The sequence below is a fragment of the Macrosteles quadrilineatus genome, unplaced genomic scaffold (genome assembly GCF_028750875.1).
Source record: "Macrosteles quadrilineatus isolate MER2022 unplaced genomic scaffold, UCM_ALF_1.0 Scaffold_8__2_contigs__length_117827958, whole genome shotgun sequence".
Lineage (NCBI taxonomy): Eukaryota > Metazoa > Arthropoda > Insecta > Hemiptera > Cicadellidae > Macrosteles > Macrosteles quadrilineatus.
This window is the reverse complement of record NW_026542601.1, coordinates 42,055,232-42,181,385: the sequence shown is the minus strand read 5'-3', so window position 1 is coordinate 42,181,385 and position 126,154 is coordinate 42,055,232. Positions and strand designations below refer to the sequence as shown.

General features: G+C 35.4%; 5 protein-coding genes across 5 annotated transcripts; all 5 read left to right on the top strand.

Annotated features, from left to right (window-relative positions):
• Positions 1 to 4,909: 4,909 nt before the first annotated feature.
• On the top strand, positions 4,910 to 42,632 carry LOC129000346 (transmembrane protein 214-A-like). Its single transcript, XM_054427309.1, has 18 exons — positions 4,910 to 5,354; positions 9,020 to 9,207; positions 18,373 to 18,557; positions 19,128 to 19,225; positions 20,427 to 20,615; positions 22,104 to 22,303; positions 23,347 to 23,448; positions 24,685 to 24,796; positions 25,306 to 25,421; positions 25,804 to 25,890; positions 26,116 to 26,202; positions 26,871 to 26,988; positions 27,500 to 27,642; positions 28,706 to 28,829; positions 30,803 to 30,899; positions 38,065 to 38,233; positions 41,095 to 41,246; positions 42,321 to 42,632. The coding sequence occupies exons 1-18, from the start codon at positions 5,231 to 5,233 to the stop codon at positions 42,448 to 42,450; spliced, it is 2,421 nt and encodes an 806-aa protein (XP_054283284.1). The 5' UTR covers positions 4,910 to 5,230; the 3' UTR covers positions 42,451 to 42,632.
• Positions 42,633 to 45,252: 2,620 nt separating this feature from the next.
• Positions 45,253 to 49,254, top strand: LOC129000345 (uncharacterized). Its single transcript, XM_054427307.1, has one exon. The coding sequence runs from the start codon at positions 45,253 to 45,255 to the stop codon at positions 49,252 to 49,254; it is 4,002 nt and encodes a 1,333-aa protein (XP_054283282.1).
• A 556-nt stretch (positions 49,255 to 49,810) lies between these two features.
• Positions 49,811 to 50,785, top strand: LOC129000344 (uncharacterized). The gene has a single exon (XM_054427306.1). The coding sequence runs from the start codon at positions 49,811 to 49,813 to the stop codon at positions 50,783 to 50,785; it is 975 nt and encodes a 324-aa protein (XP_054283281.1).
• Positions 50,786 to 69,715: 18,930 nt separating this feature from the next.
• On the top strand, positions 69,716 to 73,040 carry LOC129000343 (uncharacterized). Its single transcript, XM_054427305.1, has 2 exons — positions 69,716 to 72,682; positions 72,747 to 73,040. Exons 1-2 carry the CDS (start codon positions 69,716 to 69,718, stop codon positions 73,038 to 73,040), a joined length of 3,261 nt encoding a protein of 1,086 aa, XP_054283280.1.
• A 679-nt stretch (positions 73,041 to 73,719) lies between these two features.
• On the top strand, positions 73,720 to 91,953 carry LOC129001558 (BTB/POZ domain-containing protein 3-like). Its single transcript, XM_054428888.1, has 5 exons — positions 73,720 to 73,981; positions 76,883 to 77,022; positions 78,204 to 78,411; positions 88,794 to 88,944; positions 91,112 to 91,953. The coding sequence occupies exons 1-5, from the start codon at positions 73,838 to 73,840 to the stop codon at positions 91,759 to 91,761; spliced, it is 1,293 nt and encodes a 430-aa protein (XP_054284863.1). The 5' UTR covers positions 73,720 to 73,837; the 3' UTR covers positions 91,762 to 91,953.
• The last annotated feature ends 34,201 nt before the right edge of the window (positions 91,954 to 126,154 follow it).

Below are 126,154 nucleotides of genomic sequence, written 5' to 3'. Positions count from 1 at the left end.
CCCCGGTTATGATCTGATAACAGGTAAAGTGTTGAAAGAGCTGCCTAGAAAAGGAGTAGTATTCCTTACAGTACTTTTCAATGCAGTTTTACGCCTCGAATACTTCCTAATACAGTGAAAGGTTTCACAAATTGTTGTTATTCCGAAACCTGGTAAACCTTTAAATCAAGCATCCTCGTATCGGCCTACTGTATATCTCTTCTTCCCGTGGTTTCAAAAGTTTTTGAAAAACCTTTTTGAAAAGACTCCAAATTATAATTGATGAAAAAGAATTGTTGCCTTCCCATCAGTTTGGATTCCGCCGAAAGCATTCCACCATTGAGCAAGTGCATCGAATAGTGAATGTAATCAAGAAAGATCTTGAAAATAAACATTTTTGTTCATCTGCTTTTTTGGACGTAGCCCAGGCGTTTGATAAAGTCTGGCACACATGATTATTGTTCAAAATTAAAACTTTGCTGCCCCATACACACTATGGAGTGTTGAAATCAATGAAATCGTATTTGTCCAAACGCTTTTTTTTTCAAATTAAATATCAAGATGTAGTTACAGATGTGCATGAAATTGAATCAGGTGTACCACAAGGCAGTGTTCTTGGACCTATTTTGTACATTTTGTTCACTTATGACCTTCCAAGTACTCAGGGTATTACGGTTGCAACATTTGCAGACGACACTGCTTTTTTATCATCAAATCAGGATCCTATTCTGGCATCATCAAACCTTATTCAGGCTGCATTAGACGATTTGTCTCAGTGGCTACAGAATTGGAAAATTAAAGTAAATGAAACAAAATCCGTTCAAGTTACATTTACTATGTCTACAAGAACTTGCCCCCCATTAACATTGAATAATGTCATGCTTCCACAATCCAACGAAGTTAAGTACCTTGGTATGCATCTCGACAGATGGCTTACATGGCATTCACACATTTGGAACAAAACGACTTCATTTAAATTTAAAAACAAACAAACTAAATTGGCTTATTGGTCGAAATTCAAATTTATTTGTTGAAAATAAATTACTTTTATACAAAATGATATTGAAACATATTTGGTCCTAACTTACGGTATCCAACTCTGGGGAACCACTTCAAACTCGAACATAGAAATAGTTCAACGATTTCAACCCAAAACACTAAGGAAAATTTTACAAGCACCTTGGTTTGTCACAAATAAAGTTATCCATCAAGATACAAAATTACCCTATGCTAGAGAAGAAATAAAAAAACGAAGTGATAAATATCAAAGAAAATTAGAAATCCATCCAAATTTCCTGGCAGTTAACCTCCTCGATAATAGTGGAGCTACATAGGCTCAAAAGAGTTAATCCAATAGTTCTTCCAAATCGTTTTTAGTTAAACTTTTTATCGTGGTAACAGAACAACCCTTTTTCCATTCAAGGCTATGGTGTCTTATGTGGTACTTGGATTTAAGAACGGCCCTGCTGCTTCTTTTGCCTTTTCATTATTTGCTTTAATTAGTTCAATTGCTTTATTTTTCCGATCCCAAAAAAATGATGTTGTGTCACATCCAGACACAACAAGTGCAAAGTTGGTTAGGAAACAAGCTTACACCCACAATTGGGGTTGGATAAAAGAACAATTCCAAAAACTCTATCTAACAAATCAAAAATACCCCCGCCGCAGCAAACCTGCCGACTAAGCAAATTTCCATTTGTGTGAACTGATTTTCAATAAAATCTATTTAAATAACATTAGGTTTAACGAGTACCTAGGTTTGCTACTACAAGGAAACTAATAAAGCGTGTTTTTTTAGTAAAATATTAATAGCTTAGTATAAAATAATAAATTGGACAAATTTGATCCAAGATATCAATAAACAAGCAAACTATATTATTTTACAATATTCTCCATAAGAATAACATGGGAATTTTAAATTTTACAATTTTTGGAAGTTTCTCCGTTACCGATAACCGTACAAAAACAATTTGATAGCTTATTCCCTATGTGGGAAATTCGCTACAATGTAAATTATTTGTTTTTTAAGCCCTTTAAAAAGGTCTAAAGAAAAATTAAGAAATTTTGTATTTTGAGGGTCAAAAATGAGAAAACCCGTTTTTTACACCATAAAAGCTCCCGTAAAACCCTGTTCCCAATGTCCGATCGTGCTGGTTCGCGAACTCATTCAAGTTTATCCCGCCTTACACCTTCAAACCAAATTTCATCAAAATCGGAAAAAAATTACTCAAGTTGTTCACGGACGTATATATATACATATATAAAAATTTGAAAGAAAGGTGTTTTTGGCCTCTGGGGACATCAAAATGAAAAAGTAAATTAGTCCCGGGCCTAGGTCTTACCATGAGACCTACGGTAATAACTACTTCTCTATAGGGAAATTCACTAAAAGACCTAGGACCCGTCATAAGTAAGAAACCTATTAAGTAAGAAACCTGATAGCCTATTCAATGGTTTCATGTTCATGCAAGAAATTATGTAAAAATTATTGTGGCTGCAGATAATCTGATTCCACATTGTAATGAGCTATCATGTTCAAATCCATTGCAATATCATGTCGACTCTGATGATTAGCAGTAAAGATCTGTTATATGACAGGTAATAATTATGCTCAATACTCTGTCGATAAGATATTGTACTGTGATTAAAAACAACCTCGTTTGATTAAATGATTCATTATTAAATTCCGAATCACTTGGTTCAAGTCCTATGCATTTACGATTTTTTTTTCGATAAAGTTATAGGAATTTGAAATTTGGTTATGAAAAAGAGTAATTTTGAGAAAAAAACTATTTCAAAAATGTTAAATACGTATAAACAGGTGTTTTGTATTTAAGAAACGATTCTGGTATCAAAAGAGTGCTTATAATGTCCTCTTTGGAGGCAAAACTAATTTTAACTCAAGGTAGTTTTCATTAAAATAATTGTTTTATTGAAGCATGTCGTAAAAATAGCATTTCAGAAAAGAGACCTCTTGTCGGCCCTATATGTTTATTTCTCCATAAGGTAAGAAAAGGTACCTATTGTCGGGACAGCAAAATTTGTGAGATATTTTGTTCCTCGAAAACTGAACTTTGTTGTAGTTCTCTAAATCCTTTACAATGCAGGACAATTCATTTTTGGACTAAAGTTTGCTTATAAAGTGAATATTAGAAATGGGACCCTTGGGACCTCTTGTCGTTATGGCGAAATAAAATTGAGCAACAAGAGGTATCTTTTCTCAGACCGTGCAGAGGCTAACAAAACGATTTATTTCGACCTTCTACATCTTCAATTCGATATTTTAATCGATACTGTCCTGTTTTATGATAAATGTGGTATAACAATCGATAGAAACCTATAATTGCGATATTTTCGACCTTAATTAAATCATCCGTACTGAGCATTTTGCATTGCCGACAAGAGGTCCTTTTTCGCTTTCCACATCACATAATAAAATGAGTCCCACGCTCCACGCATACAACAAAATGCACAATATTTATTCATAAGTATTCACAACCTTATGTATATGTACTAAATGAACTACAGAACGTTAAATATGTTCTATATAAAGTGACAAATTTAAATACAAAACATGTAAATTGTTTTCATTGTTGTGGCGCATAAAAAAGCCAGAGTCCTGTGAAATCATAATTTACTGTACAATAAGCACTATACGCGAACAAACTGTTTTTAACTATAAAATAATTATAAAGCTTAATGTACAACAACTTTTACATGAAACATTTTGTTGTGCTACCTCATACAAAATCTACAAAAAAGATGCATACAAATAATCTGAAAAAAATAATTTTTTATATGTTTATTATATTTATATTTTTATATATTTAAATTTTATTGACAGTGTAAAATGTTCTTGTAAAAGATCTGATGCTGAGTACTTAAGTCCTCGAAAGGCGTAATTCATTTGGACTATACATAAGATCACTCTGGCAGTATTCAGCTAATTTTCTATACCTTTTAACAAAATATAAATTGTTTGTTCTGTGTTATCATAGACTAACCAACACAAGTAGACTTCTCATCCCATTGTAAATTTTGAAGCACGTTTTTCGTGTCTAGTTCATGTACGTGACACAAAGGCGCTAGTGTCGACGAAACTTTGTTTCTATTATTTTAGGGTTAATTTCTTGATTTGTGCTTTACTGTTTGGTTATATAACTAGGGGACAAGTTATTGTTTATGATTAGATCGTATTATTTGGTTAAACGAGGTTTTAAATGGCTGTAATAACGGGAAACAAATTGTAAACAAAACACGACCTCTACAGAAAACCGGACAGAACTAACAATAAAATTGGCTTCAGCTGTTCCATAAGGATGGGAAATCTACTAAGGGAGTATGTTTTATCTATGGTGTTATCTAGAGACAAAACATCTCAAAATATGAATTATTGTTTTTATGCTTATGTCATTTTTGTGACGAAACTATCAATACTGTATTTAGGCTAACATGGTTACACTTTTTGTAGAAAATCTTATCGCAAAAAGGGTTAATAAAAGTTTGCATTGTTATCCTTACCCGTTTTGATGTTATCACTAATTTTCTAAGAGACTGTGAATTTATTTAAAAAGTGGGGGAGAGAGGAAAGCAATGTGGGAAGGAGTGGGGACTTTTGGGAAAATACATGGTTTAGCAGCATAGAAAAATCCAGTTTTCCAAAAATTACTTCCGAAATTTACCTTATTTATATCTTTATTGACTGGGCTAATAGGGAAAATCGCTAACACAAAACATTTAGTTTTTGGTCGTTATATAGTACACATTCGTTTATTTTACCTTTAGAATTCGATGGTGTTGGCTAGCTTTATTGTCCTGTCAGACAAGGTGACGTAGATTTTGACACTTGTCCAGTGTTATTGTTGAAAAATCCGTTAGCTTTCCGTTATTACTTAAGTCCACGCCAGCTGATACTTCGTCGTGGCCTGGCTTGTGTAGCGTCGCTGTCGTTGTCGGCGTGATCGTGTTGCCTGTTGTCTTGTGTTGTTTATGACATACCTGTCAACGTTTCAGTGTCAAAAATATTAAAATTTGCTTGATTTACTTGTTCAATAATTTGTTATTTCCAAAATACTCAATAATAATTTTCATTTAAGCTTAGGTATATATATTTTTACCAACACGTATAGGTTTTGCACCGTCCCTAGGCCAATTTATCTCGATTAGGTCTAGTAAGTGTAACTTGTCCCTTCTGTTCAGTGAACTTTTCTATCAGTTTTTAAATATCACCAGATAAATCTAATCCCTCATAATGTCTGGCCAGTGGGAAGTTGTGGGAAAGAACAAAAAAGACAAGCAGTCGGGAAAGAGTAAAAAGCTGTCCAAAGATGAAAAGAAAAAGTTTGTTGACAATGCACCGAAAGTGGAAGACCTTAGTAAGTAACCACAAGTAACTTAACGTACACCTAAATTACTAGGCTATCTCCTTAAGGCTTTAGTCTCAAGTTTACCTGAACTAACATGTGCATTCTTTGCATCGTTTTGTGTAATCTGTATGGGCTTAGGCTACTCTCATAGTTAAAAGAGCCATTAAGGTAACTTGCTTACAGAGACCATTATAAGTTCGCAGAGGATGCGTCCGGTAACAGGACGTGGATTAGGCGTCCGGCAGTTACTGTCATAACCTAACCAACCAAACTTGCTGATACCGGTAATGAAAAAAATCAAATGAAGGTTCAATTCTCTTCATAACATAAAATTATAGGCCCTAACTGTCAAAAATTCTATCAAAAGATGTACAGTTAAGAAGAAATTACATTCAATCAAAATCTGTGAATCTGTTAAAGAAACCGATGGGTTTCGAACCAGGGACCTCTTGGATATCAGCTGAGCACTCTATCCACTACACCATGAACAATGCTGGCCGAACATCGTATTGTTGTGGTAATGGGGTTCCGGGACCCCACAACCCGGTGACGTCACTAGCGGTCGCCTAATCCACGTCTGGTTACCGGACGCGTATCCTCTGTGTTATAAGTTACCATGCAAGCAGTTACAATACAGCAATAAGTTTTAGGGTTAGGCTAAATAAACAGTTTTTGTAGATGCATGGCTTGATCATAGTTTCAAGTGGTGATAGCTGTAAACTTCCCTACAACATAATTGCCATCCTCTTGACCGTTGTCCATTTCTGGATAGGTCGCGTCAGTAATGATACAAATATCATAAAACTTAAAAATAAAAATTACTTAAACATATAATTATTAATTAGGCTACACAGAGGATACGTTAAAAAAGTTACGTTAAGGTAACCGGACGTGGATTAAGTTAGGTGTCCGGCAGTTACTGTCATAACCTAACCTAACCAACCAAACTTGCTGACAATAAAAAAAATCGAATGAAGGTTAAATTCTGTTCATAAAATAAAATTATAAATGCTAAAAATTCTAAGAAAAGATGTGCAGTTAAGAAGAAAAAAAATTCAAAGCAAAATCTTTGACAAAAAGTTAAGGTTACCGATAAGATTCGAATTAGGGACCTCCTGCGTATCAGCTGAGCTCTCAATCCACTACACCACAAACACTAATGGCTGAATCGTATTGTGGTAATGTCCTTCCGGGCCCCCACAACCCCGTGACGTCACTGCCGGATGCCTAATCCACATCTGGTTACTGGACACGTATCCTCTGTGAAAAAATGATTAAAAAATGAACTGTGCATCAAAATAATCGTCTAAGGAAAATTTAAAATCTCTGTTGGCAACACCACGACTTTAGCTTCTTTACAGATCGGCAGAGAACCTATGATCTATTAACTTAACTTATTGGATAACATTTTTATTTGCAATAAATATTTATACCGTACTGTAAAGTTAAGTTAGCCCATAATAGGCTAGGCCTTTTTTAGATACCGGTAGGCTTATGTTAAATGTTGATTTTTGGTTAACGTTGTAATGGCTTTAATTCAAGAAGATGACCGCACGCCACACTCACAGTGAACAGTAGCGTATAGGTTAGGTTAACTTAGTTGGATCAGTTTAGTTTGATAGACCTATCTTAATTAGGCCCTAGGCCTAATTACAAACCAAATATCATAGTTTACGGTAACTTAAGTAAAAAAATTGACATTTTGGTTTAATTATTTAATAGCCTATGTCTAAATACCCGATACTGTTTCTTGTAATTTTTTGATGTCCACTTACAGTTCTTTTGACGCTGAATCCAAAAATGCAATCAGTTTTTGTGACCGGAGGGTTCCTAAGTGACCGTAATTAAATAATGAATATAAAGATTCAGTTTTGTTGAGTTATTCAGATTATTTTATTCTAAGTCCAAGTTCTAGTGGCGACTAACACTGAAAGGGGAGGATGTTTTGTGGAGTGGAAACAGCTGTTAGTTGTTTACATTCGATACTAAACAGGAAAACCACACACGACGACATGAGAGCAAAATCAGAATTACAATATGCAATAATTAGATTTTTTAAATCAAATGGACTTTGGTGCCGTTTACAAAATACAATAAATCAAATATGATAGCCTACATAAACTATTAATCACATCGAAATTTAAATAAAAAATAAAAAAAAGAATTTATTCTTGTAAAATACCAGTAATAAAAGCTAGGCCATTGCCTACATGATCACCCTCAATCCAACCACAGAAAACGTACTACTATAACCCAGAATGCCAACAGCATGGTAAAAAGCATTAAGCGTTTTGAGAGAGCTTTGCCTGTCAATCCGTAGGCAGCGCCACCAGCGTTGCTATGCTATTGCATTAGTTTATTCTCCTTTAATTTTTAAAATATTTTTGCGGGGCACTGAGCCGCACGGGTGTACTAGTTAAATATAATTATTAGTTTAACGAGCACTTAGGTTTACTGTAACAGGGAGGGTAAAAAGTGCTTTTTTGTCTTATGTTAATAGTTTAGTAAAATATGAATGCATTTTCCAAATTTTATCAAAATATGTTCATAAACTAGCAAACTTATCAATGCCTTCATGATCAATTTTGGTCTTTTCCGTTCTGTCTATTTGATCATATATTACGTTGGCTGTAAAATTGGACTGGACGTTAATGAGGTTTTGCTTGTCGTATTTGTGGGCGCGATTTATTTCCACTTCCTCTAACCTGTTAGCCTACATGATTTGTTGCATGTGTGCAGAACTTCTTAACAGTCTTCAACTGGTTTATAATCATGCATGGAATCCCTAATGTGTGCTGCGAAGTTGGATCTTTGAAGGCTGGGCTTGGAACCAATTGCTTTAATGTGCTCTTTGTATCTTAACTTGAATTTATACCCTTATCTACGTATTTACTACTTATAGTATTTAAAGCAAATCCTGGTCAGCCAACCACAAAGTAGGCCTACACTTATATAATAATCTTTAAAAAAAAAAAAAATTCATACATGGACACCTTATTTTGTCCAAGCTATTAGAAAAATTGCAATAGGGTATGAAATAAAACACCTATGGTCTAATAAAAAATAACCTTAATCATTTGTTGGAAGTACTACCTACTCATTTTGTCAAAGCTCTTTTTCCAAGAACAAATGGGCCGGTAGATCTTTCCACTAAGTGTTGTTCACTGCTCTCCCTTTCAACTCTAGCCAACAATCACGCAATTCGTTCTTCCATTTTATAATATCGCAAAATAAGGTCAAACACAAGGGCGTACACAGATATTAGGCTCCGGGAAACCCGTTACATCACAGAGCGCTCACGGAAGCTACTTCCAGTAGTGACACAAACCACTTCCCAAGGTCAACTGACAACTGGGAAAGGGGTAAGAGTAGCCGAAACTAATTCCGCAAAAGAGGTGCGTGAGGTACGTCAGGCGACAGCCCTGCCGAATGCAAACTATGGTTTTAATAAAGGAAAAATATAGTGACCCGTAACTTCCTAGTGAGGTAACTTCCGTGATGCACCCGATGCCGTTAACGTTAGGTTAAGACCGTTCCCCTTGTAAAAAATGTGAAAATGCCATTAGTGTCAAATCACACATAATTGGTTCATAATAGGGAATGGAATCTCAAAGTAATTTGAGCTTGGTGGTGGTGTCTCTTTTGACTTACTTATAATGATTCCATGTTTTTAGTACCATTGGCACAAGTGAAGACATTGTATTCAGCTTTGGACACCAACAAGGAACTTCCAAAACCTGTTGAAAAGGCTGTAAAAACCAAAGAAAACGAAGCAAAAAAGGCTCAAAAGAAACCTAAGGAAAAGAAAGAGCCTGTGAAAGAAAGTAGGCCACCTAAAACTATAGATGCTGCAGTCGCATTGGTAAGTAGTCATTCAAAATAAAGAAATATTAGAAACGTAAAAAATAAGAAACAACTATCGGTACGGTTTCTTTAAAACCTAAAAGAATAGTACCCTTGGTAACCACCAAGGGGGATAAAAGTAGCCTAATAGCCTATCTATTGTAAATTTTTTTAAAGAATAAATCAATAATTTTAGGAATAAGGGAAAATGAAATTTTTATTAACACGTTAACTTAGCTTCAGTGTGAGCTCAGCCACACACGGGGAACATTGTTTCCGATTGCCGCTTATTGTGCCAGTGTTTTACTTCAATTGAGTATAATTTGTTTTCATATACAAAAGTGGAAGGGATTGTTCCAAATTTAGTGTAGTGTGGGGTTATGGCTTGGATATAGTGAAATGAAATAGAATATAATGATAACAATAACTACAGTGAAGCATTGTGGAAGGAACCTGACCTAAAAATTGTGCTTGACGCCTTTTTGATGTTTTTGTTGATGGTGTATCTAGATTTTTCGTAACCTACTTTTTCTAATACTAAGAGCCTGCTGTTTAATGCTGCTGTCTGTTGAGTTCTTGTAAAACTATGTCCACAACGACTGAAACACAGTATCACGTTATAATATGCCTCTCCTATTGGATGAAGCTAAATTTAAACATTTTGACACACTCATCTAAGAAGCGCTTTGGCTGCTCCCATCACCAGCGCCGCCAGGCATCGCACAACCGCAGCAAAAATGTTAAGACTTAAAATTAATTGTAATTTAGATGGTATAACAAAATCTTGTGATATGTCTTAAGTGTGTCCTGGTCAGCCAACCACAAAGTAGGCATACACTTATAATAATCTTATATATATAAAAAAAAACATTTTATATATCCATTTAATAATAATAATAATTATAAGGTTAAGAATAAGTCTAGCAATTGTTTTGCTAACTTATTAAGGAAAGACTATGACAAGCATATTAATTTGTTTTTGGGTCTTTGCATTCTACTTTTACGCATTGCTCAATTTGTATAAAATAAGGTGCCGGGTGATTTGTGCTATTAATTGTGATTTGTACCAATATTTTTATCTTTCCGAAAGAGGTATCAGAACTCCGTTTCTGCACTGCTTTTCGTATTTGCTTACTTAAACCACACTAATAATCGGGTCTTCAGGGTTCAACCACGTCACAAACTTAAACTTATAACATGAAGCTAACCGTTTTGGACTCGTTGCAGGAAGCCATCATTGGAGGAGGCTTCTGTAGATGAGACAATGAGGCTGAAATGTTATAAGTTTATGTTTGTGAAGCAGTTGAACCTTGAAGATAAAATTTGTAGTGTTTGTGTTAGTGACCCAGGCAATCTTAGCTCAAATATGCTATTTGCGTACCGGATACCTGTTCTTTGTGAATTTAATTATGACTTGTTTACCTCGGTATAGGTTAATACAAGAACAAGAAGTATTTTAATTTTGACCATGGCCACTGTATAAAGGTCCCATACAGTTTGACGTTGGAATTAAGAATCTAGGTTTTTGGTGAATTTCCCATATAGGAAACCAGCTATTACCGTAGGTCTTGTGGTAAGATCTGGTACCAGGACCGATTTACTTGTTTGTTTCATGAAGTTCCCATAAGGGTCATTCTCCACTAAACGCAAAAACTAAGTATCCCTGTGAAAAAAAAAAATTATATAGAAGACTTTGATTTTCATATTTACAAAATATCTTTAATTAAATTTGTTTTATAGCATACATATGCTATTTTTTCAATAATTTGAAAAATTATCATAGATTTCTTGTTCACAGACTATGACAAGTCATGTCCGTGGACTGTCACCTACCATGTTTCTAACAGTTAGCAAGTGAATAAAAAATAAAAAAAGATGTTTTTTTCTTATGGAAATAATTATATTGCAATAATTAACTGTTAGTAATCGTCTCACCCCCTTAAATTTATTTTTAATTAAATAATTTTTATCAAAATTTCTATAAAACTCTTGTCACTAAAATTGTCATCATGTCTGTGGACAATTGAATTTTAGTCTCTAAATGACTTTTCTAGTAGTGGAACTTGACTAATGCAGTACTTGTACAAGAAGAGGGATAGCCATCTTGGATATATTCAGTTCTTTGAGTTGTGCTGTGAAGAAATTTGTGTTGTTTTGCTTGTTGTTGTGAGAAAAGGAGGCAACGTTAAGATCATCTCATCAGATCTGTGGTCAGTATTACTGTAAACACAATTGTACTGTTATTGTGTTTTTATTTTTGTACTATCCTATTACAGGTGTTCAAACCAAAACAGTCATTTTATTAAGATAACCTAAAAGGTTTTGGGTGTAGACAATCATTCTCATGCTTGGCATCATTTCCGTGGACATCATGTCCGTGGACTACGATGTCCACGGACATGATGAAAATGTCCACGGACATTATTTTAAAAGGAAAGTCAATAAATAATAACATTTTAACTTTTTTTATGTAGGTTCCCTTAATTATTTATCACCCAAACATATATTAATGCCAGAAAGTTTAAATTACACATTTAATTTCTGTCACAATTTATAGAATAACTTAAAAGAAATTTTATTACAATTTTTACAAAGAAAATTTAACTAGGCCTACTTAAGCCAATTTGGTTGCCTTAACTTAGTCATTAATTACACTTAGTACACAATTTATATTTTATGTTTATTAATATTTTAAAATACAAAATTAACTGAATGTTCAAAACTTAAATTCAAAGTATAAGTTGGAGGAAAAGTGACATTGTAATAAACTGTTTCATGATTAAAACATGAAAGATTAAAAAATTTCAACATGAATATTAATTTGAAAGCAAAATTGTCTACAATTTTACCCTCTAGGTATTTTTTTTATTTTTTTTCAGGCTTTGACAGTCAAAATGCCAGGCAAAAAGAAAAAGAAAAATTCAGACGCATACTTATTAAAACGGAAAGAGCAAAAGAGGTTGAGCATGCAACGTGCAAGGGAAAAATTAAAAACTGATCCAGACAAATATGAAGAAGAGAAGAAGAAAGATAGGGATAGGAAAAAAAGGAGTAGAAAAAGTATTCATGAAATGACAGAAAGAGAACAGAGAAAAGTTAGAAAAGGCTGGAAGAAATGTTCCCAGACTTACCGGGAACGGTTGAAAAAAAATAAAGAAATAGAGGAAGAACTTTTGAATAACACGCCACCTAACAGCCCAATGCCTATTTTAAATGTTTCAAATGAAGTTGAGGTATCAACATCAAGGGTTGACAGTGGTAAAAAGAAGAGGAGAAAAAACAGAGAAAAAATGAAAAAAGAAATGAAATCTCTAACTGATGAAAATAAAAAGCTCTTAAGGAAATTGGCAAAATACAAACAGAGGCTAAATAGATTGAAAAAAGCCAAAGTATTGGACCTAACGCCCAGGAAGAAAATTGAAAAACTATTGAACGGACAAAAGTGTTCTAATGAAGTAAAAAAACAGCTTTTATTTTCTGAAGTCTTGCAAATGCAAGTTAAAAGTAATTTTGCCAAAGAAAGAAAACTCAGCCATTCCATAAAAGGCTAATGGTAAAATCTCCCAGTGGGAAAATTGTTAAAAAATACAAGCTGTCCCATAAAGTAGCATCCTTAACTTCCTGGAGGACTCAGATCAGTGGTCAAGAATGGACCGCTGGAGTTCATTTAGTAAGAAAAAGAGACTTATTAAAAAAAGTCAAACTACGCCAGGATGTATTGACATTCCTGGAAGATGATGAAAACAGCAGGCAATGCCCTGGAAAAAAGATACGATAACAAGGTCAAAAACTAAAAAGCAGAAAAGGGAGTTGAACGACTCACTAAAAAACTTGTATACAAAATTTATATCATGCTATGAGGAACATAACAAAATAAGCTATTCTCATTTCTGCCGATTAAGGCCGTTTTGGATTGTCATTCCTCACTGCAGGTCAAGGGAAACTTGTCTCTGCAAAATCCAGACTAACATGAGCCTTATTGTTTCAAAAATGAACACGCTAAAGATGATCAGAGAAAGAACGCCTGAAGATCTAATAAAGAACATTACTTGTGAAAATGAATATTTAAAGGAGAAATGTTTGGAGAAAAAATGCATGGAGTGTAAGGGAAACAAGGTAGCATTTTTAGATTACAATGAAGAGGACAGTGTCACTTTATATCAATGGGTTGACAAGAAAGTTGAAGTGCAGATGAAAGGCAGAAAAAAGATTTGCAAGAAAACAACAAAGGAAGAAATAACTTGTTCTAAGAAAAAACTGAAAATTTTGTTTCAAAGCATGTTTGATAAATTTGTTCAGCATGTTAATAACATAATTCATCAACACCATGCTGTCAGACAAATAAAGAAGACCTTAAAAGAAAATGAAGCTTTCTTGCATATGGATTTCTCAGAGAATTATAATTGCAAATTTGGCCAAGAGATCCAGTCATTTCACTTTGGAGGAAGCAGAGATCAAGTTTCAATGCACACCTCTGTACTGTATTACCATGGCATAAATGGAACTGTCAGCCAGACTCTGTGCACATTATCTGAAAACAGAAGACATGATTCTGTCGCCATTTGTGGCCACCTAGTACCTATTTTCACGGAGATAAAAAAGTATGTTCCGAATCTGGAAAAAGTTCATTTTTTGAGTGATGGCCCGACCAATCAGTACAGGAACAGGAAGATGTTTGCTAAAAAGCTGCTAAATTTATAGCGAGAGAACTAAATGTAGAGACATTGCATTGGCACTTCTCCGAGGCCAACCATGGGAAAGGTGCCCCAGATGGGGTTGGTGGGGTCCTTAAGCGAACTGCAGACTGTGTTGTAGCTCGGGGTAAAGACATTCCCAGTATTGATGCTTTGATACGAGTGCTAGAACAAAACTGTAAAGGAGTTCATCTCTTCAAAGTAGATACTGAAGATATCTTGAAATTAGATACAGAATTCCATGGTTTAGAACTACCAAAATTTAAGGGGATTTTGAAAGTCCACGAAATAGCCTGGAGTAGAAAAATGAAAGATGAAATCTCAGCTAGACGACTCTCTTGTCTTCTATGTGAAGCCAATCAAGAATGCGACCACTATGAGATTGGGAAGATAATGATTCAAACCCCCAAATGTATCCTTTGGAAATTAGTATACATATAGGATTTTTCAATTTACCTGTTAGGGGCCTAAATGTTTTACTGTCTACTTTTTCATATAAATTACTGTTCGATTAACTACCTTTACAACTGTTCCAATTTATTTGTTTTCTGTATTTTGTTTTGGTTTTTCCTACTATTGTTTAAGACACACTCAGTTTTTATCCAAGCATATTAAAGTAGCATGATTATTTGAATGTTTTCCTTAACCAGTTTTTCAGGTGATAAAAACCATGATGGAGAAGGAGGTGATGACAATGTCTCCTGCACTAATCTACCTGCTAAGTGTATCCTTTTTAATTTGTTTTGTTGGATTTCTATTTTGCTAATTTATTACTTTTCTCAAAGGAACAGATGAATAATTTTACAAGTTACAACAGTTTCATTGAGCTATTAGAAGGCTTGTACTTATAAATATATTTAAAGAAAGATCTTTGAAAAATGGTATCTGAATGAGGTTCTCTAGAATACATAATTCTGTGATTCTCATCCCCCTGTGATAACCTCAAAATTTACTGCTAAAGGTCTATCCCTCAGCTCCATGGACATCAGCTCCATGGACTCCATGGTCAATTTAATGACCACGGAGCTGAGTAAATGTCCACGGAGCTGAGGGTTTTAGCTTTTCATATATAAACTATGGGTTTTTTGGTGTAATTTACATTGATTTAAATAAGTTACCTACGAGACTTCAGTTATTATTTATAAAATTTTTAAATACAACAACTTATTTACTTTCCAAATACAAAAACGCATTGATTTTCCTTCACTGTTTTACAGCTAAGAAACAGAAGACATTCCGGAAGAAAAAGCCAATATACTCTGCCATATACAGTGATTCGGATTCTGATCCAGATAACCCTCCAGAGCTCAATGTGAAAACCAATGACTTTGTTGTCGTTAAAGTGTTCGGGAAAAAAACCTTGAACTTCTATGCAGGTTGTGTCACAAAATGTTTCAATAACGGGGGTTACCAGATAAGATTCATGCGAAGGTGCACTGACACTAAAAACAAATTCTTTTTTTCCAGTGAGCCTGAAGCATCAGTTACCAAAGATGAGGTTGTTGCTACTTTGGAGCAACCAGATTTAATAAATTCTAGAGGCCTGTACGTTTTCAAACAATTGCCTGAGAATTACAAGTTATTAGGTTAGCTTTCAAGTAGTAGGCCTATTTAGCTGAAGCTTCTTGAATTTTATATCCTGTTATAAAGACTTGTTACCTATGTATGTAGTTTCAGTAAACATTAAATGAGTTCTTAATTTATTGCTTAGTTTTGATTTAGCCTCCCAAATGATGAATGTTTTATAAATTACATAAACTTGAGTACGCCAATTTAAACAGATTTGTTGCGCTTCCCTGCTTTAATGATTTTAATGACGAAGCACCTAAAAAGAATTTAAAAACATTGTTTGTAAGCATTAGATAATAAACTTTTAACATTACATAAAAATACTAAGAATATCAACATTTTTACCCAATTGAAGAGCAAACGCATGTTTACGTCTCTACTCCGTGGACATGTCACAACTCCGTGGAAACAAAAAAAAAAAATATATTTTTTTCTTTTAAATAAGTAGAAAAGCTTGTGTTTCAAAATGCCTAGGCCAGGGTTACCTAGTGAGATTTATGAAAAGGTGTACTGACACCAAAAACAAATTCGTCTTTTCAACCGAGCCAGAGGCTTGTGTCAGTAATGATGAAGTATTATCTATTTTGAAAGAGCCTTCTTTGTTAAACTCCAGAGGGTTGTATGTATTTGAAAACCTACCCCAACAATATAAATTGTTGAACTAAATCATTAATAGTTTGTTGCTGTACTCATTAAGCTTACACTTGACGGAATAGTTTTATTTTCCTGATGCTGTGGTTGTCCCAGTAGAGTTCTTAAATATGTTCTTACTTATTCTTCAAATTTTATAAACATAAGAGCCTTTACTTTTACAAAGTATTTCTTTTACTTTCAATAAATGTGTAATTATTTTAATTGTGTGTATAGTTTTATTAATTTCCCTAAAACATCAGGTCCGTGGACATTGCGGTCATGTCCGTGGACACTTATAAATAAAAACATTAATTTAAGCAAAAAATGGACAAGTATCATCTGGGCGAGCTATATGGTCTAAATAATGAATATTAGTTGAACACAAACTGATTACTAAAAATTAAAAAATTAAAATTTTATAATTTTGTTTTTTGCCTTGTCGAATTCGACGTTTTGTGGAGAATGACCCATAAGCTAAAAACACCAACTATTTGAATTAATATAAAACCTAGTTCTAGTTATACAGTAGAACCTCTTTAATCCGAACTAATTGGGACCAGGGGTAGTTTGGACTATTGAATAGTTCGCATTACAGAACATATTGTTGTTTTTACATAACAATAGCTAAAACATGGCTAAAATTGATCAACAAAATTTTGGGGAAAGACAAACGCAGACAGTAAAGTAAAATACAGTGTTTATTTAATACAGTAGTAAACATGGTGAATAAACAGTACTGTAAATTAAATACAGTGTACAATAAAGAACTGCTGTACTGTGTATAGAGTACAGCAATCAAATCAAATCAAATCAAAATTTTCTTTATTCATTATGTACACATAGAGTACAGAATGGCGTCAACAAGTACTATTATAAACTAGCAAGTACAAGTATATATAATACAATAATAAATTAAAATTATAATCACTGTAAGAAATTAAATTTACTGTTACAGACGACATATGCTTAAAAAAATTCATTAAAACTGTACAAAGGTTTAACAATAATAAATGACTTCAATTTCTTTTTGAAGGACCCAAAATCAGTTATACATTTTATGTTGTCTGGTAATGAATTATAAAATTTGATGCCTGAATATGTTGGCTTCTTCTCATAAAATGTTAGCTTATGTCTATTAAAACCAAAATTATTCTTATTTCTAGTTTCATATCTGTGGTTAAAACCTAGCATACAATGACTATTTTGATTTTTTTAAATCCACAGAATCAGATCATAGATTAATTGGCTGTAAACTGTCATTATTCCTAAATTTGAAAAATGTTCTCTGGCTGACTCAAACCACTTAAGTTTCATTATTATTCTTATTGCTTTTTTTTTGCAATATAAGTATCATGTTTAAATTTTCATTAGAGGTGTTGCCATAAACCGACAAACCAAAAGAGACATGAGAGTGCACAAAAGCAAAATAAACTGCTTTAAGGGTTTTAATATCACAAAATGGTGATAATTTTCTAAGGATGAAAATACCTGTTGACATTTTTTTACAAACTTGAGATACATGAGTGTTCCAGCTAAGAAGTCTATCAACAGTTAAACCAAGGAATTTTGTTTCCTTAACTTCATCAATAAAGGAATCATTAAGACAAACATTCATTACCACAGACCCACTTTTCCTATTTGAAGCGGAAAAACTAATATATTTAGTTTTTGTTTATTTAATAAAAGGTTTAAATCAGCTAAATGTTGTTGGATTGCATTAAGTTTTATAAAAGAAGATATTTCTATATCATTTGCATGGTATCCGGATAGTTTTATATTTACATCATCTGCATATAAAGTGATTTTACTTTGATCACTGAAATTAGCTAAGCTATTGATGTAACATAAAAAGAATAAAGGTCCCAATATAGATCCTTGTGGTACACCATATTTCAACGGACTGTTACTGGAACGGCAAGATATAAGTTGATTATATTTGTTTACGTATTTCAGTTCAACAAAAGTAGTTCGATTACATAAATAAGATTTGATCCAATCATAAGCTCTATTTTTTATTCCAAAATTTGAAAGAATACTTAATAATTTGGTATGACAAACACTGACAAATGCCTTGCTGAGGTCGATGAAAATTCCTACGGTTTGCTCGCCTTTATCTCGCCTTTATCAAGGGGGGTTCGGGGCCCAATGAGGGGTTCGGATTAGTGGACGTTCGGATTACGGGGGTTCGGATTAAAGAGGTTCTACTGTATATATATACAGGGTGTGTCTTGTAAGTAGGTACAAATAATTTAAGAATAGGTTTATAGAGTCGTTGCACAAAATTGCAGATAACCGCAGTTGACGTGCAGAACGTGCTGGAGGTGGGGCAGGCTAGGTTTCCTGACGCACCTCTAGTGTGGCTCAAAGGGTTTGCTTCGTGGCTCAACACCAAACTGCCTGTTGATCACACGGATAATACGTTTACTGCCAAGAGTTGGGAATACCCTCTGTGTTTGCTACACAAAGATATCAGGTAGGGCAGGGTTCTTCCTACTATTAACTAAGGGTTTTGCTATAAAATCAAATGTATAGCTTCAGCTTGATACTTTCTGTAGCCGTTTAAATTTTTAAATCAACATCTGTGAAATCAGCAGACAGAGAAAAACTGCCTGTGTATCTTCTGCGTTGCTATAATTTGTTTAATTATGGTATAAATGAGCTTGCATTAATTGCAAAATTCTTTTGTTTCACACCTCTCTGTGGTATAGTGAGCTGATTTTAACTCTTTTGGTTTTTTCTTCCTATTACTAGCTGCATGGTAGCCAAAGTAATATCTTTTCACATCTTTTGTAAATTAGAAAAGTAAGGAAAATTAAATAAAGAACATTCTCAAAGTTTGTATTTTTATTATAAATAAATTCAAATTTATTGTATTCACTCTACCTTTTTTATCATTCAATATTTCTTTCACTTGAAATTAATTTTAAAATAATATTATTATTTAATGCTAGGTTTTAATCCTCCAACTTGAATATAATTGACCCATTACTTTATTTAACTAGGTACTTAGTAAAAAAAAAAATTAATCGATAACTGTTGTCAGGTCTGTTCTAAAGAAAGCTTTGAAAGAGGTGCCTGATGCTGCAGTCCAGATGTTCTTTGATTACTGCCTTACGTCAATGGCAAATGATATGACCAAAGGTAGGTTATGAATAATGAGAATTATTTCAGCTTTGAAATAACAGGTTCATTAAGGGGTTTAACCCTCTAGACCACCTAGCACTTAGGTGGAAAAGACCTACATTGTGTTTCGGTAATTACTGTATGGGAAAGCAGGCTGAGGTTCTCAGTCACATAAACTCAGGGAAGGGGTTGCATGAAATAGTAGTAGTGTCTAGTCAAACTTCTGGTTAGGATCATGTTATACCAGCACATTTGTCACGGGAAATAGGACGCTAAATTTCCAGGTTAAGTGGAGCTGCAAACGCAGCGGGAACCATGCATCGCAAGGGCATGCCCTTATACACAGACCATTGGTAAGACAACGCGGTCACGGGGTGATCGTCGGTATGACTCGCGGTCACGGCGTGATCGTTGGTAGTATTCCTGAAATTTCAGGACTTGCCCATCCCTACTTATTTCCACGATAGACACCATCCAGTTAGGTGGCTTTTTGTTATGATCTGAATGGATAAGAGTCCACTCCGACACAAGAACACTGAAACACTTTTTTCTTTGGAAGAGATGTCCCTTGGTTGAAAATGCTGTTGGTTGTGTATGATGAAAAATCTTTTGTGTTTATTGTTCTGAAGTACACTCTTTCACATTCAGGTACGCCTGCTGTTCTAACAAAAATCCTTAAATCTCCTTTTGATTTATGCTGCATCCATAAAAAAAAAACAGTAAAAAAGTTTTTACTGAAGTCTATATTTACAAAAATGTTTACACACACTAGTATCGCGGTCTTATCAATCGGACAACGAGATGACAAAAGTCCAAACAACCGTCGAACGGCCTAAATGCCAACAACCCCAGTCCATGAAATGAAACCGAGGAAGAAAGACCTCACGCCATAACTCCCTTGGTAGTCTGACATAGCATTGTGTGTGTAAATACTTTTTGTAAATATAGACTATAGTGTAATAAGAAGATGAATTAAGAAGACCTCTGAAGATGTCACATAAGGTGCAGAAATGCATAAGGTGACACAAACATCTTACACAAGAACTCAGGCAACAATGAATCTAAATCTAATATCATTCAACTGTTTCCTTTTTTATTAAAAATTGGGCCACAGGTCCACATAAACGAAGGCCTACTTCAGCGCCTAACAGTTAATACTTTCACATACTAACCAAGATGAGTGGATTTGCATTTTGATAAGTTTGTTGTTATTTTTCAGGCAGTCCAGTGACGGGATACAAGATGTTGCTACAGTTGGTAGCATCGCAGACTCCATCTGTCGCGGTGGCAGACCTGGCGAAGGCTGCGACGTTACGTCACTCATACCAGAACCGTCCCGCTATCGGATGCTCGGTGATGTGGGCGCTTGGACAGGGCGGATTCAAAGACATCCTTGCTGGACTTCAGGGTAAGACTTTCTGAGCTATTGTGTTTTCCAGAGTATCTAATTAGTTGAATATTCTAGACCAGTGTTTCCTAACATGTGGTAAGCGACCTTTGGGGCTGTAGGATGATCTTAATACAAGAATTATATTTCACATGTATGTCAGGATTGTTTGGTGTATATACAACTTGACATTAGAACAACCATAAGAGTTTTTGGTAAGTTTAATACAGTAAAACCCCGATTATCCGAATTAATTGGGACCGGGGTCAATCCCGATAAAAAAAAAATTAGGATAATCGGACACAGAATGGTAGCGAATGAACTTTATTGAGTATAACCAAGACAGAGCTGTTAAATTTAATTGAAGTACAGTAGAGGAACAAATACTGAGATAAATAAAAACAAAATTACAGTACAATATTAAGTTCTTTTCAAAAAGTTCTTCAACAACGCTTACTTATACATCTTGATCAGTGTAAGTTGCCATGACATTGTAGCTCATTTCCGCGCAGCTAAAACACGCAGGCGCCGGACGGCAAGAAGCTGTACACCGTCACACTCTGGTTGCCGCTCCATCCATTTAAGGGCGTTGTCAAAACAGAATTGTTCTTGAAATTGTGTATCCATCCCGTGCTTTTTTTAAAATCAGCTACACCCATTTTTTCACAGAACATTTGCGCCTTTTCACATAAAATAGGTCCTGAAATCGGTTGTCCATTAGATCGTTGGTACCAGGTAAAAACTGCATTCTCAAGCTGTTCATCTTTTGCCTTTTTCATTACTTTTCGCGACAAACATCCATCATCACTTTCCAATGTTGTCACAAAACTTAAAATCTTTTCACTGTTATTTTTAATGTCAGTAATCGTAGCTGCCCTGACACCAAAACTCTGCACAACTAATACCTTTCCCGCCACTCCGTTTTTTAACTGGTTGATTATTTCCACTTTGTCCTTTAGCGATAGGACTACATGTTTTCGTTTTGCACTCAATTTTCCTACTTATTTAAACACACATAACCATTAAATAATTCAAATCACAAGTTTGACAAACTCACAACTAAAATAAAATAAAATACGAACAAAAACAAAAAAAACTGCGATCTGCACAGTAGGAGAGGGAGGAGCTAACTAACCTAGCTCTGATAGTTCACATGTCATTGGGTAGGGGGAGTGGCTGCAGGTGGATGCACAATACACTCTGCGCATCAAAACACTGCCACGCTGTCAATTCACTACACCGCCGGGTGGGGTGGCATCGTCATTGTGTTAACACGACAGTCAGTCAAATTTTTGCACTTGGTTTTAATTTTTTATATTAAGCTTAGAGCCGATTTGGATAATTGGCGATGCGGTTAATCGGTACTCAGATAATAGGCGTTTTACTGTATAGTAAAAAAATAAGTGATTGGTTAGAAATTATTTATCTCAAGATGTATGAGTGAGAAAACAAAAACCTCTTGTGTCTGGTGATCGGATTAGATTATCTAACATATTAGTGACTTTGCAGTGTGGAAGCACGTGATGTTCCCAGTGTATCCGTTGAGGAATTACACACACTTTGTAACCGACTACCTCAAGCATCTCCTAGCCAGACATTTAGCCAGCAAAACGATTACAGCCAAACACTACTTGGACATTGTAGATGTGGTTATTTCCTCAACACAACCAGCGAACCACGAGCTGTGGAGTCACTTGAAGACCTTACAGGTACGTGTTGGTTTCTGTAGTGATGTACGATATTTACTAATAATTGTTACTATCGACTAATTGGTTGCAAGTTGGAATATTTAATTGACTTATTACTTATTAGTTTAGATAGGTTACCACGGTCACAGCAGATTGTCTTCGGGTGATGACCGTGTTGTAAAATGAGTAGGCTAAGACTAGACGCCGACGTTTTGGATGCGTAGTTCAATAGTAGTTTGCCCCAAAGATGGATAGCTACTATGCATCCGAAACTTCAGTCTCTATAGTCTTACTCGTTTAACGACGAGGTCATAAACCGAAGACCTAAATTTGACAGTTTGACTTAGTTGCCCATGACCAACTAAAACCATGGACTAGTTTGACTAATATATTTTAAAATGACTAATATATGTTGCTACTAGTCAACAATCCTCGAGATGAAATCATGTTTTAACAATCCTGTGAAGAAAATGTTGCATATATGTTAATGAAATACTAATTAGTTAGGATAGTTACGATTTATCTTTTAGTTCCACCATTGACTATTGGAATAGTCAAGGGTTCCACATGAAGTGACCTAAAACTATTTGACAAGTAGGATAGAATAGAGGCCATCTAGCTTCTCTGTGAAAGTCAGTGTCCAGGGGCTAGTAAATATAAAACAAAAGAAAACAAAAACATATAACTGATATTCCTAATGTACTTCTTCAAACAAATCTCTTCAACCTATCCTAAGAAGAAGTCCTACGGCAGGACAAAATATTTTTTCTATGTTTCATGTTCTTTTATTGTGTATTTATTAGCCCATGGACTCTAATTTTCTCACAATTAAAAACACTCGTAACTTGTTAAATGTCTTGAAATAATAATATGATTGGTTGATTTACGATTTAAAACAGTTTTACTGGTAAGAATTTGTAAACTTTTGACGTTTAACCAATTTCCTTGATGAAATTGACGAATTCAGACCTTAAGTTTTTTTCTCCCTTCAAAAAGGTGGCACCTTGCTCACTAATAGCACAAATAAAAATTTGTCATTGGGAGTTAATTTCTAAACGTTTCAGGAGATATTGTGTAACTCCCAGCCTAGCAACTCTCTACACAGTCTGGTGGAGCCGCTGTTGACAAGACTGAGTAGCAACAGCTCACCTCCTCTAAGGCAAGAGGCAAGTCAATGTAGTGATAAGATACCAGTTAAAAAAATAAGCCTTAATAAGATGAGATGATAAGACATTATAGGATAGATAACGTGATAAGGCGTTATAAGACAAGATATGTGATAAGATAAGAGTTTTCTCCAGTCTTCACATTAATATTTTACTTCCTTATAAATATGTTTTTGTTGTACTGAATCCAAAACGGCTAATTTCAATATGCTGCAATGGGCCTAGAAGTTCTTTTAGTCATTGGGGCAACAATGAATCTGCAGCTACCAAATTGTTGAGCGTTTCTTTTTGTATTGAAATTTACTATAGAAAATATGATAATAAATTTGATTGATTTGGATCAAGTGTGAACGTGTCATGGTGAATAGATAGATTAAAGAAAGTTGTAAAGAAATATTTATATAACATCTTCTACGAAGGGTAAAAAGTAGTAAAATGTTGTAAAACAGTGATCATTAGTAAAAATTATTATATATCAAAATTTGTCATAATTTTGTAAATTTTTATCTTTTTCCTACAATAATCCTCCTAAATGAGTCATTTTCAAAAACCTTAACTGCCCGTTGTCATAGACTACTTTGCAGAGATTTAACGACAGTGAAGTACTGATGCAGTACAAGTGAAATTAGTGATGACAACAGTGATGAGGTAGAGCAGGCGGTGTTGGTTTGTTGTAGGCAAACGTATAATCTCAAAAAAAGCCCAAAATGCCCAGTCATCCGCAGATTGCTATAAAATTCCCACAACCCCTCAATGAAGAAGTGTTACTTCAATATATTTATTACATGGTTATGGCTATGGTTTTTTACATGGTGTCTACTGGAAATCACGGATGTCACTGATTTTTCTGTAGGGTCACGGAAGTCACTGAAAAGGAAAGGCTTTTCATTTTAAGTCCCAGAAAAAAACGTGCCTAGCTAATATTTAGTTCCTCCAGACCTGTCCTTTGTTTTGCTGCAGGCAACGATTATATTCATAATGCAGAATCAGCGAGAATCTATTTTGGGAGCAGGCAACCAGCTTAAATCGTCAGGACACAAAAATACTGTATGGACGATTATCTCATATTCAAGTCACAGAAAATTGATGTCCTATATGTACCAAAGGTTGTGCATTTGTGTAATTCCCCCCCCCCCCTCTAAAGTCACTGAAATTAAATTTTATCTACTGTTAGATACCCTGTTATAATTTAGTGGTGTTTTGATCCAAGTTTAAAAGCTTTTTTTGTTGTTTCAGCTGGTCAGATATCTGTGCCACTGTCTGGCTACGGACACCCAGAGTTGGTCTGAGTGGAGGAGAGTCTACACTAAACTACAACCTCAGTCCGCTATTCTCCTTAGGCGTCTCAGTAAGTATGATGACTTGTAGTGTGTAAGATATAAGATAGTGTCAGCTGGTCAGATATCTGTGCCACTGTCTGACTACGGACACCCAGAGTTGGTCTGAGTGGAGGAGAGTCTACACTAAACTACAACCTCAGTCCGCTATTCTCCTTAGGCGTCTCAGTAAGTATGATGACTTGTAGTGTGTAAAGATATAAGATAGTGTCAGCTGGTCAGATATCTGTGCCACAGTCTGGCTACGGACACCAAGGGTGTCTGAGTGGAGGAGAGTCTACACTAAACTACAACCTCAGTCCGCTATTCTCCTTAGGCGTCTCAGTAAGTATGATGACTTGTAGTGTGTAAGATATAAGATAGTGTCAGCTGGTCAGATATCTGTGCCACTGTCTGGCTACGGACACCCAGAGTTGGTCTGAGTGGAGGAGAGTCTACACTAAACTACAACCTCAGTCCGCTATTCTCTTAGGCGTCTCAGTAAGTATGATGACTTGTAGTGTATAAAGATATAAGATAGTGTCAGCTGGTCAGATATCTGTGCCACAGTCTGGCTACGGACACCAAGGGTGTCTGAGTGGAGGAGAGTCTACACTAAACTACAACCTCAGTCCGCTATTCTCCTTAGGCGTCTCAGTAAGTATGATGACTTGTAGTGTGTAAAGATATAAGATAGTGTCAGCTGGTCAGATATCTGTGCCACAGTCTGGCTACGGACACCAAGGGTGTCTGAGTGGAGGAGAGTCTACACTAAAGTACAACCTCAGTCCGCTATTCTCCTTAGGCGTCTCAGTAAGTATGATGACTTGTAGTGTGTAAGATATAAGATAGTGTCAGCTGGTCAGATATCTGTGCCACTGTCTGGCTACGGACACCCAGAGTTGGTCTGAGTGGAGGAGAGTCTACACTAAACTACAACCTCAGTCCGCTATTCTCCTTAGGCGTCTCAGTAAGTATGATGACTTGTAGTGTGTAAAGATATAAGATAGTGTCAGCTGGTCAGATATCTGTGCCACAGTCTGGCTACGGACACCAAGGGTGTCTGAGTGGAGGAGAGTCTACACTAAACTACAACCTCAGTCTGCTATTCTCCTTAGGCGTCTCAGTAAGTATGATGACTTGTAGTGTGTAAAGATATAAGATAGTGTCAGCTGGTCAGATATCTGTGCCACAGTCTGGCTACGTACACCAAGGGTGTCTGAGTGGAGGAGAGTCTACACTAAACTACAACCTCAGTCCGCTATTCTCCTTACGCGTCTCAGTAAGTATGATGACTTGTAGTGTGTAAAGATATAAGATAGTGTCAGCTGGTCAGATATCTGTGCCACAGTCTGGCTACGGACACCAAGGGTGTCTGAGTGGAGGAGAGTCTACACTAAACTACAACCTCAGTCCGCTATTCTCCTTAGGCGTCTCAGTAAGTATGATGACTTGTACTGTGTAAAGATATAAGATAGTGTCAGCTGGTCAGATATCTGTGCCACTGTCTGGCTACGGACACCAAGGGTGTCTGAGTGGAGGAGAGTCTACACTAAACTACAACCTCAGTCCGCTATTCTCCTTAGGCGTCTCAGTAAGTATGATGACTTGTAGTGTGTAAAGATATAAGATAGTGTCAGCTGGTCAGATATCTGTGCCACTGTCTGGCTACGGACACCCAGAGTTGGTCTGAGTGGAGGAGAGTCTACACTAAACTACAACCTCAGTCCGCTATTCTCCTTAGGCGTCTCAGTAAGTATGATGACTTGTAGTGTGTAAAGATATAAGATAGTGTCAGCTGGTCAGATATCTGTGACACTGTCTGGCTACGGACACCCAGAGTTGGTCTGAGTGGAGGAGAGTCTACACTAAACTACAACCTCAGTCCGCTATTCTCCTTAGGCGTCTCAGTAAGTATGATGACTTGTAGTGTGTTAAGATATAAGATAGTGTCAGCTGGTCAGATATCTGTGCCACAGTCTGGCTACGGACACCAAGGGTGTCTGAGTGGAGGAGAGTCTACACTAAACTACAACCTCAGTCCGCTATTCTCCTTAGGCGTCTCAGTAAGTATGATGACTTGTAGTGTGTTAAGATATAAGATAGTGTCAGCTGGTCAGATATCTGTGCCACTGTCTGGCTACGGACACCCAGAGTTGGTCTGAGTGGAGGAGAGTCTACACTAAACTACAACCTCAGTCCGCTATTCTCCTTAGGCGTCTCAGTAAGTATGATGACTTGTAGTGTGTAAAGATATAAGATAGTGTCAGCTGGTCAGATATCTGTGCCACAGTCTGGCTACGGACACCAAGGGTGTCTGAGTGGAGGAGAGTCTACACTAAACTACAACCTCAGTCCGCTATTCTCCTTAGGCGTCTCAGTAAGTATGATGACTTGTAGTGTGTTAAGATATAAGATAGTGTCAGCTGGTCAGATATCTGTGCCACAGTCTGGCTACGGACACCAAGGGTGTCTGAGTGGAGGAGAATATACACTTAAGTACCCGATAACCATATAATAGGTAATAAATCTGAGTTCTTAAACTAAATATTTTTGTGAAAATCCATCCAGATGAATGGACATCGACATAGTCTACTGGTTTACCGCAACAAGTGTATATCAGAGCAAGTGTTAGTGGCCACAAACTAGATCAAAATACACTGGGGAATCCGCAAAACCAGTCAAACCCCTAACAGAAAGACTGACCCTACAAATTCTCATCTCAATGTTTACAGACGCAGACTGGGAATCCGTCAGTTCCCAGCTTCCGTTGAAGAATCTCAAGGAAACTTTGAGGACTTTTAAGGTCACTAACGACGACCTTCACAAGAGCAAGCAGAGAAATGAAGGCCTGCAGGAGTGCTCTAGGCTTTGTGTGGTGAGTGAAACAAAATGTTTGAACCGTCAGAAGTTATTTCAAAATTAAATTTAAATAGATAATTTTTAATACTTAGACAGTCAATAAAATATAAAAATCTCCTAGGAAGACTTAAAATTTCTTGTTATGAAATTTATATTTAATTTTAATAAAGAATACTTAAAAAAATATATAAACATAAACTCAGTGATGTCATCAAATTATGGGACATAGGTCACCCATAAGCACGGAGGAAGTTTTCACCATGAGGGACGCCGGTGCTCCATGAGCACTGGTGAAAGTGTTCACTTATTATTCACTTACTCATTACTAATTCAAATAAATCTAAAATGTACCGTCATAGACTAACCAATGGAAGTAGACTTCTCATCCCATTGTAAATTTTGAAGCTTTTTTTAGTATCTAGTTCATGTAGTCGACACTGATCGCTAGTGTCGTCACAGTAGTGTCAACAAAATTTTGTTTTTATTATTTTAGGGTTAATTTTATGATTTGTAATTTACTGTTTGATTTTAAAACTTGGGTACAAGTTATTGTTTATATAGTTTCATTTTGCTTAACGAGGTATTAAATTACTGAAATTACAAGAAACAAATTGTAAACAAAACACAACCTCTACAGTGCACCGGACATAACTAAAAATAAAATTGGGATCATCTGTTCCATAAGGATGAGAAATCTACTGTACAACGCAAACTGTAAAGAATATTTCTCCACGCGCATGAAATGTCGCTCTCCTCCGACCGAGCTAGGTGGGTTAGTTGGGAAATGCATGTGCAAGTGCTGCCGAACCGCAATAGGTTGCTGGCGACCCCTAGTGCAGACAAGTTGTTGAACGTCTCACATTTTTTAGAAATTAGTAAACTTAAACTACAATAATATGCAATAATTTGGGTGATTTCATTGTACAAAAATACTATAGAAAGCTATTTACACTAACTTTTCATCATTCAGGTCAATTTAGCTCCTGACTACATTGTTTTGATTGAAATATTCTGTTAGTTTTTCTGAAAATCAACAGAAAAATTATTTTCTCTATGATAATTTTCCTTTTAATTTTTAGGCTCTTCTTGAAAAAATCTCTGGATCCAAGAAATCATTCCCTTGGAAAACCATTGTTTTTGTGGTGTTTTTGGCCGTGGCTGGTGCAGTGGCTTTTGATTCCAAAGTTCACAACGGATTCAAAGGTAAGAACCGTATTTTCCTCCTTAGTTTATCCTTTTTGTCTGAAATGAATTGTAGAATAAAATCGCATAACATGTTTCTTACAGTATAAGAAATAACACAAACATTAAACTTCTAATCAAATTAAGTAACTCTCTTACTCAAGTGTGAAAAGAAAAGAAGTTGGCCTAGCGAAGCTAGCCGATGTTTACTGAGCCTAAACTTTTAAGAACGCATTTAATAATGTTTTTAACTCCTGTAACAAAATTAGAAAGACAAACCTTACCATAGTCGCTTATCTAAGAACTATACCTATGCCAAAGCCTATCGTTGAGTATTTTATGTTCCATTTAAGAGGATTTCAATTCAAGGTATTAAAAAATTCACTACCGAGCGTTACAATCATTGCCACAGACCATGGTACAGTAGACTCTTGATAATTCGAAATTGGTGGGCCAAGCATATAAATTTGAATTATCAAGAGTTTTGAATTATCAAGAGTTTGATTTATCGGGAGAAAAATAAACCATTCGAATTACAGAGAGTTCATTTGTTTAATACATACAAAGGTACAGCACTATACAATAAAACATCATACCGTATTTTAGTACACTTTTAAACAATCAACGGCTTATTTTTCAGTTACTGTAGTTGCAAAGAGATCTGTTATTTAGCGCTACTGTATATATTTCGCCAAAAGCTGAACTTTCAGCTGTCTGACAACTACGTTTGTGCTCAAGGAGATGTCACGCAATCTAGAGATCGGATTGCCAACTTAGAAAAACAAGTCAGCGAACTCAGACTACTGCTCTAATTAAACAAACATCAAAACGTCCATCAAATAGCCTACCATGGGAACAGGATGTACTGTACTGTATAGTTTCCTGTTATAACAGGAAGAGATCACTTCGAATTATAGAGTGTTTTGCCGACTAAACTTCGAATTACTGCGTGTTACAAATTGACCTGCCCTCTATTTGGACTTTGAAATACCGAGTGTATCAAAATGCATGGTAAAAATTTGAAATATTGAGAGATTCTCTAGGGACTGAGCCTTCATTTTGAATTATCGAAAGTTTTGAATTATCAAGTGTTTGAATTACCAAGAGTGGACTGTATACAATTTAATCTTACACATAGACCGGGTGTCACTTGGTTAACAGTACATGCAGACCACGGTCAAAAACCAACAACATAAATAGACAACGGTCTATAGAATCTATTGAAGACAATAGTGAAAATTATTATATTTTTCTTGAAATAACCCAAACGCCGCATATATGCGACACTTCATTTTTGTTTGTGTTTTGATGTGGAAGTAAGTAAAAAAAGAGATTATTACAGAAAAGTTTATAATTGAACAAATATAAAAGCTACATAAGATGATATTGCAACATACATAACTTACTGCATACATACATACAGTGATGCAGCAAAGTAAAGAACAGTTTTTCCAACTATCATATAATGTCACCAATCATCAAATCTAAAGACAAAGTGATGAATTGTGCGTCAGACATCCCTGTGGACCACTGCAGAGAATTCAGTGCCTTTAGATAGACCGTTACAAAGATAAGCCTTTTGATAACATTGGAACACTGATGCAAATATGCGTCGTCAGTCTATTTTAATGTAACTAGCCGCCGCATATATACGTCGGCAGTCTATGGGGAGAAACCGGCCATCGTATATGTACGTCGCTGGTCTAGATGAATGGAAAATTTTTTGTACTATTGCGGTAGCAAATGTGTTAAAGAAATATTTATCAACTCATTGTGTTCTTGTAGTCTTTTTGGTGTTTCAATAGGATGGAAGAAGGCTGCCTTAATACTTACAATGAGATAAGAATATACTGTCAATTATACAGTTCTAATTACCAAAATTTAGATAATGAACACGGTTAATCTACTTTAAAATAAGCATTCTTTTGTCTGTACTTAAATAATTTATAGGTAGTTTAAACAATTGAATTTCCTTTAATTATGTGTTATTTTAGCATCCAAAACTGGAGTCTTTCTGAAAGACATTGGAGCTTTGAAGTACGGTGAACAAGCCTTTGACAGAATAAAAGAAGTTTCCATTCAAGGCTACAGGTAAGAACTTAACTTTTTTGTTTAGACTAGCCTACAACATACACTGTCACATTTCGTTGACTGGAGTCATTAGTATGGCTGACTGTTAGTACTTATCAGCAGTCGCCGAGCCAGAAGGCAGGGAGTTTGTATACAAAGAGTTTAGAATCATGTAATGGTGTTTTATTTGTGAAGAGTTCACCTGCTTAATGTATATACCAGGTATGTGAGATCCTCTCAAAATAAACAGTTCACTTAGAAGTTGATGGGATGAGTGAATCGACCTATCAGGAAGTATACAATTTGGATGGGTATACAATGAAAGGACAAAGTTCCTTGGCATTCTGTTGGATAGAAAACTGTTGTTGAGTCATGTTCACATGATCTGTTCAAAAGTTAGTAAGAGATCGTTGTCTTTGTTAGGAGTCTGCAAGCAAATTTGTAGGTCAAGCCAACAGTTAGCTCGAGAGATTGGTAGCCAGATATAGTTTTTGTGTCAATCAGATGATATACAATTTTGTACATTTGTTGTCCTAACACCATTAAGGGTGCGCTCTACCTCAGCTCGGAAATCTCAGAACGATGTTCGAAGTGTCCACCAGACTGCGCCGTGTCGGTGCAACCCAGTTGGAGGGGAAGTGGTGGGAGGAGCTAGGAGGTTCGCGAGTTGACTGCTACACACGCGCGCAAGCGCAACCGGGTTCTTATTCGCGCGTCCGCTTATCTTTAGCTTTTGCTCAACCTCCATCATGCCCTGCCACCGACACTCACTGGCAGCAACGTGACGTTCGCTATCGCTCCCATAAGCTTATACAGTAAAAAGTAAAACATTCCTAAATATTGAGTCTTGTTTGTCATCTATAATATTAAAACAAAACAGTGTTTTTTTATTTCACGATTCTGAATCAACCACTCGACGGATTTTCATGATTTTTGTGTTGAAAGAAAGATAATTTTGAGAACTAGGGAATGTCTAAGCCATAATTTTAGTTCAGGGTCCCAGTTATTTAGAAATTAAGTTTTAATTTTTAAAAAGTCTAGCAGCCGAAGCTAAGATTCTAAACTAGCTTTTGGCATAAAATAATTTGCTTAACATAACAGCTGTAAACATTCAGCTTTTGTGTCACAAATTCAGCATTTGGATAAAAAATGTAAAGATATACTTAGGGTTGACTTATTTATACGATGTGTAATGCTAATCATTGATAGGTTCTGGGGCCCATTTCATAATAAAGTACAAACTAATATTATTAATTAATCAGCTGATAGCCCAATGCAAATCTAATGGAAATTACAAGTTACATGTTGTAACTTGTAACTTGTAGTTTATTATGAAATGGGCCCCTGTAAGAGGATGACAGATTATTGTCGGGACCACGTAAGTTTGCAGTTGGTGGCAGCCAATTACAAGACAAGGCTAGCGCGACGTTGCCACATCACCCATTGACAACACTAATTAAAATATAAAAGCAATATTTTCAAATCAGCTGGTATTATTAGATTTGGCAACACTGCACCGTTCTCATTGGTTCAATAAAAACCATATGGTAAATAGGCTCCTCCCTCAACTGCAAACTTATGTGGTCCCGACAATAATTAAATATACATAGTAAAATACTAGGATGTTCAAATTATATTTTAAAGCAATCTTTGTAATCTTCGATTTGTTTTAGAGCAATATAATTTGTTTTTACTAACAGCTGGTTAAATATAAACTATGGAACTATGAAATTATTTTATTTACTCATTTTGTCATTGATTATAGGAAATAAGTAAGATTAGTAGAGATAATTAGACCACAGTTTTAACCAAAATTAATCAAACTACAGTACAAATCTAGGCTCTGTACACGAGTCTTAATAAAAAAGGATAAATGCAAATTATTTTACTGCTACACTTTTCAAAGAAAGATTGACATAGATTGAACACAACGTCAACATTGACCTAGGATACTGCAATTAGACAAACCATCCTTTTATGAAATCGTGTTCAGTTGCGGTTACGTTTGGGGGCGCCTGTATCGGCGGCCACGTGAAAATATCACTTTTATTTCAACTATGAATATTGTAGTTTAAATTAACTAATATGGGAAATTACGATGTACATTTATTCAATGAGGGTGGGTAATTATCAAGGATAGAACTGATAACGGTATGGATAATAAACATTGACAATTACGTCATTAGCTTTACTAGTGTGTTTACTTTTTATATTCCTGCTATAAGTGACCAGTTCTTTTTTTCAAATGAATGTTATTTGAACCGAACAGCTGTTTCAAAACCAACTGTTATTGTTTTTACGTTTCTTTGTTTTCGCTTATTTATTTAGCAATTAATGCAGTGAAATTTATATAAAAGATAGGTGTGACGATTAGTTTTGATGTTAGGACACCAAAGTTAAATTATGTGTACTGTGAATTTTATTGGATATTATTGTTTTATTTTAGGTCTTTCTATTTAGACCTACTGGAAATTGTGTATAGTAGTTGTATTGTGGTGATAATAATTATGGAAGAGGCAGGTATGCTATGGAAGGTGGTATCGTTGACTAGGTCTATACACTTCTCAATTGACTATTACTCTCTCTACTGTAGGCAACTTATAATCAGTGTGCGTCTGTGCGAATCGGCTGCAAATCTCACTTCAACGCTTTTCATCGTAGCGTTCTTTTTGCATCGTAAAAATTGCAGAATTACTGTTTTTTTGTAACATTATTGGATTTAAAATACATTTCGTATAGGCCTATGATGAAATAAAAACATATTTGGTCACACAACATTTGATTACAAGATGATTTTTCACATTAACACTGCAAGAAACTTACAAGAAACTGTATTTATATGTGTAAACTAGCTGATCTGAATTGTACACGGTTTTATTAACTGACTACTGAATTCCCGTACGTAGGACGGGCCTAACACCTCGTTATTGAATAAAAAAAAAAATACTTTAGTTATACTTTGTAAAGTATCACTACATTAAATTTTAATCAACTGTTATATTTATTTATTTACTTTTGTTGATGTTTAAGATTTTCATTATTATTTAACTCTATTCCAACTGTAGCTACACCGTAATGGGCACAGAATCAGTCGGTATCTCACACATTCTTGGGGATTATAATTATGTAATTAATGTTTACAAGAAAGGCAATGGTGATATGAAAATTTCATTTTTAAAGTATCTTTTATCACATAAAGAAAGAATCCACTTTTTAGACGATTCGTTGACTAACATACGTGGCGAGTCTTGTTTACCTTTTTAATGTTATCTCGCAAATAACGTCATAGCAACCTATTACATACATACGCTACAACATACACTTGTAAATTTAGTTACCCATCCTTCATAATGTAATGACGTATTTAATGTGTATTATGATAATTAAATGCCAGAAACTGAGTATCTAAATCCCGTAGGCCTAAACTGATGCCTAAATATCGTACAAACACCAGACGGCCCGCTGCCAGTCGCGGGAGACATTTTTGTTTACAAATATAAATCCGTTTAAAAAACACCTTTGTTCGCGCTATAAATCTGTAATAGTGGTGTTATTTCTTGTGTCACGACAAACAAGATGGTATTTTGAATGGAATTTTTAGCGTCTTATTAACGATGTTAGCATACGTTTTAAAAATTAACAGCAGCATAAAAACTATTGCGAGTAAAAATTTTACAATGCATGGAAATGTAAACAACAAACCTACCAGTAAGCCATAACAATTTCAGAAAGATTGGCTCAGTGATTTGTTTACAATTAAATTTTAAACTTCAGTGTTAGTGCAGAGTTTCTTAAAAACCGGTACTTTTTAGGATCTTTCAACTATATACATTTTTCTGGTAAACGGATTTTTTTTGTTATTACCACGTAAAATTTATTTAAACCAGCTTATATTTTATTTTTTTTCAACAAACTCGGATAATTCATCTAAGAGATATTTAGGCTCAAATTCGAGTGCACATATTTATTTCCCCGACAGTAGCCGGCTGAGCTCCTAGCGCCAATGCCGCGCCAAGCGATTTTATGCCCATTTTTAATCGCTTAAAAATGATACAAGCAAACCCCGTATCAAAAAAAGCTTCATATAAAAAATAAAATTCATACTTTAATCTAAAACTATGACGCAGGAATTTTTTTCCTGACCAAAAAATAAAAAAGTTCCTCGCTTACTACATTTTTCATGTTTTTAGTTGTGTTAAAAAACGATCATCAGTTTTAATTTGCCCAAATAAATTATAAAAAATATGTTTAGGTTAAAACAAACTATACAGTAAGAAGCACTGTCTTTTCCAGAAAATAAAAATAGAAATTTGAAATTTTTATGTCGGCAAATAAGTGAAGCAGGGCAGGTTGAGTGAAAGTATGTTCGTGTAAAAGACAGAGGTTCATTCGGCCCGTCCGCCTCGGTATCCCACCAATTCGACTGGTGGGCACGGACCGTTTTTCCACCACACAGCGCGCTATCAAGTAGAGTATTATACCATGGTCTGACCTTGACTAATTGCGTACGTTGTGCACTAGTGTAGTTGACAACTAACAGTTCATACTCAATGTCAGTTGACAATCAATGTCAACTAAATAAATAAAAATACTTCATTCCACATTTAATTCCACTAACTTTACCTTCCCCGTAGCAGCAAACCTAAGCACTCGTTAAATCTAATGTTATTTAAATAGGAATAAGTTTGTCTTACTTATGGAAGTATTTTAGTAAAAAATACTGTAATCATACAAGTTGAAATTCGCTTAGTGAATAGTTTTGCTGCGACAGGGTATTTTATTTGTAGACCCGTGTTATGACTTGTAGTGAATTTGAACTTGAAGTTGAATGGCTGAGTGGTCAATAGTCTAGCTAGAACATTTGAGGTATCAGATCAGGGCCGATTTACCGAATAGGCACGGTAGGCACGTGCCTAGGGCGCGAGGCAATTGGCTTTTTTGGGGGCGCCAAAAATTTGGAAATAAAAAAAAAATTCTTGGTAGTATTTGCATGCTATTGCGGTAAACTTCTGATAACCCCTCGCGGCCATGTACGCATCGTATTCGTCCCGCGTTTGTGGCAAGATTCTTACTATTTTCTGCAGTCAGGTCGTTTGTACATAAAATTGTCTTCCATGATCGAGGCAATATATGAACATATCCCGCGGTCGTGAGGAGATTATCATCGTCTACCGAAAATGAGGCAAAATTCTGATATTTCTTCGCGGTTGTGAGGACATTGTCCTCGTCTTGCGCGATCGCGGTCAAATTCTGACCACCCCTCGCGGCCGTGGAGACATCTTATCGTCCTCCGCGGTCGTGTGGACATAGTAATCACCTCCCGCAATTGTGGCAAAATGGTAATCATCTCCCTCGATCTTGTGGAGATTATCATCCTCTTACGCAAATTAGGCAACATTTTGACCTTTTCCCGCGATCGTGTGGCCATTATCATCGTCTTGCGCGATTGCGATAAAACTCTGATCACCCCTCGCGGCCGTGAAGACATTATTATATCGTCCCCGTCGGTCGTTTGGACATAGTAATCGCCTCCCGCGATTGTGGCAAAATGGTAATCATCTCCTGCGGACATATGGAGATAATCGTCTTCGGCGAATGAGGCAAAATTCTTATCTTTTCCTGCGGTAATTTGGACATTATCATCGTCTTGAGCGATCGCGGCATTATTGTATTCCGCGTTTCTGTAGACATCGTAATCGTTTCACGCAGTTGTGAAGACATCGTTATCGTCTCCCGCGATTGCGGTAAAATGATAATAATGTCCTCCAGTTGTGTGGAGATCATCATCGTCTTCTACGATCGCGGCAAAATTCTTGCGGTTTCCCGCGGACGTGTGGACATTATCATCATCTTCCGTGATCGCGGCAATATTCTGATCATCCCTCGTGGCCGTGTAGAAATTTTATTGTATCACCCGCGGTCCTGTAGATATCGTACGTATCCCGCAGTCATGAATCCATAGTAATCGTCTCCCGCGATTGCGGCAAAATTTTAATCATGTCCTGCAGTTTTGTGGAGATCATCATCGTCTTCTGTGATCGCGGCAAAGTTCTTGCGGTTTCCCGCGGTTGTGTGGACATTATCATCATCTCCCGTGATTGTGGCAATATTCTGATCATCCGTTGCGGCTCTGTAGATACCATTATCGTCTTCTGCGATCGCGAAAAATTCTGATCATCCCTCGCGGCCGTGTGTAGACATATTATTGTCTCCCACGGTCACGGAAACGTCACTGTTGTCATGCGCGATCACGGAAAATTGAAAACTCCAGGTAGAAATACAAAATTCACGGTTCAAAAATCTCCCACATGATTCCCGGTCGGTGTACACCCTGTTATATATATAATATATTGCAAAGGGGCGCTACTATTAGACGTGCCTAGGGCGCTGACAGGGTCAAAAACGGGCCTGTATCAGATTCAAGTCCCCAACTTGGAGGGGTTAATTACAAAAATTTAAAAATGCTGTTTTAATACAGTAGGCCTACTATTGAGTACTGGTTTTCTTAAAACACTTTTATTATGGTTGTTATTACAACAATCTCATACCCGACGTTTATAAACAAACTTATATTTTGGTAAAGTTTTAAAGCTGTATCTGTGCAAGCAAGTTGCGTTGGCTGAGTATAACTGTTTACAAAGAGGACAGTATACTCATATGTGTAAAAACGGCGACGACGCAAAGATAGAACAGAATCAACTGAGAGGAGGGGAAATATCGATCGATGGCTGTGGTGGGAGAGCCGACGACAGGTTGAGCCGTTGGCCGCATGGCCGCGCCACTGCACGGCGCCTTGAAGAGCGCTTGCAAGCCTTTCGAGTCTGCGTGTTTACATAGTTATCATTCAACTTTTTAGTAAACTAATTCCAGGTTCTTGTTTTTAAGAATCTACTATTGCAGGTTTTCCGTTTTTTATTATTTCTCTAAAAATTATTTTAATGTATTAAAGCTCATGATAAAAAACGCCTATTTTTACATTTTTCACCAACCTTTGAGCCCAACATTTTCTAAATTATCAAAATTTAAACAAACGGGAAACCTACAATAACATTTAACGAAAAATATGACACCAAGATCTTTTAAATCGGTTCACAATTGGGGCTACAATCAGGAAGAACTAAAACCATTACATTTGCTCGTGCCAGACGGGTAGAGCGCACCCTTAAGAAGTGTACGATTATTACAGATGGAGTGAAGTGAACGTGCCTCTATACACCGCCAAGGCCAGGGAACTGCTGGGTCCGTATGTGTCAGTGGCTGTAGACGCAGTGACGTCTCTCTCTCTACAAGTGATGGCTGCGGCCAGAGCTGCTGTTCAATATTGTGTGGACAAGAAACCAGTCGTGGAGCAATGGGTGAGTGTACAGCTGTCCGATAGCAGCTATGATCAACTGTGCGGTTTCCATGCCACTATTGGCTAGGTAAACTGTCATTTGCAATGTTACATGTCATTTTTAGACCATTCACTACATTCATTCTTTAGTTATATAATTATACTTCTTTTATTGTACCAAAATTCGCCATATAGCCTATTTAACTAAATTGTCAGAAAATTCATAGCAAATTTGAATTATATTATCCTTTAATCACCCCTCAGAAACCATCATCACATTTTAAAATATATTGTATATATTCAACAATTATTGTTAATAAAAACCTGTAACATGTAATTAAGTCCATAGTTGCAATAACACTTTTATCCAAAATTATTAATATAGTATAAATTATTTCTAAAACCCCAACATTAAATTAATATCCAAAAGCCTGATTATTAGTGCATGTGTAAGTGATGAAGAAAGAAGAGACAGCTGGCTTCAACAATGAACTTTGATCTTCCTGTGTGAAATAAAAATTTTCCTCCTTCTCAATTGGGACATGGCAGCATCAACACCTTAAATTCACTGAGGGTATAATCCCTAACATTTTAAAAAGTCAAATTGATTAAAATTATTTAACTGAACATTAACTTAATAACAGAAGAACAGTTTAGCTTTTATATATACATTTTTTTCATTGTACTGCCACCTCAAGATTTTATATAAATTGGACACTATTACTGAAGATCTGGTGAGAACTCTCCATTTTGTATAGGCTTAGCCTACCTTCAAGAAATTCAACTTAATAGACCTATTTTATTTACTTTCTGATCATCGAACCTAATAATTTGAATTCAAAAACTACTTTATTTTCATCAAGAATAATCCCAGAAAAACAATTTGAACAATAGACCTAAATTCAACTTTGATAATTTTTTCACCTAGTCTATTCATCGTTGGACTTATTTAATTTACCTATCCAAGCCTAAGAGCAATATCAAAATTATCCCATTTTTCATAATAATTGACATATTTTATTTCATAAATTAAATATTTGAAGATCTTTTTAGCCAGCCGAGTTCCCCTCCCTGAGATTTATGTAATTAAACTAAATTGTAAACTCATTGTTATGTTTTTACTGAGCTAGGCTAAACCAAAGATGGCGACCCTGTAACTTAACTTATCTGTTCATTTAAAATCCCATTCATCATTGTAATATATCTTATTCCTAGTTCATTAAATTTTTATTGTTAAGAAATTCTTCAGCTTAATCATTTGTCTTGCTATAAGTATATTTAATCTAGGCTGAACTTAGCAGTAAGTTAAAGGTACAAACCTGAACTAAATTTTATTAACTTAGTCTAAATTATTACAAACACGACACGCATAGTGTTTTCTTTTACATTAAACAAGTCTTGGAATAATATCTCAATGGATTGTGTACCATAGTAAAAGTACAGCATAACACACTTAGATTTTTTAGCGTAATGTAGATCAGAAGGATGTTAAGTTAAAAATGTATCCATTAATCATACTAAATCTCTTCTACAGTTGAACCTCGTTTGTACGAACCTCGATGAAACGGATTCATCGATAAGACAAATTTTTTTTAATCCCCTTGACACTTTCACATATGTCAATGCTAAAAAACACCTCTATACAACGTAGTAATTAAGTTAAAAACCTCCATTAGACAAATTTGTTTGTGACATGGGTTAGGACTGATTAACCTCTATACAACGAATATTCTTAGCACAAAACCTCTACAAGACGAACGTGACCTCTATAAGACTAATTTATCATAATCTTAACCTTCATAGTACGCAGTTTTCAAAACAAACAGAAGCTTGTCTCAACAAGAAACCACCACCCATCCCTCCTCCTTCCTCAGTCATTGTTTGGAGAAACCTTGGAGCGAGGAGAAACCTCTATAAGAAGAATAACAGCAGCATTAAACCTTGATAAAACGACCCTCTTTATTAAGAATACCTCTATAGTACAAATTTTTCCCGTACCCCTTGAAATTCGTTTTATAGAGGTTCAACTGTATATAGAAAATTATTCGTTTTTAAGCTCTACCTTAAAGGTTTTGGAGGAAATAGCAAAGTTTTATGTTTTGAATGTCAAAAATGGGGAAAAACTATTTTTATCCTCTTAAACCCCCATAAAACCCTGTCCCCATGGTTCAATCATGCTGGATTGCGAACCCGTTCAAAAATAAATATAGCCTGACACGTTTATGCCAAAATTTCATCAAAATCAAATAATTTTAACTCAAGTTATTGTGATAGAGGATGATTTTTAACAGATGGGTTTTTGGCCTACAGGTACATCAAAACAAAACCAAGTAGTAAATTGGTCTCGGGACCAGGTCTTTCCATGAGACCTAGGGTAATAGAATATTTCATGTATGGAAAATTCACTAAGAAAGTCGGAATTTAAAACTGAGACATAATATAGCACATTTTTCATATCTGGCTTATGAATACTTAATTTCAAACATCATAACATAGAAATACATATATTTAACTTATTGAACAAAATACATGGCCAACTTTATTCTATAAAAAAATTGTGATTATTGTATTGGCTGAGCTAGTGGCTAGCGCTCAAATTGTCAAATATGCATGACCTTCGTGTGTTGGTTTCAAGTCTGCAAAGTTATTCCTGACAGTTTCCTTTCTATGTCCTGTCTGAAATTTGTGTTGTTTCGTTTCCTGTCTACTCTTGTGTAGCCGGAAGCTTAAAGTGGAACTTGAGTAGAAATTCTGTAACAAATTCACCAAAAAATTTCAACCGCTGGGTTATTGAGGATCCAGTTTCAAGAGTTGAAACACCAACAAATTTAATGAATAGTCAATTTCATAGAACAGTTACTACGTTGTACATCTGTTTGGCAGGTTAACCAGTACGCGCCAGGACTTGCACAGACTGTCACGGTTTGGGCTCACAACTGCTGGGAACTCGTCAAACATTACGGGCTCCAAGCTGGAACTTTGGCGTTAAAATATCTCTCTGTATCAGCCGAATGGCTCAAAGAGAATGTTTTTGTGTAAGTACCGTACTCACTTTATTGGAATTTCAATTTTCACCATGTATGTAGAGCAAATTGTAATTGACTTGAAGTATGTGAAGTATTCAAGCATTTCATCCTAGTTTAAGATTAAGATTTTTTGGGTCGTGTGTCGTGATAAGTAACGTTGGAGTGTATTGAATTTCACTAAATGTTCCCTTAACCAGAATGTAAAAACTTGTATCCGTGTCCGCTTTGTTGAAATGCCAATTTAACGCCATTAGTTATTAAGAATAGTTGCAAAGAGATGCCCAATTTATGAATTTGATTCTGTACATTGAAAATCCCTTTGAGGCTGTAGTACATAAACAATAGTCTTCCAATGTCCGAGGCTTATATTGGCGTTGACAAACAAGCGTTCACATACAATAATCCATTGATGTTAAAGGACAGTTCTACATCCCAAATTGCATGGCGTGTTGTCCATGCTTGAACCTACAGCTCTTTCAAGTCATCATTATTCAACCACAGTAGAAGTTCAGTTTCCAGCCTCTCGACATGTACTAACAAATTTTGGAATTTGGACCACTTTTCCTTAAATATGTTTATGATTTTTATTCCAAAAATTACACTGACATAGTCACTAAACAACAACCGAAAAAATCGTAGCATAGCATTTTGTGCTGCCATAGTACTGGATGAGGAGCCAAACATTAAACTCCCACGTCCCTTGTTGTGCTTCACATCAAACCACTCTTGTTGCACAAATACAAAATAATTATTAGTCTCTGCTAATATAACATTTGCTTTCCAAAATCTTTACCTTTGGTCTTAATATAATTTGTATTATTCTTTAATTTAAGAAAGAAAACACCCTTCATTTGGTCAAATATTTTAAGTAATCAAAATAACCTATTACCGTAATGAGAATAAGATACCAATTCTGTTTCACATTACTACACAAACAAACCCCAACATTATCTTCAGCGTATCATATTCAGGATGCTAACTGTAAATCTTATTTTATTTAATGTTCTAATGTAATTATGTAGTAATAAATTACAAAAAAATAGCAAATTCAAAATTTACATTGTCTTGAAAATTCTTTTTCAGGGGAAAATTTTCTCCAGAAAATCTTCAGAGAGTTACTCTGGAGGCTCTAAACACCACTCAGGCTTTTGCTATTCAGACTATGTCCTGGATCAACAGCAAAATGGTTACAACCGGAGCTGAAAAAGTGTAACCGGCATGTTCGACGCCATCCCAACATGTTACGATGCCACGACGTCGCATCAAAATGATGCAACTGACGTCACAACTCTCACTACACGAGTCATTCCACAAGACTGCCTTAAGGTTTTGGATTTGCATTTCTACTTTTATTTTTACCACCTTGTATATTGTGTAATAAAGTTGTTTTGATTACCTTGTGTTTTGTTTTGTGGATAAATCCCTTTCTGACAGAAAAAAAACATAGAACGTGTTTTGCAATTGCAGGTATTAAAATATGTTTGCGTTTGCACGATTAGACAACCTCGACCGGGCAACATTTGTAGGCCTCCAAACATCGCTCGGTCAAGGTTGTCTAACTGTACCTAAGCAAACATGTTTAAAAACCTGCAATTGCAAAACACGTTCTATGTTTATTTCTGTGTGTGCGTGTGTGTTTATAAACTGTAAATAGTCGACAAACATCGTTCGATGTGAAGTACAAGAATGCTGCTGAAGATGAGCTGTAAGTAGCTCGAAACATGTACAGCATGAACTACATTTGACACCTTCCGGCAAAAGTAAGTAACATCTTACCTGTTGTAAAAATATTAAAGGTGTCAAGGTTGATTACAAAATTAATATAAAATTAATTTGCCAAAGTCAATGCAACGTAATGCAATTTTTTGGGTAGTCTACTTGCAGTATCCAAAGTCAATGGTCCATTTGGTTCACATAATGGATGTTTATTAGCAGACAAAGATTATGAAACAAAAGACTTGTAAAATTATGGCAATTTGCTAATATTTTGTAATTTACAACTTGTAACTTGTTAATTGGTATTTTCTTATGAAGCAGAATATCAGTTTTACAAATTACAAGACTAATATTCTGTTTCATAACAGGAAAATACTAAGTTACAAGTTGTAGATTACAAAATATTAGTAAATTTTCATAATTTTACGCGTCTTGTTTGAGCATTCTCAAATTAGGTCCAAACTTAAATTTATTTTAAATAAAATAAATTGTTGTTTTGTCATTTAAATAATAGATATTTAAATGTTTTGTGTGAAAATAAATAACTGCACTTTTTGGTTCAATTCAGAATAATATTTTAAGTGAGTTCATAAAATAAAATTGTATTAAGTTAAGCCAGACAGAGAGAGAGAGAGAGAGAGAGAGAGAGAGATAGGCAGACAATGCAGAGGAATGTGCTGCGTATCCTGCTTATCAGTTCCAGCCGACATGATATAGACTGAACAGTGGTTTTTCCTGTACACTGCTCCAACTCACTCAGTTACTATGCAGTCTTCAATGTGAATCAAACATTATGAGGGTCTCTGAATCCCTCTAACTTTTTTACTATGGGTCTCAGTATCCCATATTAAATCATCAACTATTGACTCTATTGTTTCTACAGAAGTTTTTTTTAACCGTGAGGAACATTCACCAGAAGTTTGTGTGCACACAGTGTTATATTTTATTTTCTCAAGAAGTGTTAATCTCCATTACTTGGTATTAACGAACATTCGATAATTTCTTCTCTTCGAGGTCGTGAGTACATCTCTACACATCATTCCTCTCTGTCTATTTCGATTTGGACTTAAATATCTCATCAAGAGAATAGTTTTGATTTTAATATTTTTGTTGTAAAGGGTTAATTTAATTTTGTATCATTATAATATTTTCTTAACTCAAATGGATTTATTATTTTTCCAGTAGTAACTCACTGTTTAGAAAGATCAATAAACTTGCTTTCTACTATTATATTAACAAATATCTATTGAACCAGCAATTATTCAGTTTGGTAGCAAAGTCAGGAATTTAATTTTTAATTCCCCTTTGTTCAAACATATTGTTCCTTCGAGCCGGATTAACTTAGTCATTTGTTAATAAATAAATAAATGTAAATTAAAATATCCTTTTAAAGAAACATTGAAGGTCATTATTTAAATAGTCAAAGTAAGGTTAATTGTATCTGAAGCAGTGTTTCCACACGACCAAAAAAATAATCCCGCTTACTGGGTCGAGAAATCCCGTTTTATCCCGCTTTTAAATCGGTGAAAAATCCCGTTTTATCCCGCATGATTTTTTTGGTACAATTCCTAGTATTTAACTTTACGTATCATTTTTATAAGTTGTTTAAACATCACTATTATATTTTGCTACAGTATTTAAACAATTTGAGTTAGTTTTTCTCTAAAATTGAGTAGAAAAAAATAAAAATAGTCGTCACATCCGAAAATCCCGTTTTATCCCGCATCCCGTTTTAATCCCGCTCAAGGTCTAAAAATCCCGTTTTCGGGATAATAATCCCGCGAATGGAAACACTGATCTGAAGGTTATTGTAGATTACAGTTGAAAATTTGTTTGTTTAAAGATAGTTATCATATAAAATATTTGGTATTCATTTTGTCTTAGATTAAATTTGATATTTAATTGTATAACGCTCATACATTTCTCCAGAATTGGATTTGTGATTTATTAATATTTTTAAGAGTTATTTGGGTTGTTTAGAGAATTTAATCTGAAAATATATTCTTCTGCTGAATAGTTTCTTAACACAAATAAATATTGCTGATTTATATTCTACAATCTTGTTCTATGTGCTACTGTAATATTATATAGGCTACAAGCATTATTGAATAATTTTGCAAATCATGATGTGAATTTTTTTATCTACTTTCATTCTGAATTAGTGGTATTCTTTGTTGATTTTTTTTACTATCTTGAAGTATATAGTACTTGTCATGTTCATACTTTTGTAAAGATTGCTCAAACATTTGTGCCTTTGATTATTTAAATTTTCTCTTGGTATTCAATTTCTGAGGGGAAAATGGATGCAGAAGATTTTAAGCGTAAGGTTTCTGCCTTGAAGAGAAAATTATCAGATAGTGCTAAGGAAGTCCAAACTATTAATGAGAAGGGTAGGGCAGCTCTCAAAGATCCTGCTCAAGTGAACTTATTCAAGGGTATGTTTAAGGTGTTAGAGAAATATTTTTCCAAATTTGAAACTCTTTGGGATGAACTTATTGACCTACATGAAGATGAAGGAAAGGTCTCAGAATTTCCTGTCGAAGCAGATCTGACTATGCAAACTAAGGCCAAACGTTATTACTACGAGGCACACACAAGCTATGAGGCACTTATGGCTCTTGTTCAGACAACATCACCTCCCTCACGCCAAAGCATTAATCCTAATGAATCAGTTGTATCATCTGAAAACAGATCAAATAAAATTTTACCTCGGATCAATCTGCCCCACTTCAACGGACAAATTACAAACTGGCCTAAATTCCGTGATGCATTCTTATCAATTATTCATAATGATGCTTTGTTGACTAAAATGGAGAAATTCCATTACCTGGTTTCCTCACTTGTAGGCACAGCTTCTGCAGTTATAAGTAACTTGCCATTAATAGAAGACAATTATGACTTGGCATGGAAGGCATTGAATGACACGTTTAATAATAAACGTATGCTAGCCTCTAACTATTTAAATCAGCTCATCCAGTTTAAGCCACAGCAAGGCAAACCTACCATTGATTCTCTACAGAATTTTGTATCACAAGTTTCAGACAATATTGCAGCATTTAAACTGCTAAAAATTCCAAATGAAGCAGATTTTGTATTGTTTCATATTGCTGTTCGATTATTAGATTCTGCGACCAGAGAACAATTTGAACTTCAACACAAAGATAAAGATTTTCCTGTCTTTGATGATCTTACGAAGTTTCTACGGGAACGATGCCTAGCATTACAGCTCGCCCTTGGAAATTCTCATCAATCGTCACATGACAATAACGCTGCGAAGCCTAGTGGCGCTATTAAAGGATATAATACTAGATCTTCTAGCCGTGGTATGCGAGCTACACTCTTGGCTAACTCACCAGGAAATAACATGCAATCGAAAGATAACAATAAAGGTTTCACATGCTTTCTATGCAACAGTGGTAGTCATACACTCTGGAGATGTAAAGATTTTATGAATGCAACAGTTGATGAGCGACACAAGATGTTAAGAAATTGGCATGGATGTAAAAATTGCTTGTATGCCAACCACACTATAGGAAAGTGTAACTCAAAGTGGACTTGTAAATTTTGCAAGAAGAGACACCACTCGTTACTACATATTCCAACCTCAGCTGATGAAGAACTGAAAGATAATGCTACTAGTGCACCAACTTCGTCTTTGACCGCAACTCTTCCTCAACATAGCAACATATTGCTAGGTACTGTAGTTGCTGAGATAAAAGATGCTTCCGGAAGATTTCAACCCATACGTCTAGTGATAGACTCAGGAAGTCAACATTCCTTCATAACTCACAAATGCCTCACCAAACTTGGTTTATCGACAACTCCATATCCAAAGAAGATATCGGCTATTGGCCAGACCATATTTGATGGTGCAAAAGGCAAAGCACTTTGTCATCTGAAGCCAAAAAATCAGGAATCCCCTATCCTCAAAACAGAAGCTGTTGTGATCAACAATATTACTTCATACCTACCCAACTTCACTATGCCTTCTAACTTATGGTCGGAATATACCAAATTTGAACTAGCAGACCCTAAGTTTTGGGAACCTGGACCTATTGAGTTTTTATTGGGCTCTGACTTGTTTCCAGATGTTTGGCTTGGATCTTCGATTACTCTTCATGAAAACCAACCCAAGCTGTTTGCATCAGTCTTTGGCTACATTGCTATTGGGAGAGTTCTTGACTGTCAATCATCCACTAATATGAATGCTTCTTTCTTCACCCTTGCTTATGATAAATATGATATTCATAATCAGCTGCAACGATTTTGGGAACTCGAGGAACCTGCTTCTATCCCAGTCAAAGAAAACCCAGAAGATTTAGCTTGTGAAAAGCATTTTACAGAGACTCACTACAGACTTGAGAGCGGCCAGTACGTTGTTCGCCTACCGTTTAAAAGTGAGCCAAAGCATCTTGGTGACTCTGAAAGAAATTCTCTGAAAAGACTATACAGTCTAGAAACAAAACTGACAAAGAATTCTCTACTTAAGTCTGAATACTGCAATTTCATGAAAGAATACCTTGAACTGGAACACATGAGCCCCACATCATCTACTTCAAAATATGTGATCCCACACCATTCTGTCACTAAAGAAGATCGCTCACAGATTAAGCTCAGAGTAGTATTTGATGCTTCTTCCCTTACTGACTCTAACACGTCTCTAAACAACCATCTTATGATAGGCCCAAAGTTACAGCAAGACATAAAAGGTATCTTGACAAGATTTAGGATGTATCCAGTAGTTTTTGTGGCTGATATAATAAAAATGTACAGGCAGATTTTAGTTCATCCCTCTGATAGGGTATATCAACACATTTTCTGGAGATTTGATCCTTCTGAAGCTATTCAGAAATATGAACTGAATACAGTAACGTATGGTACTACCTCTGCACCTTTTTTAGCCTTGAGAGTCATGAAACAGCTAGCAACCGATGAAGGGACTGACTATCCACATGCAGCAAAGGCTATTCTTCAAGACATGTATGTCGACGATCTTGTCACTGGTGCTTCTACTGTTGATGAAGCCTTGAAACTCAAGGATGAAGTAATCAATCTTTTACACAAAGGTCATTTTGGTCTAAGTAAATGGGCCAGTAACTCTCAGGAAATTTTAAATGCAATCAATCCTTCAAAACATATCAAACAGATCAACCTCTCATCTAGTGAAGATTCAAATGTCAAGATCCTAGGACTTCAATGGAACCCTTCAAGCGACACGTTTGCATACCAGATTGAACAATTTACCCCTGTGTTTACTAAAAGGGCCATCCTATCAGCTGTTGCAAAGATTTTTGATCCTCTAGGATTCGTTTCTCCTGTGATAATGATTGCAAAGAGCATAATACAAAGCCTATGGAAATTGAAGCTGGACTGGGATTCTGAAATCCCAACTAACTTGAAGACTCTATGGAATGATTTGACTACTCAGCTAGAGAAACTGCAACATCTTAGTATTCCAAGATTTGTAACATCTGACAAACCATACAAATTGCAAATAGTAGGATTTGCTGATGCTTCCGAAAAAGGATATTGTGCTGCACTGTATCTGAGAGTTATTAGTGACAAAATAACTACAAACCTTCTAACAGCCAAAACTAAGTTAGCCCCGATCAAGACACTATCTATCCCACGCTTAGAGTTGTGTGGAGCCTACCTGCTTGCAACAATGTTCCACTGTGTTATGGAAACCCTCAGCCAATTCGCCAGTAATCAGTTTCAGAAGCCTATTTTCTTCACTGATTCTTCAATTGTCTTAGGATGGCTGAATACACCAACTTACAAGCTTAAAGTTTTTGTAGCAAACAGAGTTGCACATGTTTCAGAACATACTCCTGTTTCATCGTGGAGACACATTAAATCAGAGGAAAATCCTAGTGACCATGGTTCTAGAGGACTTTTACCAGATAAACTAACTAACTGTGATCTATGGTGGCATGGCCCTAAGTGGATGAATATGCCTGAAGATAAATGGCCAGAGTCTACAGTACAGTTCCAGCAGCAGCCCCTACCTGAAGTGAAAGCTGAACCACAAGTGCTTGTCTCAAATAGTACTGAGCCAGAGCTTATCAAGATGATGGAAAACTATTCTTCATACTACAAACTTTTACGTGTAATATCTTGGATCAGAAGATTTATCTACAATTGTCAAGCTAAACTACACAGTACTAGTCGTCTGAAAGGACCCCTTCAGCCTAAGGAAATTCAAGAGTCCTTACTATCCTGCATCAAGAAAATTCAATCACACTTTTTCTCTATTGATGGCGACAGAAGATGTGCAACTGCTGTCCTCAATAAGCAGTGACGTAGCCAGGGGGGGGGGTCCTGGGGGTCCGGACCCCCCCCCTTCTGGTCTTAAATATAATATCTTTTGTTAAATTAAATGTAGAATTAATAATCGTACTGTATTGACGTTGGGGTTGATTATTTTCAATGCCAACAGAGCTAAAAAAGAACGTTTTAGGGTCTATATTTTTAAAAATTTTCCCGGACCCCCCCCTTTACCTGGACTCCCCGGTCGGTCGACCCCCCCTATTTTGAAATCCTGGCTACGTTACTGCAATAAGTTTCATAAACTTACCCCTTTCTTTGACAAACTGGGGATACTCAGGGTGGGCGGCAGGCTAAATAATGCAGCTATCCCAGAAGATCAAAGACACCCAATCCTTCTGCCAAAGTGTCATTTCACCTTATTGTTGGTAGATTATTACCATAAAATCTACCTACACCCAGGACCCAACTTGCTTCAAGCTCTGATTCAATTACGATTTTGGATACCATCACTGAGAAATATTGTCCGTCAGCGAACCTTCAAATGTCTAAGGTGCTTCAAGCTAAAGGCTGAAACCTTTTCCCCGATGATGGCTGATCTTCCTTCGCCACGAGTGAATGTAAGCCGAGCATTTTTACATGTTGGTGTTGACTTTGCTGGACCTTTGACTATGAGAGAGTCGTTAAGAAGAAAAGCAACCACTGCCAAGACTTACATCTGTGTTTTTGTCTGCATGGCAACTAAAGCCTTGCATTTAGAGCTGGTAACCGCACTCTCAACAGATGCCTTTATGGCTGCTTTCAGACGTTTTATTTCTAGAAGAGGTCTTCCTGAACAAGTGTATTCCGACTGTGGAACCAACTTCAGAGGAGCAGCTAATCGTCTTCGAGAGTTAGGATTATGGTACTCCAATCAGACTACACAAGAAGAAATTCTACAGCAAACTACTAAACTGGAAGTAAAATGGAATTTCAATCCTCCCTATTCCCCACACTTTGGTGGACTGTGGGAGTCGGCAGTTAAATCAACAAAGACACATTTGAGGAAGATAGCTGGAGAAACTGCTTTGACTTATGAAGAGTGGTCAACCTTGCTCACCCAAGTAGAAGCAGTTCTGAATTCAAGACCACTTTGTCCTTTGTCAGCTAGTCCAGAAGAAACTAATTTTCTTTCTCCAGGACACTTTCTTGTTGGATGCCCTCTTGTTGCTCCTCCCGAACCTTCTCTTCTTGATCTTCGAGAAAACGTCCTTACAAGATGGCAACTAGTCCACAAGATGGTTCAACATTTTTGGAAGAGGTGGCGAGTGGAATACTTGAACATCCTGCAAGCGAGAGGAAAATGGACAAGATCTTCTACAAACCCTAAAATCGGAGACTTGGTTCTTCTTAAGGATCAAAATGTACCTATCTTGCAGTGGCCTCTTGGAAGAATCATCAAGACTCACCCAGGCAGTGATGGAATTGTTCGAGTGATGACTGTCAAGACCAGTGACTCTGAATTCCAACGTCCAGCTGTGAAATTGGTACCTCTTCTTTCAATCAATTCTGACCCTTTTAAGTAAGATGCTAGAAATTTCCTTTGAAATTTCGGTGGGCGGTATGTTTGAGCATTCTCAAATTAGGTCCAAACTTAAATTTATTTTAAATAAAATAAATTGTTGTTTTGTCATTTAAATAATAGATATTTAAATGTTTTGTGTGAAAATAAATAACTGCACTTTTTGGTTCAATTCAGAATAATATTTTAAGTGAGTTCATAAAATAAAATTGTATTAAGTTAAGCCAGACAGAGAGAGAGAGAGAGAGAGAGAGAGAGATAGGCAGACAATGCAGAGGAATGTGCTGCGTATCCTGCTTATCAGTTCCAGCCGACATGATATAGACTGAACAGTGGTTTTTCCTGTACACTGCTCCAACTCACTCAGTTACTATGCAGTCTTCAATGTGAATCAAACATTATGAGGGTCTCTGAATCCCTCTAACTTTTTTACTATGGGTCTCAGTATCCCATATTAAATCATCAACTATTGACTCTATTGTTTCTACAGAAGTTTTTTTTAACCGTGAGGAACATTCACCAGAAGTTTGTGTGCACACAGTGTTATATTTTATTTTCTCAAGAAGTGTTAATCTCCATTACTTGGTATTAACGAACATTCGATAATTTCTTCTCTTCGAGGTCGTGAGTACATCTCTACACATCATTCCTCTCTGTCTATTTCGATTTGGACTTAAATATCTCATCAAGAGAATAGTTTTGATTTTAATATTTTTGTTGTAAAGGGTTAATTTAATTTTGTATCATTATAATATTTTCTTAACTCAAATGGATTTATTATTTTTCCAGTAGTAACTCACTGTTTAGACAGATCAATAAACTTGCTTTCTACTATTATATTAACAAATATCTATTGAACCAGCAATTATTCAGTTTGGTAGCAAAGTCAGGAATTTAATTTTTAATTCCCCTTTGTTCAAACACGTCTTAAAATTAATCTTTACTTCTTTATTATTTAAGGACAAAATATTTGTAAATATTAATAACGAGGAAAGACCTACAAACATATTTATGATAACCCAACCTACCATAACCGCTGCAGCACGCTGTATAAGGGTGGCTTCCGTTTCAACTCAATTCTCGCTGACATCGCTGCCTTCTGTGAGGCAGAACTCTTCTGTGAGGGGGAGAAGGCCGCTAATGGTAATCATGTCAAATTTGGACAGTAAGTCAATTAAAATATCTTCTTTCCAATCATGTAGTTATTTTTGGTCTCCGTTTAAAAAATCCCTCTAAAATAAGTGGATAATACCAAAGTACCGATTCATACCACACACTATCACCTGGTTTTATAGTCTCAGTTCACACTTGTTCTTACATGCAACATTGAAAATAAAACAGTGTGTAAAACCTATTTAACGAATGAGCGTTTGTGATGACTTTACAATGGTGTTTAGTATGGCAATAGTAACATCTAATATTACCCAATAATTCAGTTTGATGTTCTATTAGCGAATTTCCCATATAGGGAATAAGCTATTACCGTAGTACTCATGGTAAGACCTGGACGCGGGACCGATTTTTTTTTTCGTTTTGAGGTCCCTAGAGGCCAAAAACACCATCCGTTCAAATTCATATATATATATATATTTATATAAATACTAGCTGTAACCCACGGGATTTGCCCCGTTTAACTTCTTAATTTTCAAGATGATCTCGTTCGCATGGCTCAATCGCGTCTTGACGTCCTGGTTGAAGTTCGTTCGCTACGCTCACTGACCTTTTGGTTGCAAATTAGCTGTTGTCATAAATGTAAAAGATATAATAGTGCTGCAACCTGTTGGTAATCCTTGAAAATTTAATGCTATTGAACATCATAGAACAGAACCAACTTGTTTAATTGAAACAGCTGTTAAGATTCATTAATTCCATTTAAATACGAGTACTCATAAGGTTAACATGGGAAACTCCAGAGCCACTGGGGCGGAGCTCGAGAGTCCGATCACAATAAAAACAGCTTAGTTTTCCTATTTAATGCCTATTTAATCAGTGTACCAAATTTCAGCCTCCTAGGTAAATGGGAAGTAAGAGAATTAGTGATGAGTGAGTGAGTGAGTGAGTCAGTCAGTGAGGGCTTTGCCTTTTATATATTTAGATATACTAGTTGCTCTGCCCGTGCTTCGCTACGGGGTTAGAATGCAGAAAAGAATATTTCGGTTTTACTTTAAGATACTATAATATACTATGAGAAACAGTTACAACACACTTACCAAAAAACATGGACAAAGGCTCAATCCTGCTTATTGATTATTTAAATTAAGATCTCTGTTTAATGTATTACATTACTATCATTTTATATAGTGTATCGCATTTAAAATATATGTAAAAGTATAATTCATTGAACACATGGCACCAAGAAACAATTCTCCTTGTAAACAAATCAAATTAAATAGCAGAACAGCATTTCTAACAACAGCTGGAGTTTCATAACAGTGTGTGTTTCCCATGTTAATCTCATGGAGAAATACGAAACTTTAAAGGGCACCCAGGCCTCACTCTCTAATTATTTCCCTAAAAATAAAGTTTCCTGCACAACTTCACGTTACGCTCTTTCTAATGACACAAAAAACATGTCAATCGGTACAGTAGTTTCGGAGGAGTAATTGTCACAAAAAACCTGCTTGCGTATTAAATAAGTATAGATGTGTCCGTCAGCACGATAACTCAAGCAAAAATGATCCGATTTTGATGAAATTTGGTACAAACGTGTAAACGTACGTTTATTCGATCGAGTTCGCGATCCAGCATGATCGGACCATGGGAACGGGGGTTTACGGGGGGTTTTATGGGGTAAAAATAGGTTTTTCCCATTTTTGAACCAAAAAACATAAAATTTAGCAATTTTTTTCCAAACCATTTTGTAGAGCTTGAAAAAACAAATTATTTAGTATATTGAAGCGTTATTATGCGCCTAATGGTTACGGAGAAAATTCCAAAAAATTGTAAATTTAAAATTCCCATGTTATTCTTATGGAGAATAAGTAAACTGTTGTAGTTTGCTTGTTTGTGAACATATTTTGATCAAATTTGGAAAATGTTTTTATTTCTTACTAACTATTCACATTTTACAAAAAAAAACAGTTTTACCCTCCCTGATGCAGCAAACCTAAGTACTTGTTAAACTAATTCTATTTAATTAAATCAAGATGTTATATTTTTAAGTAGACATTTCAGTGTAAATCCAATCAGTCAAATGGAAATTCGCTTAGTCTGCAGGTTTGCTGCGGCGGGGGTATTTTAATATAATGTAGGAATTTAATGCTAGTCGAAAATTATTACTAATTAAGTAAAAGCCTATTTCAAAATTAAACAAATCAACAAGCCTAAATTAATAGTTATTCACTAGTAGTTGGAAACAAATTTTTTCTTCTTTAATCTGCTGGACCTGTTTCGTTTGAAAACAGTTTATAAAGCCTAATTTAGATGATTTGGAATTTTACAGTCTAGGCCTAATAAGCTAATACGGTTGAAATTGTTTCTTTGCAGTTTGGAGTGTAGGTACAATAATTAAATGTTAGTGTGTCAAACGTGTGTGAAAATGTTACAACTATATATTTATTACCTCTATTTAAATTACTTTGTGAATTACCTGTTGAATCTTGTATACTTATTTGTTACGTGATTTGTCTATGGATATTTTTTGTAGAATAGTAGCCTATTTAGGATTTGTGATAGATAGTAGATTTTGTAGTATCGATTTTCTTGCACTTACTTAGTCCTGTGACCTGTTGTGAGTCTTCTAATTTCTCTTTTCTCAAGGCCTAAGTTTTTTTTTTATCTTATTTGCTTGAAAGCAGGCTTATATTATATGCAGCCTCGTTGTGCACTAATTTATTTGACGATTCTGTGGTTTTCATTTAGAGTTTGGTGAGTTTTTGTTAGTATTGACTTGGAATTGTTGAGGATATTGTTTTAGTTTGGTGGTCAATTTGATTTTGTTTTGTTTTTTTGTCAGATAATAGATGGGATTTAGTAGGATTCTAAGGCCATGAAAGGATAGTTGGGAGAGGGGTTGGGTTGGAGTCTTCTCGCTTGAGGGCTGTCAAGCATTTCTATCCCGAAAAGGAGGCCCATGGATGAAGAACCCAAGGATTGGAATGAATTATGTGAGTGTTTGTGTTTGCGGGTTTTGTTTTTTGTTTAAATTGTTCTCTTTATGTGTATGAGGAAATCTATGATTTCTTGATATACTGTGGAGTCGTTAGTTCTGAGAATTTCTTGCAGATAGTTGGAGCTGTTACATTTCTGTATTATCTTCTGTGTTGATTTAAAACATCTATTCCTGGCCGATTCATGTGCTGGGCATACAATAATCAGGTGTTCTACTGATTCATTGCGGCCCATTGTGCAGTTAAGACAGAGTGGCGTAAAATACTTTTACCTACGACCGTTTTTTAAAGTAGCCATTTCAGTCCAGTTCTTAGAATTGAAAAGTTTCACTTTACAGCTGTTTACTTTCATATCCGCATAGTTTCATTTCATATCCGCATAGTTTTCTCATATCCACACAGGTAACGGACCAATGAGGTTCAAGTATTGAGAGAAAAGAATTAAAATTGTAATGCTTCGAACGTCAACTAATCAGCTGATCAGCTGATCAGTTGACCAATTTAATTGTTGATCCGACTTGTTCATGTTGATACTCGCATATTCTTAATTAAGTTGATGGAAGTCCAAAAATAAATGAAATATTTGCCGAATTGTACCTGATACAATATTATTTATGGTAAGAATGCTGCTAGCAATGTAATATTTAACGAAGTTTAACAACACGTAATATTACAGGAAATCAGCTGATTATACAACAAGTCGTTGCATCACTCTCAGTGGCAATGACAATACACGAAAACATAACCTCTCTAAAAAGTTATCAGTAGTTATCGTTAGTAATTAAATCCAGATTGATAGTAATTAAAAAACGGTCGTAGGTAAAGTAGTGTACGCAACTCGCGTTAATAGTCTTTACGACACTCGTAGAAGTTTTTAAGGCACTCGCCAAGGCTCGTGCCTTAAATTTTCTACTCGTGTCGTAAAGACTCACTTAACGCAATCGTTGCGTAAACTACTATTTAACGAGGAATAGAGATTTATTCACATTTGCATGTCCCAAACGTAGTCGACACATCGTGATAATGTCCTTTCTTTTTAATCTTGAATTTCGGAACCATGTGCATTTGGGAACTGTATCTACAATTACCTTATACCAGTTACCCTTTTCGGAAGTAATAAATAACTTGTTATGTTGGCTGTGGTAGAGTGTATTTAGGTAGCTCTTAAAATCGTCAATGGGTACTAACAAATTGTCTATTACTGTACCATGGGTGGTAGCCTCCTTTGCTAATTTATCAGCGGTTTCATTGCCCATGATGCCACAGTGGCCAGGAGACCAGTGTATAAGGATATTTTTTCCTGAATTGGACACCTCATACACTACTTTGTATTTTGGCTGCAAACCCCTAGTGGTAGGAAAATGCTTTAACATCTTTGTTCAGAAACCTCTATGTCTAAGCCACATGTAAGGTTAATATTTATGCTTAACTATTTAACAATATTAACCATTGGTTTTTTTCGGATGTGGCCTACAAAACTGAATCGGTAACAATTTGTTAGAGAAATTCTATTGTTAATGAAACTGTGTTTCTATATTTCTTGTGTTTTTATAACATAACTATTTATGTGCTGGCATATAGTAGTAATTTAATCATTGACTAAAACTTGCACCTGTGCTTTATTTTTCTAGATATTTATGATATTTATAGTAGCACTAGCAGTCATAACCCGTCCTTCGTACGGGGTTGGCATATAAGTATAAAATGGTTATTCCAGTTATATTCAAGCTTTGCGTTTGCAATGGGGGAGGACACAGTTTGATACATTTGTTTCTTTAAATTTACAGTATACTATAGTATGGCACATCTACAATAGTCATAATGTTCTACTACTTCACCTAAACTATAGATAAAAACAAATTATAAAAAATTTGCTAAATATCACAAATTATTCATGAAATAAAAAATTAACATAACTGTAAACAATCCTACTTTGACAGTTCTTATTGCTGATCACAGTTTTTTGCTGCTGCTTAGTTCAAATTAGCTGTTTTCATAAATGCAAAAAAATAATAGTGCTGCAACCTGTTGGTAAATCTTATAACTTTTTAATGCTTTTGTTTATCATAGAACCAACTTTTTCAGTTGAAACAGCTGACTAAATACTTTAAATTCCCTTTAAATATGAATACTCATAAGGTTATAGGTCGACCTCTTAGAAAAGAACCCGCGCGCTAATGTTAATAGCATTAGCGCGCGGGTTCTTTTCTAAGTGGTCGACCTATAACATGGGGAACTACAGAGCCACTGGGGTGGAGCGTGGAGCCCGAAAGGATTTTTGAGTTGTGAATAACAAGCGTCTACAGCCTGACTGATCACTTATTGCAAAGGAAAAAAACTGGCCAGTAGCCACTGAAGAAGAAGAACCAATTTTTGTCTGCTTGATTTTGTGACGTGACGTTGACGACGTATCGTTCTGGCTGTCGGCTATGTTTTGGTTTAGCTGTTTGTTTGTTTCCTTTACATCAATTTATTAATTATTAGTGTAGTGATTCGATTTTGTATATTTCATTGCAATTATTCATTTTGTTTCCATGTAAAGATTAAAAAGAAGTTATTTTTATTGTGATATTTATTTATGATCGCTGGACATGTAACTTAGATGTTGTGATAAGCTAGGCCTATTTATGTTTTGTCAAAGTTTTGTGTAGTCTTATGTAAAATATTAATTTTGTGGGTAGTGTTATAAATGTTTAATGTATAAATTAAAATCCATTTCTGTGAATAAATAGCATGTTACTAAACTTTATTCAAATGTACTTTGATCCTTTTGTAATTTTGCCCCTTAAAGTTTTTTTCGTGTATGTCTATGCCTATTCAATTTTTACATGTTATTCTTAACTAGCTGTGTACCCGTTCTACGCACGGGGATCTTATAATATTCAGTTGAAACCTTCTTATATAACGAACAGCAGTTGGTTTGCATATTTTAAGATATGCTGGCCAAACTATTATACATAGCTTCATTTTATGTTGTTTTTTGTTGTTCCGGATCGGTATGACAATCAATAAAAGGTTAAATTACCTCTGTGTCTGCCGGTCGATCCTATAACGGTAGGCTTACTTTTATTTTTACTATCTGATCTCGTTTGCATGGCTCAATCACGTCCTGGTTGAAGTTCGTTCGCTACGCTCACTCACCTGTATGTTGGAGCTCGTTCGCTGCGCTCACTTTCCTTCAGGTTAGCTCGTTCGCTACGCTCACTTGCCTTCAGGTTAGCTCGTTCGCTACGCTCACTCGCCTCCAGGTTGCAAATTAGCTGTTGTCATAAATGTAAAAGAAATAATAGTGCTAGTGCTGCACCCTGTTGGTAATCCTTGTAACTTTAATGCTATTGAACATCACAGAACAGAACCAACTTGTTTAATTGAAACAGCTGTTAAGATTCAATAATTTCATTTCTCATAAGGTTAACATGGGCTTCCAGAAATTCCACGTCAAAAATCGACAAAAACTTGATTTTCAAGGGTTTACTGTTAAATATCTAACTGTCTCATATTCGATGAAATACGTCTAAAACCATCTCATATATGTATAGTATTTGGAAAATAAGTTTCAGGCGGGACAGTGCTATAGTTATTGAGGAGTAGTTGTAATAAAGTGCGTATTTTAGCGTTACCAAGAGAATGACAGATAGACAGACAGACAGACAGACAGACAGACAGACAGAAATTGAGATAAGGTTTGATTCGGTTTCTCTGACCTATGAAATGTAAAAATAACCAAAAAGTTTTTTATTCTAAGCAATGTACAGACAAAACTCTAATTTTATTTATATAGATGATAATTAAAAAGATGACATTAATTAAGGCATTATATCTATCGTGGTTAACCTTCCGGCCAAGCCTATTAATTCTTGCTCCTTAGCATTATTTTACACTCCATAGCAAAGATCTAAACATTTTAATGGCCGTTGAGTCTTTCCCCATAGGCAATGCTATTTAACTTACATGAATGCAGGCTAAATAAGTTAATGAAAGTGCAATGGATGAAACTGTTGAGAGATTGTAATACAATTTTCGGGTAGACTTCCGAATCTGTTGTCACAAACAACCGAATGAAAATAGGTATCGATTGTTCGATTGTTTCATTCGATATGTCGTTTGGTTAGTTATAGTAACCTTAACTAACTAACCAAACGATATATCGAATAATGGATATATCGATCGATATTTTCGTTGGGTTGTTTGTACCAACAATAAGTATATCGATATAGGCTATTGATTTGTTTCTATCCGATATATTGATTATAACAAATTGAAACATATCAGTTGACAACTACGATAAGGATACAGTAACTAAATAAATATTGTTTAGTATCAACAAGCAATTAAAAAAATATTATAATGAAATAAAACTGTTTTAAACTAACCTAACAAACCAAAAACATTTCAACATTCCGTTTGATAGCCTATTCCCCATATGCATTTTCTGTTATCAAACGGAATTTTGAAATGGTAACCCAGCCTACAGCAAGTTTGGTTAGTTATGTTAGGTTAGTTTAGAATAGTTTCATTTCCTAATCCAATATAGGCCTTTGGGCCATTATTTCTGCCTAAACAAGGTTAGTTCTTAACTTGTAATTTCAATGCGTTTGAAGATATTAAAACAGAAGGAATACGGATCGTGAAGTAAAACAAAAATATCGATATATCGAAAAGAAATCATGGATAATAATTAATGTCCCCTTTAACATCAAAGTACCCAAACATAATTTGTGGTCTGGTGTAAACCCAGTGTTATACAATTTGCCCTCTCCTGTTAAAAATCTGACCTTTGCCAAGTTAGAGCAGTATTTTTTGGTGGGAGGAAATTTGTCTTTGGAAAAGTTCTTCCTGTATAATACCATTGGATTCAAAATGAAGGATGTAGGCCTACTTGTAAACTGTTTGTTATGACCTAAGTTTAATCACTCTAATAGTGGCCGCTATACACAAAAATTGCAGTTGGAATGAATTTCTAAATTTTTATCTTTGTTTTTGTCACTGTTCTCTGTATACCAGAGGCATCTTGATAATCACAAAAACATTTAAGGTAAAGTGGTCCAAACCCATCAAATGTTGTGGATGTGTCAGTAATCGAACCTGTCATTCTTGCTCTATAGTCGGAGACACTACCTAACCACTAAGTAGGCTAGCAACACACCATCTTATATTCCCTTTCAAAAATAAAAAGGTTGAATTTAAATAGGCCTACTTGAAATGTATTGAAGTATAAACAATAAAATAATAATAAAAATTACAAACCCCAATTCCAGTGAAGTGAATAAAAGAGACAACGTTTTCCAATCTACTTCAAAAATTTGTAATTTTAAGTTGAAAAATTGTGTTGTATTGATTTTTGTAGATAGGTAAGTTTACCACTTTAATAGGGCATTTTCGTTGCTTTGACGACGGAACATTAGGCCCAAAATTAACTGTCCAAAAAGACAATGATCCAAGAAAATGTGTGTTTTAAAAAGATTGCTTAATACTCTTTGAGATTAATATTTCATTTTCATCACACATATTTTTGCACTGGTTTGCATGTATATATGCCTACTTGTGATGGCTTACAGTCAACTTAAGTTGAGTAAAAACTAAAAGGTATTTCGTTTAAGGTCAAATTTTTTTAAATGTATAAGTTAATCTGTCAGACATGCCTGTAAGTTACCGTTATGTTACAAACTTGACTTAACTGCATCCCAAGTAAACCATTATAAATGGAAGAAATTACAAATTTACGCCAGATTAAATTTACTTAAAAACAGTGATTACAACCCATGCAGTTCATATTTCCTAGCCAAGCCTAGCATAGAGGCAGAGGACAATTCAATATATTAGGACTAATGTTATAGATTTGTCATTGGTTTCATCTAATCAGAATTAAATTTGGTTTGTTGACATAAAATTATACTATCCTGGTAGGTTTAAACTAGGTTAATCCTCTCTCATCCTCATATCCAAGAAAGTATGAAAGTGTCTAGTTAATTTTGAACCTAACTTATTAATTTGGAAATCCAAGTAACAAATGGTTTAGCAATAATTTTAAGAACTAAAAGATCAATGATAACGTCAACATTAAAAAAAGCTTATATTTATTCAAGGTGAAATAATATACAACAGAATGTTGGTTGGTTTTGAGGGTTGAGGTTATGTTATAAGGAGTCTGACTTTGTTTATGCTGCTAAGTAACAGACGACAGACCGCAGTCATCAACAAGATGGTTCTTCTTCTTCAGGGGCCAGTTTTTTCGTTTGCAATAAGTGATCAGTCAGGCTGTAGACGCTTGTATAAGAATATGTCTATATGTTAATCGGGAATGTGAGCTATCATCATGCCAAATTTCAGCCCAATCCGTCCAGTAGTTAATGCGTGATTGAACTTCAAACAAACAAACACACAAACTTTCACATTTATAATATTAGTAAGATGTTATTACAAAAGTTTTTTTACTGGAAGTTTGGTTTAGACATTGAATATTATAGGCATTCACAAGTAATTGAAGACTATGTTTGTTTTTTTTTCGGTAATAGCTTTGTAGATTGTGTAACGGGCTAATATGTAGGGGGGTTAAATATTCGTAATTGTTATTACCACGAGAATTAAACAGCCAAATTTTGGTTGTTGGAGAAGCCTAGTCGCGACACTAAACTGACATCGTACGTAATCTCTGCCTCTGTTCACTGCTCTAAGCTCTACTCTAACTAAACTTAATCCAAGATCGCAGACACAGACGAGAGACGACGTCAGTGTCAGACTGACACTGTCAGTTGGTTGTTCGATGACGCCTGGACAGGATACGGGAGAAAAAAGGTGGCTGATCAGCTCTCGAGAGCCACCCTCCTTGCCTCCTTTAGGTTACACGGCTATAAAGCTTTTTAAAGCTGTCGCGCCTGCCTTCGCTGCCAGTTTTTTTTCTGTTTCTGTAACTCGTTGACCAATGAGTGAGTGATTTTTATTTTTATATCTTGAACTCAAAGATTTCCTCGTATACATAAAGAGACAAATTTAAACCAAAAACAAAACCAAACACTTAAATTCATTCCAATCCTTGGGTTCTTCATCCATGGGCCTCCTTTTCGGGATAGAAATGCTTTACAGCCCTCAAGCGAGAAGACTTCAACCCAACCCTTCTCACAATCACAATGAATTATCCCATCAAGGCCTTAGAATCCTACTAAATCCCATCTATTAACAGGAGACAACAAAAAACAAAAACCAAAATTAAATTTGCCAACAAACTAAAACCAACAATACTAACAAAAACTTACCAAACTAATGAAAACCACATAATCGTTAAATAAATTAGTGCACAACGAGACTACATATATGCCTGCTTTCGAGCAAAAAATATAAAAAAAACCTTTGTCTTGTCTCAACTCAAATTAAATTGTGATGTGATGGAGGTGGAGGAGACTGGACATTGACAATATATATCACTACAGTAGTGTTATCCAGTGTTGCCGTTTTGCGCGTAATTACGCTTTTTGCGCGGATTTTGGGGGGCTGCGCGGATTTTTGTGCGGATTAGGCTTGTGAGCGGATTTGGCGCGGATTTCGTCCAATTGTAAAGTATTTTAAAATATATGGGAATTTCAACGGCAAATCGGGACACTTTGTACTTTGTGACTCAAGATGAGCACTTTATGAGTATATGAACTAAGGATTATAGTGCATTCAAGAATGATCTATGATCTTTTTTGTGTACATTTATTGTTCTCTTCACTCACTTTAATTCTACGTATACGTCCTTATAGTCCAGGCAAATTAGATCAAATATAGGGTGTGCTCCCCAAAAAATCGTCTAAAGCTGGAAAGTGTTTTAATACCTTTTGGGGGTCCCAAATAAGACTCCTGTGAGTTTGCGACGGATTCTGACGTCTGCTTAAGTTTTGGGAGTCGAAAAACTATGAAAATTTTGCACTTTTTTCAGTTTATCGTTTATAACTCCTAAATAACTAATCCTAAGGAAAATGTTGTTCAAAGGTGTCTTTTATTGCATTGAATTCCGCGTCGATTGATGTTAAATACGTCAAAATCGGCCGAGCCGTTTAGCCGCTGTAGCTTTTCAAAGTTGGGATATTTTCAATAACATGGCCAAAAGGTTGATTATTGACCAGTTTTCGGCTTACAACTCCTAAACGACGCATGCTATACAAAAATGCACCTGTAGTTAGTTTGGAAAACACAAAATTCTGCGTATGATGTTTTTTTTTATTAATCAATAACGGCAATTGATTGTTACCTAGGAGGATTAAACATTAAGGAGAGGACACGCTGTAGTTTCGTTGAAGCCATTATACTGGGGAGGGGGGGGGAGGCAGCGCTACTCTCCCGCCCCCTCTCATACTGCGTTGTATGCGTTACTGGAAGATTTCGTAACAGAAATATAATTATTTAAAAATTAGACTTCATCATGCTACGAAAATTAAAAAGTTAAATTCTAACCGTAATATTAGGAACCTGTTAAGAGGAAAGTCATATTTATGAACCAATAGTACGTTCAAAGGTGAGTAATTTACACAAGGATGACTTATTTTTTGGAATTCGTTGTCCTTGTTTTTATTTTTTGCCATACTTGTATTGTGCATTATTTATAATACTCTAACCAGAGCGCGGGACTCCGGTACAAGGGGTCCCGGATTCAAATCCCGCCATATCACCAATGGATTTTACTGTTCATAAATTAAAACTGAAATAATGAGTAGTACTGTATGTGTATTTGAACATTTTCTTAAAGAGAAATAAAATAAGTTTTAATCCTTTAAAAGAATGATAAACGCACTTTGGCGGTCAGAAGACGCGATGATTGTTGAACATTTACACTTTTTACTCGAAGTTTCTTTAGGTAAACAGATCAAATATAGTTCAATATGATAATTAAAAAATCAAGAATTTGATTGCCAAGAAATTGTTTTACTTTTTATGATTGTAATTTAATAGTAACGGCTGTTGGTGTAAAAAAGTTAGAGCGGCTTTGCATTTTTTCTTAACTTCGGCTATTTAAATTCACCTGCCTAGCAGATAAATGACTTAAAACTAGTAAAAAATGATATTAACAAATCGAGAAAACTATGAAAAATGCAAATTTAAAATGTATTTCATCACCCGAATTAAAATTTTCATTTTAACCTATTATTAGTAAGATTGTTTTATAAACTGGAAAAATTAAAAAAAAACTTTATTGTAATTATTTTTCTAAATACCACTTTTAAATATAGGTAAATATATATTTTTTATTTCAAGAAACTCTTAAGGAACACGAATAAATTGTTAATTTGTGTAGATACATAATATTTTTTTCAAAAAGGTAATTAAAGTAATCGTATGTTCAAAGTCCAGGTCAATTCTTTCAACTTTGATCTTCAATAATAAATAATAAATAATATTTTTTATAGGAATGATTGACACTGTTCGATAGGAAATTTAATTTACTTTAAGAATGCCATCGGTGAATAACACAGGTGTTTTAGTCTAGCGGCAATTTTAATTCGAAACAGCGCGCGTCGCGTTTTTCCCTATCTCTCCCATGTTATAGCCGAGGCTTTTTGCCACTCTACGGCTCCGCGTGCCCCTCTAGTGTTCTGCTAAAGCTGGCTTCACCGCAACACGTGTATTCCTATTTGCGTGCCCTCTCCTTAATGTTTAATCCTCCTAGATTGTTACCTACTTTGTATGGTCGCCATTTCATTGAAAAAGTATTAAAGTTAAAGTTGGGAAATTTTACTAAAATTTGTAACAACATAGATCCTGTCCTTAAATGGATTATGAATTATTAGATAGTGGTTTATTCCATGATGGTCATCCAGAGGTTTATCTAATAAGGTGTGATGAGAGTAAGACACCCTATGTAATTTTAAGTCTAATATTTTTGTCTGAGGTCTCGAAAATTCTAGTATTCATATCCCAACCACCCATTATACAGGGTGAGTTTTAATTGTCCCCCTCCAACTTTTTTCTCCATTTTTTCGAATATCAATCCCAGACCACTTTCAAACATTGTTGGGTAGTAAGTACTTCATTTTGACAAGGTGGTCATTTCCGGCCGCCATCTTGGATCCGCCATATTGGATCCAAAATATTTTTTTCAAATGTAAAGGTGGGGTTGTGACCCAATATTTCGAACTAGATTTTTACCCTAATTACATTGCCACAAACCGTTTTTAACAATCTTGATTCATTCTAAAGTTATGGGGGCTTTTTAAAACTCCATTTTTTGTTACCAAGTTTTATTTATCAAATATTGCAATTTTTTTGTTAAAAATGTCTATATTTCAAAATCAAAATATGAAAATGAAAAACGGATCATGGAATTGAGTTTAACTTAAAAAAAGTAAGTAATACAATGACTGGTAGTGTATACTTATCTTTATCTACCACTATTTTGAGATTATGGTCTTAGTTTGTACATGCACAATGTTAACATGGGGTAAAAATAAAGTGCAACAGGGTGCAGCACTAGCACTATTATTTCTTTTACATTTATGACAACAGCAAAAGGTGAGTGAGCGTAGCGAACGAACTTCAAAAAGAACCGAAATTTCTTAAACCATGTCCTCACTCATAACTGCTATAAGCATTTGATACTTATATGCCAACCCCGTACGAAGGACGGGTACTCTGCTAGTTAACTGATAAAAATACTCACAATTTACATAACAGTCCTATTCCAGTTTAAAGGGTTAATGTTTAACTATCAAACTGTCCATGGACGGGAAAAGGTAAGCTTACAATTTAAGTCAAAGTAAAAAGGCTGTCAGCTTTTATAATGTACCGTACCTAAGTTATTTAGCCAATTTGTAGGTGTAGGGTGTAGGCTAAACTCTACAGAACAGAGTTATGCAAAAACTGGTAGAACTCTGAAATAGAGTTATTTATCATAGACATACTCATATGCCAAATCCTTAAAATAAAAATTCACAAACCAACATCCAAAACTATACACATTTTAATACAACATAGATAATTTACACATTGACCGTTTACAATTAAAACAACATGTGTTCTTCAGGCATTTGACAGTTCTGGTTGTTTACATTTAAATGTCAAAGCAAATGTAATATTTAATTTATGACAACAGCTGGAGTTTCAAAACAATGTTTGTTACCCATGTTAATCTTATGGAGAAATACGAAACTTTAAAGGGCCCCAGGGCCTCACTCTCTAATTAACCTAAAAAGAAAGTTTCCTGCACAACTTCACGTTACGCTCTTTCCAATGACACCAAAAACATGTCAATCGGTTCAGTAGTTTCGGAGGAGTAATTGTCACAAAAATCCTGCTTGCGTATTAAATAAGTATAGATGAGCAAATATTATTATTTATGTTTCTTAGTGTATTGGATACAACACAACACACTATTATAAGCGACAAGTGTTTTTGGGTACAGTTTCTTAACTGGGCTATGCTAATATTGATTGAAACAATCGAATTTAAAATATTGATTAATAATCAATATTTTTAAATATATCAGTTATAAAATAAAACTATCATAACCTAACCTAACCTAACCAACCAAACTTGCTGATGGTGAAAAAATCGCATGAAGGTTTACTAATCGAATCGATAGTTTCAATCAATTAGCATAGCCCAGTTAAGAAACTGTACCCGTGTTTTTTTCACTTATTTTATTTATTATTAGTTATTAGTATTTTCGTGTTGTGTGTTAGTAGGTAGTAATATTTATCCATATTTATCAAGTTAAGGCAATAATGGGTAAATATCATTAGGCCTACAGTTATGTTCGAAAGTGTGTTTGAAAAATTTGACTTTATCTCAAAATCTACCGAACCACAAAATATTTATTTTATTAAAATTCTCTGTTCTTTTGTGAACAAAAAGAGTAGACCTATGCATATGATAGGGTTATAGTTGGGACACCAAAATGGTTTAAAGTTACCGGTAAGTTTACTGTACCTCTGCTTATTTTTCTCAAAATACGGCTAGGCAAATATTTTGGTAGAAAAATCAATATCTGCGTCTCGTGCCACAAATGGTTATGGAACCTTTACTGTATTATATTTCACGTGTAAGTATTTTCTTGTTCAGAAATGTAGGCTATTTCCTTCAAATACATGTATAGTAGGCTATCATTTATCATATTACATTATAGTAAAGTACAAAAATTAGACCTAGCAATGAATAACAAATTTTGGCTTTTGTCAAAACTGAAATTTTGTTTTTCTAGGGGTACACTTCCATATCTGTTGGCACAAACAACCGAATGAAAATATCGGTCTATATAGGCTATAGATTATTCGGTTAAACCTAACCTAACTAACCAAACATTATATCGAATTGAACAACCGAATAATCAATATTATTCATCATTCGGTTGTTTGTGCCAACAGATATGGAAGTGTACCCTTTTCTATTCATTCTTATCTATATTTTTATAAAAGAGGAAGTTTGTATATAGCCTACATATATATTTGAACGTTATGGACTCCAAAACCGCTTGATAGATTATAATGAAACTTTCAGGCATTATTAACTTAATCATTATTTAAGGATGGTATGTGTGAAGTTTGGTGCAGATCCGTCAAAAGGGATCCGCCCCAGTGGCTCTGGAGTTTCCCATTTACCTTATGAGTAGGCCATATCACTGCTAGACATTGCTTGTTCAAGACCTACACACATATCACTGCTAGACATTGCTTGCTCAAGACCTACACACATATCACTGCTAGACATTGCTTGCTCAAGACCTACACACATATCACTGCGAGCGATCACCTCTGTCTTCTCTGTGTCTGATACCATAATAGGTCTAAATCACATTATTTGGAGTCTACCATAAGATTTTATCCTCACTTGTACTTAATGTAGCATATTCTAAATAAACTGCAACCTAAGACTTATAATTGAGTTTTAAAACTGTTAATGCAATTAAGTTATGGCATCTTCTGTAATCATGTGAACACGGAGAACATCTTCCAGGGCCACGGTGATGTTGTGATAACTTCATGTGATTGCAACAACACCTCTCCATGCACCTTCTTCAGTTTTAGTGACACTATAATCATTTCCCAAGATTGCGATTTCTTACTGAAATTGTCAATCATGAATGCGAACCAAAGGAATGCTTTTAATGTATTTTTATTGTAAAAGTATAAAAAAAGACACTCGGCCCTAATTTATAAGTAGTTATCCAAAATCAGTGGTTATTCCAAATTCCTGGCCCCATAAAAAATTAACTGTAGCCTAATGCGTGCCCCAAGGCTCAGTATCGGGCCAGTTTTATTCCTAGTGGCCATAAACGACCTAGAGTTGGAAGGAAGGGCCTTAAGATTTGCCAATGACGCGACTCTCATTACAACCAGAAGAAACCCTAAGGCAGCAGCAGAAGATTCCGAACTCTTGTTTGCTAGAGAGTGGTTCAGTCAGAATAGGCTAAAACTTAATGAAAATAAGACACAGAAACTGATCTGCTCTCTGTCGCCCTCGCTTTAACAGGTGTCGAGAAATGTGTCACTGCTTGGATTTACTCTCGATTCTAGTTAACTTGGGGCGACCGCATTGATAACATCTGCAAGAGGTTAGCGAGGGTCTTCTCCGGAAACTCACCAAACTGGTCCCCAAATCCTACTTGATAGTGGTATATCATGCCTTGTTCCATAGCCATGTCTCGTATGGTCTACAGCTATGGGGCCATGCACCTGACTGCCTGAAAATCCTTCGGCAGCAAAAGAAGGCTTTGCAAGTTATTACTGGGTAGTTGGAGGCGCAAACACTGTAGGCCGCTTTTATAAGGACGGGCATACTGACTGTCTAGACAGTAACTACATCCTCTCATCTGCAAAATATGTCCATGATATCCTTGGGAAATTTAACAATGCGCAGCCACAACACTAGGTGCAAAACAAAAATCTGCATTCCTTTCCGCAGGCTAAGTCCCAGTTATGGCTCTAATCCTCTACAATAATCTCCCCGACAGAATCAAGCAGCTTGAGGGTAACAAGTTTGCCTCAAATCTTAAGAGCCTCATGAGAGTACAGCCCTTCTATAGTTTGAAAGAGTTTTTCAAGGTAAACTTCGATAGCACTAGACCATTGTCCACGCCATCGGTGGAACACGTGTAACTCCATCTTGGAAGTTTTGTAAATAGCCTAGACAACTGTAGAATTCATTGTGTTAAACTACAATTTATTTTGGTTTGTATGTAAATAATATAGCCTAATATCTAAGCCTAAAGTTTCTAGGCATTAAGCACTAAACGAGATCAAACAAAATAATTATATGATTAGAAACATTACAGTTATACTTTTATGTTTATGAAACTGTAAATCAAATAGGTTCAGATAAGATAAATTCTGTCCTAAAGACGATTTTATATTAGATTCATCCACAGTAAACACCACTTTCAAAGATGTGTCATTGAGCGTTGTGGTGATGTGAACATTATCACCTGATAATATTTATTATTTGATTTGTTTGTAAATATTGTATTTGTTCTTAACTAAAACATGGTTGTAATTTTGAATGAATAAAAGCCATACTTTTGGTTTACTAAGTCTTTCTTACAACAATTTTATTCATTCATTGATAAACGCAGTTAGTGCTACATTACAATGGAGAAATTCCTTAGACCAGACAAATTGCAAATTGACCCGGAATCTCCAACTGCATCAGAGGAATGGACGCACTGGTTACAAACATTCGAAGACTTTCTAACCATGACAGAATTCGTTGAAGACAAGGACAAACTGAAACTACTAACTAATCGATTATCTTTTACTACTTATAGATTTATCAAGGAATCTGAAACTTACCAAGACGCTTTGAGAGTTCTTAACTCAATTTACATCAAACAAAAGAATGAAATATTCTCAAGATATTTAATAATGACTAGAAAACAGCAACAAGGTGAGACTATTGACAAATATGTGTCGGAACTGAAACTTTTGAGCCAAGATTGCGTTTTTGAAGCTGTTAATGCGATTCAATACAGGGATCACTACATTCGTGATGCTTTTATCAATGGCTTAGCCTCGTCATACATACGACAGAGACTATTTGAAAATAAAACTTTAGACCTAGCTGAAGCAGTGGAACAGTCTAGAGCTCTTGAAATGGCTCAAGCTCAAGTCGAGAGCTATCCAAAATCTATGTACGGAATGCAAACTTGTGCAACGAATGAATTGGCAAAGCAAGCTTGTCAGTACGAATTCCCACTACAACAAAAGGAAGGAGCGACTGTTTCCGCTATTAAAAATGTTGATGGCAAGTGTTATTTTTGTGGGCATGACAGACACTCTAGAGATCGCTGTCCAGCCAGAGAAGCAACTTGTGGGAAATGTAACAAGACAGGGCATTATGCGAGAGTCTGTAAAAGTAATCCAACTCAACATTTTAAAGTAAAACAGAAGACGTCTAGTACATCAGCTGCACTAATAGCAACAACACATAATACATCTGTATTGAAGGACTCTACAGTTGAAGCTAAAGTGAATGGCCTGAAAGCAAACTGCTTAATAGACACCGGGAGTACATCAAGCTTTGTAAACTTGAAGTTTGTTCAGTTAAACAAAATTAAAATGTATAATGAAAGTGGACAAGTATCACTAGCTGCTTCTAATATGAAATCAAACGTCCACGGGTTTGTTAAAATCAACCTAAATCTGTTGAATCACAATTACAACAATTTTAAGTTGACTGTTCTTGAAGATCTTTGTACTGACGTGCTTATCGGACATGATATCATGAAACTCCACTCAAATATACAGGTTTGGTTTGGAGGTAAGAAACCTCCTCTGTTGGTGTGCTCCTGTGCCAAAGTTGAACCACCCAAACTATTCTGCAATTTAACTCCAGATTGTAAGCCAATAGCCACAAAATCACGACGTTACTCAGATGAAGATATGCAATTTATAAAACAAGAAATGGAAAGACTACAGACTGAGGAGATCATTGAACCTAGTTCGTCACCTTGGCGTGCACAAGTGTTGGTTGTTACAAACGACAAAGGGAAGAAGCGACTGTGTGTGGACTATTCGCAAACGATAAACAAATTTACTCTGTTAGACGCCTATCCCTTACCAAACATAAATGATCTAGTATCCACTGTAGCGACGAACAAGGTTTTTAGTGCCATTGATCTAAAGCAAGCATATTATCAAATACCAATTTCTGATGAAGAGAAGAAGTACACTGCTTTTGAGGCTGCTGGTCGTCTTTTTCAATTCAGAAGAATCCCATTTGGCGTAACCAACGGGGTGGCATGTTTTCAAAAGACCATGGATCAAATCATTAGAAAAGAAAAACTGAATGGAGTGTATGCCTATCTGGATGATTTGACCGTATGTGGAAAGGATCAAAAGGATCATGATGAGAATCTAAGAACATTTTTAGATGCTGTAACTAAGTATGGACTTGTAATCAACAACGAAAAGAGCAAGTTCAACCAGTCTTCAATAACCTTGTTGGGACATTTAGTTTCTCATAACTCTATTCGACCTGATCCAGATCGGCTAGAATCTCTACTGTCACTTCCTGTGCCCAAAGACCAAGTTTCACTAAAACGAGTCCTAGGATTTTTCGCTCACTATTCAAAATGGATACATCGGTTTTCTGATAAAATAAGAAACCTGACACAAGTCAATTCTTTTCCTTTGTCACAGGAAGCGGTTGCAGATTTTGAAGCCCTCAAACTTGACATTGCAAACTCAGTAATTACTCCTAGGAATGGGCAAGAGCCACTGGTAGTGGAGACTGACGCATCCGACATAGCCGTGGCAGCAACTTTGAGTCAAGATAATCGGCCAATTGCTTTTTTCTCACGGACTCTAAACAAATCTGAGAAGCTGTATTCAGCTGTTGAAAAAGAAGCCGTTGCCATAGTCGAAGCCCTTAGAAAATGGAAATCATTTCTTATCGGAAGAGATTTCAGATTATACACGGATCAGCAAGCTTTATCATTTATCTTTGACAAGAGGCATACAAGCAAAATCAAGAACGATAAAGTTATGAGATGGCGACTAGAGCTAACACCTTATCAATATGAAATAGTGTACCGACCTGGTAGGGAGAATGTAAAAGCAGATACGCTCTCTCGGGCATGTGCGGTTCGCTGGGATAATGCCAAGTTGTTCGAATTACACAAATCTCTCTGCCATCCGGGAGTCACTCGAATGTTTCATTGGATTAGAACTAAAAATCTAAACTACACTCTGGATGATGTAAAAAGGATGACGTCAGCTTGTCAAACATGTGCAGAAGTGAAGCCAAGATTTCACCAATTCCAAGGCAAATTGATAAAGGCAACCACTCCCTTCGAACGTCTAAATATTGACTTTAAGGGCCCTCTTCCATCAACAACCAGAAACCGTTACCTTTTAACCATGGTGGATGAGTATTCTCGTTTTGTATTTGCTTACCCCTGTAAGGACATTAGTTCAGCAACAGTTATCAGATGTTTTTCAGATCTATTTTTTATGTTTGGAGCCCCATCCTTTGTACATTCAGATAGAGGTTCATCTTTCATGTCGCGAGAGCTGACGGACTTTCTTCACAAGTACGGAGTAGCTACAAGTCATACGACACCTTATAACCCTAGAGGGAACTCTCAGATTGAACGCTTCAATGGAACAATATGGCGAACCATCCTACTAGCTTTGAAAAACCACAACCTGCCAGTTGCTGCATGGGAAGAAGTATTACAGGAGGCACTTCACTCAGTCAGATCTCTTTTATGCACTGCGACAAACTGCACACCGCACGAAAGATTCTTTATACATAGCAGAAGATCCACCAATGGAGACTCCTTACCATCTTGGCTATCTGCTCCTGGTCCTGTCCTGCTTAGAAAGTTTGTAAGATCTAATAAATATGATGACCTTGTGGAGCCAGTTCAACTTTTTTGAATCAAATCCACAGTACGCTCTCGTCAGAAGAAGAGATGGGTCAGAATCACAAGTATCCCTGAGACATCTTGCACCCGCTGGCCTACCTCCTGGTGATCTACCTCATGAAGACAACACTACTGAGAGAGAGATTGTTGAAAATATAAATTCAGACATTGACCACAATGAAGTTCAAAATGAAACTCAACAAACGGTATCTCAGACTCCAACTTCAGAGACGGCTGTGGGGGAACTACGTCCAAAGAGGAATGTCAAGCCACCGTCATATCTAAAGGATTACATATGCTATACCTACCTTGAAAAATAGTGGGGGAGAATGTGGTGATGTGAACATTATCACCTGATAATATTTATTATTTGATTTGTTTGTAAATATTGTATTTGTTCTTAACTAAAACATGGTTGTAATTTTGAATGAATAAAAGCCATACTTTTGGTTTACTAAGTCTTTCTTACAACAAGCGTACCGCGGAAGCTACCTCCGGGCCCTCCTAACAAAACTCAACATAGTCCATTCCAATAACCTAAAGCGCCAAACATTGAATGCATGTTTTTTCAAAACTAAAATCAGGTTGGATAAGGTGCCAATTTTTTATCCAATCCATTAAAATGAATGAATGAAAATTATTACGGAAATTTTCAATCAAGATTCGAACTACTGTTGTAAAACGTTTTCACATAATTTCCGATGTTTCTGGATCCCGTCGCCACTACTTGTGCCTGAACTCACCATCTTGTGCAGACGTGTTCATTTTGTTCTCTAATCTCTTTTGTTACTTCTTTACTACATTAACATTTAAGAACTATTGTGATTTGTGTTTCAATATTCTGGTTTATTTGTAATTTTCCAACTTAGGCTGGGTTTGTAGGACTAACCTTATAATGTTGAAAGTACTTTCTTACTTGAGGACAAGATTAAATTCCAGATCCTGAATAGTTGTGAAAACTTTGTTTTTTCACTAATTGTGATGGAAAATTGCCGCAATAATTGTACATTTGCAAAAATAAACAAATTTTAGGCCTACTTGTAGTTACACCCAGACAGACTACATCGTCTAATCCACATTGTTTAAATGTTCCAGTGCGTGATAGCAGCACTGCTGCATGATGGAGAATACGTTAGTGGCCAAGGGCCAAGAGACACCTACCACTACCAATACAGACCCTGACTTTATCGTCTATCTATTCGATCCAAAAGAAGAATACAACTGTTACTTTATCGTCGGGAACCCTGACTTGGACAGAGTAGTAAGTTATTGTTTGTAGTTTTATTATAGCTTTGCCTCAATTATTCTCCTCCCAATATTCTCCTCACCGACTATTTTGTTTTAATTTTATGCAGTGCTTGATTTACGGGATGAACGCTGCGGAACAGAGTTCCGCTACCTCTTTCGGGAAGAAAAAAAATATTGGCATAAATAGTTCCGGCACCTCATTTTTTACAAATTGAACACTAATTTTATGTTGTGTGTATTGACGTAATTGGAATTTTTTAACAGTCAAAACCCTGGTCTTGTTACTATCTAACGTCAACCTTATGTTACATAGCAAACTAATTGATAGAAAAATGGTATCATGGTCCGGAATCATTAACCCTCCAAGTGTCTCTAGTTTTGGTCTTAATGTTCGCCCATTTATTGTGCAATCGCAGGGTTTTATTAAAATGTATCTTAGAAACTTAAAAACAATGTAAAGTATACTGTTTTATATATCATTTTGTTTGGAAAATTATGGGCTTCAATGTAACATATAAAACATTACAAAAAAAATGTTCAACAATTTTTGTGGGGTTAACATTTCTCAAAAATTATAAAATAAATGAAAAAAAAAAATTATGTTTGCGCTCAATAAATTGTTATAATTTAAAGGTCTACAAATATTTTAAAATAGCCACTTCAGAATTTTATGAGGATTCCAAAAATATAATAATATAAGGAAGTAGATTTGCAAATAAATAAGTTATGGGCAAAAAAACAGATTTCGGTACATAGCGTTTGGCTAAGAATGCATAGCCTAACCATAGCTAGGAATCTGGCTGATAATTTACATCAATATCACTACCTACTTCTTCAGGATCATCAACCAGCCCTTCAAAATCACTTAAATCTTCTTATAATGCACCACGTACCTATATCACTACTTTTGATTTTTAACACTAAAACAATGATAAACGTAATAAAACACATCAGTCATCGGTGCGAGGTTAACCAAGCTGTTTACAAATACGCACGCAGCTGTCTGCTACAATTATGATCGGCTCGAGAAAAAAAAGCGCTTAGAGACAGACCTCGGGAGAAAGCTTAGAATCTGCAAAAAAAAAAAAAACAATACCTAACTCAATCCAGTTCAATCCGATTTAGTCAGTCATAGAGCCTTCGCCGTAAACAGTGTTTGTGAGTCGCAAAAGCGACACAAAACACTACACAAAGTGTGTTATGAGTCGCTTTTACGACACATAACACTCGGAGGGTTAAACTCTGCCCTTGATTGACCCAACAACCTACTTTTCAATTTTTAAAACTTTAACTTACTGTAAAGTGGTTTACAATACCTACCTTAATACAGTTATATTTGCTTGCTTTTGCTATGGCGGCAACTATACTCTGTTTACAAAATTTAGGTGGTTACAGGGGAAGTAATGTATCCCCTTCTGTTGAAATGAAAATTCTTTACTTATACAGGCAAAGTTAGGGTCACATGGCACTCTCTTACACTTATCCTGTGGATAAAAATTTAAATATATACTGTACCATCTATTTACAATATTTAATGTATAGAAAGAAAAAAAAACAATATATTGGACCCTATTATAAAAAAATATCTCAAAAGCTGATATAAAAACAAACATTTCAACCTGTCAAATCAATTGAATAAGATTTTTTGCTTAATTTTTCCCATTAAGCCAAAAAAGTGCTGGGGAAACTTCTAGTATAGTTTTCAGTTTTAAATCCTTCAGTTTTAAATCAGGAATTAATTGTAAACCATGTTAAGTACCGGGTGATTCAAAATGAATAGCCTGGTTTTAACGCTTTATAACTTTTATATTAGGCCTAAACTTACCGCTATAAAACACACATCAAATGAAAAAAGCATCTCAAAGAGTTTTATGTCTTCCAAAGACACATTATTTAACAAAATCGATCCAGTAGAACTGTAGATTTAATTGTTCAAAGTTAAAAAGTAATCTCCAACTTTTTTCACCACTAAAAATTTGAGGTTGCTTGACGTTTTTGGAAATAACTTTTAAATGGTGAGAAAATCAACCAAACAGGAAGGAAATATTCCGAAAGAGAATAAAATTTCCTACTAGTTACAAGTATACATTTCTTGAAAATACTCATTAAGGACAGCAAAAAATTGTCTCAAAATAAAAATATGTGAAAATTTACATTTTCAATGTTGAAAATAGACACAAAAAACGGGGATTTTAAATTTTTGTTTCATTCTGGCAATTTTTGGCTGCCTTTACTGAGTATTTTCAAGAAATGCATAATAGTAAATTGTAGGAAATTTTATTCTCTTTTAGAACATTTCCTTCCACTTTGGTTGATTACCTCACCATTTAAAAGTTATTTCCAAAAAAAAAAAAACTTCAAGCAACCTCTAATTTTTAATGGTGAAAAAATATGGAGATAACTTTTTAACTTTGCACAATTAAATCTACAGTTCTACTGGATCGATTTTGTTAAATAATGTGTCTTTGGAAGACATAAACTCTTTGAGTTGCTTTTTAATTTGATGTGTATTTTATAGCGGTAAGTTTAGTATAAAAGTTATAAAGCGTTAAAACCAGGCTATTCATTTTGAATCACCCGGTATAATCAATATTCCCGAAGGCTGAACTACTCTTTTACAAACTGTCCTATAATCTTTGTTAACTCACGTTTAGTCATATTCAACACGTAATATTTTTTTACAGAAATCTGTTATGCTGATTGATTTAATTAAGTATTAAATTTGGATGGTTTGAAACTGAACTCGATCCTGAATATTAGGAGTTTTATAGATTACTAGTATAGATTATTCTGGTTAAAGAAATCAGCTGGTGTTAAGTCAGTATAAGCAATGCTTATTTACTTCATTAGGCAGATATATGGGACAGTATATAAACAAAAGAATGTTCTGTAGTTAACTAATGTTATATCACAGGAGAGAATAGGCGTAGTCAAGAAAATGCTACTTGCCCATAGTGTGGTCCTTAGAGCACAACTGAAGGACTCCAAGCTTGCTGAAAAAGATGATGTCAAAGTCAAAGATATTTTCCCACAAACCTTCAAGAACTTACTCAGGTATGCTGTTAGTTTAATTTTTAATGTTTGCTGTTTTGTTGCATTATAGAGACATGTCTAGGAGCAAACTGGTCTCGTGGTAGAGCATCAGACTTCGGCGCTGATTTCCTGGGTTCAAATCCTGCCAACGACTAATGGGTTTTACTAGTGATAATTAGAGGTGTGCAAGCGGCTCAATTTTCGAGCGTGGCACAAAAGATCGAACACCAGGCCTGAAAATTGAGCTTGAGCCGAGCTTTTACTATTGCGATCATAAAACGTGTCATGATCGTAAAACGAGTGTGCTGAGTTTGATTTGAGCCATCTCCCTTCTATTACTTATCATACACGTAACAGATCCTATATATTAATAGGCAAGCATGTTTCTTAAAAACCTTTTTTTGTAGATATGCAGAGTTCCTTTATAAATTAAAATAGGTTAAAAAATAAACACAAAAAGTTTATAAAAAAATTTAAAAAAAAATTAGCATGGGCCTTATGGGTTGCCATGCTGGTGACAAAATAACAACGAAATATAAACAGCAGATCAAAACAAATGGAAGAAATTCAAAATACATGTTTTAACTTATTTACAGCGGGGGTACAAATAGAGAAGTCTGTACATTATATATTGTTTATTTGCCTTTTCGACAAATGGATGACCTCTACTTTACATCAAAATACACACATTTACAAATTGCACAGTAAAATAATTGGTTTCAACATTCCAAGATATAAAAAAAAATCTCAACTATAGGTAACGCTATCCCTGGTTTTATAAGTGTACAGTAATCCAAATGTTAATAATTAAAAATAGGTATTTACCTTTCTCTACAGCTCAAACTTTTGTAACTTGAATTGCAGCCGTTTCGGCATTAGACGTGGAACATCCAGCTGAAGTAGCGTTGTTATAGTCGAAACACAACACGAACAACATTTTAAATTTATTAACGAAAATGCAACAAATAACAGGCCTATCGCACACACGATACCGGTTGACATTGCCGCGATCTGAACTGGATGTCGACTAGAGGTTAATCCTGCATCGTTATTTGCGTAGTGGCGTTATCAGCTGACCCTTGTACTCCTGCCTTTTGTCTCTTGTCCTGATCTAAAATACAGTACTATACCTCTAGAAAAATATTTATACTGAGAGTTTGAACTGTAGGTATAACATTTTTATCATTTTACATCTATTTCAGATATGTTTACGGGTATGACACCACCGCAACATTAACCTTTGATGAGGCAGATGACTTGTTATATGCAGCAGAAAAATGGCAGATGCTCAAACTTAAAAATAAGCTTTCACTTCGTTTGATGTCCATGCTAAATGTTAGCAACATTTGCAGTCTGATGAACAACCCTGCGTGCTTCACTGTCTTGGAGCTGAACTCAGCTATCAACGAGGTTAGTTTAGTAACAAAGTTAATGTAATATTATAAAATTCAATTGCATTGTTCAGCAACGTACGAAGGCCTGTATTTCAACCTACCTTCAAGAAGATTTTCTTTTATCGCTTTAAAGAAGTCTTATATTCAGACGGAATATTGGTTTTTCCGTCCAAACCAATGTAATTTTATGACCACAATCAATAATTTTAGTGTATTTGGCGAAAGATTGTATAATGTCTGCTCACATATATGTATTGAAATAAAAAATTTAAAGATTTTGTGTGATTTATGTGTGTATAAGGTCAAAGAATTTGTAGAACATATCAAGTAGGTTAATTAAAATATTGTGATGAAAACTGTATGACGGTGCTATACATGTATTTAATGTTGATGGCAATAAATGGATTTGATTTGAATATTAATATTAGTGTTAAGTGCTTTAAATTCAATATTGTTTTTTAGTGATATTTGATTTTGGAAAAGTTATATAGCCCCCTTTTAGTAATTTGTAAAAATTAAAAAAAAACAATATTTTTTCACAATATGAACTTAAATCTTTCATAAAAGTATTACTTTGAGGCTTTGAGCTTTCAAATATTTCTTTAAAAATTACAAAATGGCTGATTAAGACTAAACTGAACCCAAATCAGAAAAGTCTTACTGGACATTTTCGACTTAAATTGCTATGTAGCCTAATGTAAAATATGGTTCTGGGTTGCATCCTACACATTGGTGATGCTCTGTATTTTAGCTATTGATTCTCGATGTATTGACAAATTGTTATTATTAGGCCTTTTTGTAAAAGTCAATTTAATCTGTTGTCATAGTAATCATAGTAATCTGTTGTTATAGTGATCACAATGACAAGAAAGATACTCATCCTGAATCAATCCCAAAATTTTGTAATTCGCATAGGTATAAAATAAATATGACTATTTTCCAAACATTTATGAAATGTTCAAAACCTAAATAACTTTATTCAGATTCCATTATTTTTTTTGCTTAGTGCTTTGCACAAATACATTTCTTGTGGCACCCCAGGAAACAGCTATTGAGCCATTATTAATCAGCAAGTTTTCTACCTTCTCTAAGCATTTCAAAGTTATTTTGTAATTGCTTTACTTGCGTACTGCTCTGTTATGATTGGGTCCATGGCATTGGTTGGCTAAATCTGGAACTTGCTGACCCCCTCCTAACTTAAATGCCCTATCTTCAAATTTAGTCGATTAGTGGAACTCGCTAACTTGTTCGGTTTCTGAATTGGCTAACTCCGGAACCCACTAACCCGCGCTAGAGCCGGGTTAGCTAGGTCCTCGGCGTAACTCGCTAACTTCAAATCAGAAACCTCGCACTCTGTCCAATGGGAACCAATCACCAAGATTATTGACCAGTGTTGTCGAAATTGTAGTACCTTTGATCGTATCGGTACCATAATGTCGTATCCTATGAATAATTAGGAGTAAGAGCAATGTAGTCGAAGTAAAATAAATGTATAGGCCTATTCAGAATAATGTTTCAGACTACAGTAGACTCCTTCTTATCCGGACTCCACGGGACCGAGGCCAGTCCGGAAAACGGGTTTTCCGGTTAAACCGACGTCCCCAAAAACTTGTTAAAACGGACCGTTTAAATGAGAATAATAATAAGAATAAGAATCTTTATTACCCTTTAAACATTTTACAGTGCAATAGGGTTCGTCATTTGCTACATAATATTAAAATGTAATTAAATATTTCACATGAAATAGTAACAAAAATAATTTTATCAAATAAGTTAAGACAAGCTGGCCTGGTTACAATCTAAAATCTAGTCTAATGGCAGGAAGATGGTGAAACATAGGGCAAAAAATATGAGCAAAATACAAGTCAAAATAGAACGAGTACATAGTAACAATACTAACATGGCTAGATGATAAAAATAGATTTTGAAACAAATTAACAAAGGTAAATAAAAATATGACTATATCAAAATGGTTAACATCAGAAACAAGTTACTTAAATAATGTGACTAGAATGGCACAAAGAATTAAACAAGTTAGGGACATTGCGGTTGCTTTACAAACATCAATTTTGAAATATCGCTTTTAAAAAACTCATCTAGTTTGTAAAAAGGGTGGCAAGTTAACCATCTGTACAAAGTACTCTTAAACACATTATAACTAACATGGTGAGAGGTGTAATTAAGTTTGTTGAAAAGTGTTATACCTATGATTTCAAAAGAATTTTTTACCTTACTTAGTCTAGCAAAAGGAACATGAATCAAACACAATCGTTGTAGCCTCTAGTGTTATATGAGTGAACATTTTCATTTAAAACTAAACTACTGAATTTCCTTTTAACATGCAACAAACATAGTAAGATGTACATATTTAAAACAGTCATTATTTTACTATAAACAAAAAGAGGCCTACAGTGAGCTTGATAGGGTGCATTATTGACAATTCTAACAGCTCTCTTTTGCAAAATCAAAACATCATAGACATTACTGCCATTACCCCAGATAAGAAGGCCATAGGTCATGACACTCTGGAATAGAGCGAAGTATACCATTTTAAGGTAACTAATTTCAACACAATCTTTTAATTTCCTCAAGAGGCAGATGACCCTACTGAGTTTTTTGCAGACATTACTGATTTGGTGGTTCCAAGACAGTCTAGAATCAAGAGTGATACCTAGAAGGTTAACAACCTTATCCTAATTGTTCTCAGAGCTCTTTAAAGAAAATAAATTTTTTTGTGTTTTATCTAAATTTAGTAACAATATATTTGATTTGTACCATTCATTAGCTTCATCAATCATGTGACTTAATTTAAAATCAGTTTCACTAGCATTTGAACTTGGACCAAAAAAAGTTACATCGTCTGCAAACATTACAGAACTATAGCTAACATTGTATTCCAGATCATTGATCATAATTAAAAACAAGAGAGGCCCAAGAACCGACCCCTGTGGTACACCGAAGTTAACCTCAGATAATTGAGAAAATTTACCATTTGCAAAAACTTTTTGTTGCCACGATTGAAGGCCTTGGACAGATCACACAGAACTGCGCAAGTGTCTGTGCCAGAATCAAAACCAGCTAGGACACCTGAAACCAAGCCCCCGACCGCATCAGCCGTAGACATTCCCTTTCTAAAACCAAACTGACTACTAGAAAATAACTTGTTTGTTTCAAAGTAAGAATTTACCTGATCTTTAATAGCGGCTTCAAAGACTTTAGAAAAAACAGGTACCAGAGAGATAGGTCTGAATGATTTAACATCACCTTGATCCCCTTTCTTAAATATTGGCACAACCTTGGACATTTTTAATTTACTTGGAAAAAGGCCTTCTCTGAGCAAGGCATTTAAACACAAGGTGAGAGGCACTTTCACTTCTTCAACCACCAGTTTCACTAAAAAATTTGACACATTATAAATATCACAACTTGTGGAATTTTTCAACTTTGAAATGATTTTAACAACTTCACTACACTCGACAGGCTGCCAGGACAGAGGATGATGTGGTGTCAAGCGATGGCTCTCCAGGAGTTCATCAGGCGTGGAGTCAGCAACAGGGATGTTCTCTCTGATATCAGCAACCATGGAAGAGAAGAAATCGTTAAAGGTGTCGGCATCCGGTGTAGCAGGTTGTTGAGATTTAGGTTGAGTCTCATTCTTGATAACTGTCCAAGCGGCTTTACATGTATTACTGGAAGAATCTATGAATTTCTGGTTGGCTTGCTTTTTACCTTGTAGTAAAGCCATTTTGTAGATCTTCTTTGCTCGCTTATACCTTTCTACATCCAATGCATTTCAAGTGTGTTTGGATAAACTAAACATTGCCATTACATTATCCTTCATTTTTCTTAGCTGTGGTGTGTACCAATTTTTTCGAGCTCTAGGTTTATTCTTGACGTTTTTCTTCACTTTAGTTGGAAAGTAAATATCCATCCATCCAATAAATGTGTTATGGAATTTATTGTACATTTCATCAGAATTAAGTCCTTCCAGCAATAGAGGCCAGTCAATGTTTTGTAGCCTTAGTTTAAAATCCATAATAGCACTCGTTGGTAAGGGCCGGATGATTTTACAGTTGAGCCTATTTTGATCATTAATCTTATGTCCTTTTGTCAGACGGTTAAAAATCCTAAATGATAAAAAACTATGGTCAGATATTAAATTATCAAGCATATTTACTTTAAATTCAGTAGGTACTATGTTTGTAAGCATATAGTCAATACATGCTAAACCTCTTGTTGGTTTAAAGTTTGAACAATAAAGGTCTGCTGTTCTTAAAAGGTTGTGAAGCCTAACAGTTGAAGTATTCAATTCAATATTGAGGTCGCCGCAAAAAACAATGTCCATTTTGAATTTTAGCAAACATTCAAGAAGCAAGTCTAGTTTATCGAAAAATATGTTTTCATCCCCACCACTAGGCCTGTAGAGGCACACAATTATCAATTTAACATCACATATCTTAACTGCAGTTGCTTCAAAATATCTTTCAACATTAATATATTCCAGGTCAATGGGTTTTACATTAAAGCCTAAGTTACTTTTAATGTAGATAGCAGATCCTCCGTGAATGCCAGATGTCCGATAAAAGATAGATTCAAGTTTGTAGCCTACAAAATTGTAAAGATCAAAATTTTGATCGTTAAGCCAGTGCTCAACTACACAAAAGATTGCATTATCTTCCTCTTGCAGACATATTTCAATTTTTTGCGTTTTATTAGTAATACTTTGTACGTTACCAAATAAAATATTTAATTCATTATTTGTTGATACTAAAGGCGTGTCTAGTTGTGTGCTGTGTCGTAGCAGCTTGTGTTATGGAGGCGTGGCAGCGGGGCTGAGATGGTAGTTTCCCAAAGATTTCTCCACAGGAACTCCATTTAGCGCTGGTACTAGAGTAGGGCCGGGGCTACAGGTATCTGCGATGGAGTCGGCAGCTTCGCATAGAGACTGTTTTTTGGATTCTCCCAGATCTTCTCGTTCTCTGAAGGAGGTTTGCAACTCCGACTTCTGGTTGGTGTCAGAGATAAACCTTAGAAGAAGCATGTTTTAGTTGTTGTGATCTCCAATATTCTGACCAATTGTGTAATTCTCCTTCTAATTTCATTGCCATAACCACTTCAGATTCAACAAAGAGGTTAGAATACGTTATGGCTAGTGTTTTGGCATCTTCCTTGAAGTCTCCATCGTGCCCTAGAATACAATTGGGCATTATCATTCTAAGTTTAAAACTTGTCATTGTTGTTTCCGGCAATCGATTTTTGAGGTCTTCAATGACATTATCAAGAAGTGGAATGTACAACGATTTTTGATAATAGCTATTAGGGTTCGTGGCTTGGTAACTTTCTCTGTGTGATTGCCGACTTGTTATCCTTGGCATTTGGATTTCAAATCCAATACTATTGGCTATTTCCACAGCATCATTGTACACTCTATTAAAAGATGTTTCAGGATGGATCCTTTTTTCCCCAAGAATTTTAATTGTCCTTTCAAAACAATCGGCTGCCTTCGATACATCAAGTGTGGTTGACTGAAGATAGCGACTCAAAGGCATAGTCTCTTTAAGTAAATCAATGAGCGCTAGTAGTCCCATTATAAACTCCGAATGGCATATCGAGTTTAGGAGGGAATTAGCAATGGTGCTGGTACTTCGGTCTTGCCACTGAGATATCTTCGTTAGGGCCTCAACCACTGGCAGGAGCAAATCCAGAAACTTGATAAGAGCTTCATGACGTTCAATCCACCTCGTTTCACAAAGACTAGTTAGCCTACTGCAGGATATATCTTTAAAAACTATCTGTCTCTTTGCAGATGCATTGAAAAAAGCTACGATAGCCTTAACAGTCTCCACAGTGTTCCGAATAACGGGTAAGCTAGAGCTTTTTGATATTGCGTTGTTCAGTGCATGGTTACTGCAAGGAGAGTGGCAAGCATTTTTTGCAGTCTTTTGTATGCAACGTACCGCCCCAACAGCTTCTGAAGCCATGACACTGCAACTATCAGTTCCGATTCCTACACAGTGGTTTACATCCAGGCCCAAAACATCCAGGCAGTTCAACTTACATCCAACCAACTCTACGCCTACAAGAGGTAATGCAGTTCTCGAAAATATCTTGACTGATCTCAATTATTCAAGTTATATTAATACAGTTATGGATTATGGCCTTTCTGACCATGCTGCAGTTAACTTAGACATACGCCTAGCCTATTCCGAGAAAACTTATCTTGAACAGTCCAACTCCCTTGTATACCATAGGCCCATAACAGAAGCCCGAATAAATACCTTCTTCCAGTTTTTAAGCAGTGTTGACTGGTCTGTACTAGCCTTAGGTACAAACTCTGAAGAAATTTTTAATTTATTTTTTGACCAAATATTGCTTGGTTTCCATGAGTCCTTTCCGCTGCAGAAGAAGCGGGACCCAAATTGCAACTCCGGTGGACAGTTCTCTGGTGGTAAAGCCTGGTACAATGAAGACCTGAAGAAGAGTAGAAGTATCCTCATGGCTCTCCTTGATCGCCACAATGTTCTTAAAACCTCAGCATCCCTTCAAGCTCTAACTGAATATAGAAAGACATATAAACAAGAACTGAGGACTGCCAAAAAACAGTTTGTTGCCGACTGTATTGAAAAATCCGACAACAAGTGTAGAGCAGCTTGGCAGGCCATTCGGAAAGAATCTTCCAGCAAACATCAACCCAATACTTCTGTGGAACCAAACGACTTCAACGACTTCTTCATTGACTCGGTGTTGGAGGTGGCGGAGAAATCTGGTGGCGTTCCTTCGGCTGCAGTGGATCTTCTCAAAACCAAGAGCATTGCAGCACCCGGTTTGGAATGGAAGTTAGTGTCATGTGAGGAGGTAGCGCGGCATGTGCGGCTTCTAAAAAGTTCTAAAAGTCGTGATATTTATGGCCTGTCTAGTGATGTGCTAAAGTCTATTTTACCTGTGATTGTAGAGCCTTTAACCTATTGTATAAATAGTTGTCTTATTGAAGGTGTATTTCCTGCAAAGCTTAAGTTATCTAAGGTTGTTCCTGTTTTTAAGAAAGGGTGCAGAGATCTCCCAGCTAGTTATAGGCCAATAGCTTTAATTCCAGTCTTTGCCAAAGTTTTTGAACGAATTTTACATGACCAGCTGTACAATTATTTTGAAGATAATTCCTTGTTTTCAACTATACAGTATGGTTTCAGAACTGGGAAATCTACAATTCAAGCTGTGACCTATCTTGTAGATGCAATCCTAGCAAACCTTGAAAGCAAAGCCGATACTGGTGTCACCTTATGTGACCTCAGTAAAGCCTTTGATTGTGTTTGTCATGAGACATTGCTGGCTAAGTTAAAGTACTACAAGGTGACTGATACAACTCTGTCACTTCTTAGCTCATACCTAGATAATAGAGAACAAATAGTCTGTGTCAATAATCAGTATTCATGTAAGAGACTTGTACCCTTTGGCGTGCCGCAAGGTTCGGTTCTTGGACCTCTTTTATTCCTTGTCATGGTTAATGACATTGATGTTAATGTACCATTTGAGACTGTATGTTTTGCTGATGACACTACTTTGTTTAATGCTGGTTCTGATATAAAAACTGTCAATTTGAATTCTGAAAGTGCCCTTAAAAGTGTATCCAACTGGTTCAGTACCAATGGTTTCATACTTAACAATGACAAAACTCAAACCATAGTTTTTAGTAATAAAAATGTCAAGGCTAGTGATTCTCCCTCCTGTGATCAATTAGGGTTAAGTAATGTTAAACTATTAGGCTTAGTTCTTGATAGAAAATTGACATGGCAATTTCATACCGATTATATTTGTAACAAACTTTCAAGAGTTGTATATTTACTAAGATCTTTAGATAAAAATGTCCCGAAGTCATATCTCAAGCTTGCTTACAATAGTTTCTTTCAAAGTAATTTACTGTATGGCATATGTTTATGGGGAAATGCAGCTGGAGTACATGATGTCTTACTGGTTCAGAAAAAAGCTGTCAGAATACTAGCTTCAGCTGACTACTCAGAGCACTGTAGGCCTATTTTTATCCATGAAAAAGTGTTAACTGTCTTTAGTTTATATGTTTTGTATGTTCTATTAGAAGTAAAAAAACAATCTGTATTCTTGTTAAAACGGCTAAATGTACATAGCCACAACACAAAGCTCAGGCATGAAATTGACATTCCCTTTTGTAGATTGACCAAAACAGCCAAAAGCTCTAAAGTTATAGGGCTTAAACTGTACAATATACTACCTCATCATGTCAAGAATATTGAATCCTTTGCTAATTTTAAAACTGTTGTAACAAATGGTCTTCTAAAGCACCCACTTTATTCTGTTAATGAGTTTTTGCATTTGAGTGCTACTGATTTTATAGATTTTAAGTAACATGCATTGTTATTCAACAATTTTTATTTTATGATATTTATTCTCAATTGACAACTGTGATCTCTTCTGTGATATAGGCTAAGTTTTACATGTATGTTATATAAGGTCTACTGTGTTAATGTTCATGACTCTGTTACATTTTCTAGTTTATAGTTTTCTTTGACAATGTCTATTGCACAACCGTGTCTAATGACAATAAAGGATTCTTATTCTTATTCTTATTCTTATTCATGGAAACTAAAGTTGCTGAGCATCGTCTGCAAGTGCAGAGAACTCAAACTTCTTCTTGCCGCCAAATTATAGCTCAAGAGCATAAACAAACAGGAATAAGCAAGAGCTAGTCTCCAACCCAGATCTTGTTAAATTTACAAGTTTAATATCAATAATCAAGACTTTTAATGTAATATTTAAGTAAAATAGATGTCAAAGTTTAGTTAGCAATTGTTCAGTAGTGCTGAAAAGGTGATAAATCATGCTACTTGTTCAAATAAAAATCAACATGCATAACCTCATTCTGGTAGGTAGTAAGTAATTATCGTTTTTATATTAATGGTAAATGAAAAATAAATTATTTGACTTGTTTCAATATGTACAAAAACACTCACTGTTACATTAAATTGTTACTGGTTGATCTTATGCTTTCAATAAAACCACTTTTAATAAATAAACTTCTATGAACTTAAGAACACAGTCAATTGCACTTGGTAGGTAGCAGACGATCAGACGAATGCATACTGTATAAGCTAATAATGATTATTACGTATTTAGATACGTGATCACTGGTCTCAAATCTTTCCCACGAGAACAGTTGTTTCAGTACCGCCCACTTCCTGCCAATCTAGTCCGGTTAATCCGATGTGCTGATAAAAATTGTCCGGTTAAAGAGATGTCATTTCCGGCGAGTGTAGTCCGGTTAAACCGGTGTCCGGTTAAAAGGTGTCCGGATAAGAGGGAGTCTACTGTATTATTTTTAAGATTATTATTAAACTGGAAAATGCATCAAGTCTTACTCAAATAGTAGCGATGGACGGGATTTTTATTTCCTTTTTGATTTTTGGGACGGGATTTTTTCCTGTACATAAAAAGAAAGTCTTGAGTATTTACAGGTATAGAAACTTGTGACTCGCGGTCACGGTGCACGTCAAAATGACTCGCAGTCACGGCGGGATCGTCGGTATGACTCCGCAGTCACCGCGCGATCATCAAATTGTTTACAAGTTTGCCTCCTTTACGAAACACCATAAATAGGGGGTTGGGAAATGACGTTCCCCTCTTCCTGGCTTTGATGGCTTTCCTGGCTTTCGGCCTGTCAGGGATTGGGTAGGTCCCAAGTGTTGCTTGCACTGTGTTACGTTCAGAGCATTCCATTATGGTCCTTCAGGGTTTCAGTCCTGGGGTACCCATTTGGAGTGTGCGTGCGACCAAGTAACCGGTATTCCTGGTGTGTCCAAGGTTGGTGCGTAAGCTCCGGCCTACACCATGGGGCCCGGGTTAAATGTTAAACAGGTACCGGGTAGCTGTCGGGATCTTGGCTCCTACGACAAAAAAACGTACATACATTCAATTTTACATGATGAGTTTTAAATTCAATGATTTTACAGTGAAAATCAAATATATTTATAAGAAAAGTCTTGAAGTGAAACTGAGGGCTAATTTTCACACTGGTTATAAGTAGCTACTTATTGCCTTCCATTGAGTACTGTTAACAAACATATCTTACCCTCGTTTGGCCTCACGTCATACAAGTTCGGCAACGCTCCGTACAGTGGGAGCGGTCGGGTTAGCGACTTCCAGAGTTAGCGAATTCCGCCGTAGGACAAAATCAATTTAGCGAGTTCTGGAGTTAGCCAATTCCTGACAGGGACGGTTTAGCCAGTTCCAGAGGTAGCCAGTTCCACCACCCGACCTAGTTTGCAAGTTCCAGAGCTAGCCAATTCCTACGTCTCATATGATTCATTCACATTGTTAGGTTACTTCACCTGCCTAACATTTAATTCCTGTTGCTTCATTGTTTATGTTTAGATTCTGCAGTTTGAAACAGACCGTGTACTGGCCTCTCCTCAATTCCTGGACCTCTCTTCTAGTGCATTCTTGAGAATACTGGAACAAGAATTTTGCAATGTGCCTGAGATTGAGCTTTGGAGGGCAGCCATCAACTGGGCTAAAAAACAAGGTAAAATATGTATTATTTTATTTATTAATATACACATTTGACATTAAGCAAGTGACTTCAGACATGGTCATATTTTCTGTGAAAAGTCTGGTTTGTCCTTGTATTACCCGCCCTTGTCTAATTCATGGGTGATCCTCCAATGGTATGAAGAATCAAATAAAGATTTAGTCCAACCAAATTAAGATCCAAATTTCCCAATGCTTCCTGGAAAATATGGTTATTTCTAAGTTATTCTTAATACTTAATATAGAATAATTAATTTATAAAACTCATTTAAGTAAACTCAATCAAAACTATTTATTTACAAAAACAATAATCATGTAAACAAACCAAATAGCAGATGATACATAATTTTATAACTCAGCTGATAACAATAATCCTACATTTCTCCCCACCCAATTTAGGCTGAATTTCCGAAACCGTGTTCATCCTCAGGTTCCGTTTGCATTTTCCATTGAGGTGGATCAGTTGCACCTTCTCTTGCTCTCAGCTGGTCAGCGTGTTTTCTCTTTATTTCACCCCCAACTAAAACGTTGTATGATAGCTCTAGCAGATGATACATAATTTTATAACTCAGCTGATAACAATAATCCTACACTTAATATTTTTATTAGTCCGAGTATAGTTTGGGGCGTTAGTTAGTTGAAACTTACTTACGAGCGCTAGTGCTTAAAGAGGTACTTTTCACATTCGGCCGGTGGTGGCATGATAGCTCAGTTGGCTAAGGTGTTACACTGACGAGTGTAGTGTTGAGAACTCTCTACCTGCGCTGGTGTGAATCCCATACGTGTGCAATCCATACTTAGCTCAATAATGTGTGGCTTAGCTGGCGGGAGAGGCCCACCTTAAATAAACGGTGTCTGCTCGGGTGGAAGTTGAAGGCATTATTGAGTTTAACACTTTCGCTACTGCAATAGTATGAAAATTTTCATTCACAAGGACCAACGACGCACATATGCGACGGCCAGTTCCATATATGCGACGGCTAGTCACATTAAAATAGACTGCCGACGCATATTTGCTTCGGGGTTCTAATGTTATTAAAATGCTTATATCTTTGTAACAGTCAATTTGAAGGCACTGAATTCTCTGCAGTGGTCTACAGAGATGTCTAACGCACAACTGCGTCACTTGGTCTGTGGATATGATGATTGGTGACGTCATATGATAGTTGGAAAAACTGGTCTTTACTTTTCTGCATCACTGTATGTATGTATGCAGTATGTATGCTGCATTATCCTATGTAGCATTTATATTTGTTCAGTTGTAAACTGTTCTTGAATAATCTGTTTTTTTTTTTAGTTACCTTCACCTCAAAACACAAACAAAAATGAACTGTCGCATATATGCGACGTTTGGTCTATTTCAAGAAAACTATGATAATTTTCACTATTGTCTTTGCTGTAGACTGGGCGTCGCAAATATGCAACATTACATAAGGTTATACAAATACAAAAAAACAAGAATAAATTATTTACAAACACGATTGTAGCGTATTACAATGTAAATTATCACTGTTTTACAGGTTTTTTCCCATGGTCTGTGTGTACTGTTATCCAAGTGACAGCCGGTCTATGTGTAAGATTCAAATGTATACCTCGGTCTGTGGCAATGACCGTGGCGTCGCATATATGCAACGCTCAGTAGCGAACGTGTTAATAGGAATTGTACACAACGCCTGGTTTGCGTCTTTTTACATTATTATAGAGAACAACATCACATATCTTGCTTTTTTTGCTTTTTTTTAGTTAAATATAGACATATTGTGTTAAAATAAATTTATTATTTATTTATTTATTATTAATTTATTTATTATTTTTGACATAACCTACAAAAATTATTAACAGAGAAGTACAAAACATAGGCTTAGGGTTTAAAGTGTTAGGGAGATTGTAAATAACAGAGTGTGCAGACAGTGAAGTTATAGCTTGATTCGGATTTGATCATGCAGTGTAAGTTTATTTAAGATTGGTTAAGGTTTTGATGGCGCGAATTCAGGAAATTCTGGATTTGATTGTATACCTTAAAAAAACAGTTTGAAAAACTAATTTTCTCTGTATTCGACAAAAACCTATGATTAATTTTGTTTCTAAAAGGTATTATACGAATATTTTCCCCTCTTTACAAAACTGATTTATTTTAATCTCAAATTAACATCTTATTTCAGGAAACTCGGATAGCCAAACTTTGAGGGATCAACTAAATGATCATCTAAAACACATCAGGGTGTGTACAATGGACAATGATGCCATCTTTCTGGAGGTAATTCCCTCAGAAGTACTGACATATAAAGAATTAGCACTAGTGAGCGAATCTCGCAGAACTGGACAAGTACAGCCTGAACTTACTACTATCTGCAATGTGATTAAGAAGCGAGGTTGTCCTATGGTTAAATCTGAATTGATTGTCGAAGAGTTTGTAAAAAAGGGCTATCAACACACTTCGGGATCTTCTGAATTTACACTTACCACTAGAGAAGCCACAATAGAATTGTGTTCTGTCCGTTGTAGCTACAATGATCCAGATTGCAACTACACCCTATCAATCAGGAGAGGCACAGATACCATAGCTACATTCAAAGGAGAGTTAAGAGCCTGGGGACGCATCCCAGTTGATGTTGATGGTGAAAATGTGCAGTTGTCTCCAAACACCTCATACAGGTTTAGGTTTGAGTGTTCATGTAATCACTTCCACCGTGTTAATCTTGTTCAAACGAGGATGTCAGGAAATCACTTCTCAGTTGACTCTCAAACTCAACTTATTCATATTGGAGAAATTTCCTACATAACAATCACCAAGAGAGTTCGATCGACTTGAGCAGTGCAGTAGACAGAATCACCGCAGGTCACACGAAGTTATTAAGACTTTATAAACATCCCAACTTGATTATCACTAATTAAGCTCATTACTTGGACATTGAAATTATGGGTGTTCAGTAATTTTTTTGTATACAACTGTAGTGTTTGTTATCAAGAGTATGTTTTATATAAAACTAATAACTAGACCTAATTATTTTATTTTCTCAATCCCTCTAGCAAATAACTTTTTTGAACTATTCAGTGCTTAATGCCATTGAAATTTAGGTTTTAATCTTTATTATTGTATTAAGACACTAGCTGACCCGGCGAACTTCGTATCGCCTAAGTTATAGGTTTCCCCTAAGACAGACCGATGGAAAGAAAGTACCGTTACGTTTAATTTTCAAGATGATCTCGTTCGCATCGCTCAATCACATCCTGGTTGAAGTTCGTTCGCTACGCTCACTCACCTTTGGGTTGGAGCTCGTTCGCTACGCTCACTCACCTTTAGGTTGGAGCTCGTTCGCTGCGCTCACTTGCCTTCAGGTTAGCTCGTTCGCTACGCTAACTCGCCTCCAGGTTGAAGTTCGTTCGCTACGCTCACTCACCTTTGGGTTGGAGCTCGTTCGCTACGCTCACTCACCTTTGGGTTGGAGCTCGTTCGCTACGCTCACTCACCTTTAGGTTGGAGCTCGTTCGCTGCGCTCACTTGGCTTCAGGTTAGCTCGTTCGCTACGCTAACTCGCCTCCAGGTTGAAGTTCGTTCGCTACGCTCACTCACCTTTTGGTTGCAAATTAGCTGTTGTCATAAATGTAAAAGAAATAATAGTGCTGCACCCTGTTGATAATCCTTGTAACTTTAATGCTATTGAACATCATAGAACAGAACCAACTTGTTTAATTGAAACAGCTGTTAAGATTCATTAATTCCATTTCTCATAAGGTTAACATGGGAAACTCCAGAGCCACTGGGGAGGAGCCCTTTTAAGAATTTCGAAACGGGAAATAGTTTACGTTCGATTCGCATACCTATAGAATTTACACACCAAATTTCATAACGATCGGTGAAGTCGTTCCGGAGGAGTTTGCAGACAAACACTGTGACACGAGAATTTTATATATTAGATTTATATCTATCAGTAAATGCAACTTTATTTTTATGCAATTTTTATTTAAATATTAATCAAAAATAATTAGGTGAAAACCGTCAAAATCGATGGTTACTTTTAAGGTTTCAAGCAAAATCATTTAACTAACAACCGATGATAAATAACTCCTTATTGGAACAATTTGGGTGCAGCGTGCTTTAGGTATGTCCGATCTTAGTAATCATTATTCAGTTACTCAAATGAAAGCTGATATTTCATTGAAGGTTCTCAGCTCAAAACATGAAGGATAAGTATTTAGAATTGTGTAAATATATCTAAAATTAAATTAAATATTTGAGAAATAATAAAATGTTAGTTTTTGATTAAGTAATACTGTATCTTAAACTTAACTGATTCAATTGAATAAAAGCCTTAATTTCTAGGGGAGTATTTTAAGACCAAGACATTTAACATAACTAAAATAGAAATGCAGCTACGGATAATTTTTTATAAGAGGTTGGCGGCCTTCTTTAACCTTGCATTTGTTCGTCCACATAGACTAACCGCCCATGCTTGGATCGTATACAGCAAAACAGGGTGAGCCGGTACAGTACAAAGGTGATCTGTACTGATAAAATGTTTTTGGCAGTGACCAGAATCCAAACCCACGACATTGCTGCCTTGGGTAAACTAATTGATTGCAGATAAGTCCCAAAATAATTATAATTATTGTTGATTCGTTATTCAGCAGCATGCTTCAGGTATGACCGATCTTAATAATCAATAGCTCTAATAAAAGCTGGTATCTCACTGAAATGTATTTAGAACTGCTGAAATACATCTTTAATTGAAGTAAATATTATAAAAAAAATCAAATTTTTGTTTTTTGGTCGAATAATATCTATCTATCTATCTATACTATTATAAAAAAGAGGTGGTTGCTGTATGTGTGTATGTGTGTATGGGAAAAGTAAACTCGAAAAATACTGGTCGGATTGGGCTGAAATTTGGCATGATGATAGCTCACATTCCCGATTAACATATAGGCATATTCTTATTTCAAAAATCCTTTCGGGCTCCGCCCCAGTGGCTCTGGAGTTTCCCATGTTAACCTTATGAGAAATGGAATTATTGAATCTTAACAGCTGTTTCAATTAAACAAGTTGGTTCTGTTCTATGATGTTCAATAGCATTAAAGTTACAAGGATTACCAACAGGGTGCAGCACTATTATTTCTTTTACATTTATGACAACAGCTAATTTGCAACCAAAAGGTGAGTGAGCGTAGCGAACGAACTTCAACCTGGAGGCGAGTTAGCGTAGCGAACGAGCTAACCTGAAGGCAAGTGAGCGCAGCGAACGAGCTCCAACCTAAAGGTGAGTGAGCGTAGCGAACAAACTTCAACCAGGACGTGATTGAGCCATGCGAACGAGATAATCTTGAAAATTAAGAAGTTAAACGGGGCAAAGCCCGCGGGTTACAGCTAGTAGTAGATAAATAAAAGATGATGGTTGATGGCAAATCTGTGCTTGCATAGATTAATCGGTTGGGTAGAAAAGTCAAACAAACTCGAAAAGAAAAACCAAATTTAACTCCCATAAGAAATGTGCAGGGAGGTCAGATAAATGAATGTCGATGCTTGATGGCAAATCTGTGCTTATATACCTTTAATTTAAGACAAAAATTATGAAAATCAGTCAGGTAAAGACCACCAACCAACTCAAACCGACTCGAAAAAAACCAATATTTTTATTATAGATTAAAAGTCCATAACCTGCCCTAAACCAGTTGGATTTAAATTATTTTTAAATTAAATTAAATTATTATTAAATTACGAGCTGTTGGCCCGTCCTATGTACGGGAATTGAGTAGTCAACTAAAACTGAAGTTATGTAAATATTTCCAAATTAACTTAATACTTATCTTTTAATGACAGTAATGTGGTGGGTTAGTGAAAAATTGGGAGACATTTGAATACCTGACATAGCTCACACAAATATTTTTCACTTAATAATTTATATTAGATTGTGTGGGTATAGAACAAAAGATAAAGATATTTAGGCAGTGCTATCCCATTTAATTTTTATAATACTTTTATAAACGTTTTTACTTTTTATGTTTACATATTAATAGTGGAGAATTCAAACGTTCAGTGTACAGGTGTGCTGCGTTTGTGAAACCATTTTTAAGTCATTTTCAAAGAACCAACATTGTCCCTTTTGCATACTGACCCCGTTGGCACGGATATAGCTGCTAGTAATGAATAAAGTATATTTTGACAAGCTGCTACTCCCGAGATGAGAAGGTGGAAGAGGATAATGCTGTTCCTTTGTTCTGCTGTATCAAATAGGTTGTTACATCTTATTCATTTTAGAATAAAACCTTAATTTGACCACTTATTGAAGTAAGGTTTTTAGTGTTATATAGTCAATGATATTAAGTACCTACTTAACACATGCACACTATTTTGTGTGGTTTGGTTGAAATAATGCAGTGCCAGGAAGTAAAATGTGTGCAAGAAAGTGAAATGATGGTGGAAAGGTAAGTAAATACACAGAATCAGCTACTCTGTGTGTAGGTAACCGTAGAAAAATGCAATTATTAAGTCAAAATTACCTTTAAAAGTAATTTCAATATACCTATAATCTCTATAAACTTATAAACTTAGGGAATTAAGTTTTTCCTGTGGCGTTTGAGAGCACAGTCGTTGTAAAAAGTAGCTTAAATGAGGTTAAATAACCTGCTGAACCCAACTATCTCAATTCGTTTTACGGGAACACCATGCAACTACAGGGCTACCTACAACAATGGACTTGGCCATCTTTATAAGCTTAACAATAATCAACAAGTAAATTTGTGACAACATACTAAAAAATTATATTTTAAAGAAAAATATATTGGCTAAAGTCTGTTTACAAAATCTAGGTGATGTAAGGGGAAGGTTTACTGGGTTCCCCACCACTTTTATTTAGCTTAACTAGGTGAAACCCGTCGAAATCGACGGTTACTTTCTAGGCTTACGCTAATTCATCTACGGAAAGTTCGGTGTAGTGGAATATACTTGAAGTAGTTGATTAAATAGTATTTACTATTTATGCCTTTTTTTACAGCCGAAATGTCGTGTTATTTTCAATAATGTTAACAACCCAGTGGGCCACGGTCCATAATATAGGCCACTGCAAACTAGGTGTACGCTCATTCTTCCCGTATGGGGACGAAACGAAGCACAAATATTTAGGATAGTGATGTAGGCTTAAATAAAAAAAAACATTGTTGCAATGTTATATTATTTTGAGTAAATTGTGTTAATCGTGTTGCATTAAGTAGAGCATTTCATCATATATATAACTTATTGAAATACGATCGAAGTATAACGTTGATGATTTAAAACAACGATGTCTGAACTAAAAGATTTAAGTAACTGTAACTTTCTGTAACTCCATTTGTACTGTTTCGCAAAGTTGTCATATATATTCGACATTTTATAACGGAGCAAAGCATTTTAATTTGAAATAATGATTAGATAATGTTGACAAATAATCGTTAATTATTCATGAGGTTAGTCCTTTGATTATCCTTGTCAATAACTTACAGCTTTGTTCAAATCATCGTTTAGAGAGTCGAGAGTTGAGATTCATACTCATTTCCGGCCCAAGGTACGAAATAACTTATACGATTTTGGATAAATGCTGAACTAATATTTCATGAAATAGATTATCATAACTTTTAGTTAAGTAATCAGGATACCGGTACCTAGCTATATTGGTTTTAATTCATTTACTTAATAAGATAATAAGTTGACTATATAAAATCACTTCAATTATTTGATTTTTATCGCTATCGTCTACGGGGACAGATAAACTTTTTCAAGTTATATTAATCGATTAAACACATCTATAATCAGTAAGTAGTAGTCTACCGTAAAGGATAACTTGGACAGTATTTAGCAACGATTAGCGTTTGTTGTGCTGTTTGTAGTGTCTTCAGAATAGGATAAAAGCATAGACAAAAAGAATTCTTTATTGTCTATGGTAAAAGCTAGATAGCATCATAGACAAATATAATTTTGTATATGATAGCATATAGCCAAGTCTGCATATGGCAAACCATAAAAAAATAGAAGATTGCTCACTTTTTCACATGACAATATACATACAACCGTTGACTATTGGTATTGGCAAACCCCTTGAAGCTAAATGATTATAGAGAATAGTCAGACTGGAATTTTGCCACAGAAATGAGATTCGTGCGGCCACCGCTAGGATCGCTTTCACAGCTACCGCTCTACTCCGATCACCCGATTTAAGCCGCGCGCTTGCAATTAATAGTATACATGATTATACCCAGTGGCCGCCGCGGGAACTATCCGAAATTCAAATATTCCCAGACTGAATTTTTAACAAAGGCATTGTGCTCCGTATAGGTTTTGTATTCATTCCTATTGAATAGGCCTACTGAAGTAGACATCACATCTATATGGACCAGATGTTGGCAATTTTTTATTTAAGTTGTGTCATAGATAAAAAAATAGTCCCTCGCCTTGTTTTATCTATGGTTGTGTTAACCAGTCACAGACTGTGCTAGTGTCTAAATGTCCTTTTTGTACCTTATATTTTGTGGCTGAGTCGTTTAACGGATTTGACTTGGTAAAACAGTTCTTAAGTATTAACAGAAATCAGTAAATTTAGATCACTGCAATCAGTCTGTGGCTCACTTAAACTACGAGGATTTGTCTAAACTGTGAACAGCTTTAACAAGGGAATGGACATTCAAAAGTAAGTCATAGATACAACATAACCAATAATTCATTGTTGTAGCCCCGGAACTGTAATTTAAAAAAATATCTGGTTTTACAATACCTTTATCAGTTCCAAAAGTAACTTTCGTCAACGTGTGTTACATGTTTCGGCGAGCTGCCATTGTCAAACACTTCAATACAGGAAGATGTAGATCCGCTTGAATAGCTTCGTTACAACACATTACACCACATACAACATTTTTACACGACACGTACGACATAAAAATAAAAATAAATACTTGTAGTTTGATAGGCCTATCATGAATATGCAACATTGCCGGTACACGAGCGGGAACAGACTGTCGGTCGGTGGAGGGTTTAAGTCAGCGCTATCTGGTTGAATTATCTTCGTTATCTGTTGTGGTCAGCTGATCAGATTTGTTTCCTTGTTACAGTAGCGTGTTAAAAATTATATTTGACTTAAACTTATAGATATAAACTGGAGTTTGTCATTCAGGATATGGTTGTTGGAATCCAGATTTTTTATTGATTTGTATATTTCAAACTCCTCCAAGACGTCCATTTTATTTCCCTTTTGACAGTAATGTAGTATTTGCAGACCGGTGTTAATGTCATTCATATCGTGATTACAGTCAATAAGGTGTTTGGCAAATGTTGATTATTGTGTGTCTGTTCTCGGGTCTGGGCGGTGTTCTTTATAGCGGGTTTTAAATGCTCGACCCGTTTGTCCAATGTAAAAGCTCGGGCATTCGGCACAATTTATTTTGTAAATTCCTGTTGAACTGGATCTATCGGTTTTGTTGTTATGGCTATTGTCCTTTAAGATATTATTTACTTTGTTACTTGTTCTAAAAGATAAGGTGATGTTGTTGTGTTTTAGATGTCTCTTGAGGTTGTACTGGATGTTTTCATTGAATTCAACACAGACGTATTTTTTATCAGGTTGACGGGGTTTTGCTTCGTTTTTCCGTTTGAGCTGGTTGCCGATGAGTTTATCAATTAAACCATCTTGGTATCCATTTGAAGCGGCAATAAATTTGATAGTTTCCAATTCTATCTTGTAATTCTCAGTATTTAGAGGGACATTTAACAATCTGTGAATCATACTATTGTAAGCAGCTATTTTTTGTGAGTAAGGGTGGTAGGAAGTTGCATGAATCGTTTGTGTTGAAGTAGTAGGTTTGCGATAGATGTTGTATGATAATTTTTTGTCTTCAGTTTTTTCTAATGTTAAATCTAAAAAGTTTATCTTGTTTGATTTTTCTACCTCAAGTGTGAATTTCAATTTAGGTGCGATGCCGTTCAAGTAGTTTTGGAGTAGTTCTAATTGCCTGGCATTGCCGTTGAACACTACTAGAGTGTCATCAACGTATCTGAAATAAGATACTATTTTTCCTTTATATTTATTATTAAAACGTTTTTATTAGCTCGCTTTCTTGTCCGGTACAAATTTTGCAATCAATTTTATACTAACTTCCCGATGAGCTAGAGACTTGAAACTTGAAACATAGCTCACAAATGGATAACAATGCAATATTATATCATCTAATTTTCATATTTCCCTTGGGCTACGCCCCATGGGCTTGTTTTTATTAGCTCACTTTCCTACAAATTTTTATATCAATTTTAAACGAAGTTCCCGATGAGATAGAGACTTGAAATTTGAAACATAGCTCACAAATGGATGACAATGCAATATTATAGCATTTAGTTTTCATATTTCCCTTGGGCTACGCCCCACTGGCTTCCAAATTTTTTATGTTTACATTTTGAAAGAATGTAAATATTAAAGTAAGCTGTAAATACTTAAATTTGACAGTTCAAAAAGCAGAGGTTAAGAGGTACAGGTTCTGCTCCCAAGAGATTCTTTATACAAACAAACATTTCAAAATAAAGATAAACAATTGATTGCAGATATAAAGGTGTTTGTTAATAATCTCATTTGTTATTTATTTAGTATTCTATAAAGTAAACAATAAATTAAATAGATTGATATATTTATAGTTAGTAGGTAGGCCATACATTAAATCTAATACATTATATGAAAAGAAACTCAAATAAACCTTAGATTTCCCACATGCCTCTGTCCTAATCTGATATAGATGCATGAAATAGATTTAACATCCACACACATTAAAAACTAAAAAGTAGAAAATAATTGATAAATAAAAAACTTTTTAAAACAAAACGTTTTTAAATGCACTAAAAAGTAGAAAATAATTTATAAATATGTGGAGAGTATAAATACTTGTAAGATTTAAAACGAAAAACGTGGGGTGCATGCAATTGATAATAATACATTAGTTCAATACGTGAAGGTAATTGTAAATTATCTATTGCATGCACCCCACGTTTTTCGTTTTAAATCTTACAAGTATTTATACTCTCCACATATTTATAAATTATTTTCTACTTTTTAGTGCATTTAAAAACGTTTTGTTTTAAAAGTTTTTTATTTATAAATTATTTTGATCTGAAAATATGTATTATTTTTCGATGTGATTTAAATAAAGGTCGGCTAGTATGCCTGATAACGGGGAACCCATTGCAAGGCCATCTGTTTGGGTATAAAATTTATCTTCATAACAAAAATAGTTCTGGTTTAGTACTTCTTTTAGTAGTATCATAACTTCTGTCACGGCTTCTGGTAACAAATTACTATCGTTCAGATGATTTTTTGTTTGTTTTCAGAGTGAAATTTATATAATCCTTTTCTCAATCATAATTTTGTTTAACTACAGTAGTATAGGTGTTTTTAATTGTCATTTTAAGGTCTTACAATTAATAACAAAAAATATTACAAAATTACCATTATCAGGCTCCTGGAGCTTGACAGTTAGCCACTTTGATTCGCAAGTGCATAACTTTATCCAAGTGGTCAGGATGGCTGGGATTAGATGTTCCCAGTTGATGTAAAAGGGCAGAGAATAAACAATGTCCATCCCCAGGCATAACAGCTATCTCTGCAGCACCCTCTGCTACTGAAATTATTTCTGTATGGACTGAGGGAACACATCTGCTAGGTGGTGAGGGAGAAGGATTTGGTGGTGATGGAACTTTAGAAGACAAATTGGGTGAATTTTGGGAAATCATCTCAATTTTTTTCAACGCATGCATTTTATTAAAAAAAAAACAATAAAAACTTGTTATTATAATATTGGAACTACTCTTTTACAATACCCTCCTTATTGTTGAAATTACTTATAGTACTTTGTGTAATGGCAAAATGTTCTGCCTCCTAGAAACTGTCAAATAGTTAATAGCTTAATCTCATATGTTTTTGGTTTTGTGTTATGTAAATAAGATCAATAATGAAGAATGGTTTGAATAGAAATAAAGTTTGTTACAAGTTCATCTATGTCCTTATTTAAAATATGTTAAAAGCTATAATTAAAAGTAATAAAAGTAAAAGTAAAACTACAAGAATAACAGAAGGTTATGAGCCCAGTCCCAGTAAAAGCTTGTAACAATAACTAAAAATATTTATGTGAAAATAAAACAGTAATAAGGGTAAGATGACATCAGTAAATAGTGATGAAATAGTGTGCATACAAAAACTGAAAGACTCTAGCACATTTCCTATGTGGCATTTTGAGGTAAAAATATTATTCACTGCGAAGAAATTAATGGACATAGTGGATGGAACAGAACTTTTGGCTGAATGTGGACGTGATGCAGACAAAATTGAGACATGGAAGACAAAAGATGCAACTGCTAAACATGTAATATTGAGAACAGTTGATAACAAAGTGAAAGTCCATCTCATGCCATGTGAAACAGCAAAAGAAATGTACGATACACTATTGAGAATATACAGAAATTCACAACCGTGAAAATATATGTTTAATTCCACGTTTAATCCATCGAGCTGATGTCACGAAACTCAAAAGTTCGCGGCCAGAATTTTACCCCCTGGTTTGTGACGTCACGTTTGCCCAGGGGGTAAAATTCCAGGGGGATAAAAATCCGCTACCCCGTTTTATGGGGTAAAAATGGGGTTTTCACATTTTTTATCCTAAAACAAAAAAACTTGCAATACCTCGTATAAATAATTTAGTATATTGAAGCGCTGTTGTCTGCCTAACGGTCACGGAGAAAATTTAAAAATAGTGTAAAATGTCATTCTTATGGAGAAAATGAAAATTGTTGTAGTTTACTTGTTTACCGATATATAATGATAAAATTTGGCAAATTTAATTATTTCATCCTATACTATTGACATATGGTCATAAAACACTTTTTACCTTCCCCGTAACAGCAAACCTAAGCACTCGTTAAATCTAATGTTATTTAAATAGGGAATAAATATGTCTTATTAATGGACGCATTTTAGTAAAAACGCAATCCGACAAGTTGAAATTCGCTTAGTCTGTAGGTTTGCTGCGGCGGGGGTATTTGAAGTTATTGCTCATACTATTATTTCCGAAATACTTACCAGATAAAAACCGTAATCTCATACAAACATTGTAAATTTCCTACTCTAAAACTTTATTTTTAGTACAAGGTGCTACCACTATGCAAACCTGATGGTTATAATTTTCGCTAAACAAATAAGACATGGTGAAATAGTTGAAATTAAAGCAAACCTGCGTACTCAGCCATTTCACAACAGTTTTTGACACGTTTTTGACCAAGAAAGAGATAAAAACCGTAACAGCTGAACAATTTTTTGTTTAAATTTTTGCTCCTGTCAATACAAACTGTTTTTGTAACATAAAGTAACAAAATAAAGGTGTTTATGTTACTTCGTGCTACTTCAGATAGCCTATATAATACTTTTTTAATAAAGTTATGAGAAAACTGACCGTACTATTGGCAAATTAGGTTTAAATGTATAGTTCTAGGTAAAAGGAGATATAGCGGAAAGAGTATTTTGATAAAACAACATTATGTAGGTCGTTCCAGAGATATTTGAAGCCTATGTAGAAGGACAGTTAATTTTTCAAATGAAATATTTATCCCTTATATACTTCAGTACTCCCATATTTTTATTTAGTTCAAGCGAATTAGGCTCAATGGATTTCATCCTTATAAATGTTACTTCACGGAAAACTAATTTAAAAGGTAATTTTAGCTCGTAGTCACAACTTCAACCGGCTCATAGCATAGCAGTTAATAGACCCCTAAAATATGTCGGACAAAGCCGACGGGCAACGTTTAGTGATTATTTTCTCTTGAGGAAATAAATCTATATGTACTCGTTAATAATCATTTTAAACTTCTAAACAATATCATTGACAAAAAGAATATAGACCTCTGGTTAAGAATATTACGCTGCGGTTATCATATGTTCTGGCGTCCACCACAAGGATTGCCGTGTAGTTACGGCTCACACCGCTGCAGTGGCGCAGCGCAAGTGTGGTAGTGCTGGTTTGTCTTTTTCGTCAACAATGTGAGTGTCCCAGTGTGTTTGTGTACATATAAGTACCTTGAGCGACCCACTATTAAATTAAAACGATGAGATATTTCTCGACATGGTAGTCATACTGCAACTAGCGTCAAAACCTTTGTTGTGGACACGAATATTTGGACAGAAACTGTATGGATCATAAACATAACAAATCATGCAACTGGCCCGAAAGTAAAAATTATTTAAAACCTTACTTAAATAAAAATGGAGATTAAAATTAATGAAACTAAATCTGTCGGGAGTGTTGCTGAAGGTCTAAGTCCCGAAAGGTCTAATTAGACCTTCGACACACATTTTGCAGTTTGTACAGGGTGACTGCCGGGAACCGGACGAATTTGCAACAGCTGTTACATTGTTGCTACACGTGCTAGGGAGATTGAGGTTATGTCATTGTTTTGAGTGAGCTTTACCATTTTAGTCACGATGGATCAGTGGTCAGTTCAGCATCGTGTTTTTGCATATGACACATTTATTAAAAATGGCGAATCCGTTCTCAAAACACAGCGTATCTTCCGACGCCATTTAATATTGCGCGAAATGACACGGTTCCAAGCCGGAATACATTGCTAAGATGGGTGCACAAGTTCAGAACAACAGGAACAGTATCAAAGAAAAAACCACCCGGTCCAGCAAGTACAGTGAGAACACCAGACAACATCGCCACAGTGAGAACTGCTTTGATGAGGAGCCCGGGTCGCTCTGCACGAAGACATGCACAAGAGTTGTATATATAAGAAATAAACCCAAACTAGGATAAAAGGTTCCATAAAACATATGTTTTTTTTATGGTATGTTTTCACCAATATATATTCAACAATTAAATAATTTTACTATATAAAATAAGGTTGTACTATTCATTTAAAAAACGTCCGGTTCCCGGCAGTCACCCTGTACTTGTTGCTGAGGGTCTAATCTGGTAGTATGTCGAAGGTCTAAGTCCCGGAAGGTCTAAGAGTAAAGTCAATGCAAAAAACTCATCCACTGATACTGTTTTAGACCTTACGGGATTAGACCTTGGGCACACAATGTATATTTTGTAAATAAATAATTATAAAATTAGAGTTGCTGAAGGTCTAATTCCCTGAAGGTCTAAGATTCGAGTCCCTGAAGGTCTAAGATTCGAGTGGCGGAAGGTCTAAGATTCGAGTCCCGGAAGGTCTAAGATTCGAGTCCCTGAAGGTCTAATTCCCTGAAGGTCTAATTCCCTGAAGGTCTAAGATTCGAGTCCCGGAAGGTCTAAGATTCGAGTCCCTGAAGGTCTAATTCCCTGAAGGTCTAATTCCCTGAAGGTCTAAGATTCGAGTCCCTGAAGGTCTAAGATTCGAGTCCCGGAAGGTACCATCAAATATGTTTTGGACATTCTGTTATGCGCTTCATGGTAAACTAGCTACAGAGCCCGTTGGCGTTTTAATACGACGACCTTTAGTAAAATAATGGTTATAAAATCCATACACCACTTAACTCACAAATATTAATGGTACAGATTAAGCACATAACATTAGAACAACACACCTAACATAAGGAATGCACTTTAAAAACAAATACAAATTGTTAACAACAACATTTAACGAAAGAAAATTCATTTAAATAACACTATAACAATAAGCTGTTAAAATATTAACAGCTGTTACGTATGATTAGATTATGTATGCATGATGGTAAACAAATTATTGCCATCTATTAAAATTATTGGTTTTTATTTTCCACGTAGGGTTAGCTCTTCTACCCAACCGGTTTTCATAGTTTTGGCCTTAAACTAAAGGTGGACGCACCACAGATTTGACATTAAGCATCGGGCATCGGCATTAATTTTTACTTTTTTCGAGTTAGTTTGGCTCTTCCACTCGACCTATTTTCATACTTCTATATCTTGGATATGGAATTTAAGTTTAAGATTATTATACATTTAAATTATCCTGATCGTTCAATCCAATGTGCATTCGATCAAATAACAATTCAAATAATTCGATTTATAACTTGTCGTGGCCTTGTGTATGCACGCGTATTTTGTTGACTTTGATAATTGAAAAAGGTTGATTAATTTGAAAAGATTTATTTTACAATACATAATTGATTGATACAAAATGTGTAATGTTGTTGATGACTTATTTAACACTAATTATTAATAATAACACATGGTTAGATGTTTACTTATTGCCAACATAGGATAACAGTCTATTATATATCTATTATATACTTATTTAATACGCAAGCAGGTTTTTTGTGACAATTACTCCTCCGAAACTACTGAACCGATTTACATGTTTTTGGTGTCATTGGAAAGAGCGTAACGTGAAGTTGTGCAGGAAACTTAGGGAAATAATTAGAGGGTGAGGCCCTGGGGCCCTTTAAAGTTTCGTATTTCTCCATAAGATTAACATGGGAAACAAATATTGTTATGAAACTCCAGCTGTTGTCAGAAATTAAAAGTGAAAAGAAGAACATATGTTAATTGTAAACAGTCAATAAGTTTGCTAATTTGACAGTTAGTTTGCCACAAACATTTACTTACTCGGTTGAAATGAAATAGTTACTATTTGAATTTGGGTTGGCGTAATTATTACAATGGAGAAAAACGAGAGAGCCTGGATAAATTGATATACTAAAAAGAAAACTGAATTAAAACTGTGCTGCATTTCTTAGTAATCATTGAAAGAGACGATTTGCAAACTATGGAAACATTGGAAAGTCATAGAACACCACCAAGGGGAAGAAATAGAAATAATGTGTGTTATAAACACTAAAAAACAAAATCAGCTTTTGAAAAATGATAAGATATTTACAAGAAATGTTGATTATATCGATCTGTTATGTACATCTTGAGTATTCCATAATCTTTGAGTCGAATCTTTTATAGTCATAAAAAATATGACTGTTATTCGTTTTAAAATAACACCTGTAATACTTAGCAATTGCTCGATTTCGAGCAACAGAGACACTCTTTCTTATTTAATACGCAAGCAGGATTTTTGTGACAATTACTCCTCCGAAACTCCTGAACCGATTGACATGTTTTTGGTGTAATTGGAAAGAGCGTAACGTGAAGTTGTGCAGGAAACTTCCTTTTTAGGGAAATAATTAGAGAGTGAGGCCCTGGGGCCCTTTACAGTTTCGTATTTCTCCATAAGATTAACATGGGAAACAAACATTGTTTTGAAACTCCAGCTGTTGTCAGAAATTAAATATTAATAATAATTGGTCTCCATGAAAGCATGAGAAAATTCACAATGTTTACATTTACTTTGACATTTAAATGTAAACAACCAGAACTGTCAAATGCCTATTTCACAATTTTAGACAGCTGATAAAAAAAATAAAACAACTATGTAGTAGGTTTATTTAATCTTAAACTTTATGATAGATTATTTATTATAAATCTATTTTAATGATTATGTAACAGATTTTTCCCGTTGCGAAGCAAAAATTAAAAGTGAGAAGAAGAACATATGTTAATTGTAAACAGTCAATGTGTTAATTATCTATGTTGTTTTAAAAATGTGTGTAGTTTTGGATGTTGGTTTGTGTTTAATGATATTAATTATTGCATTTTTATTTTAAGGATTTGGCATATGAGTATGCATATGATAAATAACACCATTTCAGAGCTCTGTCAGTTTTTGCCTAACTCTGTTCTGTAGAGTTTAAAGTAGCCTACACCTTATTGTCTACAAATTGGCCAAATAACTTAGGTATGGTACATTATAAAAGCTGACAGCCTTTTTAAGTTGACTTAAATTGTAAGCTTACCTTTTCCCGTCCATGGGCAGTTTGATAGTTAAAAATTAACCCTTTAAACTGGAATAGGACTGTTATGTAAATTGTGAGTATTTCCATTAGTTAATAATCTTTTAGTTGACTCTTTTAAAATCATCGGAAATTATGACTGTTATTAGTTTTTAAACAAGTCATTTGTGTATATGTAACTCCTGTACTTCTTTGCAATTGCTAGGTTTTTTGTGACAATTACTCCTCCGAAACTATCGAACCGATTTACATGTTCTTGGTGTCATTGGAAAGAGCGTAACGTGAAGTTGTGCAGGAAACTTTCTTTTTAGGGAAATAATTAGAGGGTGAGGCCCTGGGGCCCTTTAAAGTTTCGTATTTCTCCATAAGATTAACATGGGACAGTCAATAAGTTTGCTAATTTAACAGTTAGTTTGCCACAAACATTTACTTACTCGGTTGAAATGAAATAGTTACTATTTGAATTTGGCGTAATTATTACAATGGGAAAAAACGAGAGAGCCTGGATAAATTGATATACTAAAAAGAAAACTGAATTAACACTGTGCTGCATTTCTTAGTAATCGTTGAAAGAGACGATTTGCAAACTATGGAAACATAGGAAAGTCATAGAACACCACCAAGGGGAAGAAATTGAAATAATGTGTGTTATAAACACTAAAAAACAAAATCAGCTTTTCAAAAATGATAAGATACCTATTTACAAGAAATGTTGATTATATCGATCTGTTATGTACATCTTGAGTATTCCATAATCTTTGAGTCGAATCTTTTATAGTCATAAAAAATATGACTTTTATTCGTTTTAAAATGACGCCTGTAATACTTAGCAATTTATCAAATTCGAGCAACAGTGACACTAGTTAATTATAAAACATGTTGTTGATATAGTATAAAATGTACAGTAAAATTCAAAAATTATATTCTCTACTTGTTAGTCTACTTATAGAGCTAACTGTACACGTTGGATTGAATGAACAGTGGAGTGAATGAACAGGCAAATCATTTGTAATAGTATATTTCGTACCTAGGGCCGAAAATGAGGTTTTGCCGGCTCGAGATAGTTTTTAAGTTCGAGACGAAGTCGAGAACTTAAATCGATCGAGAGCTGCAAAACCATTTCGGTCCGTGGTACGAACGCTATTTTTCACCACACTATACCCTATTACCACTATTCACCACTATAATAATGCACACTAATAGTCAACACAACTACAACTAAGGTTATGTGAAGAAATAATTTGAGGAATCAGCAAAAATAAAAATAAATAGTTGCTAGGCAACGGTAACAATAACACAATTCTATTGCAATGCTATGGATTTTAATTGTGTATTTAAAATGCATTCATGTTTTAAGTAAGTAAGCGGACAGCTGATTTTGCGGCCCCGGCCCGTAAAAACCTGCTCGGTCCCCAAATTACGATGACAGCTGGCATGGCCAGCAAAACGTAACTTTCAGCCACCAATTAACGTATGTAATACAGCCAAAAACATCATAGTGTGGTGAAAAATTACTTTTTGGAGTGAACCATCTTGGAGTGAATGAAACATCTCGATAATTACAACTCTAAAAGTTGTTGCGTTATTGCCTCCTTGTATAGCCTTCATCTATGGCGACGCAATGCCCGCCCGCATCTTAGACCTTCCGGGACTCGAATCTTAGACCTTCCGGGACTTAGACCTTCAGCAACTCTCATTTTATAAACATTTATTTAAAAAAGTTACATTGTGTGCCCAAGGTCTAATCCCGCAAGGTCTAAAACAGTATCAGTGGATGAGTTTTTTGCATTGACTGTACTCTTAGACCTTCCGGGACTTAGACCTTCGACATACTACCAGATTAGACCCTCAGCAACAAGTACAAACTGTAAAATGTGTGTCGAAGGTCTAATTAGACCTTCCGGGAATTAGACCTTCAGCAACTGATCCAATCTGTCCACCTTTATTTTACTCTAAATCGAAATTCTTGTCCTCATGTCACAATAAACAACACACAACTTCCTTAACAAACTTAAATATAGGTTAAATACTAAGGTATCCATTTGGAAGTTAACATGGAAAACAATGTTGTTGAGTCATCCATGTAACTCGATCCTGCAGTGACCAGGATTGAACAGTCGGTCGTCAGTTTTCAAGCCGTGCACGCGCTCTAAATGTTTTCGTGTATTCGTGTTATTGTGTGTCCGTCCTGTGCTTATATGTGTATTATTTATTCAACCCCTGGCGTAATGCAAATGAAGAAAGTTCGTGTTAAATGTGACAATACTATAGTTTAGTGTAGGCCTACCACTACGCACCTGACGGTGGAGTCATCTCCGAAACGGCCGTAGTGGAATATTACCCCTGATTGCGTTGACGGTAAGAATCATAGATATTATTATTATATTTTCACGCAATCTGCCACACTCAAGAATATGATAATGTTTTATCTCTTACTTCATTTACAATATTTAGGCGGTTTGAGTTTATGTCCCCCCGACACTTTTTTGTACCTATGTTGCTTAATCAGCTGTTGAGCTATTATTTTAAAAGGTAAATAGTCAAGTGGAGGGGTTAGATTTATTTCTTTAATTATCGTCAACGAAGAATTGTACCATAGATTAAATATACGGTAGTCTATGCTAGTACTCACGAATTCACGAATACCGTATTCGTGCTAGTACCGATCCCAATAAAATCTTTTCTGTATTGGTACAGGTACAGGTCCCATCGGCTCCATTCTATATTGCCGTAGATCATAAAAATTGACGAGCACAAGCAGCCTCCTAATCCTATTGAACAATCTGTGTGGGCGTTTCTTGTTGATGACGTTGAGCGCTAGTGTCGACGAAATTCTTTTCTTCTTGTATTATGATTGATTGTAACATTAAACATGTCTTAGGGGATCTGTAAGAATGACAAATCTTTAAATAGTATTTATTATTTGAAAATAAGTTGCCATTTCATATGGCAGATTTATGTGGTAAAAATACAGATCGTCGCCTAGTTTATTTTATTCATGGATGTTTAAATTTGTGAGTGCAAATGTCTAAAAAGGCATGAACACAAATTCTCTTTTTAGATAACAGAACCATTGTCAGACAATATTTGCCGATCTCGTTTTGTAAGGGAATCTAAGACAAGGCCAAGACATTTGAATCATAGATAGTATATTTTATTTTTGGTAATCATTATATTTGGTTGTAGTACGTAAAATAAACTAGTTGATGACAAGGGCGACCAGCCGACCTGGAAACTCAGAAAATTTACGTGAATTTGGATGACGATGATGGTATAACGTAAATACGCCCGTGATTGCATGTACATTTTGTTAGCACCGGGAAATTAATTTCCGATTAATCATCACCAGCAATTCTTTTTAAGTCGTCATAAGCTAGAAAATCTAAATTGCAATGGTGTGATGAATAATAAGGTATAGTATCTGATCTGGCAAAGCATAGTAATTGAGCGGAGCGAGCGAAGCGAGCGAAGCTCTTTGGGATCAACTTCAATGCAACAAATAGAGAAACATCACTCAATAATGGCTGAACGCATTTCAGCCAAACTTAACCAAATTATTTAGACTAATAGTGAGATGGTTTTTAAACAAACAAATTTCAATTAGATAATGCTAATGCAATTTAAAACGAACTTAAAATTTCCAATTTTTAACATTAGGCTTATGGGACTAAAGTAGCCATGACAGGTTTTTTGTTTACAAGAAAAATGTAAACAAGAGAACCATAAGGTATTTCTGAACTTTCTAGACTTTTCTTTTAAACGTTTTTAAACCATTCCTATGATCTTAATAAACAAGAAAATACCGTTAAAACTTTTTTTAAGGCACGGAATTTACTGCAAATCGAGAAAATATACGGAACTACTTTGTCAATGCGCGGAGCATAAACAAGGAGCGGAGGGATACGGACCGGTGACTACTTTCTTGGGAAGCTATATGTGTTGCCACCACTGAGCTATAATTCTAACTGGAGGTAGCACTGAATGTCAAAGATGCGTGTCGCCAGCCGCCATGTTTGCGTGAGTCTGGTGTCATAAGAAGCCATATTATTGCTATAACTATTATTAAACTTGGCTTAAAATACCTACTTTGTATGGTCACCATTTCAAAGAAAATTATTAAAGTATTAAAAGTATTCAAGTATGACAAAAATACTCACTGCTATACCAACCTAGTTATAAGAAGCCATGTTATTGCTATGGTAAGAAAACTTACTGCTATACCAACCTAACAAAATCAGCGACTCGCTTTTGACAGACTTCTGCCATGGCAGTGCTACCTCCAGTTATAATTTTAGCTCAGTGGTTGCCACTTGCCAGCTGATTAGAAACAGCCAATGTTAGAAATCAGGATTTAATAAGCGATATATCGAACCCATAGATAAAACATACTCCCTTCGAACCGCATCGAAATCGATATTTAATCCGATAATACCGAATACCTCACAGGTTATATTATATTGAATTACATCGACGGTGCAGGAAGTTATTAGACTTATTAATAAAACACAGATTGAACACTGATCTAATTTAGGCATGTGGGGAAGGTAGGTCGGGGATTATGAGTATTCGTGACTACATTTAAGTGTTTTGAAGTAAGGTTAGCTTAGGAAGGTAAAGTGTAGGTTATAAGTAGGTGATCAGGTTGTTTTTTTGTGTTGCACCATATAATTTTTATCTTTTGGAATAGTTGGTTAAACGGGGAAACGATTTCAAAAATGCTTGCATATGGACTTAACAAACCGTCTAGAGTATTCTAGCACTGCCTTTATATAAAGTCAATGATTCTAGCAAATTACTACATGAAAAACCAAATGAAAAGAACATTTGGATTTGGACCTTTTGACCATAGCAAAACTAACATATAATTTATGAAATGTGAAAAGTTGTATATCATTACTATTCTGTAATATTAATAATTGTTCGGCAAATCCTCATTTTAATGGCTCGGCTGAAAATGGAATCTGCATTTTGTGAAACAGTAATTTGGTAACAATTCAGTAATTTCAAATGTTGATAACAGTAGCCTATCCTATATAAATACTGTTATTTGATTGCCAAGCCACGGACTATACATACGTCCAGTTACAACCGTAATAAGTAAACCTGGGCTTATACAAGTACACTTTTAACCACGGTATGGATAATTGTCTAGGCCTGTCCAGAATCATGGTGGAAGGACCAGAAGTAGGCTACTAATTTCTAATTATATTATCTATATTGTATATTTTAGGCATTTCTTCCCTACTTATTATTGCAGTATTCTGTTTTCACTTAAATCAGCTGAATGCGATGTTTACTTATTATGTACTTATGTTTAGGCCTACATTTTAGCCATCTTATTTTATTGTTCAATAAGTAAGTCTTTTTGCAGTTTTTACGTTTTTACACATTGAAATACATGACTGATAATTCAGTTCATTTTAGTCTTTTAAAGGTGTTTTACATTTGAGCCTTACATTAAAATAGCCCTACATTTTTCGTATGCCTATGTTTTATCTTTGACTATCAATACAACTATTTAGTCACCAATGTTTATGTTGCACAGTTGAATGTAAATGTAAAATTTCCTCTCCTGTTGTTATAGCCTACAATACTCGTTTTTTGGTACTGTTTTTTATACTTAAATACTTTAACCGATTGTAAGGGTGAAAAATGGAGTCCAATTTTTTTGTTGTAGGCTACCAGTTGAATTTGAGTGTTAAATTTCCTTTGTCTTTTTTATACTTTAATGCCCTTTTTGGATGTAAATATTAGATTCCAACTACTGTAATATTTTCCTGGTCAAAACTACCATAATGAACTTCTGGAAGAGGTAAATTTGAATTATTATAATTTTAGTCAATAAAACCAGCATTAGTAAATAAATCTATTGACTTTTTTACATTTAGTTACTTATACCAAAGATTACATATGCTACGCAAAATGCGTAGCATATGTAATCTTTGCTTATACAAATATCAAATCACGTTTGTTCCGCTCAACTGGCTTTCACCTCTCTGAAAGCAACCCAGTATATAATGGGCGATCACAGATGTTAACACAAACATAATGACAAAACGCTATGTTGAAATTAAAGGCCAAACAACAGCTGATGTAAAACCACAAATTAATGCTTTGTTTTAATACAAACAAAGTCAAAGAACGTCAATTGTAATATTTGAACCTCAATCAATGTTGTTGAAACTAATTCACTGATGTCCTGCAACATGATCAGATTTATCTTCTTGTTGCTTCTCATAGTTCATTCTGTTTTTTTCTTTAAATTTCAAACCGGCACCACTAAGTGCAAAGATGATTTGGATTGTAACAAGCCCGCTGATTTTATTAAATGTGGCTTCTGTAGAGGACGGCTTCATGAACCTGAAGGCATTTGTGAACTCATAGACGATGAAATATTTTTTACCAACAGTCTCGGAGACGGGGACGTATTTAAAAGAAACAATCCATGTAAATATGCAGGTGGAAAATGTGAGGCAGGCTGCTTCAGCAAAGATGATAAGGCTTACGATGGCTACGGTGAGTGTGTTTGTCTCTGCCATGATTCTGCCTACGGAAAGCGATGTGAGAAGACGGGAGATATTGGCTTCAGGTATCCAAGCGGTATTCAGTTCTTCCCTCCAATACATATGGAGTTCAACACTCCGGCACCAATGCTCATAAGTGTGGGTCGAGGTCCGAGAGATAAAGCGCAACTGAAGAGATTGTCTTTTCATGTTTACGATCTTGAGAGAGGCTACTTCACTCGGATTAACAAGTTTGTACACTTAGATTATCAGAGCGACGTAAGGGGGTATTGTAAAAGTTTCGTGAATGACACGTATTTGGACATAGATATGTGTCGTTATATAAGTGAGTCTGTGACAGAACACTTGGCCACAGCTCAGATCATAGTTCCGTTTGACTGGACGAACGAGTGGTTTGATTATAAGCCCTTGTCTTTTTTTTTTAACTCTGGATTACCAAGGTCTTTGATTAGAAAACTCCAAGTGGATACATACTGGGACGAAATGAAATTGTCGGAGAATAATCATTAATACCATGTGAGCTTGCCAGATTATCCCACTAAGAAACTGTTTGTGCGATTTGATGGATGCGCATACAGTGTTTCCTCAATCATGAGATACGAATATAAAGACAATATTCACCTCCAATACAACCTATGGTGGAGAAGAACGGTTAATATTGACGAGAAGATAGATAGTATTGAATTTGAACAAAAGTGGGAAGCTTTCAAAGTGGAAGGAGACACTGATACATTCAAATCAATAGAAGACTATAGATTTAAAAGTCATTTCTGGAGTATTCCAGCTTTTTATTGGTATGGATTGTACATTATTAATTGTTCGTACAAAGGTTTATTTCACTTTACAAGTTCAAAAGATAGAAAAGGTCTACGTTTAAGGTTTGAGAACTTTAACATTTGTTTAGTGAAAGTTTCATATTCTCCTTTAATTGCTGTCATATCTGGAGGAAGCTCAAGATTTGTCTTTAGACAACAAGCATTAGTCCTAGACGCATCTCGCTCTTCAAACCCAAACACGCGTAATGGCAAGTCGCAAATGACCTTGACGTTTTCTTGTAACTGGACCACAGAAGCTGTGTGCCAACCATACAAAATAACAGATAACTTTAAAGGGCTTTATGAAATTGAGCATATGGTATTAAAAAGCGGTAGAAATTATAAGTTCACCCTTAAAGTTACTTCTGAAGGTTTTGATAATAAGTTAGAGCCAGCTTATGCACATCAGATTATTTCTGTTGGCGACTTGGGACCAAACAAAACCTTACTCCAAAGTATCTTAATTGACTGTGTTTACAACTGTGAGACCAAAACTAATCCGAAAGACATAATTTATTTGCGAGTTGGTGGCCATTGGGCTCTTTTAAATGAAATGACCTTTGAATGGAAAATATTTGAGTTCGATGAGCGAGGTGCTTTACTAAACACCGATTTCTCGGTTGAGTCTTTAAGGCAATTTGATACCCCTTCTTTCATACTGATTTTGAATGAGAATGTTCTAAAAGAAAATTCGTCATACCAGTTAAAAGTCACTTATTCAAGCTCAAACCAGTTTGCGATATACCCTATTTCAACTTCATTCTCTGCGTTACATTCATGTAAGATTTACCCAGAGACGGGAGTGGCAGGGTCTACTGTTTTTAATATTTCTTGTGTGGCCGAAAGCCCTATATCAATGTTTGAATTTTACGATAAATACAGCACAGATGAACCAGATTTCAGCGGACGGATGATTGCCTCTCAATTAACAGGCAATATTGAAGAACTAATTCTTACAAGAGGGAAGGTGGAAATACATTTGATTAACGACTATGGATTGATTACGGTTAGTACCATTGATATAAAGTTGTCTACACCAAACCACTATAATGTTTCAACTGTGTTTAAAGATTTTATTAATGTATTAGAAACGTATAACTTTGGATTACTAAGCGTTGGAGAATCTTTGAAAAAAGCGTCAATATTATCCGACTTGTTGGTTTCAATAACACAGAATAAGCAATTCTATAAGGCAGACATTATTGAAAAGTTAGTGGCATTTATTCACACATTAAGTATAAACAGTTACAGTGATGCCAAGGTGGGTATTTCAACGTTGCATATTATCCTTTTGTCTGCAAGAGAGCCCCTGAGCCTTGAAGGGACGTTGTACACAACTCGTACTCTACACACATTGACCAAGCTTTTCACTGCTGGACTGAAACGTGGGATACTTTGCACCTTTAAAGTACTTTACCAGATTTACAGTAGGATTTTGGATTGCTTCAATATAGTGTTAGAATTTCAAGATAAATATAAAGGCAATGATCTGTTGAACATGAGATATCGTGAACCTGTAGTTTTCTCCCGACTGAAGGAAATATCAACGTTAGTAACAAACAGTTTGTTTCTTCTTCAGTCAGCTCTTGCTTACAGACAATTACCAGCACAGAAACATAGTTTGATTGAATCCAAGGTGGGAAACCTCTCTATGTGGATCAAAGTAGACTTTCCATCAGCACTCAGTAACTTCACTTTGGCAGAATATAGTAATAACTTGTTTCCTGTGTTTATTTCAGGAGATCTTGCACGTTATGTACAACAAAAAGACTTCTATTTATCCCTTCAATTTGTAAATTTCAAATTGAATCCTACTTGTGTGACTAAAACAAATACGGAAAACGTTCTGGATGTAAACATATGTTTCAAAGTAAGCAATTATCATACTTGTGTGTACCCCAAGGTTTTAAAGTTTGGAATTAAAGTGACATTTGTTATTTCTGATCTTATAAAACAAATGGATTTCAAGAATTTTAATATTTCAATAAAGAGTTTAGTAGCTTACCTCTCGGATCCTACTCCACTAGACCTAGAACTTCCTGTGTACAAGATAGATCCGCTACCAACAGCACAGGTTGATGTACAATTCCAGTTTTATGAGAATGACACAGTGTTATTAGTTCTAGCAATGAGAGACATAAGACCAACTTTTGAATCGCTAATGAGAGAAGGCCAAAAAGTTACACCAGAAAATCCGGTGTATCAGATAGTCACTAAACCGACTTACCACAGACATTTTTATTACTTGGCAATTCAATCACATCCAGAAGTAAAGAAAAATTATACGATAAAATATGACATGAAAATATATTCAAAGGCGTGCTACACTTGGCATAACTATTGGGAGACTAGGGGTTGCGAATCAAAAACCGACCCTGATACTGGAACATTGATATGTGAGTGCAATAGACTTTCTTTGATAGGTGGTCTTGTCAAGGAGGTTGATTTCCCGTTGGATGTTGTATCGGACTTTCCATTGTATCTGACTGTACCTAGTGATAACAGAATTAAAGTGTTATTATTATCACTCCTAATGTTACTATTTCTAATTCTCTTTATAATTTGTAAAAAGGCGGATCACCACGATAGGACGAAGAGATTTGTGTCAATTTTGCCCGACAATCTCCCCGGGGATGAATTTGGATTTCTTGTATGTGTGGTTACAGGTGCTAGATTTGGGTCAGGTACAGATGCAGCAGTGGGGATCAAGATTTGTGGAACAAAGAATGACGGTCGGAGACACATTTTGAGCAACGATAAATACGACGTTATGGACGGTATAGGGGAAGACTGGTTTCTTATCTACGAACCAGAGTCACTTGGGAACATTGTTTTGTTGGACGTTTGGCACGACAATGCAGGAGCAAAACCGGACTGGTTTTGTGATTCTATATTGGTTTACGACCTCCATCATAAAGATTGCTACTTTTTCATTATAAATGATTGGATAACTTTGAGTTCAACACGATTCCCTCAAGTATGTTTGTTCCCCACACCCTTCTCTGAGATAACAAGTCCATCGAGGGTGTTTAGTGAATGTGTTAGGTCTGGTTTTCACACTTGTCATGTTTGGCTAAATACAATATTCAGACACCCTAGAGATCCTGTGACAAGAGTAGATAGACTTGCTATCATCATGTGCTTCATCCTCGTCTCGATGGCTGTCAGTATTGTTTTAATATTGATAACTGATACTTACATTGAAGTTGACGATTTCTCATATTCTTTAACATGGCCAATGGTCTATATTAGTATTATCACATGTATCCCAGCAGGTATTGTGGCTTGTCTACTGATGTACATGTTCAGGAAGAATTATAAAACTGTATTCTTCATGGAACAACAAAAAAAGGATTTATCTCACAGAAGAAGAGTGACAAGAGCCAGTATGGACATTGATTATTTAACAGTGCCCTCATACACATCTCTCAGAGATGATCAAACCCATGTACACTACGGCCGAAGACACAAGACATCGCATGATGCTAGGAAACTGAGGTTAGCCGAGATAATTAATTTGAATTTGATGCCCAAGCCATTAGTTCCGGTTCAGTTAGAGGGAGATACACCAAATGTTTTTGTAAGACACTCATGGTTAGTTCTGACATGGCCAGTTGTGGTTATTGTAATTTTTGCAAGTGTAGTTATCACATTGTTTCTGTCCCAAAATATTCCACCTTTGAAAACTAAAAAGTGGCTATCTATTGTGATATTGTCCGTATTAATCCATTCAATAATCTTTTTGCCTTTGAAAATATTATTAAATTCAGCCCTTTTAGCTGTTGCATTCAAACGCATAATTTACAAAGACAATTATACCTTTGATCCTGAAGATGGTCGTAATCTAAAGTTCTTTGGTGATGTGAAGTACTTGAGTAAAATCTTGAGGTTGAAATCTGAATCTATGTACAAACCCCTTCATGAAGTTTTTCGAGAGCAGCACCGACAAAGTATGATGAGGGCTAGACGCTGGCAAAGATTTTATGAACTCATTGTCCATCTTTTGCTTTTGTTGGTGATTGGAGCTTTGCTTGGTTCAAACTTTGCGAGGTACTACCAGACCCACTATCATTTGCACACTTTAACAAAGGGTTTTGATCAAAACTTTAACATTACCAATTATCTTGATTACATACAACACCAGTGTGAACCCTTTCTATTTAAATATGTTTGGTATAATTGGGTAGGGCTGAGTCAAAGCTCTGGACAAAATTACTTTCGGAAGGACTGGATTTACGACAATGTTATTAGAATGATGGGGAAGGTAACTCTACAGCAGTTTAGGATAAAGCCAGGCTGTTGTGAACCTTCAGTTAATGTTACAGTAGATTGTGCAGGACCTCTTGGAAGATGCGCTGAAGATATGAATGAATATTTACCTTACTGGATTAAACCTAACAATCTAAAAGACCACAAACTCTTTGGGATCCAACTGTTTCATAACTGGTCGTATTCACTAAATGACGAATCAAATTTCTCATACAGAGGTGTGACAGGTAGATCCTACCCTAGTGCGGGCTACACTTGGGATTTGAAGGCGTCGGATGAAGAGTTTGAAGTGTCCATAGCAAGATTAAGAGAAGAGGGATGGATCGGCCACTACACCAGAGCTGTCTTAATGCAGACTACGTTATACAATGTAAATACCCGTCTATTCTCCCAAATGACCCTTGTAGCAGAAAAAACTGTAATAGGACAAATCCTTCCTACATTGGTGGTGCATTCTGTGGACATTGTTCAAAGGTTGGACTGGTGGCTGGCATTCTTCATCTTCTTCACATTCATGTTTTGCATTAGAATATTTGTGCTATCTAATTTTGTTGGAGTATTGAGTTTGTGGAAGAAGTGGCGCTTGTATGAGGTACTGATGACAGTGAATGCAATTTTTGTTTTAATTTACTTGCTACTTCATCAACTGACTGTTCCCAGCTATGTAACAGAATATCAACTTCATGCAGAAGAGTTAAACACTTTTGACTTCTACAAGATAGCACATTATTCATTTACTTCTCGAGCCTTACTTTGTGTACTTTATGTTTTAACTCAGATACGGGTCTATTCTTTGTGGAGATTTGGAAAAACTGTTTTCAGGTTTTATTTAACAATTTGTATTTCCTTTAAATACGTTTTATTTGTCATTGGAGTATACATAGTACTGCAGGTTTTACTGTTTAGAGGTGCAGGATATCTCTTGCTGATATTTATCGACTTTGTTTTCAATCCAAATATGTTTTATACATACAATGCCTATAATTGTAGCAAGGAAATGATTGGGTTTAAAATAGTGAGCTTTATGGCTTCTTTTACTGGTGTTGTTGTTATGATAATACTTGTTTGTATTTTCAAGCAAGCATATAAAACAACAAAACTTGAATCCGTCTTTTATGGAAGTGTTGATAATTATTTCACTTTTATACAAAAGGAGTTTATAGAAATGTTCAACAAGCCAATGATTCATGAAAAAATCTTGAAGTTGTCATCAAAACATCGATTGTAGCTGAACTTAGAGTAAAACAAAATAGGTTACAGTGGAAGAGTTTTTACCTCATCTAGATGATTATTGTGTCTTGAGTAGTTTGTGATCAGTTTCATGTGTGATTAAAACTGGCCTATTATAGGCTACTAATTAGAGTTCAAAAATATATTTTTTTACAATCACTGTGTATAATTTCCTAACAATTAAATTTGTCAAAATTAAATATTTTTGTGGTGATGCCCCCTTTTAACATAAACCAAGTAGCAAAAAAAGAGCCAAAAATTGTTATAACTCAAGTTTTAATCTTGTATGAAAACCGATATCAATATGACGAAACTTGGCATCAGTTTTGAATTAATTGGAGTTAAAAATTGATGGTAAATAAGTTTTAAAACAGATGAAACTTGTTTAAAAACAATAATTTAAAACTCGTATCAAAACTGTGATGAAATTGTTACAAACTTGTATTAAAACTATTTTAAACTCATGTTAAAACAACTATAAAATGGCTTTAATACAAGTTTTAACTGTTTTAAAACTGATTTTTGACAGTTTTGAGCTCATATTAATACAAAACCGCGATGTCAAGTTTCGTCGTATTCATAACAGTTTTGATACAAGTTTGAAACAATTTTTTCTTTGTTTTGTTACATGGTTAAAGCCTTTTAAAAACTTGAATCAAAACCGTGATAAAACTGTTACAAACTTGTATTAAAACTATTTTAAACTGTTTTAAAACTGGTTTTGAAACAATTTTTAATATAATATTAATAGATGAGTGAACGAAGTGAACGAATCTATGTATCGTGTATAGCGGAGTCGGAGAAAAGTTGTCCGCTTGTGAGTGTGTCTGTGTGTTCGCACCAAAAACTCAAGAACCATTGCACTTATAGCGTTCAAATTTTGCACAAATAATTATGACACCATTAAAATTCTAGACGATTCCGCTGAGTAGTAATTATAAAACCATTAAAAAACATTTTAAATTTGTCCCATAAGAATAACATTAGGAGCTACCTTCTTCTTCTTTTTATTTGTTTACGTTTTACGAAAAACAATTTTGTTGTCTGCTTAAAACAGAGAGAACTACTTTTACTCTTAGCTCTTTCATTCATGGAGTAAAGAGTTATGGCGCCTATGAATATATATCATTATAATTTCACAACTTTCAGAATAATAAATTGAACTTTACAATATTAGTCGGCAGTTATATACAGTTTAGGTTCAGTATTAAAATTTGCCTTAACATTACAAATATATATGTATATATTTAGAAATAAGCAGCTTTTTACACTATTCAATTTAATGGTGGCATTGACTATTAAATAGTCAAAGATATTAGCATTAGATTTCCCATCCTTATCGAACAGCTGAAGCCTATTTTATTGTTAATTCTGTCCGGTTGTCTGTAGATGTCGTGTTTTGTTTACAATTTGTTTATATTTTTTTAGGGTTAGTTTCTCATTATTTGTGTCTCGCTGTTTGGTTATATCACTGTTTGGTGTTGTGGACGAGTTATTGTTTATGATTAGATAGTTTTATTTGTTTAAACGAGGTTTTAAGTTACTGGAATAACTAACAACTAAACAAAATACTAACTAATTAAAACTACCCGTCTAATTAAAACAAAAAAACGACATCTACAGAAAACCGGAGAGAACTAACAATAAAATTAGATTCAGCTGTTCCATAAGGATGGGAAATATAAACTATGCTTTGTCTATGATATTAGTCTTTTTTTGTACTAAAACGCTATGCGAAAGGAGGTAAACAGGCCCACGACGTAGGGAGTGATAAAGGAAGTGGTAAAGGTGAGCCGTGCGGAGTGTGGAAACCCTTTGTGACAATTAAATTAATGTATCTGTAATAATTAAATACAATGGGAAGAGAGGGAAACAGGTCTACGATGTAGGAAGTAGTCAAGAGGCGAGCAGTCCAGAGTGTGGGAAGCATTTGTGACAGTTGGAAGAATGTACTTGCAAAACTAAAATGCCATGGGAAGGGAGGGAAACAGGTCCACGACGAAGGGAGTGGTGAAGGAAGTAGTCAAATCGTACAGTCCGGAGTGTGGGAACCCTTTTTACAGTTAGATTAATTTATCTGCAATACTAAAATGATATGGGAAGGGATGAAAACAGGCTTACGACGTAAGAAGTAGTGAAGGAAGTAGTCAAGGCAAGCAGTGCGGAGTGTGGGAACCATTGGTGGCAGTTACATTAATGCATCTGCAATACTAAAAGGCTATGGGAAGGGATGAAAACAGGTCCACGACGTAAGAAGTGGTGAAGGAAGTAGTCAAGGCTAGCAGTCCGGAGAGTGGGAAGCCTTTGTTACAGTTAGAATAACGTATCTTCAATTCTAAAAATGCTATGAGAAGGGAGGGAAACAGGTCCACGATGAAGGAGTAGTCAAGGCGAGCAGTGTGGAGTGTGGGAACCATTGGTGGCAGTTAGATTAATGCATCTGCAATACTAAAAGGCTATGGGAAGGGAGGAAAACTGGTGCACGTCGTAGGAAGTGGGGAAGGAAGTTGTAAAGGCGAGAAGTTCTGAGTGTGGGATCAGTTTTTGGCAGTTAGATTAATGTACATGCAAGCAATACTAAAATGCTGAGGAATGGGAGGTAAACACGTCCACGACGTAGGTAGTGGCGATAGAAGTTGTAAAGGCAAGCAATTCGGAGTGTGGGAGCCGTTTATGGCATTTAGATTCATTGGTTAGATAAACATATATTGGATTTTTAATCATTTTTAAGTAATAATAGTGCTATTGTTAGTATATGTTATAAAACATCATTATAAGCCATACGATATTTTTAAGAAGACTCCCTTACACCGAGCTGTGGCAATTAGGTTAAGTTAGATTAGGTCAGTTTGGCTTAGTTTTGTTTATGATAGGCCTCATAAGAAATAAGGAAATAGACCTCATTTAATCAAAAGACGTTTTGTACAGGAACGATGGATTTACCTCCTATCGATAACTGTCGGAAATCTATTACGTACCGGTATATTAAAAATGACTTTGGTTAAGACTTTGGACGAGAAGTTAGGATTGTTGTTGACTGAGATTTGGTTGATTGTGTTCACCAGTGACACCGGTAAGTAGGCTAGGTGCGGGTGGACTCTTCCATTGTTGCGCTCACGTTCACTCATCCCGTTACGCGCAGAATAAGCGTACTACAGTACTAGTATAACAGTTTTAATACAAGTTTTTTATGATTTTTTCTTTGTTTTGTTACATGATTAAAGCCGCTTTTAAAACTGTATCAAAACTGCGATGAAATTGTTACAAACTTGTATTAAAACTATTTTGAACTTGTTATAACAATTATCACAATATGGCCTATTAACAAAAGACAGTACAAAAGAAAAGGAGTCCAATGAATACCATTAAGCGTTGATTAACAATACGCCGAATCGAATAATTTCTGGCGGCCTTACTGAATTATTCCAAGCAGATTATTTCTTTTAATTGTTGTTATTAGTTTTGTGGTAAATATTAGTCCGGAGTGTGGTAACTGTTTATGACGATTTGATTAAGGTATCTGTTATCCTAAAATGCTATGGGAAGGGAGGGAAACAGGTCCGCGACGTAGGAAGTCGTGAAGGAAGCAGTAAAGGTGAGCACTGTGGAGTCTGGGAACTGGAAACCAATTGTAACAGTTCGATTTCTGTATCTGACATTGAAATACTGAAATGCTATGAGATGGGATGGAAAGATGTCCAAGACAAAGGAAATGGTTAAAGAATTAGTAAATGCTAGCAGTGCGGAGTGTGGGAAATGTTGTTGGCAATTAGATTAATGTATTTAAAATACTAAAATGCAATGGAAAGAGATGACAACATGTCCACGACGTAGGAAGTAGTAAAGTTTAGCATCGCAGAGTGTGGGAACCGTTTGTGGCAGTTAGATTAATGTATCTGTAGTACTTAAATGCTATGAGAAGGGAAGGAAACAATGACGTAGGAAATGGTGAAGGAAGTAGTAAAGGCTGGCATCGCAGAGTGGGGGTCTCCAGGTACTTAGTTTATAAACAGTAAAAGAGAGTATTCAAATTGAAAACTATAGAAACTGTATTTCCGAAGCAGGAATTCAGTATTTCCAAATATTATTAACGGTAGCCTATCCTAAATAAATACAGTGATATGCTGGGCTTGCACACTAAAGTCCAGTTGCGACTACAATAAATAAATAATTAATTAAATGAATAATTAATTAATTATTATTATTTTATAGAAGTACACTTTAACTAAGGCGTGTAAATAATTGGTTAGGCTTGTACAGTTACGATTACGATGCGTAGGCCTAATGCCTAGACTGCTAGGCCTATACAGAAGTTCAGTTATAACTATTTATTATAATTAAATATTTAACTAAACTTGTTAACTTGTGTTGTCCAATTTATAACTTATAAGTGTGGAAATAATTTTCTCTGTGCAGATATACAGACACAGTTACAATTACACATGCCAATGTTGTAAATATATGTTCAGTAATTTATGTCTGTTTGTTTAAATGTATATATTTTTTATTTGAAAGTCTGACACCATCAATCCCTTTTGGGTAAAAGATGAAGATAATAAGGTAATAATTACAAAAAGTAGAGCCTAGACTGCTTGGGATGTACGGGAGTCCAGTTATAAAATAAGCGTGATATAATATTCTTATTTTTTTCCGTAATACTATAAGATGAATTATTACAGCTAACAGAACAGCATGTTGGCATTTTTATGTCAGGTTGAAAATTTAGTACAACCCAATAAATATGCTTTACATCAACATAGTGCAGGTTCTTAAATTAAATTGCCATAGCCTAATATAAAAACGTCTTTTATATTTGATTTTAATAATTTTGTTGCACAGTAGTTTATTATGCATATACAGTATTTTACTTAATCATGCTGTAATTTAGCATGAGGAATAAATATATTCTTGTTTAATTCATCAATTCTCTATCCAGTACCGTCTTTAAAATCTAATCTATTTATTGAGTACAGTAGGCCTATTTTGGCAACGGGGCGGAGCTAGCGCAAACGTCACCAATTCAATGCCACTAGCGTCGCGGCAACCACCATCTTTTTCAGGGTATCATCAGCTCGTGAAATTAGCCACGCCTTATTTCCTGTGGTGACCATTGACTATGGTATTGCTATATATAGTCACCTTCTTCTGTCATTCTGTTCGCTGAGCAAAGTTTACTAATTGGCTAATTGTTTTAGTTGGAGAAAATGAGAAGGAAGCCTATAGGCCTATTACATAAATGGGAGCTAAACAAACATTAGGATATTGACAAAATAATACTTATCTTTATGCTATTACAAACACACAGTTTTACTATTACTCATATATACAAGTAAAAATCAATGACCTAATAGAAACAGCTGACTGGATCATATTTCCTTCAACTCTTCCAACCAACCACGAGAATTCAATTGGATTGTTGCTATGGTGACGTCATCATGTATTTAATTTGAATCATGAAAACAAATTAAAGTTATTTGTTTATATCAAAGCTTGCTTACTCCGCTCAATTGGCGGTCCTGAGGCCGCATGCCTAGTAACTTGTTGCAAAGTCAATTTTAAAATTGTTGTAAAATTGTTGCAATATAGGGTACTTTCCTGTTAAAGGGAACATTCATTATTATCGATGATTTTTTCCCGATATATCGATATTTTTATTTTCCGATCCATTATAAATTGACAACAACTAAGTGATCTTGTTTAGGCTAAAATATTCTAAGCTAACCTAACATAACCAACCAAACTTGCTGGGCCATTTAAAAATTCCGTTTGGGTTTGGTAATAGAAAAGGCAAGTTAAACACGGAATTTGTAAATGTTATAGCAAGTTTGGTTAGTTATGTTAGGTTATTTTTTTTAGAACCGTTTCATTTCATTATTGTTTGTTGATAGTGAACAATATTTATCGCGTAGTTGTCAGCTGATATGTTTCAATTTGTTAATATCGATATATCGAGAAAAAATCTTCGATAATAATGAATGTTCCCTTTAACAGGAAAGTACCCAATATAGTTGTAAAACAATTTTTGAACAATTTTAAATTTTGCCGGTTGTCAACTATACTCATATTAATAACGGTTTTAATTTAAGTTTAAAATTGATATTAAAACAATTTTTTCTCGTTTTTCTGCTACTTGGGATAGGTTGCTAAGTAACCATGTTGGTAGAACGAAATAACAAGGAAAACAGGTCCAAGACGTAGGAAATGGCGAAGGAAGTAATAAAGGCGAGCAGTGTGGAATAATGTATCTGCAATGCCATGACAATACTAAGACTGCTCTCAGAGTAAACTAATGATTTTCCCTGAGCAAAGCTTGGTCCCCAGGTACTATTACTATGAATTAATAAAGCATGATTAATGGCTGTAATTAAACTACTGCAGTTAGGTTTCTCAAATTTTTTATACTTTGGGTTTACAGTACCTACAAGAAAAGTATTATTTTGAGTCTGTAGTGGGTGTCACATAATATGTGCCACAATGCAAGCTTCCACCAACCTAATTTATTTTAGGTTGTAACCTTAAGCTAGTTAAATTACTTTAACTTTAAACACTATCAATTAATTGTTATTTGTCGA

Bases quoted from the DNA above. Each gene is read 5' to 3' on its own strand.
- LOC129000344 (XM_054427306.1), top strand. From the start codon at position 49,811: ATGGCTGATCTTCCTTCGCCACGAGTGAATGTAAGCCGAGCATTTTTA.
- LOC129000343 (XM_054427305.1), top strand. From the start codon at position 69,716: ATGACTAGAAAACAGCAACAAGGTGAGACTATTGACAAATATGTGTCG. The intron at 72,683-72,746 runs GTAAGATCTAAT...TCAAATCCACAG, and splicing joins CTGTCCTGCTTAGAAAGTTT to TACGCTCTCGTCAGAAGAAG.
- LOC129000346 (XM_054427309.1), top strand. From the start codon at position 5,231: ATGTCTGGCCAGTGGGAAGTTGTGGGAAAGAACAAAAAAGACAAGCAG. The intron at 30,900-38,064 runs GTAAGAACTTAA...CGATTATTACAG, and splicing joins GTTTCCATTCAAGGCTACAG to ATGGAGTGAAGTGAACGTGC. The intron at 38,234-41,094 runs GTGAGTGTACAG...TCTGTTTGGCAG, and splicing joins AACCAGTCGTGGAGCAATGG to GTTAACCAGTACGCGCCAGG.
- LOC129001558 (XM_054428888.1), top strand. From the start codon at position 73,838: ATGATGGAGAATACGTTAGTGGCCAAGGGCCAAGAGACACCTACCACT. The intron at 78,412-88,793 runs GTTAGTTTAGTA...GTTTATGTTTAG, and splicing joins TGAACTCAGCTATCAACGAG to ATTCTGCAGTTTGAAACAGA. The intron at 88,945-91,111 runs GTAAAATATGTA...ATCTTATTTCAG, and splicing joins CAACTGGGCTAAAAAACAAG to GAAACTCGGATAGCCAAACT.
- LOC129000345 (XM_054427307.1), top strand. From the start codon at position 45,253: ATGGATGCAGAAGATTTTAAGCGTAAGGTTTCTGCCTTGAAGAGAAAA.